The sequence below is a fragment of the Rhinichthys klamathensis genome, unplaced genomic scaffold (assembly GCF_029890125.1).
Source record: "Rhinichthys klamathensis goyatoka isolate OS25496 unplaced genomic scaffold, OSU_Roscu_1.1 h1tg000412l_1, whole genome shotgun sequence".
Lineage (NCBI taxonomy): Eukaryota > Metazoa > Chordata > Actinopteri > Cypriniformes > Leuciscidae > Rhinichthys > Rhinichthys klamathensis.
The window spans coordinates 1,308,850-1,430,745 of record NW_026606912.1 but is presented as its reverse complement, the minus strand read 5'-3'; the positions used below and the strand labels follow the sequence as shown (position 1 = coordinate 1,430,745).

Sequence of the window (121,896 nt, the reverse complement as noted above, 5' to 3'; positions counted from 1 at the left end):
ATGGTTTATGGCTCATGTTTTTCTGAAAGGAATAGGAAATAAATAATTTATATAAATAAATAAAATATAGGCTACATATATGCCACTACTAAACCTATTTTAGCCTAGGCCTAATTGTTAAGTCTACGAAGAATGGTGCCAGTTCTTCATCTCTTTGCGAGTATAGTGTCGTATAGTTGTTTTTTTTTCTTAAATTAAGTTTGATAATGCATTATCAGATTATCATTAAAGTAATTTAAGGCTTGTGAAAGTAATATTTATCATATTGTTAAGAGTTACTATAGGCATCATATTTAAAGCCTTAAACACTGTCCATCAATGAACACAGCATTTTACGTCAAGAGGGATGGAGGGTCCAGATTTATGGAGGCCACAACAGCGTCAAAATGGATATTGAACTCGTTTTGAAAGAGAAACGCTATCTCAATTCTCGCGGTGTTAGATACGAGGTTGCCGAGCAACCACAGATCATCAACAAACCCTGCGAAGACGCGCACATGACAGCGAAAGACTGTAAACAAATGCAGAAATTCTGTCGTAAACCAAACAACCATGTCATATAAAGGCTTCGTGAGCCACAGCAGAGTATCAAAAGAGGACCAGGAGTTTTACCACTTGAAGAACAAAGCCGCAGAGTATTACAGGTCCAACGGGGTGCCGCAGAAGATAGAGAGCGTCTTGAACGAGATGTTTTGGCAGAAGCCCGATGATATCTATGGTTATCTGGTGGGACAAATCAAAATACTTATGCTTTTGAGATATGACAATAAACGTTTCATCTTAGAATTATAATGATAATGTTACCCGTTTTAGAATTATGGATACAATTTTTGACATTACATCTAGTCCATTTAGGCCTACATGTTATTCTAGAATGAAGTCAGTATTTATGTAGGTCAGATCCCCATCATTACACACCAACATAATGATGCGAAATCAATAACTGCTCTTTCAGGCAAACTATTTTTCCAGACTCTCCTGTACTCCAGTGATTAGTAAAATCACCGGAAGGCAGGTGTTCAACGGAAGAGGATTGACAGCAGTTCAGACCGAAGTGCACTGCATCATCAGAAATGAAGAAAAGGTAGATTCTGAAATCATCCACATGTTTTTCCTGCATTTCAGAGCAGCTACCAATTTGTCACATGGGTGGGGTTTAGGTGTATTACAGTAAGCAGGCCTAAAATAATGAAATTAACATCAGGCAGATGTTGATTTTGTAGACAACAAGGTGGATATCAGATCTAAGTGTCTCTGTTTTGATGGTTATGGGGAACCAGAAACTGGTCGTCCACCATGTAACCTTTGCACCATGCTGTAACGTTACAGTTCACAGGAGAAATTTGTAGTGACACAGTGATGAATTTAGGTCACAGCGTGTCCACATACTCATGCACACAGACAAACACAGAACAATTAGAGTAGGAGAGCGTGTGCGGTTGTACAGTGACGCACGTGCCTCAGCAGCCAACCACTATGTGTGACCATCAGATCACTCTCTGTCTGTTATTCTCCGTCTGTTTTGATCTCTCTCTGAAGCTCTGTTTGTGTTTGCGAGGTAAGCATTATGCCTTCTGGCACGGTGGCCATATTGCAGTTGAGAGCGCTGCTGTTTTGGTTTGGCACATTCAGAGCTTATGACGGTAATACAGCGGGACAGGGAACACCCGACTGTAGGCATGGCCTGGGGGGAGGTGAGGAGAACAGCACATAGAAAAGTTGTGAGAAATGCTGTTTGAAAGAGAGGATTGCAAACACTGCCCAGGTTCAAATTAGTGTTTTGTCAAATTAGTATGGATAAATGAAGCATCCTCATCACATCAATCTAAGTATATTTGGCACTTTACCTATTGTAAGAAATGCATTGGTTTCAAAGTTAAATCCACACATTTTGGCATCAAAATCCAAAGATCTTGACATCAAGTAACAAACACAAGCACACATCAGATCAACAGTTCATGTGCAGATTATTATATTCAGATCTTGGTCTTTTCAGGCTTGAAATGGCTTGTTTTCCTGATCATGAACCTGTTTATTAATTCATTTTTTTTAGAAGAAATAGCAGAATATCTCTTAAAAGGCTGAAGCTGTGTGCACTAATAAGTGCTGTAATGAACTTTTTTTATTATATCTTTATGTTATTATTATTGTTGTTGTTTTTATTTCTATTATTTCTCTAGAAATTATTTTTTAATCAAGAGCACTTTTTCTAACCATATAAAAACACAGTCCACGACTCCATGTGCTTTCAGTGCAAGTAAAACTCTTTTGGTAACTAAGATAAAGCCAAAATAAAATATTAAATATATTTTAGACTAATTAAACAGGCCTAGAATTAAATTGAATAACCAAATTTTAAAAATACATAGTGGAATTCATTACAGGGGCACATTTTGAATTTTAATGAGCTTTTGTGTAAATCATAGATGGTGTGCAGTGCGGTGATGGGCGGCCCTTGTGATGGTCTGGCTGATGGTACGGCAGAGTCAGGAGAGGCGGTTTCTAATAGCGACCAGCAACATCTGTCCAACACAACAGCTCTGAAGTGGATCAGAGAGCATCTCAGTCCAATGCTGCAAGGTTTCAACCCCACGGACCAAAACAGTGTAGACAAAATACTCAGGTGATCACACATACAATAGAAAATACACAAGCAAGGAAGATCCACCCAAATTTTGACATGAAGGTTCCTATGATAACCAAGCTTTAATACACACATGCAAGATTGAGGTTTCGTATATGTTCTGCAGAGATTTCTTCATGGCACGTTACCTGGAGCACAAGGACAGTCTTAACAGAGAGAAGGAGGAGGAGTTGAGTGATGAAACAGTGTCTGAGGCTCTGCCCCAGGCCACTCCCACACTGGCTCCTGCCAAAGACAAGAAAGGTGGTGATAAAGGTAAAGCAGCTTAATGTCTTGCCATTTCTACAGGGTTTTTAGTTGTGTTGCAAACTTGAGGTCTCACAATAAATATTTCAGAATAGTAGAGAGATCAGAGACAGCTTAAGTGAGGGAGGCAAAGGAGGACAGCAACCCATGTTAGTGCAGCAAGTCATGCCTGTGGGATACAAAGACAGGAGGTTAAACAAGATTCCAGCCAATCTCACTGATCTGACAGCTGTTGTAAACGCAGTCTGAAGGATTCCACACTTCTCTTTCATAGAAACCCTTCTGGGAGCTGCTTTTAGTTACTTAAGCAGCTTGTACTGAGTTGAGTAGCAGTCTATGTGACGGTGACTCTATTTCACCTTTTACTATCTAACTATCTTAGAGAAATCCCAGATATATTTAAATAAGCCCAAAGAAACCTTTCCCACTGTAGAAAACCTTTTACGCCTACAGAAATGAATAGTACTTTTGAACATTTTGTTTGAAATGGTGGCCTTCAGTCATATCAGTGACCTAGAAAGAGCGGTTTTATTCTAAAAGGAGTGGGTCGTCTCTCGTGTTGACCGCTATGTCGACATCACACGATCAGTTGAATGCTTCTCACTTAATCTCAGTAAACCTGCTATTATTGGACATTTCTGCTAGAGGAATAAATGAATCACGTGTCACAAATATGCCTGATACGATGACATCAGTCACTGAAACCTTTGATGCTTCATCTCTCTTTTAAGATTTAGGTGATGTATGATAACAGTGCACTTTAAACTGCACATCCTTTAATCTGACCTCTCCGTCCCGTGCACTTTCTCTTGCTGTGGGTATGTCTTTGTTCCCAGGTAAAAAAGGAAACAGCACGGAGAGGCTCCTCCCTCCTGCAGAACCCCCAGAGCCGAGGCTGCCAGGGGCCACGGCAGTTGCTGTTGTTTCTTTGGTGGTGGCTAAAACTGCGGCCGGACTTTTAGGAGCACCCCTATACCGACATATCACATCATTAAGAGTCCTGCAGGTACAATAACGTTCAAACATTTGGGGTTGGTAAGATTTTATGATCATTTTTTATGCTTAAAAAGGCTGCAGTTATTTAATAAAAAAATACAGTAAAATTTTTATTATAAACAGTGCTGTGCTTGTTAATATTTTTGAGGAAATGTTGATCATTTTTTTAGGATTTTTGAATTTTCTTAAAATATTTTTTGTAACAATATAAATAATATTAGGCTACATATAATCTTTCCTGTCACTTTTGCTCAATTTAATGCATCCTCGGTGAATACAAATATGAAATTATTAATTATAAGAAAAAATTATTGCTTTAGTCAGAATGAAGTCAAACGTTTAAAGTGCGTGTAAATACAAACACACGTGATACGTGTTTTAATCGTCAAGTGGATATCTGTGTACTTGAGAAGAACTGCATTGTGGGAGAAGGCTTGTGTTCTGATGGAATTATTATACAGAAATGTACTGAATACTATACTAATGTAAATATCCTTTTCCTTCACATCCTGTGACTGCTTTAGGCTCAGAATGAGATGCACTTGCCTGTGCCAATGATTACAATACTGAGCTGTGGAAAGAACTCTGTGGGTAAACTCAACCTTCTGGAGGAGGTCATCCTTATGCCCAGCTTGTCGCAAAGTGTCAGAGAAGTATGCATATGCTCAAAGATCCCACCTTTACACATTAAAACAAACAAACACTCTGACGGCAATCCATGTTTTCACTGTTATATTGTAAGGGGCGCCATTACGCATCTTCTGAAAGAGTACAGAATCTCTGGATCAAAACACAAGCGAAGAAAGAACAAAAACAAGTGATACAAGCGATTTGATCATCTTTGTGAATCCGATCCGAATGTAGTCTTTGACAAAAATGCCATGTTCAAAATGTTGCTTTTTCTAATGATACGTAGTACGTACCCTTACCCAACTTTTCAAGTGTTGTTGTAAAAGAATGCATGAAGCTAGAATAAAAAGTGTTTTTTTGTTGTTGTTTAAAAGCAGAGGTTCTGTTATTTCTTTTGATATATTCCATGTTCAGATATTCATATAACAAAAAATATTCTGGGGGCCATGAAAGTTTTGTGAAAATGATAAAAATTGATTTAGCTGGGAACTTTTAAAATAGGTGGGGAAAGAGTTAAGGGAACATAAAACATTATGGAAACGTTACTTTTGAATGTACTGAAACAAGGAGTAACATTTAAATACATTTTTAGACAGACATCCAACTAAAAAAAGGCTCCATGAACAATGTATTATTAATGTGTCTTTGCTAACATTATTAAAGAGCAGATATCTTTCAACGAACATTCTTTTAACGTTACTGGAAGAACGTTTGTTCATAACTTTGAGAGAACCTTGCCAGAACGTTAGCCAACTTTCTGAGAACGTTCCCTCCCTGTTCGCTGGGCTTTCATGGCTCAGCTGTGTTAATACTGTGCTGAATGCTCTCACTACCTATATCCCTACTGTTTGTCTTTAGTGTATGTCTGTGTTGGCCTTGTAGGTCATTGGCATGGGCCTTGAGCTGCAGTGTGAAATGAGGAGAGTTTTGAATGGATCGGCATATAAAGCAGGGGTAAGGATGCTCTCATATGGTTTGACTCAATGACAAAAGGAACATAATGCTCTATGCTCCGGCTCACACAAAAGCATCAAGCAGAACACAAATTACGTGGGGATTTTTTTGATGCTTTGATGGGATAATTATCTGCACATCACCATCTGAATGAAATAAACAGGCCCAAATCATGTGCAGGGCTTATGAATGGCGATTGAACCACTTAACAGCATGTCACACAATAAATATATATTTATGTTTAGATGGGAGGCTATTACTGGTGAACTGTGAATAGCCTCTGTAAAACCCTTCATAACATTATGACATTCTGAAAGAAGTATCATGGTTTCCTCAAAAATATTAAGCAGCACAATTGATAATATTGATAATAACAAGAAATGTTTCTTGAGCATCAAATCAGAATATTAGAATGATTTCTGAAGGACCATGTGCCACTGAAAATTCAGCTTTGCCATCACAGGAATACATTATAATATATTATTATAATACACAGGAATAATATATTAAAATCCAAAACAGTTATTTTAAATTGTAATAATATTTCACAATGTTACTGTGTTTACCATGTGTTTTAATCAAATAAATGCAGCTTTGTTGTGCATAAATAAGAGACTTAAAATCATAAAAATCAAGCAACGAGCTTAAAAATCTTAAAATCTCACTGACCACAAACTTTTGAACTGTAGAGCACGTAAACAAATAATTCTGTTAATAGCATGAATCATTTTAAGACATTTTTGCAGGTTAAGATAATGACCCCAAACTAGTACAGTCTGAAACCTTTTCAGTTTTGCTATATGTTGCTAATATTTCATTATGAGACTTTTTATTTCTTTTCAACATCATATTCCTCTATCACTCACCTGTTCTCTTACTGCCTCAGCCTATAGGTGTATCCGATGAGGGAGCGTTACAGGTGGGGTTTGAACATCCCGAACAGGCCCTTGATCTGGTCACAGAGGCGTGTGCTAACCTGGCATTGCCTCTGGGTTCAGACCTGCGCTTGGCCATAAACTGTGCAGCACACGGCCTCATGGACTATGTGAGTGATTGGAAGACAGAATATGGAAATCATTAGGCTCATATTCACGTATTCAAGTACTAACATACAGTAACCAGTTTAAACGTTTCTCTTGCTGTCTTCTAGTCACGTGGGAAGTATGAGGTAATGTCAGGCTGTCACAAATCCCCAGATGAGTTGGTGGACATGTACGAGGGGCTGATTAATAAATATCCAGCTATCAAATCTCTCATTGATCCTTTCAGGAAAGAGGTGAGTTTAAAAAAACATGAATTTAACCCCTTTAAGCAATAAAAGTGACTTTACCAAGTGTCATCTGGTAGACCGGGGATTGGTTGAACTGACGGCGTGTCTCTGAGTTTAGGATGTAGATCAGTGGGAGAGACTGGCCTCAGTGATTGGGCAAACTTGCTGCCTGATTGCAGATGCTGCATTCAATCTTTGTCCTCGCTGGAGTGATGCCAAACCCCTCCCACCTGGGGTCACGGGGGTCATTAATAGGCATCACAATGATATGACCATCTCTGACCTTATACAAAGCATAGCAGAGCAAAAAGGTAAGCTCCAAACATAAGTACACTAAGTGCCAACTGTCAAAAAAGTAGTTTTGACAATAATTTGTAAAAGTACAATGTCCAAGTCTAAAAATATTGCCTGTAATAAGTACACGTCTTCCCTATGTGGATTGAGATGCAGAGACGATGCTGGCTGCAGGCTGTGGCGATACATCAATTGTTGACTTGGTGGGTTGGTCATACTTCTTGATTTATTTCTTGCTAGTGACATGCATGTAGTATTTTGACCATGTCTTTTAATAAATAATAATAATAATAGTGAAATCAGAATCATTTAGTTCCTGAATATGTGCCTATGAATATACAAGTCAAACAACTAATGAAGTCCATGAAATTACATTTTTATCATACATTTGAAACGAAATGTGTTAAACACAAACCAATAATTGTTCTAATTAAGTAGAAACATTTATTACAAACTATTATCTTAGCATATTTGCACAAAAAGGGCATGAAAACTAAAAAGATTTTTGCTGATTTGATTAGTGACCAATAACGCAGAGTCTTAAATATTTCTTCATTGTATTTGTTTTACATTATTCAAAGTCCTAAAAGTTTTCCAGTTTAATTAGATTTTGAGTCCCAGGTTTTTAGTTTGGACCTCACCATATGTATGTGTTTAAAGGCTGTAGGGTCAGGCGTGTCCTTTCTTAAACTGGGCGGGTTGAGAGGAGGGGAGCGAATGGACAAATACAATCGTCTGATGGCGATAGAAGAGGAACTGGAGCAGGAGGGGAACCTGGGTACGATTCTCTTTCACACATTCTCACACTCACATAATGGAAACCGCCATTAGTAGCATCTATATTCAGAAAACTAGTGTGTTTCAATGTATAGTACCTTTGTGTCTTGCAGGTGCTAGAGAAAAAAAACAGCCTCTGTCAGATCTTTCCGAAGCATTTAACTCTGGAAGCGGCTGTGACTCTGTGACCATCACTACTAAATGATGTCTTGATGTTACTTCATCTCCTGTATGCCTAACATTATCACAGTAGGGTTCGTCTGACCTGACTGACATCAACATTCATATAAATTATAATTCACGTCAAAATATATTTTTAGGCGCAAGATTGTAAACTGACCCACCTCATCTAGCAAAAACATATTCCTGTGTGATATTTTAGTGCTAATAGATGGTGTATACATTTTTGAAGAAAGAACATTATTAAATAAACTTTTTTTTTTAAATAAAGCCCACCCAATTTCTTTTAAATATATTTTAATATTTGTCACAGTTAACATTTCCACATAGACCATATAAAAATTTTGCCCACAAAACTAATTTAATTAAATGTGTTTGTCAATATTTTCCTTCCTGAGGTCTTTTCCATTCCTTGTACTTCAGATTTACCTGCAAGATAGAAAAATACTAATATTGTTACAAAATGAATCCAATATTAATTTGTTATATACTGGGACCTATTTAAAAAAAAAATCTAAACTATTTAATATTAAAAATATATTTGCCCTGTGAAATATTACACATTATATTTAAATACAGAAATTCTGCTTTTAATTACATCATTTAAATCTATAAATACGTTTATTAAATTTAAATTCTAAAATTCTACTTGGATTTAAAAAAAAAAACTCAGACAATGAACTCCCACATTTATTCTCAGGTTTTTTTGAGAAATCAAAGCTGTTCTTCAATTATGAAGAGGCATAAAACAACCCATCACTTCCTTCTCCACATCCTCTTCTCACTATATACAGACAACAGATACTGACACACACAGTGACTGAATGGGGCCAATTATCCAGCCTGTTCAAAAGGGCAGCAGTGTCCGCTTCATACAAGTGTTTGTGTGTGTTTATGTGTTTGTGTGAAAGAGTGTGAATGGACTGTTTTGTGTTAACAAGTGAGAGAAAACACAAACCCACAGCTGCGCTGCGAAACTACAGAAAACTCTCCAAGAATGGGATGCGTTCAGCTCCCAACCAACTCACAACATGTTCGTTATCTTGTTTACCTCTTAATTGATTTATATAAATCCTAAATTTACTAACATTGCACCTTTTAAGGAGAGAAACGCATCTCAGAGAAAGTGCACCAAAGTTACATGATGCAGAGCAGACAGCATTTTGACAGCAAGTGTACAATGGTTGACATCTGTGAAGAAGAAAAAAGCTATTTCCACACGGCAGGAGTGGAGGGGGTTGCTGGAGACTTACTCTGGCTCCCCACCAGGCAATCATTCTGTTTGCAAAATAAACAAAATGACTAACAAAACAGATGAAATTAAGTGTTTTCACATATATACACACACAAGCTGGGCTCCAATTTGAGATTGTGTTGTTTGACTAGGGTTTTGAAACAAGTATTACAGAACACGATAAAAAAAGCAAACGTACAGTAAGACGGACAGAAACGGCAGCAGAGCAGCAGCCCAGCGTGGCGTTTCATGATTAAAACAAGCTGATTGAGATTGACAGAATGTTTATAGTACATCGATTAAGAGAAACATGTAGGCCAGAAGAAGATGGAGAGACTACAATTGAATAAGATATTTACTCATTTACAACTGTATCTTCAACAAATGGCGAGCTGGAAACTTCTACAAATCAAAATACACTACTAGCGAGACAGAAGAGCTAGTGAAAGTGTGAGTTGATTATCGATTGTCTTGAGAGCTGCTGGGGAACGGTTGTTGAAATTGATGAAAAACTTTCTCACTATAAAAGGATCCAGATGCTTTCCAGAATATTTATCATCTGATCTCATCTCTTCCGCGTCTAGTTTGAAGGTTGTGTATATATATATATATATATATATATATTCACACACAGTAGTGGCATATAGAGTAGTATTATACAATTAGTATAGTAGTATTATCTACAGGATATTAAACAATGATTAAACAACATATGAGGAAAATATTTATATAGTTTTTTAAATATTTTAAATATGAAGGAAAAACAAAACAAAACAAACTTTGTTACCATTGTTATCAAATTACATGTTTTATATAGTATTTATTTTTAAATGTGACTACCTGCATATTAATAGTGTCGCTGGACCAAATTTCTACTTAAAATGTGCCCCAAATTTTTTATTTAATTTTTTTAATACACTAGAATTTGTAATTTCAGCCAATCATAAGATGCTATTTTAATTTGATTGAACATTAACATGAATTGTTAGATATGAAGGCAACACACCAACGAACATAATAAAGGTGTACCAATGGAAAAATACATCATAGCCTTTACAAAAGACTTTAAAACCTAAACATATCCCTGATATCGGCTCTATCCATGCTGTATAGACCTTATGCACCAGAGAAACGAGGGCGCCGCCATCTTTAGAATATTGTCTCTGAACTTCAGTTTTTGCGGTCGCTCTGTATATTTCTATGGCATCGCTGTCCAGGAGTAATTAGCTGGTGAAGTTGATTTACTTATTGTAGAGTTAACGAAAGTTATCATGAGCATTGTAATGTTTATGATAAGCATTGTAAAGCATATGTCTTAACAAATGGACCTTGGGATTTTTTTTTAACGAGCCGTTCATTCATAACTAGGCAAGATCGCTGTGAAAATACAGACCGGAAGTCAAAAGACAATGAGCTCAGCGCGGAAAAGGGGCGTGGCTACATAAGCTCTTATAGTCTACTGCAAAACTGTCAAAATATGATTGTTTTTCATGAACAACAGCAGTTTAACCAACATTTAACATTATTGTTTACCAAATTCACAAGTGAGATAAATCAAAAAAAAAAAAAAAAAAAAATCCCACAAAGCTCTTCTATTCACAATGTCAAAAAACGATTCTCAAACACAGCCTTGAATTGGGAGTGTACAGTGTGTGTTATTCTCTGTTGCAGACCAGGGTCAGGTGAGGAACAGAGTAAAAGGGGAGAAAGAGAGAGTGAGTGAGTAGGGAATAAAGTTTCATCTTGTGTCCGGGAAGATTTAACCCCATGAAGAGCTCTAAGCCGCACTGGAAATTGTGCCTAAGTGTGTGAAAGCGTCACTGAGCCTTAGCACAAACACACACATCTCCTGTTTCACTGCACAACAACATCATCACAGCAGCTGCAGCTCACCGGAGGAAATGAAATCCTGTTGTGTAACGAGGCATGCAAAACGTCACACTATTGTATAAATCTGATCTAGTGAGCGTTTAAGACGCTATAATAAAATGCTTCTCTGCGGAATGGATGGGGAAAGATAAAAAATTTCAAGGATCAAATTCACAGCAGAAAGGTGTTTATTGAAAATGCCAATGAATGAACCAAGCAAACACTTAATCACTGACCTCAAGTCAACAGCAGATGCTTCAAACCCATCCTGAATGATTTTCCAGCCTTGTAGACTATCAAAAAGACCTTTAGATCGCATCAAGGTCTTAAAGATCATATTCCCTTTAAATGGTTTTATTTATTTTGTAATGAAATGTAATGAATTATATTTGTTTGGATTATTTTTTACACATACACTAACATCAGTAAGATTTTTAAAAAAAAGAAATTAATACTTTTATTCAGGAAGGTTGCATTAAATTGATCAAAACAAGACAGTTAAGACATTTAAAATGTTTTTAAAAATTTTATTTCAACTAAATGCTGTTCTTTTGAACTTCTTATTTATCAAGGAATCATGAAAAAAAAAGTATCACGGTGTCCACAAAAATGTTAAGCAGCACAGCTTTTTTCAACTTTGATCAGCACCAAATCAGCATATTACAATGACTTCTGAAGGATCACAATATTACAGTTTTTACTGTATTTCTGCTCAAATAAATGCAGCCTTGGTGAGCATTAAAGACTTTTCAAAAACATTCAAATATGAAACGACCCCAAACTTTTGAACACTAATGTACATAATTCTTTAGACATCTTAAGTTTTGAAGGGCATTAAAACGGCATTATCAGATTTTTTTCCCTAGTTGCTTTCATGTAAAAAAAAAATTAGTGTTGTTAAATTGCACTTCAGCCCTACTTGACACTAGAAATGTGCAATCACTTAGAAATTATAATTTGACGGCATGAACATTTTGAACCTTACACTGAAAAGAAATATCATGAACCTTTCAGAAATGGCTCCTTCCATTGACGATTTAAAAGAAGAGTCTATGTTGTGCTTGGCTCCAGAAAAGGGGTTCATTTCTATCTAAACCAAAGTATTTTTCTATATAACAGCACCTTACGAAAGTCTGACCTCCTAAAATGAAGCATTTAGAGTCACAAAGATCAGCCGCCTCTCACAATGTCTCTTCTGGGCTGCCATAAATGAAACCTCCTCAGGCCCGTGGCTATACACATGCTTTCAGAAAGCTTCAGCCCCCCATTTAAACTAAACTGCTTTATATATTCTATTCAATAGCGCTTTATTGTCGTGTTGGCATATGAACAATTTGAAAAAGAATAACACATTTCATTACAGCTCAGTCAATAGATGTATAAATAGCATCAATTCACTGTCTGTTATTTTAAAAATTTGTCTCAGGAATAATAGTCGTGTGTGATTGATGACCCGAAATTGTTTCTCTTCTCTATTGTTGGCGAAAACACCCATTTCTGTGAGAGAAAGACCAATGCTGAATGAGAAAAAATATCCAGGTTCATGAAACAGTAAAAAGATATTTAAAGGGGGATAAGTTCACACCAGTGGCTTGTAATTACAGAGCGGGACATTGCAAGGTTATTACTAGTCTAGCCAAAGCCATTTGAAAACACACTAGGTTGGCACATGTTCAAGGCTAGTCACCAACGCCCCTCTAGAAATGCTTCTCACACAGACAAAGCATGTGTCAATAACTTTGTTCAGTGAGGACGGTCCAGCCAAAGTACAAGACTGTGGGACCGAGGGGATTTCGTTTCACTACTATTAAAAAGTTCATCACAGCCAAGAAAATAAATCAAACATTATACCACTAAAAGATTTGTGCATGTTCTCCAGCTAATACAACTTCACTAATATGTTTCTTGCTCAGGGTTCGCTCTTTCATAGCTCAGAAGGATAGATTTATCAGTAGTCTTTCATTTAAGTGTTAACTTTGTCTCTTCTGACAAGAACAAAAACAGACTCAAATTGTTGACATGCAGTAATAGTATAAGCTAAAAAATGCCTGTGGATGCAGTTTAGATATTTAGGTCTGTCAAGAATATAGTTATACTGGAATCACAGACTTTGTCTCAAACTGTGCTCAAATTTGCTAATTAACATTGTTGAGATTACTATAATAATATCTGAGATCTCTTGCGATTTTTTTTTCATTCAAGCAACCTCTTGTATAGGTGACATGTATAATATTGTTCAAAAGTTTGGGGTTGGTAAGATTTTTAAAATGCTTTTGTAATAAGTCTCTTATGCTTACCAAGGCTGCATTTATTTGATCAAAAATACACACACACATATACACACGTGTATATATATATATATACACACACATACACACATTTTATACATATATATAAAATATAATTTCGATTTGCAATTTAATATATTTTAAAATATAATTTATTCCTGTTATGTCAAAGCTGAATTTTCAGCATCATTACTCCAGTCTTCAGTAGCCGCGTTTCCATTACAGATTTGCGCAAAACTTTTGCGATTTTTTCTAAATATCGTTAAAAAACTATTGCGAAATGACGGCGTTTCCATTAACCGATGTTATGCGACTTTGGACGTTGAGCACATGTGAATAGACGTGCAGCCACCGCACTAGACATTATTATTATTAATGGAAGGAGACGTGGTGTGTTATCCAAGCATTAATGGTAAGGAAAGACCCTAATACTGTGAACGGCACATGAGGTGTTTCTGTGTGTTTCTCCCTCATTTCTGCTCCAAGGTCTTGATTGTGGCATTTCTTTGAGGTTTAGAATCTAGTATTCCTGCAATTCTTTTTTCTTTTATGAATTTAATAAAGAACTTTGTCTCGTATTCTGTCCAAACGGTCCGTGTACTTTTGCGTACATTTATTTTTCCTTTTTTAACCCGTAGCCTAATTAAAAAACGAAAAATGAACGGTTGTTGTATTTTTAAAGCGCAAAGTTGAACAACAAATTTTGAATTTGAACTGTAGCCTACTACACACCAAATGCTGCGCAAAAAAATAAATATAGACGAATTTTCAGATTTTTTTATTACTTTTTTGCCCCTTTATTAAACATTTAAAATATTCACAAATTAATATGAAAAAAATGTTGATTTTACTGGTTTTCTAAGGCCAAATTAGAACCTGATGATATTTTTCCCGCAGTGCTGAATAAGAAGAGCCATGTCTCTGGAACCATAGCCTACAGAGAGGTGATTTATAGGTGATTATAGGCTAATGATAATAAATGTGTCTGAAAAAATAACGAGGCATTTTAATTGTTTATTAATAAACTAGTGTTAGTGCCGACTGCAAACATATTTTCATCTCCACTGTAAAGCGGATGCGCCTTTAGAGAGAAATGCACCTTTCATATGCATTACATAATCAGAAGGTATTTGCTTTCGATTTGAATTTGACATTTCAAGCTTTAGCCTACATAGGCTATATTTTGTTTCAGTTAATTTCTGAGACATGTTCCAGTTCACGGAGATCATGAAAGCGCGCCTGATTGTTTTCTTTTGTTTTGCAAAAGAAGAACGTTTTCTTGTTATTGTGAGTTTACACAAATAAAAGTAGTTGCGGATTATGTATTATTATTTTCTGTATGACCATAAATTATAGAGTATTTTAAGTTGTTTCCACTGTTGACAGGAAAATGCAAGTGTTCGCGCCCGCGCCTCCGTCATGCAGTGCGCGCTCCACACTCCGCACGACCCTTGGATATGCGTCAAAATCTTGTGTTTATTTGTGATAATCTTAGCCCTGTATTATTATTGTCTAACCTGTATTATGAATGACATTTGACGAATTGCTTTGTTCCTTTTTTGGATAAAAGCGTCTTCTAAATATGTAGCCTAATGTAGCCTAATAAATGTAATAGGCTATAATGTATTATTTTTATACCTTTTACAGTTTTGGAAAATGAGTTTGTGTTATATATTTTTTTGTTGTATGAGAAGTCTTTTTTTGCTAGCCTACTGAGCTTTTTTTCATTTAGGCTAATTTATTTTTTCACAGACGCTCCATATTATCTAAATGTTCCGGGTCAAAATGAAATGCAGAAATAAAATTTCGCAAAGTTGTAGGCCTATGTCAATTAGGCCTATTTGATTTTCAATTAAATAAGCAATAGGATATATAAGGAAAATAAGTTTGTATGTGAATATTTTTTCACCAGTCTAAAAACTAATAAAGAAGAAAGCATGTTTTTCATACGAGTTAAAGGAAAAACGAATGGACGCAATAGCCTACACGGACCCTAAACACACGCGCCTTCTAAGTCAGGTGACTGTAATTGCGCAAAAACTGTTTCCATTGCAGTTTTGCGAAATATTCCTTTTTCGAATTGCCTGAAAAACCACCTCATGCGAGCTTAAAAACTTTTTTGCGATAAATGGGAGTTTTTGCGAAATTGACGTGTTTCCATTGAGCGTATTTTTAATTCGCAATTTCAATTTGCGCCATTTGTAGGGTAATGGAAACGCGGCTAGTGTCACATGAAATCATTCTAATATGCTTATTTGGTGCTCAAGAAACATTTATTATTTTTTATCCATGTTAAAAATGATTTTTTATCCATGTTTTATCCTGATACTTTAATAAAAGAACATTTATTTTTACAATGCAAAAGTCTTTACTGTCACTTCTGATCAATTATTGACCAAGTGTTCCTTTCTTTCAACAACACAAAGAACAAAAAAACAACTTACTGACCCCAAACATTTTAATGTTAGTGTTAATATGGTAAAATGTTAATATGCTGAATCATACAGTTTATAAAATATATTATTTTATGGATTTTGAAGATATGGGAATTGAACATAACAACTCTTTAAAGCAAACAAAAAAGAAAAATTAGCTGAACAATTGGGATTAAATAGTTTGACCCATCCAAAAAAAAATTTGCTTACTGCTGTCAAGTCACATTACGGCTGAACTTCTGCAAGTATTACATTTTAAAAATAATATGTAACTCAAGACAGTTGTAGTCACGTGTTTGGTTAGTTTGGATGAATTGCGCTGCTGCAGGAAGACATATTTTGTTGGTGATGTATTGTATGGCTCTGCATAAAAGAGCAGATACTCACAACTTATGAGCTCCTATGAGGGCTTGAGAAGGTCAGTGCATATTGTGGTTGGTGTGTGTAGTGGTGTGTCCTGTTCCCTTGTGTCCTGCCCTGGTTCTGGCTGGGTTTGCTCAATCTGGGTCAGATCCAAAACACTACTGGGATTCGCTGGAGGGGAAGGGTTGAAAAGTTAAATGGATGATCTGGCTCAAGGAACAGAGAAAATGTAGTGAAATGTGTGTGTGTATGTTTGACTGACAGTTATTCTTTGCAGTCTTCAATGCTTCCCTCCGTCTGTGCAGGGCTTTCTCTAGCTCAGACTTCGGAGATGGTGATGGAGGGCGTGTCCCATGCGAGGAGGAGGGGCCAGGGCGCTTGGCGGAGGTCTAAATAGAAAGATTCCATTACCATGCTAACAGCTAGCTTTTAATTCTATTGTTTGTTACACTATTTGTTTTTTTTATTAAAAATCTATACTTTCATATAAAAATCTATACATTTTTAAGTGAATATAATAATAATATAATATTCAATTATAATTAAAAAAATATATATAAAGCAATCCTTACCAGGATTCCCTGAAGTTCCTGTATGGCAGAATTTGATGGTTTCCGTTCTTTCTGCAGGGAAACCCATCAGAAAAATTAGCATGTAACAAAGTAGCATGTCATGAAATGAAAGACTATGTAAGTGGGTGTTATTGTTTTTAAAATGATAATTTTGTAATAAAAAAAAAACTCTTATATGGCCTACTCACCAAGGCTGCATTATTTGAGCAAAAATACAGTAAAAACAATATTGTGAAAAATATTATTACAATTTATTCCTGTGATGCAAAGCTGAATTTTCAGCATCATTACTCCAGTCTTTAGTGTCACATGATCCTTCAGAAATCCTTCTAATATGTTGAATTGCTGCTTAAGAAACATTTATAAAACAGTTTTTCTGCTTGATATTTTGGTGGAAATATTTTGTAACTAGTCTTCTTTACTGTCACTTTTGATCAATTTAATGCATCCTGCTAAATAATATATATATATATATATATATATATATATTTAAATCTAACTGACCCCAAACAATTAAAGGGATAGTTCACCCAAAAATGAAAATTCTGGCATCATTTACTCACCCTTAAGTTGTTCCAAACCTGTATACACTTCTTTGTTCTGCTGCACACAAAAGAAGATCTTTTGAAGAAAGTTTGTAACCAGGCCGCTTCAGGGCACCATTGACTTCCATAGTAGGGAAAGAAATACTATGGAATCAATGGTGCCCCAGAACTATTCAGTTATCCACATTCTTCTAAATATCTTCCTTTGTGTTCAACAGAACAAAGAGATTTATACAGGCTTGGAACAACATGAGGGTGAGTAAATGATGACAGAATTTTCATTTTTGGGTGAACTATCCCTTTAATTGGGAGTAACTTGATAAATTGATTGGCAATCATATAAGTAATTTAATTTAATTACAATTATTAACTGTATAGAACAGAAAGTTAAGAGCAGTTAAAGTGGAGAGTTTGTATGTCAAGTTGTTTTCAGGCTGTGAGTGTTTTGTATGAGTTTTTATGAAACGTGTACCGGTCCAAGTCTGGTTTTGTTGGTTGTCTGGGAAACACGTCGGAGTTGAACTCCATTTTTGATTCGCTGCATCATCTCATCCACAGCTTGCTGTTTGATGTCCTTCTCTGTCAGATTAAAACACAGATCAACACACACTCATTGCCTGAATGTTACTTCAGTTATAGAATATGCAGATGCACTTATGATAAACAGCATTTATGTAGATAAACGCACGTCTGCTGCTTTTCATCAGCAGTCAATTTAGACACTGAATAATATCAGACATACCGACAGAACAAAACAGAATTGCGAGGGTTTCTATTTGAGCTTGCATGCACAAATATTAAAAAACAAATCAAAAGAAAGTTGATCTATGATGTTTGTCTTTGTTTAGTGGCCTTGGAAACACTTTGAATCATTCTGTCATTAACTGGAACAAAAATGTGAATATTATCTGCTTACCAGTCTGATGTTTTTCTGACATGATAAAAATCTTTAAAAAGATTCTCTTCTCTTTTCCAAAGACACTAAATTGGCAGTGCATTTCAGAGCTCAGTATAGTCCAATTAAAACCTTCTATTCATATGAGATCATAAAAATTGACATTAACAAGACCAACTGAAATATTAATAATAAATAGGGCTGGGTATTTACACAAATTTCACAATTCAATTCGATTTCGATTCACAAGCTTGAAATTCGATTCGATTTCGATTCCGATAAGATTCAATATGGATTATTTTGGATATCAGGTACAATACATGGCAAATTTTCTCAGGGAAAACAAATCTCTTAACTAATGCTGTAAACTATGAGAGTTAGCCAGCCTACTAGGCTTCATTAGCCTACTATAATATTGAAGGTAAAAATTAACTGTATACAAACACTTAAATTACACTTATTTATTTTTATAATAATAAAGTTATATGAAATATAAACATTTAAATGGTGGCTGTCATAAAAACTTGCCAGATTTGCATTATTTGCAAACATGCATTAAATATTGAAGAACATTAAAATTTTTAATGAATATGTAATATGGTGCATATATTTAGCAAAATGCTCCTCTCTAGGGTTAATTTTTCTAGCTGACTAACGAGTTTATGATCACTGGATATGGTTTCTGAGGTAAATGGGACGTTACATGACAGTTTACAAGCTGTTTTATTGACGTCTTTCCACGGTTGAAACACTGATTGAGCGATTCCATGTGACATGATATGGATTTCGATAAGTTGTACTCTATCTTTTAACACACTTTCAGATGCTCATTCATTTATTTCGTGCTGTAACTGGTATTATTAAGGCGGAAAAGAAGCTGCTTCTCTTGAGCGAAGCTGCGCCAAAACGATATTTATGTTTTTGAATTTTGTAAGAAAATGGACGTAATTTGAAATCTGAGACTTTGTTTCATATCAATAGTAACAAAGCACAAAGATTATTGTGATTTATTGGATGGGATTCGCACTACAATGTTTCATTCATTCAACAACTGAAAACAGGATGACTAGCCTAATCAATTCTTGGCATTTAACAATCGATATCGGTTCGTAAAAATTAGAATCGATTAAAATCAAGAAATCAATATTTTTTACCCAGCCCTAATAATAAAGTTCACAACTGAAATTCTATAAACCTGAACATTGTGCCAATAATTGAAGAATTGTTAGGTTTTTGTTAGCATAAATGGGTAATGACTTATCCAAACTCTATACAAACGTATTTGCCCTTCAGCAAAAAGCTGCATGTCTTCTTTCTTCTTCCCTTCCATTTTTTTTTAGTACAAGGCTGAAAGAAATGGCTCAGGACAAACTTGAACTTGAGTATTTTATTATTTCCCACTGCTGTGATGAGGAACAGAACTTTACTTCATGCGAAATAGTATATATTAATTACATTCCGTCTGATTGAATACACTGCAGCATCTTAATCAACACTGATCAAAAAGATCAAGATAAACATATGAGATCTTTCACGCGGTTTGATGGCGAACACACTTTTACAATTACGGTGCTTTTAACTGATCAATATACACTCACCTAAAGGATTATTAGGAACACCATACTAATACTGTGTTTGACCCCCTTTCGCCTTCAGAACTGCCTTAATTCTACGTGGCATTGATTCAACAAGGTGCTGAAAGCATTCTTTAGAAATGTTGGCCCATATTGATAGGATAGCATCTTGCAGTTGATGGAGATTTGTGGGATGCACATCCAGGGCACGAAGCTCCCGTTCCACCACATCCCAAAGATGCTCTATTGGGTTGAGATCTGGTGACTGTGGGGGCCATTTTAGTACAGTGAACTCATTGTCATGTTCAAGAAACCAATTTGAAATGATTCGAGCTTTGTGACATGGTGCATTATCCTGCTGGAAGTAGCCATCAGAGGATGGGTACGTGGTGGCCATAAAGGGATGGACATGGTCAGAAACAATGCTCAGGTAGGCCGTGGCATTTAAACGATGCCCAATTGGCACTAAGGGGCCTAAAGTGTGCCAAGAAAACATCCCCCACACCATTACACCATTACACCACCACCACCAGCCTGCACAGTGGTAACAAGGCATGATGGATCCATGTTCTCATTCTGTCCAATTTTGGTGAGCTCTTGCAAATTGTAGCCTCTTTTTCCTATTTGTAGTGGAGATGAGTGGTACCCGGTGGGGTCTTCTGCTGTTGTAGCCCATCCGCCTCAAGGTTGTGCGTGTTGTGGCTTTACAAATGCTTTGCTGCATACCTCGGTTGTAACGAGTGGTTATTTCAGTCAAAGTTGCTCTTCTATCAGCTTGAATCAGTCGGCCCAGGGCTCCAGACTAACTTTTTTCACTAGGAGCACAGTGGCCCCCAACTAAAAATTTTAGGGGCACAACCAGAAAATTTAGGAGCACTTAAATGACACACCGTAAATCAACATACTAACCAAATATTCACATTTCTACTAATTAAATTTCCAGTGTATTACTAATAAATACTTTGATAATAGATGCAGATATTAATGCCTTTGCGCTCTGATTTAACGTTACAACCTCTTGTCTTCTAAAAGCAACCGGCAGTGGCATTGCTTTTTGATTTATTAACACATCACCGCATACTCTATGCTTGAGGCTAAGATTGTTTTTAACTAGCGTATTGTTTAAACTGTAAAGTGCCTGCACTGTCTACAAACTTTGTGTTCCCCGCAGTTATTTAAAACAGTATTTAATTCCATTTAGTTCTTCTTATAATTTGCGACACAATAACCAAATCAATTTTTTCCTTCCTCAAATCAATAAAGAAATAGAAAGATATACATTTCAATATAAAGCACCGTATGAATGGAATAACCTTCCAATTTCAATTCGCTCTTTAACTTCCTTTTCAATGTTTAGAAATCACCTAGCTCAACATCTTCAGAATACATGTAATTGTTTTTAATTGTTTTTTTTTCTGGTTTAAGGGCACAGGTCGGGGCAGATGCTGAAGTATTTAGCGTCGGTCACTACTGGACTCATTAATAGGGTTGATACCATTAACTGGATTAATTGAAACCTCTTCTAGACATGGTGCATTAATCGTTTTTACATCTTTTACATATTTGTATGAATATGTGCTTACTGATGTCTAGATGTGTGTTTTTGGTACCGGTACATACATAGTATATGTGTTAACTTTGTTTAGGGATGAGTGTGCTACCTTTGGAGAGTCTTGTATGAGTGAATGTCTTGTCTGTATGAGGTTTGTCTATATATTTCGCTATTTATCATTATTGTAATTTTTTTTTTTTGTGCATATTTTATCTGACTGCTGTTGTAAGGTCAATGTTAATTTCTGTATCTGAACCATCTAACGTCTGCAGTTCAGGTCTCGCCTGCGCTGGTGCGCTATCAACTCGCGGGTGATGATGGCGTAAATGACAGGTCATGTTCGAGCATTTGGCACTCACATTGAACTGTGTTTACAAAGAGTAATCGTTTTGTTCACGTTTTTTTGATTATCGCTGTTGTAATGTATTATTTGGGAAGCCAGCAAGTGAATTTAACTGGCACACTAGCCGCAGGTTGGAAGAACGAGTCAATAGTTTGCTTGTTCATTGCTCAGCAGGTTGTCTCCATCTCCTTCGTACACAGACGTTTAAACGCGCGCTCGATTATCTCAAGGACCCTCCCCCTCCACACATTAGCCACTTACAGTGGCCATTCCCTTTTCTTCTCACACTCATTGGCCTGCCACACATTCCGGATTCTTCAGAGCCATAGAGAGACATCATTGATAAGCCCCTTCCACGTTTAACGTGTAAAAAAAAAATTTACTGGTCGCACATGTGCGACTGGATGTAAAATTCAGTCGCACTCTCAAATTTTGGTCGCAGTCTGGAGCCCTGCGGCCCATTCTCCTCTGACCTCTAGCATCACCAAGGCATTTTCGCCCACAGGACTGCTGCATACTGGATGTTTTTCCCTTTTCACACCATTCTTTGTAAACCCTAGAAATGGTTGTGCGTGAAAATCCCAGTAACTGAGCAGATTGTGAAATACTCAGACCGGCCCGTCTGGCACCAACAACCATGCGACGCTCAAAATTGCTTAAATCACCTTTCTTTCCCATTCTGACATTCAGTTTAGAGTTCAGGAGATTGTCTTGACCAGGATCACACCCCTAAATGAATTGAAGCAACTGCCATGTGATTGGTTGATTAGATAATTGCATTAATGAGAAATTGAACAGGTGTTCCTAATAATCCTTTAGGTGAGTGTATGTAATCTTTGCATTTAGTAATTATTACGTGCATCCTTCAAACAGCAGAACTTTTAACCTGAGTATATTTATAGAATGGAAATGGAAATGTGTCAGAGCTTTGCTCTTTACCTGGGATTTTCTCAGAAGAGTCTTTCTCCACAAATGCAATTTCAGCGCTCACATTTTTTTTCTTACGAAGTATAGAGAGTAATGAGCTGAAATAGACAGAGACAAAAGAAAGAATTAGAAAAAATAGCTACTGGCTATTAAACAATGAAAAAAAGAGAAGAAAAAGAAAAAAGAAAAAACCCTTCAACATTTCCTTCAAACTTCCTGTTTCAACAAGAACAATGTCATAGAAACTGAGCCCAATGAGCAACCAGTTTTCATCCGATTTTTTAAACAGATTTTTTTGGATTTTGCCAAATGCTAACTCTCATAAGAACATGTTTACACTCATTTCAGTGGTTTGGGGCACAAACAGACACTCACCTGAGTGGGTTGCTTGAGGGGGCAGGGGGTGGAGGCGGAGGAGGTGGGGGCGGGGGAGGAGGAGGGGGTGCTGGGGCAGCTGCTGGTGGGTTGGAGACCTGCTGGAGCTTCTTTTTAAGCTCCTCCACTGCAAAACACACAGGGTTCTCAGAGATACAAACACCTGGTTGGTTTTGAGTGCTGTCTGAATTTATGCAAGTGTAGGATACACCACTGTTAATTTTTTTTTAAAAGAAATTAAATGAATACTTAAGCAAGGATTCATTAAATTGAATTTTTCATAATTTTTTTTTTATTTCAATTAAATGCTGTTCTTTTGAACTTACTATTAATCAAAGAATCCTGATTTTTTTTATCAAGGTTTCCACAAAAACTAAGCAGCACAGCTGTTTTTAACATTGATAATAATAATAAGTTTCTTGAGCACCAAATCAACCTATTAGAATGATTTCTGAAGGATCATGTGACACTGAAGACAGGATTTATGGCTGCTGAAATGACTGCACTAGGAATAAGTTACATTTTAAAATATATTAAAATAGAAATCAGCTATTTTAAGTGCTATTTTGTAATAATATTTCACAATATTAATGTTTTTATTGTATTTTTGATCAAATAAATGCAGCCCTGGTGAGCATAAGAGGCTGCTTTAAAAAAAAAACAACCTTCCAGCTCAATTCAAGAATTTTAACGGAGGTATCAAACAATCTCCAGAATTGAATTTAAACTTGAGGAATTCAATTGGAATGAAATTTAAACGGCAATTTTCTGTCATTCCAACTTCCTGTGGCCAATGCAATTTCAATTGCAGATGAAGAATTCAGAACAGCTTTTAGTTCTTAAACTCTGAATTTATCACAACACTGGTACCTGTGAATCTGAGGTCTTTGGCTTCAGTTTCAGCTTTAGTGTGTTTGTGCTGCCACTCTGTTCTCTCCTCCTCCAGCAATTCTGTCTGTCTCCGTAATGCTATCAGCTGCTTCTTTAATTCACTGCCGTGTATCTGTTCTTCAAGAGCTTTTACCTAGATTACGCCGAAATACACACATCACAACAATCAAAGACAAAAAAAAACATGGGTTGTTAAAATGGAATATGACCTTTGAACTGTAAAAAATAATTCACTTACAAAATGAAAAATCTGTCATCATGTGAAGATTATGTCATGAAAATTAAATGGTGACCAGTCTCTCTCCCAGACAAACGCTCTCAAAGTAAGTCAAGTTGACTCCAACCATTTCCCCTAATCCTTTAATCATACGTTAATGATTGTTTAAATGCAGAATGCTGATACATTTTTCTCCTTTTACACAAGCAAGTAATACACTGCATGTGTGAGTTTTTGAGTGGCACTGGGAGGGGCTGGTGTGGTTGATTTGATTGGTTTGTCTGTTATTATTTTAATGACATTTAGTCTGTACCCTCTAAGGACACTGTGACCTAAAGGACACTGTGGGGATTAGTTTGTGTGTGTGTGTGTGTGTGTATGTTACCTGCTGTTGATGCTCCAATCTCTGTGTCTCTAGAGTGTGTGTCAGTGTGTTGATCTCTGCCAGAGCTTTCTGCAGAGCTTCTGCTGGAGACACATTCTGGATCAACATCTGGCTTTGTCTTTTCAGCTTCTTCTGTTCTACTAGCATCTTCATACACCCACAGAGAGAGAGTGAGAGAGAGGGCACATAAAGAACACGTTCACACACACCACTTAATTAACATATTCCAGAAATGCATAAATATTCAGAGTTCCTAGAATGTCTACTACATTTCATTCATTCAATTAATTATGAGATCAAATCAAATTGAGCTTTCACCTCATGTGCAAACTTCTCTGCTTCAGAACGCAGGTCCCTCTCAAGCTTTAGATCGTCCTGTAAGGCCTCAAACTCATCTAGAGCATACTTAGAAACTACACAGGTAAGCATTCAGATGGTTAGAGTTTGGAGCCTTGATGTCCGTGGCAAACCATTCAAACACACAATCTTTGAAATGCTTATGGTGCCATGTAAATTCATACTCGACTTCTGATGTAGTAAGAACAGGGCACTCAGTAAATGGCACAGAATTTTAAAAGCATTCAGGGTGTAACCTTAGGTGACCCTTACCCGTAATTTTGCTGTCCTCTTTATAGGTAATTTATTTACACTACCATTCAAAAGTTTGGGGTCAGTAAGATTTTAGTCTTTTATGCTCACCAAGGCTGCATTTGTTTGATTAAAAATACAGTAAAAATAAATATTCTGAAATATTATTATAATTGAACATAACTGCTTTCTATTTTAATATATTTTAAAATGGCATGTATCCTTCTGATGACAAAGCTTTCAGCAGCCATTACTTCAGTCTTCTCTTCAGTGTCACAGTTGCACTTTTTTCAGGATTCTTTGATGAATAAAAAGTAAAAAAACAACAACAGAATTTATTTTAAAAAAAAATATTTTGTAACAACATAAATGTCTTTACTGTCACTTTGATCGATTTAATGCATCTTTGCTGAATAAAAGTATTTCTTTTAAAAAAATTAAATAAATTGACTCCAAACTTTTGAACGACAACATAAATTCAACATGGCTAAAGAAAGTAGTGAAGCACCAAGTGCTTTTCAATTTACCATTCTCTTCTATTATAGGCAACACATGTGCAATGTTCTCAAATTCATCACAAAAATTGGGAAAATTGGAAGTAATTGCATAAAATACTGGTAAGACTTTTGTCATTTTAATAATAAGACAAGAAACACAGTAAAGGCTTTGAATGAAGATGTAACAGAGTGTGAGTACAGAGGTTAGGATCAATGAATGTCTGGATTGGAAAGCAGTTAAAAGAGAGAGAGTGGTTCATGTAAGAGGATATAGTAGAGAACAGGAGCACAACTGACCTCTGTTGTATTTTCCCAAGAGCTTCTTTTGTTGGAATGTTTCAGCTATTAAAACAGTATTATCATGTTTCTCTTTCAGGAGCTTAGGAAGAAAGGGAGAGTGAGGGCTTCACTTATTTGGGTATTACTGGTTCATCTGAAACATTAAACAACACGACACAAAGACAACCCCCTCTTTTCTATTTAATGGTTATTATTCTGAGTGAAAGCTACAGTGAAACATGGCAAGGGTTAACACTAAAGACATTAAGGAGGAGGATCAAAACAGTTCCGTTTTGAGAGGTTTTTACATCCATTAAAAAAAGTGAATGATTTTAGAGTGTATATGCTAGGCCTTTTTTTAAATTATGTACAGAAGATCAACCTTAAAGATGAGTATTGGTTCATTAATGCAGTAAAACCCAAGATTAAATGCCTTTTTCACATACCTCCTGTCTTGTTTGGCAGAGCTGCTCTCTTGTTGTCTCCAGATCGATCACCATCTGCTTCTTCTCAGCCAGGATCACCTCCAATTTATCTCTCAGCTCTACCACGGATGAACAAGAAAAGTATTAATAAAAAACCTACAGTACAAAACAGCATAAACTGAACAGTCTTGTAACCAAAAATCATGAATTGAGAACTGCAGCGGAGGGGAAAACTATTAGTGAAAAATAACTTAATTTTCGGTCTGTTTCTAAACAAAAAATATTGAATGCTTGTGAGACTTGGAATAAAGCACATGTTGAATGAACTACTTTTACAATGTTTTGTGTTGTATTATGTATTACTTGTATTATGTGTGTGTGTTTTGTTTCCTTTTCGGTTCTTGAAAGCCTGCGGTCACTTTGATATACATACATACACATACATAATATCTAGATGAATAGATAGATAATTTTATTTTTGGATAAAATATTAATTAACATCATAGCCTCAGAAACTAGATACTTAAAGGTAAAGTTTCTAATTTGTGGACTAGTAGCAGCGCCAAACTGTAAATATAATGACTGCTTTCACACACTGTCACGTGAGGCTGTAGTAAGTAGTGCACGAAGACGAATGGCTTAAAAGCAAACAGTCTTTAATATCATACTCATTAAAACTCCGAAGAATCATGAAAACACAACAACCACACAACATAGACGATACAGGACAAGGAACTAAGGATAACTCAGGGCTTATAGACACAAGAGGTAATCAGAATAGAAACAGAACTGGTGTAAAGAACTAATTAACAACCAACGAGATTAATTAGTGAACTAAGACAAACGAAATGACAGAAACTGAGCATACATGTTACCCTCCATTATTTGACTTAAAATGATTTAATGAGGAGCCAATGTTGTTAGGCCCAGTTGAGCTGCTTATTCTTTAGCTGCAAGTGGTGTAGAAATTGTATTTCTTGAATATTATTATTTAATATTAATTTACATTATATTCACCTTTTATATGTAGATACAAAAAGCATAAAGTGAAAAAATTTAAGCAATACATTGTGGGACAGTGCATTGACAGACCTGTGATGACAATCTGACAGTGGGAGGAGCTGCAGACACCTAACTCCTCCTCCTGTGGTTCTTCTTCATCCTCATCGTCAAGATTGATGTCAGCGATGACATCGGCACCAAGACGGGATATATAGAGCATACTCTTCCTCTTCAAAGAACGGTTCTGTCTGTTCAACTGAAAGACAGATATACATTAGTATAGTGTTTTTGGCAGACGCATTTATCCAAAGTGACCTAGAGAGCTTGCAAGGTATACATCTGAACCCATGACCTTGGTGTTGCCAGTATCAAGCGGTACCAATTGAGCTACAATAACGAAATGTTAATTTGCTAAGTCTTGGTAAAGAGAACGAAAATACAGTGTCTTTTGACAGTGCAAAAAAAAAAAAAAAGCAAAACCAGCACAAGTTAATCTAGTGAGGGCAATGTCGTCACATTTATAGGAATAATCAGAGATCAAAATGACACCTGTAACACCACAAATGATATAAAACCCAAGCCGGTGATTTTCTGCGTTTGCCTCAGAGTGAAAAGATATGAGAAATCAAATCAGCAGCATGTAGACAGACCAGCCCACTGGAACCCCAGCGGGCGCTCATGCAATTCCCCTCAATCACACAGCCAAACACACACAGCACGAACACTCTGGAAAAGAGCAATAATCAAGGGCAAAATAATAGACATTTCATTACACGTATGCAGGGGCAGCAGCAGCAGACACTCCTGTTTTCATAAATAATTACAGCATTCTATCAGGCACGGACACGAACCCCCACCATCGCAACATGTACATAACTGCATCCGAGACATTTTTACCTTTTTGAACATCCAATTAAAGTAATTTAAGACTGGTCATTCACACTTCAATTAGGGAGTCCACTTAATGGAAACTCAGAGAGCCAATGGGGGTGGAGGTATGTAAATTAGTCCGGATGACATTCCGGTCAGAAAGAGAAAAAGAGTGGGAGGCAGGGATAAAATGCCCCTCTTTAACGAGCCTTTATTAATGACATCCAAGTGAGGACACACAGCACGTGAATCCATTTCCTGATGGCGTCCTTCCTGCTGAATGCATCTTTTAAAAACGCAATCAACAACACATAATACGGGGATAAACACGCAGAAACACATGCACGCTCGCTCTGTGATAATCATCCGGCATTGATGAGAGCGCAGCGGCAAAATTACACAGTGGCAGAAATCAGACGTGCGTCCCGAGGTGGCCAGGCCCCTCATCTCCTCTGATCACACATCAAAACAAAATGTCATGTGTTTGGATTGCACTTTGATTTGACTGCCACCACCCGCTAACCCTCATCCATTACTGCTTTTTAATTCAAAATGTTCCAGAGTTTAAGAAAATTGATTATGATTTTCTTCTTTTTTTAGGTAGATGAGGTGTCTGCCAGCCTCGGGTCTCTTGGCAGACAAAATTACAGCCATCATACACAATAAATCATACAGCTGAAATGTAGAGACTTTTTGAGACAATTCTGCTCACCATCCTCCAATCACACCAACCAAAATTTTTGGACTCATTTAAATGTAAATTTGGAACGAGCCAATGCTGTAATTTTCACAACGTATCCTTCGCATTTTCAGGAAGAGGTGAGATTTCTTTTCCACCATGCATACTGAGATGCAAATCAAGTTTTCCACACTTGTTTTATAGATATTCACAAGATTAGTTTACACAAATACAGCAATCAACAAGGCAATATCAAGATTTCATTTCCAGTTATTTATTATAATTATTTATTTACATATAAGTAAAAAGGTATAAGTGGGATAATATACAGTCAGCTGGTCATTGTGGTAAAATAAACCCAAGGAATGCACCAATATTACAATTCTGGACAATACTGATAAGGCGATTACTTCATGTTATGGCAGGTAATAGATAAATGTAGAGTATTGCAATTTTATAAAATTGTATGTAAGTAAATAAAAAACAAAACACTAAAAACTCAAATTAACCATTTTAAATGCTTTAACTGATACAATTTATGCATCACAACATTATAATCTCCAGTATGAAAATGATATTGAGTTTAAGATATGCTAATGATTACATAAAAAAAAAGCCTCATTCATTTAACCGCGTTATTAAATTATTAGTGTTTTTAAAGATTAACAAAGATTATAGCAAATGTAAAAACTGAAGAAATCAGTATCAATAATTGAATAACCAATATCGTCCACTACCACCAATAAATGAAAAATATATATATATATTAAAAAAAAATGTAGTCCAATACCAGTAAATAATAATAAAAAAATAATAAAAAAAAAATATATATATATCAGGCGATAAACGATATGGTACCAATATACTGTGCTTTTCTAAATGGGAATGTTTTGCGATGACCGGCTGACTTTATGTATTGTATACATTACCGTTCAAATGTTTGGAGTAAGATTTTTAATACTTTTATTCAACAAGTATGCATTAAATTTACATTTTTGAATGTTACAAAATACTACTATTTAAATAATTACTTTCTATTCATCAGAGAATCCTGAAAAAAAGTATCAAGGTTTCCACAAAAATTTCAAAGCAACACAACCGTTTCCAACATTGATAATAATTAGAAATGTTTCGATGAATGATTATAATGATTTCTGAAGGATCATGTGACACTGAAGACTGGAGTAATGGCTGCTGAAAATTCAGTTTTGCCATCACACGAATGCATTACATTTTAAAATATATTAAAATACTATTAAACAGTTATTTTTTATCAAATAAATGCAGCAGCATTAAAAAAAAAAACTCACTGTCCTCAAACGGTAGTATAAAACAAAACTCTTGGGAAAATCAACAAGTTTAATGCAATAAAACTAGAACTTAAGAGACCAATGCAATGCAAAGTGTTTCCTGGCTGCCTTTCAATAAAGACAGATGAGGCACTTGAGATAATTCAGCTATGTGCTGAAAGAGCAACTAGTGACAAAAACAACCGCATCCTCAATCAGACATGTGTCCTAACAGATAGAAGTTGAGCAAACCTGTGGAGGCCAAAACCTTGCTGTTAGTTCCACAGACGTGAGTGGCTCGGTGTGGGGGTGTTCACAGAGTAGCCAGGACAAAGGGCATCTGTACCGGTTTTCATGCACAGTGGCCGCCGGCGAACACAGAACAAGCTGGGCTGTGCATTTAAGGATGTCAGGAAACCATTGATTGGTTAAATCGAGCTTTTATCCAACACATAATGCTGAGGCACAAAACGGCCCAGCTGCAGGTCTATTTCCTCCGCACAAATGAAATGCTCCGCGGTCTTCCTCAACCGCAGCTTTCAGAAACTGTGATGTGACATCTGTGATGGCTTCACATACTTGAAGGGAAAAAAATGATACCTCAAGAGAATACTCTAGAACTACGCTAGAAAGTGATTTTCAAGAAATGGCAGGAACAATAATCTTTTCGACCATGCTAAATAACCGAGAACCACAGGGTTTTGTCATCTCAGTCTATTTTGTCATATACAAAAATGAAAGTCCGTTTTCATTTGCGTGGTAAAACGTCTTCTTTTCTTGGAAAAAGAAAGACGTCACACGACAGCTAGCCTGCTTCTAAAAACGCAGGACAACAGTGTCCTTTTTTAACCTAAAGACTATTTTCTCCTGGTCTTTATCTCTTTTATCTGTGTCTTTATTCCTTTCACTGCTACTGTTCTCTCATTTCTCTCTCTGTGTGTGGTGATCAGTGCTCATCACCGACAGACAGCAGAAGATAGTTGATTCATCCATCAGATAGACGGCAATGAGCCGGTAATCGTTCCCGCTAATTTGCCTCACACCTGGGCTTTTAGAGATCCATTTACCTGCTGAGCGTTCAGCGTAGATGCCACTTCACTTTTCAGACCAGACTGAGCCTGAGCGGCGGAACCGAAACCCGACTAAACAATGTGCTGAGCAGGGACTGATGGCAAATTGAATACTTCTGTAATGAGCGGGACCAGTGAGGTGGGCAGGCAGTCAACACCAAGATGCAGGTACACGGGAGGGAAATAGTCTCAAGATTGACTTCAGCATGAACTCAATGGAGTGACTGCCCACGTGGAGTACAATTGTGAGTACTTTGCTCAGGATGGAGGAGGAAATAAATGGACGGAATGTTGGATGGATGGAGGCATGATGGATCCCAGCCTATTTACCATGAAAGCACAAGCGAAAACATGAGTATATGATTCTAGAAGTAATGTTCCTAAGAAGAGCAGAGCAAAGAAACAGAAGAAAACCGATATTAGTATAGAATAGAATATACAATAACAAACCAAAACCAAAAGAAGAGAATAGAACCAAAAGAAAACAATCAAATCAAACACAGAAAAATGTAATCAAATAAATAAGAACAGACTCAAATTAATCAGAACAGAACAGAAGAAAATAAAATGAAAAAGAACAGAATGGAATCAAAAGATACAGAACAAAAGAGAATCACACGAAACAGAACACAAATTAATGAAATGCAATGGAATTAAACAAAAACATCAGAATCAAATAAATAAGAAAAGACCAAATTCAAATGAATCGGAACAGAACAGAGAGGAACAGAAGAAAATTAAATGAAACAGAACAGAACATAATCAACTGACACAGAACAGAATAAAAAATCAAATCAAAACAAAAAACAGAATCAAATAAATAAAAACAGAAGATAATCAAATGAAAAGAACGGAAGAGAATCAAAATAAACGGAACAGAATGGAATAAAAACAACAACAAAAGAGAATAACATGAAACAGAACACAAGAGAATTAAATGGAACAGAATCAAATAATAAAAAACTGAATCAAATAAATAAGAACAGAACATAATCAAATGAATTAATCAAATCAGAACAGAACGGAGGAGAATCAAATAAAACAGAACAGAACAGAGAAGAATCAAATGAAACAGAACAAAACAGAATGAAACAAAACAGCATATACTCAAATGACACAGAACTGAATCAAACGCACCAGAACACAACAGAATCAAATGAAAAATAACAAAAGAGAATCAAATGAAACAGAACAAAAAAAAAGAATCAAATGAATCAGAACAGAACAATGGAGAATCAAATGAAACCGAACAGACGGAATCAAAAGAAACTGAACAAAAGAGAATCACATGAAACAGAACACAAGAAAATTGTATTAAATCAATTGTCAAATCAAACAAAAAAGAACTAAATCAAATGAATCAGAACAGAATAGAATGAAATAAATCAGAACATAATCAACTCACACAGAACCAAACAGGACAGAATCAAATAAATCAGAAAGGAGGAGAATCAAATGCAATCGAATAAAACAGAACAGACAATCATAACTTTATTGTAAAACCTCACCTTTGAAGCCAAAGCTTCTACACTCTCTCTGCATGTCTTCTCGATCTCTAGATTCTCCTGAATGTTGTTCACCTCCTCTATCACCCTGTGTGACACTAAAGACAAGAAATATGTCAAATATTTTGATGGTTTCTTCAATGCAAACACACTACAGTTGTCACTACAGGCAAGCACATGGCTAATTTTCACACACTGTCATGCACACACTGAAGCAGAGTCAGAACATTACAACATCATGACATTCATAGTCAAGGTCACAACAATATACAATTACTCTGTCCAGAGCCTTGAAACTTAGAACAGCTCTTTATCAGCTATCATGTGATCCCACTATGTGTGTGTGTGTGTGTGTACAGTAACTGTTTTGAAGTTACGTGTAAAAAAAAAAAAAAAAAATGTTTTAATGTTTTTGAAAGAAGTCTCAGTTACACTTTATTTGTAATTAGATGTAAAATAAGTCTCTGATGTCCCTAGTTTTCTATGTGAAGTTTTAGCTTAAAATTTCCCACAGATACTTTTTTATAGCATGTTAAAATTGTCACTTTTTGAGGTTGAGCAAAAATGCGCCATGTTTGTATGAGCAAAAATGCGCAGTGTTTGTATGTGTCCCTTTAAATGCAAATTAGACGCTGCTCCCGGCACAGAGGGCGGAGCTTCAAGAGCTTGTGTGTAAGTCGCTCCGATTACCTCACACAGACACGCACTGAAAATTTCGAAAACTTTTAAGGCGGGCGATTTTTGCTGTTTTACGAGGTCGCAGATGATCGCATGGAAATCGGTGATGCTCGCATGATTGCGGCTCGCAGCGTGTGAGAGGAAATACGAGCCGAGCCGAGCACTTTACGAGCACCCCCCGACGTCCCGATAATTTTTAAACATGTTTAAAAAATTCGGGGAGTCGGCCCGATTTTCACCAGCGTATAGGCTGTCCCCTATTGGCAAATCATACACAACCACGTCACAGGCTAGATCGATGGGACTATAGCTCAGTGGCAGCAACCATACAGCGTGCGCATACACAGTCACACAGACACACACTTCTCTCTCTCTCTCTCTCTCTTTATGTTATTTATGTTGAAAGGAATGGCTACTGTTCTCTGCTTTTCAACAAATCATTTGCACATAAATTTCTGTCATTTTTCTATCTGAAGCTATAGTTGCTTGCAACATTAAAAGCTGTCTCTGTGTTTAGCGCGAAAGCTCACGTGATAACCACCAGCTCGGGATAAAATTTGTGCAGGACAGTCGTGCCGTGTACCAGCTGCTTTGACGCGATTATCAAGTTAACTGACTCTTACCGTGTGCAATATCTCACGACCTCACGAGTGTCCGAACTCGCACCGTGTACGCCCGCATTTAGCCTTTTATTTTCAAACACGTCAGACAAAGTGGAGAAACTCAAGAAGAAGTGACAACATGTAGTAGTGCTGCCACTAACGACTAATTTGCTAACGACTAATCTTTCGACAAATTTTTCAACGACTAATCTTTAGACTAATTTTTCAATTAGTCGACTAATCTAAACTACTAATTAATTTTTTATTTTATTTTTCATTTCGTTGTGTCCATTTTATTTTGAACTCAACTGAAGGGCCAAAATATAAAATGTCACCTGTTGAAAAACATTATGTATTAACAATCTAAGCATAAGTATCTGCATTTCCATTAGGCTATGCCATATTAGTCAGAGTCCTAATCTAATCCTCTATTAACAAACAAGTATGTATTTATTACTTAAATAAGCTCTTTGTTCTGCCTTAAATTAATACATTATTAGCTTACTGTACATTTTCATATGTACGTTTCTGAAATGCATAACTGAGAACATCACTCTGAATTGTAAAGTAGATGCATGCATTTTCTGTAAAGCTGCTTTGAAACAATATTGTGAAAAGCGCTATACAAATAAATTGGAATTGAATTGAAAGAGTCTGGACTAGCCTATATGATTAGCTCTGCCTAATAATAATAATGAATCGAGCTGAAAGGCGAAAATAGGCAGGCACGCAGCTATGCAGCTCGCGTTTACACTTGCGTGCATGGCGGGCCCGTGCGCGGTTCGCGTGAATGTGAAAACAACACGGACTCGGGTGCGCACTTGTTCAGGAAGTAAAGTGACCTGCGCATGCGTTTTAGCTGATTATGATGTATTTAGTTAAATAAAACACATGCAAGGGATGATAGTGTTGATGATTTACCTTGGATACGAGCGAGAGTGAGCCTGCAGTGTATTCGCGCATAGCGCGTGGAATCAGGGCAACAAATTTGGAAATCCACTGGCTCCTCAAAAGAGTCCGTTTGCAAGCAGCAGAAGGCCACCTTATGCGACACACGCACCTGTGTTGTTCACTCAGCTGCGCATAATAGCACAGAATAAAAAAACAAAAAAAAAACAATATTGACCCGGGTTCTGTTTTCTATCATGCGCTGTGCAAGATGCGTAAAATGCACGCAAACGCACCAGGGTTCGGGAGTGCCGGAAACAATCGCGCTCGCGCTCGGACTCAGACCGCAGCAAACGAGCCCAGTGTGAAAGCACCGTCACCTGCCTCTGCAATTTTTTCATATCAAAGCAGTGAAGGCGGGGGAGGGGGAAGGAAGAGGATAGCATATTAACCAGCAGGGCGCGCACAGCACACAGACTGGTGTGTGGAGGTGAATTACAGTGAGCCGTTTGAGACGGGAGACCAAAAATAAATAGGCGGTCAATAGTAAAACGACACGTCGACTAAAAAAATTGCCGACTAATTTGCATGGTCAATTAAGTGGCAACACTAACATGTAGAATGCAACAGGACATTTCTGAATGGTTAGTTGATGAATTTATGTAGCTGATGTGGAATTAACTATCTTCAAGTCATTCATTAGCATATTCTGTCATGATAATCTATAAATCCCGTTTCCGGGGGCGGGGTTTATGTAAATTTTAGGGTTAGTGATGTCACTAACCCGTGAAGAAGCTAATTGTAGTCCCTACCAGCCATTTGTTGTAGTCCTTGAAAAGTGATTTATGTAAAATAAAATATCTCCCTTTGCTTTGAACTTTAAGCGTCGTAACTTTGCAGAGTTGTTTATGCTCAAACAGCAACATTACACACTAACTAAAGTAAAAAAAGTGAAATCATAATCAACCACCCCTTTAAGTACTGATTAATATTAATTAACAACATGTACTTACTACAGGGTTAGGGTAGGATTAGGTTGAGGGTTAGTTGCATGTAATTATGCATAATATACTGTTACTATGGTAAGTACATGTAACATATGCAACAAGGACACTGTAAAATAAAGTGTTACCAAAGACTCTTATGCACACCAAGGCTGCATTTATTTAATACAAAATATTATTAGAATATATAAAATAACTGTTTTCTATTTGAATATATTTAAAAATGTAATTTATTCCAGTGATGATAAAGCTGTATTTTCAGCATCATTACTCCAGTCTTCAGTGTCACATGATCCTTCAGAAATCATTCTGATATGCTGATTGGCTGCTCAAGAAACATTTCTTATCAATATCAATATTGAAAACGGTTGTGCCTAAAAAAATGTGTGGAAATGGTGATACTTTTTTCAGGATTCTTTGATGAATATGAACAGAATTCATTTGCATTTATTAAATGTATTTATTACATTTATTAAAGCATTTATTAAATAGAAAACCTTTATAACATTATAAATGTCTTCACTGTCACTTTTTATCAATTTAATACATCCATGATGAACAAAAGTATTAATTTATCTTTTTTAAAATCTTACCACAAATGTTTTAAATGGTAGCATGCTTTCCACAAAAATGTTAAGCAGCAAAAACTGTTTTTAAGATTGTAATATTTCACAATATTATGGTTTTTACTGTATTTTTGATTAAATAAATGCAGCCTTGGTGAGCATAAGATACCAAAAACCAACCCCAAATATATCTTGATGCTGAAAAAAGTTCATGTCCATCTTATATAGCAACATCTTTTCAGTTTTCTGTTGAATCATCTCTTCACCTTGGCCTTCATACAGCTATTATCTGCTGTGTAGATCTATTCAAGTCAGCTAAGTCATGCCCTTCATACAGATCCTATAGGAATGGTGAGACTGAGATAAACGCAGGCCTGTCTAGCCGAGCTTATTGTTTGGATTAATAGAGTTATCTCTGGAGTCTCCTCTGTAAATGCAAGAACATTCAAAGGCCCTCTCCTTTCGAAAATATTTGTAAATGCTCAAGATTAGTCTCTCGCGCACAAAAAGAGTCCCAAAACAAGACGGATTGAAAGGAAACTTTCAAAATTCAAAAACGCAGTCAGTCTGACGAGCAGCCGCAATCTATCAGCTTCCAAAGAGGCGGAAGATGGGGAGATGGAAGAGGCAAACGCTCTTAACGCCCGGAGCTCTTACCTTATTTGTGTCCGTAATCACCAGAGACTGGCCACAGACCAGCTCACAGCCTCTTAACTAATTACACATTGTGGTTGAGAGGCGAAAACAGGAATTAGCACCATCACGGCCAGCGGCTGCCTCCCAATGACACCTAATTAAAACTTGATGAACGCCCGTGTCTGCGATATCCAAGTTCCCGCTGTAAGCCTTTCCCTGTCACTCATTAAACAGTACTTAGCTGCCAGTTGGTCTCCCTCCACCCCATCTTTCATCTCTCTCTCTTTTGGTAGTACTAGCACTAAGTGACAGGTTAATTGTAATAGCAGCTACACATAAACCAGGCTAAGTGTGAGGCAGTTGCGGAGCAGGAGGGGGAGACTTCACACGTCAGGCTTGGCAGCTTTAATTGTAAGTTTTAGCCTCCCCATCAACGTTACATCTTCAAATCTCTTTCTTCTCGCGCCGTTGCTCGTGCACGCGTCTTCTCAGAGACAGACAGTGATTACGTGCACGAGGACGCAGAGTATAATGCTATCGGGCCTGCGTGTTGGAGAAGTGAATTAGAGCCTCTGATGCTGTTTCTACAGCGCCGAGCTTGATGAGGGGGCAGATGCCTTTGTGGTCTTATCATTAGAACACAATGGTCATGTTGTCATCAACCTTGCCATCTCCAATTGAAAAGACATGATTGTGTGTTGGGGGCTTTTTCCTTGCTCGCTCGCTCGTTCGCTCACCACTTCCCCCCCACCTAGCCAGCCTCCCTCTCGGTCGCTTTGCGCTGAATAGAAGCAATTTTCCGAGAGCTATGAAATCACGTAATAGCTCCTAATATGCAGCTGCTCTGCTAGAAGCTGCAGCCACTATTTAAGTGGAAGTCATACACAATACACGTTTATGGCGGAGGAAACATGAGCAAAGGCCAAGATTATTCGCAAAAACACACGCTCTTCTCTATCAAATAATGACCTATTTCGTGCATTAAAATGAGAATGTAATGGATTTTTTTCCCTCCTCCCCAACACCGGCGGCCATTTGTTGTGCTTTTTAAAATTTCGCCTTTTAATTCACGTGTTTGAATTCCATGTTTCCCCAGGGAAGAAAAAGATGGTGACATTTGTATAGATGTGCGAGAGAGGTGAAGTGTGGCGATTTGGCGAGGGAGGGACCACAGAAAACCCCATTTGAGACTAAAACCTGTCGCTTTTCCCCTCATTCGGGTGTGTGTGATTGATATCAACTAGGGATGCTCCGATCAGGATTTTTGCAGCCGATACTGACTACCGTTTTCTTGCCATCATGATAGGCTGATACCGATCCCAATCTTACAAGCTTTATATAAGTGACATGTAAGCTCTCAAGAGGCATACTTAAAGGCACACTATGCAAGAATTGTACCTTAACATAGAAGTCATTTCGGTGGTAAACAAACTCATAGTAGGGCGAATCATCCTGGTAGTAAAGCTTTGGGGGGACGCCGCTGGGAAAACCAGCAATGCAAGTTTGAGAGGAGCGCCCCCAACAAATCTCGCGAGAATCACAACATGCTTTACGGCAACGACGTCACACACATCAACAACATATGAAGCACGAAGACACTTGCGCGCATTTTAGACGTGATCCTCAACGATGGAAAAAGCAAAGAAAACGCGGTCGGAAGAGACTAGGAAAAGGAAAAGAGAAATAAATAAATGCATCAATACCAATACGCAAGTTTTGTTTGAGTTCTTTAATGGTCTAGTGGTAGATCTTTTGCCAAGCGTGTCAGAGGTTACAGGTTCTAAGTTTTCAGGTTCATCAAAACTGAATATGTTCATCAGTGGTTACAGTGGTTTATTTTGTGATTTCACCGGAATGAATAGAGAGTCTCCGCAACGGCGATAGATTGAAGAGCGCGTCCGAGTGAAGACTGCACACCACAGAGAACACTGTATCCATGACACTGATAGCAGCGGACACGAGCGCTCAGCTTGAGTTCAAAAACACATTTTAGCGCTTGATCTCTTATTTAATGCAAAAAATGCACACTATGCAAGATTTGTACCTTAATATAACAGCTTCAAAGGGGTATCAGGCCATGAGTGCAGAGACCAGTCTATGGCAGAGACGCTCTGCGTGAGTGGTATTTACGACAGTAACGTTAAATACAAGTACTCCACAGCGACTCTAGGGGTCGCTGTTTGACCAAAACGGAATTCCTGCAAAGTGTGCCTTTAAAAGTAATAGTCTATAACTCTACAAAAAAGCATCATCAAGTACATGATCTAATTTGATAGGAAACCTTTAAATTTTTGAAGAAAAAAGATTTTGATCATGTTTGGAGGTTCTTATGTTATTACACTGCTGAGAAAACCCCAGAAAAAGTGATGCAATTTATTTTAAGATTGTTTTAATGAACATAAGAACTTGCATGTGTAAACACCACAAAACATAATTTTTTTTTTAATTACATAGAATAAGTCACAAGTAATAAGATCCTGGTTGATGAGTCATTATCGTCCAGCGGTGCGCTCCAATTCTATGGCGCATAGTAAATCAAGACCTGTCCATATGAGCGATCAAACCAATTCAAGCGTGGCCTCTAGACATTGTCCCTCCCTACGCACGACACCCGAGATCAAGTTTCCATTGGATGAACTTTCAAATGATGTTGGAAAAAATGGGCTGATAACAAAATCTTAAACATTTTCATTTCCAGTGAGAAATTACTATTGTAGTAATTAAATATGCGCTTAGTTATCACCCAAGCTCTCTCTATTTTTCCAAAGCAACGTATCGATTTATTGATATGATCTACATATCAATAAATCGATACGTTGCTTTGGAAGTCTGTCCGGAATCAGTTTCGTGTGGTACATTCATCGCAAACACTGCCTGCAAAGTCATTGGGCAGCGAGGCAACAAGTCAGCTGCGGACGCAGCATTGATCGCAGCGCATTCGAATTCCGGATGTCATATAGATTTGGCCAAGCAAAATGTCACGTCACTCAATGAGGATTTTCTCAAGATCTACTCATCATGTTATGTTGTGCGTTTTGTTTGAATCGAGACAACCTGCTCTAAATAAAGATGTGTGATTTACTATGGTTTACTAATGTTTCACGAAGTTACAAAGCAGAACGTGGCACAAAAGCCTCATCTGTATACTGTTTACATGTGCATCAACGACAACTTTGTACAGTTCTCTTACGAGAGGTTCTCTCGTATTGCGTAAGCTAGCTTACGCTGCGGGAAAGATTCATCTTTGCTGAGAGTTTGAAGCCAAAAAATTATTTCATAATTTGTATCCATTGACAACGCAGTTCCTCTGCGGCAGACCTAGAGCAGGCTAGCTAGCAGCTCATTGGTTCGCTCAGAGAGAACTGCTTAAGCCTATGGGAGAGCGGGGCTGAACCCGCTTCCAATGAGAGGCGCCCGCGCGCTCATTGCGTCATGGCCCGCCAGAATGGGCGTGGCTATGGTGTATATAACAGTCTCTCCCAGGCTTATATGTTGATTAATTTCATCTTCAGCAAGCTGCACGCTTCTGCTGTCCTGAGAAAAGCCGTCGCCGTCGAGAAGGCATCACTCTAGCGAGCTCCCGGACCCTGAAGAAGCCGGCAGTCTTCGCCACCTTCAGCCGCCCTGCAAGCTAGCGCCATCCGACGACTGTATCCTTCTCTTTTCTCTATATATCTAAAAGAGCCGAGCGTCTTTTTAAAGAGGTCTCGTTTTTCCTGCGGCTCTTGCCGCGCTCCTCTCGAGGACGGAGACCGCCATGTCATCTGCGCTCTCTGCCTGGGACTCGAGCACGCAGAACTCGCCCTCGCGGATGGGCGAGGGCGAGTTCTGCGAGTTATCACACTTATCATACAGGCTAGAGCACCTTCCACGAGAAGGCTCTATGCGTCTAAATGGTCTGTGTTCTCAAAATGGTGCACCGACAAACATCTGGACCCACGGTCATGCGAGGTGCCGTCTTTGCTTGTTTTCCTTCAAGAGATGCTGGACAAGGGCAGGTCCCCCTCCACTCTCAAGGTTTACGTGGCAGCCGTCGCGGCGTTCTCTGAACCCCGACGCGCTCAGTCCCTGGGCAAAGACGAGTTAGTCATCCGCTTCCTCAGGGGAGCTAAGAGGATGAACCCTCCGCGCCCCCCTTCGGTTCCTATCTGGGATCTTTCTATAGTTCTCGAAGCTATGAAAGCACCCCCGTTTGAACCGCTCGAGTCTGTGGACCTAAAATACCTCTCGCTCAAAACCGTTTTTCTGACGGCTCTGTCCTCAGTAAAACGCGTGGGGGATCTTCACGCGCACTCATCCAGCGCCGCGTGTCTTGAGTTTGGACCGAATGATTCTGTTGTCATTCTCAAACCTAGACATGGCTATGTCCCGAAGGCGATTGGTACCCCGTTCAGGGCTCAGATTATTTCCCTATCGGCTCTGCCTTCATCCGATAGTGAGCGCGACGCCAATCTCCTCTGCCCGGTGCGGGCTCTGAGATTGTACACTACGCGCGCTGCCGCGTTCAGACGCGCTGAGCAGCTTTTCGTGTCGTTTGGGGGGCGCACCAAAGGTCTGGCCGCCTCTAAACAGACACTGTCTAGATGGATAGTAGACGCTATCGCCTCTGCTTACGCATCTAAATGCCTGCCCTGCCCTCTGGGCATCAGGGCGCACTCCACTAGAGGCATGGCCTCATCGTGGGCATGGTCCTGTGGAATTTCCATTCATGACATTTGTGTGGCCGTGGGATGGGCCTCCCCGTCCACTTTTGTCAGATTTTACAACTTGGAAGTTCCCGCCTTGCAGGCAAAATTACTAGCTGTCTAACGACCAGCTCCCTAAGAAGCTGCATTACTGGGAGTCCCTCACACAACCGGTTCGCCCCTTGTGCTCTCCTTAAATGCTTATACACTTCATGTGCCCGCTCTGCCGGCCTCATACATGCTTATGTATACACTTCATGTGCCCGCTCTGCTGGCCTCATAATACATTCACTCCACGTTAAAAATCCCCCAGTATCACCCTGGGATTCATGAGTGGATTCATAGCGCGCACGGCGTTGACCAGGTGTTCCCGCAGCGTAAGCTAGCTTACGCAATACGAGAGAACCTCTCGTAAGAGAACGAATCGGTTACCTAACGTAACCTCGGTTCTCTCTAGAAGAGGGAACGAGTATTGCGTTCCCGGCCGTGCTTGCGCTACTAGCGTTTCGCTTCACGCTGAAATAAATCAACATATAAGCCTGGGAGAGACTGTTATATACACCATAGCCACGCCCATTCTGGCGGGCCATGACGCAATGAGCGCGCGGGCGCCTCTCATTGGAAGCGGGTTCAGCCCCGCTCTCCCATAGGCTTAAGCAGTTCTCTCTGAGCGAACCAATGAGCTGCTAGCTAGCCTGCTCTAGGTCTGCCGCAGAGGAACTGCGTTGTCATTGGATACAAATTATGAAATAATTTTTTGCCTTCAAACTCTCAGCAAAGATGAATCTTTCCCGCAGCGTAAGCTAGCTTACGCAATACTCGTTCCCTCTTCTAGAGAGAACCGAGGTTACGTTAGGTAACCGATTCGTTTTACGTCAACAAATAGCAATCAGTTCGTGAGATCTGCCAAATTTAGCAACTACTGATTGAGTCATAGAATGTGATTATCGATCGAAGCATCGATAATATAAACACTAAACTTCAGACTATAAGAGAGAAACGGTCGATATCTCCTCTCATATCTGCAAAAGGAATATCCCAGATATGAATTTGGCACCTCATGTATTCATAAAAACATCCTATTATTTAAAGTCCCCCTGTGGTGAAAATCTAGTTTTTAATGTTGTTTATATGTCTATGTACTGAAAGCCATTTTTTTTAGATATCAACCTAAAATTTGGAACACAACTTGTTCAGATTTTTGGCATTGATTTTCTTGCAGTTTTTGAGTACAACATGTTTTGAAAATATATATTTTATATCAAATATGAATAATTACATTTTTACATTGTATATTTTCATAAACTCAAACTTCTACAACTTTTTTTTTGTTTCACTTTCTTAATTTGTTTCACTTCTAAAAAAATCTGCCAAATGTCTTCTTTAAAACAAGACCAATCTTACGTCAATATTCCAAATCATTCTTGAATTACAACCATTTAAGTTTGGAATGTGCATTTTCATGTCTATGCAAAAAAGAGGGGGTGACATTTAAGGGGTTAAACAACAACTCCAATTGCTTAGATTTAGAGCAGTTTTAATAACATTAAAACATGTCTTGTTGGAAAACAGGGAAATGATGGTTACGGAATAACTAGGTGTGTCTATATGGAACAGTGTCATAGTTCTTGGAAGATTCTGGGATCAAAGTTCAAAAGAGCAAAGCGCACAGCCAGTATTTTTTTCACAGAAATCGGAGCAGTCTCTAGCCGCGTTTCCACTGCAGGAACTTTCCCCAGGAACTAGGGACTTTGGGGTGGTATTCTGTGTGTTTCCACCGCAGAAACCAGTGTCTAAATGAAGTTCTGGGTAAATATTTCCCCCTCCGAAAGTCACTGCTTGCGAGGTAGTACATTTTCAAAGTTCAGGAATTTCGGGGGTGGGACTTGGGCGCTGAACATGCTGATTGGTTGAGTTCATGGCGCATTTTGATTGGTTGACTCCACGCAGCATTTTATTTCAACCACCATTTTTTTTTCTATCTGTTGCGGTGCGTGCAGTAACAGTTGTTTGCTATTCGAATCAACAATGGAGTTTAAAAAATACGACCGATGGACCGACGACGAGGTTCAGGCTTTATTAAGCTTAAATTCAGAGGATGAAATCCAACGGGAAAGTAACGCGCAGTCCTACGTCATCCGGACTAATTTGCCTAATCTTCACGGTACTTTTAGACTGCGGTGGAAACGCAGACAGCAACGGGGCTTTTGTAAATGTTTTAATGTACTACACAGAAGGATGTCACTGGATGGACATTAATTGAATTTGAGAAGTTATAATGAGATAAATCTAAGATCTTTAAAACCAACCTTGTTCAAATTCTTTCAACTTCCGTAAGGCCTCATCTCTCTCCACTTGCATTTTTTTACACTGAAACAAAATTAAATAAAAATATAGAGTATATTACACTGATAGAACAGCTTTTTTTATTTAAAAGAACATCTGCATTTATTTTATTAAAAGCAAACCTTCCGAAATATCATTTTAAATGTATAGATCACCCAAAAATGAAAATTCTGTCATCATTTACTAAACTTAAAGGAATAGTTCACCCAAAAATGAAAATTCTGTTATCATTTACTCAACTTAAAGGAATAGTTCACCCAAAAATGAAAATTCTGTTATCATTTACTCAACCTTGTGTCGTTCCAAACCCGTAAGACTTTCGTTCATATTCGGAACACAAATGAAATTATTTGTAACAAAAATCTGAAAATTTTAATTTTTGGGTGAACTATCCCTTTGGGGTCTGTAATTTTATTAAATGTTTTTGAAAGAAGTCTCTTATACTCGCCACGGCTGCACTTATTTGATCAAAAATACAGTAAATACCATAAAAGATTATTACAATTTAAAATAATGGTTTTCTATTTTTATACATCCTTGAAATGTAATTTATTCCTGTGATGGCAAAGCTGAATGTTAAGCAGTCTTCAGTGTCACGAAATCAGTCTAATATGCTGATTTTATGCTCAAGAAACATTTCTTATTATTATCACAGCTGTGCTGTTTAATATTTTTGTGGATTTTTTCAGGATTATTTGATGAATTGAAGGTTCAAAAGTTTTTGACAGACACTGCTGAAAAATATTTAAAGATAAAACTACTTATAAAACTAAAAACTATTTAAAGATAATTTAAAGATTTTCAAAATTTATTTTTGGGTGAACTATCCCTTTAAGACCACACACAGATGTTGTAGAAGTGCAAAAAAACAAAAGAAATAGGTGAAAGAAAGGACAGCATGACAACAAACGTCTTACCTCCTTTTTGATTTTCTCGTGTTCTCTTTGGAGGCTTTCATACTGGAGAAGTACTGCAGAAATACAAGGGCGCCAGTTAAACATCTCACAAGTCACAACTTCCCAAGAACTACAAAGTCAGTTAATGCAATTTCAATACATGAGAGAGATCAAACTCAAGAGGAAACTTTTACTGCAATAGCTCACAACTCATGTCCAACATGAGGATTGCTCATGGAAACTAAAGCTAATTTACACAAAAGTATTTTTAATGTTGCAAAAATATACAGAGGAAATTCTCTCCATGGATGAGACATACATTTGCTGGTCAACACAATGACAGTTCCACTCATATCTGTCTACATGCCGCCTGTAGTACGAATCAGCATCATCTCTACTGAATATGCATTTAATTTTAGAGCAGAAGCCATGATCTATAAAGGGTTTACAAACCACACTGTGTCTGGGTTATTAATGTCACAGTGAGACAGACTATCATGGAAAAGACAGTCTCTTCAGTTTAATTTTGTAAAGTTTCAGAGCACAGAGCACATTAATCCTAATGTTTTCTGCCTCTATTTATGAGGTCTGCAGCAGGGTGCTTTGAGCAAAAGGATATAAAGCAAATCTTGCCTGAAGATGTCTTTCAGAGAGTTGTTTACTAACCTAATTCTAGAGGGAACTTGTACAGCAGTCAGGAAAATTTACTCATTTAATCCTAACAGTAACATTTGTGGGTTCAAAAAGAATTTATGTATTTTACACAGTTGAAATGAAAGTGCAGACTGTCTTAATTTCATGCAAACAGTTTTAAGTGGTCACATAAATGGTCACATGACTACAAGGGCGTAGATTTGGTTTGAACATTGGGGGGGTTGAAGTTTGGGTATGCCTCCTGATATTGTGATCATGGTATAAATAATGAGGGGGTTGTAATGCATAGATTTAAATATTGGGGGGGGGGGGGGGGTTATATCCCCCCCACCCCCCCCACAAATTACGCCCCTGCATGACTACAGATATCAGAGATGATGTCTGTGTCAAAGCTCCATAAAACATGCCATAATACAGACACAACTACTATATTAATATTCAAAGGGCCTATATAAATCAAATATGTCATAAATCATGATAAAAATATATGTAAATATGTCAGTGGTCACATTTGTGTCCACTGGGAAACCAAAGCCCTATTCTGAATAAGTACTATATAATATGGCAGATTTCTACATTACAACGTACAAGTACAAGTAAATATGCATTTATTCTCGGTTTATTCTTGGTTCTATCTTGTTTTATTGATAAACTGAGAAATTAGTTTTTCACTGGTTACAAATTGTAACCAAAGATAAAGCATACCATTTATAAGTTTTTTTATTTTTAATTATTTTATTTTTATTTTATTTAATGGAATTTATTTTAATTGGCTATCCAATAAGTAAAATACACGTGCTCACCTAGATAGGAAAAATGGAATTGCATGGGTAATAAAAAAAAAACTGCCACTGCACACATATCTTTACATGAAAAACAAAAGAAATGCCAGGATGTTCACCAAAAATGTGTGTGCATGTCGAAACAAGTCTCTCAAAGCAAGAGTTTACAGAATTAAAAGGCTTTACAGTGTTTTCCTCTGCATGCAGAGGGGATTAAACCTACACGGGCAGAGAATGTTATACAATTTTTGTTCCACTTCAGAATTTGTTGGTTGGTAATATATGTAAGATAAGATTGTTTTCCAAATTTCTACACGAACTATTATGGATTTTTCTTTCTGGGAATAAGTATACAATCAAGTTGATATCGAAATGACTGCTTTAACAAGAAACAAATCGACTTCATGTAGGCCTACTATTATAATACCAGTGTGTAGACTGTTAAAGACAGTTACAGCAAGCAACACAGTTCCTATGAGATACCTGCACTATTTATGCATTTGACACCATCCTTACCTTGGTTGGACCGTTCTGAAATCATTTTCACTTCTTTTTGCCGTCCCTTTGACGCCATTGAGAGTTCCTGTGGCTACTGATTCAAAAGTCCGATTAAACACAGCCCGAGCGACACAGGAAATGATACCTGGACACACCTACTGTCACTCGTGCGAACCGTTAAAGTAAACATTCAACATGTTAACGCTAGTTTTCACTCGAATGCTATAATTAGGCCTATTCCAGTAAAAAAAAAAAAAAAACATTAACATGGTATCAGCAAAATGGCATTAAAATAATGAATTAAAAATTACACTCTTTACGATTTTACTAGTGTTTCTTCAACTACGGCCAGTCAACTAAAGTTTCTAACTCTCACAAGTTAATTTACTATAGTTAAATAATCCACAGTGGTTATTATATAAATATGTATTTAAAAAAAAAAAACAATAATAATAAAAATCATAGAAAACTATTTCCAAATCTCAAATTAATTACGCAATGCGTTTAACAAGCATTATGTGGCTGAAATCCCCTGTGATTTTTGTTTAAAAAAAAAAAAATCTGTGGGGGAAATGGCGTATAAACAATCACATACAGTAGACAAAGAAGAAGTTAAAAAACAAAGTTAAAAATGTATGTGTACCTTGATTTTTCTTTGTCTCCTTCACCCATCAGGTCTCATATTTAATCTCAAGCATGCACTTCACTGACTCCTTCCCAAACAAGAACACTTAACATACAAAACTTTTATAAGGGGCTCTCTAATAAAGGTGAAAATGAGACCACCACACCTAAGTGACCAGTGATTTGCTTAAAAAAAAGAAGCAGCAGACAATAGCAGAACAAATTGTAATTTGACCTTAAACATGACATCTTTTACTTTTAGTAAAAATCAATCCCTGGGGCAAAGAATTGCCTGAAGTGAAAGAAACACGGAATAACTGAAAGTACTATTATTGATGTGAAAACTGTTATCTTGGTAGAAAGTCCCGCCACACACAAATTAACGTTCCTGTTATTATGACAAAAAAAATTAAGCAGCCAGCCAATCACGATATAACAATATAATTTAATTCATCTGAGAGGTTTGACAGGTTTAAACAGCAAACAAAACAGGTAAAACACATTTACACATACAGAGTAAGAGGGGAATGTTTAATCAGTCTTACATTGCAGAGCATATTTCAAAGCACAGATGCTGTAAACATCCTCCATCCTCCTCTAAAAGGGAAATAACAGCTGTCAGTAACAAGCACACACACTATATGATCATTCAACACCTATAATTACCTGTCTATCAGCATAACAGAAACTAAGTTTGGTGTGCAAGTATTCATTTAAATTATTATTTTTTTTTTTTTTGGATATTAGAATAAATAAAAGCAAATATTTCCAAGGGAATAAGGGCCTCATTACTTACATTGGAATGTTTGGAAACATCATTTTTACGCTTGTTATAGTGATGAATGGAGGATGTGAGCGATCACACAAATGTGCAAGTGAGCCCTGAATATTTCCCTTTGAGCGCAAATGTTTTTAATATTCTCTTTAGGCTGGAGACAGTGAAAAAACTTGAACAAAAAGAAAAGAAATGAACTACAGGACAGTATGCATCTCCAGCACAATTACACATCCTATCAACATGATACAGTACACACAAACATGTATAACACAACAATGGGGGACACTGGAATAATCTCTGGGGGTCATAACACATGAGACGACAACATGCATGTTTATGAAACAATTTTATGCATGATAAATGTGTATTATCCCAGAGTTATGCCCTGTAATCCTAAATATCACTTGTCAGGCTAAAGGTGGACACAAGGGATGAGATTTTTTGTGGGAGACAGGTCATGGTGACCTTTAGCCCAGGCCTCCAGAAGATGTAGTGGTCTTAGGAGGCTCAGTGGCGGGCAGCGGACTCTCTCGGGTAGAACTCGGCCAGTGTGCTCTGAGGAATTCTCTTCAGCATTTCTTTGGGGAAGATTCGGAGCAACTGCCAACCAATATCCAGCGTCTCGAATACAGTTCTGTTGTCATACGGACCTAGAGAAATGGACACATATCTCATAACCTCATCTAAGTCACATGACATAACATACAAGCTTCCATTATGCATCATATATATATATATATATATATATATATATATATATATATATATATATATATATATATATATATATATATATATATATATATATATATATATATATAGAAGAAAATGTATACTTTTATTCTCCTTTTGAATACTTTATTATTTCAGCAAAGAATCCTGAAAAAAAATGTTTCATGGTTTCCACAAAACTATAAAGCAGCAAAACTGTTTTCAACATAGATAATAATAAGAAATGTTTCTGTTTCTGCCGCAAATCAGCATATTAGAGTGATTTCAGAAGGATCACGTGACACTGAAGACTGGAGTAATGGCTGCTAAAGAATTCAGCTTTGCATCATAGGAACAGTTATTTTTTTTAAAAACTGCCCAAATGTTTGAGTGGTACTGTACATAGAATAGATATATAAAAATGTTAAAATATAGGAATTACAATCAGAAGCTTCAATGTTTAAGCTTTGAAGCAAAGAAAAAGAAAGAAGAAAAAAGCAAATGCAAAGGAATGTCTTAAAGAAATCGACTTTATAGCCTTGTATTTGGCTTTACAGTGTTTGAAAGAAATGTCCTATAAAAACCCTGACTGACACATCGCATCTTTAATGGTGAATTTCAGTTAAACAGAAAAAATATTTACTTGAAGGAAACACTGTATTGTTCTACAAAATCGATGGGGAAAAGAGTAAATGCATGTTTGGTTCTCTGTAAATAGAAGAAATAACTGAGACCCATCTGTGTCTGAAGAACATAGACAATGTCCTTTTCTACCAATGACACAGCGATTGTGTGACAGACACAAAGGAAGCCGAGAGATTTCATCCCAAAAATAGGGCTGCGATCAATATGAAAGATGTGCATACTTTTTTTTTAAATGGAGGATTTGATGGAGACAGAGGGCATAGCACCTTGTGCCACACTATACAGCAGCAGCATTGAGAAGAACATTCACTGAGGTAAAAGTGCTTTGCGGCAGAGCAAGAGCAGTGGCTGAAAGACTGTCTAGTGGTTTCCAATGTAGAATGTAGAATAGTGTACGCGCGCGAGTCTGCAGAACCTTGAATTAAAAAAAAAAGTATATAAAACTGCTCTAGTGTGGTGAACTCTGCTTTAAAAAAAACATAAGTTCCATTTATCAGAGAAAGACTGAAATAATTGGGTCTTCCCAAAGTTTCCTTTCTAGTGCAGACATGAAAAAAACCTGTTTAAAATGGGAGTTTAAATATTCCGGCTTATTTCAGACCTATCTAGAGTGAATGTGCCTATGCATTATTGAGAACCGCACACTAGGGGTTTGTACCTTGAGCAATGAAATTCTTTTCGAACTTCTGCAAGAACTCCAGGTACAGCAGGTCATCTGAGGTCAAAGCTTCCTCACCCACCACAGCCTTCATGGCCTGAACATCTTTACCAATGGCATAACATGCATACTATGGGATTGACATAGAAACAGAGCGAGAATTAGCCTAAAGAAAAAAAATATCACATTAAATGGAATTCTGTTGTAAGAACATTCTACTTCTTTACCAGCTGGTTAGAGACATCAGCGTGATCTTTGCGGGTCATGCCCTCTCCGATAGCGGATTTCATCAATCGAGAGAGAGATGGCAGTACATTGATGGGAGGATAGATCTTTAAGTGGGGAAAGAAAGAACACCAAATAGTACAGTTTTGAAGAATTATACGTTCATATTCATCTGGGAATCAAGTGTGCAAGAATGTGTGAATGTACATAGAATGTATAGTTTGGAGACTAAATAGTCCTTAGAAGTGACCTAAATCTTGCATAAGGAACATTAGGGGACATCCTTATTTGGAAACATTGAAAATAAATGAACTAACTAACTGACTGACTGACTGACTAACTAACTAACTAAAATATCTAAATCATATGCCGAATTAAATAATTGAAATACTAACTGAAATAACAAAAACAAAAAAAACAAAATTAAAGCTGCAATCCGTAACTTTTGGCGCTCTAATTAACGAGACTGCATGCGTCTTGTGGAAGAACATTGTAGCCGGAGGTATTTCTCTCCGTTTATGTCTATGACGAGTCACGCAGGTACTGTGCTACTCCGCAGTGGTACGACCCAAAATAGTCTGAATATAAACACTTATTATAGGTGTACAGCAGAGATTCAGGATAAGACAAAAAGAGGGTTTGGAAAATGGATTCATGATGTACTTGCTTATATAAATTGTCAATTTTGAACAAAAAAAGTTACAGACTGCAGCTTTAACTAAAGAACAATAAAAAGTTTCAAAGAAACTATTCCAGCTTCACAAAAGAAGATGTATTAAATATTAGTTCCAATAAATGAATGTGTATGAAACATTAATGGGTCCTTCTGTACTTTTACAGATTCTGAAATGGATTATGTACCCCTTTCATCTTATTTTCTAATCACAAAGCTTTTCAGCTGTTTGTTATGACTGGCACAACTTCTCACCTGTCTGTTATGCAGTTGTCTGTCTACATACACCTGTCCCTCTGTGATGTATCCAGTCAAATCAGGGATTGGATGGGTGATATCTGTGTGAAACGGGGAGAAAATGAGAAATTAGCGGATTTGAGCATTTATCTTTTTATTTTATTTTTATTATTCAGTCATTTGCTCATTCTAGTCATAAATTATGAGATTTATTAGTTGGTCATTTCATTTGCAGCATCTGAAGATATTAAGTGGTGTATTAATATTGTGATGCCCAAGATAAAAAAGGGCAAAGAAAGCAAAATGAGATGGAGGTTTCCTGGTGCTGCTATAATGGGGAACACCCATTCAAAAAAACACACACGGGTCCCTTCACAAGGATGTTTCTATAGTAACCAAAGCCATCAAGACTGCTAGTTACTGGGCGCAGTTGCTGTGTCCGGCCAGAATACAAAATAAAGACCTAAAATAACTAAATAATTAAATATTAGTGCTGTCAAATCGATTAATTGCATTAACATAAAAGTTTGTTTACATAACATGTTGTATATTATTACATTTTTTTATATACACTCACCGGCCACTTTATTAGGTACCCCATGCTAGTAACGGGTTGGACCCCCTTTTGCCTTCAGAACTGCCTCAATTCTTCGTGGCATAGATTCAACAAGGTGCTGGAAGCATTCCTCAGTTAGTTTGGTCCATATTGACATGATGGCATCACACAGTTGCCGCAGATTTGTCGGCTACACATCCATGATGCGAATCTCCCGTTCCACCACATCCCAAAGATGCTCTATTGGGTTGAGATCTGGTGACTGTGGAGGCCATTTTAGTACAGTGAACTCATTGTCATGTTCAAGAAACCAATTTGAAATGATTAGAGCTTTGTGACATGGTGGAAGTAGCCATCAGAGGATGGGTACATGGTGGCCATAAAGGGATGGACATGGTCAGAAACAATGCTCAGGTAGGCCGTGGCATTTAAACGATGCCCAATTGGCACTAAGGGGCCTAAAGTGTGCCAGGAAAACATCCCCTACACCATTACACCACCACCACCAGCCTGCACAGTGGTAACAAGGCATGATGGTTCCATGTTCTCATTCTGTTTACGCCAAATTCTGACTCTAACATCTGAATGTCTCAACAGAAATCGAGACTCATCAGACCAGGCAACATTTTTCCAGTCTTCAACTGTTCAATTTTGGTGAGCTCTTGCAAATTGTAGCCTCTTTTTCCTATTTGTAGTGGAGATGAGTGGTACCCGGTGGAGTCTTCTGCTGTTGTAGCCCATCCGCCTCAAGGTTGTGCGTGTTGTGGCTTCACAAATGCTTTGCTGCATACCTCGGTTGTAACGAGTGGTTATTTCAGTCACTGTTGCCCTTCTATCAGCTCGAACCAGTCTGGCCATTCTCGTCTGACCTCTGGCATCAACAAGGCATTTCCGCCCACAGAACTGCCGCTCACTGGATGTTTTTTCTTTTTCGGACCATTCTCTGTAAACCCTAGAGATGGTTGTGCGTGAAAATCCCAGTAGATTAGCAGTTTCTGAAATACTCAGACCAGCCCTTCTGGCACCAACAATCATGCCACGTTCAAAGTCACTCAAATCACCTTTCTTCCCCATACTGATGCTCGGTTTGAACTGCAGGAGATTGTCTTGACCATGTCTACATGCCTAAATGCACTGAGTTGCCGCCATGTGATTGGCTGCTTAGAAATTAAGTGTTAACGAGCAGTTGGACAGGTGTACCTAATAAAGTGGCCGGTGAGTGTATGTGTGTGTGTGCATGTCTGTGTATATCTACATACCCACGTATATTTATACACATATGCTGTATGTGCATATATGTGTATGTGTATATACAATATATACACACAGACATATTTACAATACATATAAATGTAATAATATACACACACACACACACATATATATTATGTAAAGACAAACTTTTATGTTAGATGTGATTAATCGATTTGAAAGCACTTTTAAATATATTTAAACAAATAACTAAAAAGAATACTGAACTAACTAAATAAATAAACTAAATAACTGGTAGCACTTTATTTTACAATCCTGTTCCCCATGTACATACGATGTACTTATTACAGTAATTACAATAACTGGATAATAACTAGGTACTAATCCTGAACATACACCTAAACCTAACCCCTGTAGTTACCATATATATATATATATATATATATATATATATATATATATATATAAAATATATATATATATATATATATATATATATTTATTAATTGTTTCCATCAGGCTGAATTCTAAGTTTGATTTCATAGAAACGTAATAGCACACGTCTAAACAAATTGCACAGTTTCATAGCTCAAATATAGGATGAGATTCACACTGAAGTTTATAGTATATTATAGTACATTAGTATATTAATTAATGTTATATAAAATAGGTCTATGGTCTAATTTAGGAAGCTAAATAAATGTGTATGTGCTTGTACCATCATTAGGCATGGTTAGAATGGGGATCTGGGTGATTGATCCATTTCTGCCCTCCACTCTTCCAGCACGCTCATAGATTGTAGCAAGATCAGTGTACATGTAACCTGGGAAACCACGACGACCCGGCACCTCTTCACGAGCAGCAGACACCTACAACCCGCAACACATCAGGATAAAATTGGTGTTTAACATCATGACAAGAGAGGTTCTGTGTGTGTTCTCCTGTGAAGTTCCACAGAAGCATCTTATAACAATGGAGTCACAAAAAACGAAAGAGTAGCATAGCATCTGTTCCACAACAAGCGATCAATGACAGCCTTTTCAAGTCAGTCAAATGAGGTTAATCTGTTTTCTACTTGGTACATCTACACACAGGCACTTTTATAAGCAGAAAATACACTCAGATCTTCTCCCAAGGTTAAAACGAGTGTAGACACCGTTCTGAGCCTCACCTTTACCAGGCTGAATGGGTGAGGGAGTTAAATGTTAATGCTCCCGTAGCTCTTTGGAAGTGGCTGCCAACCGCAGAAGCCAAAGCAAGCAGCTTTGATAGAACTGAATGTATCCCAAGGTTACAGAGGCACAAAGGTAGGAGAGAATGGTCCTTTCACATGCAATCATAACTATTTAGAATGAGCATTATGCATTTGACACGTTTAGACATCAAAACATGTTTGTGGTAGAAAAACGATAATCACTGGCATGAGGGGGGAAGAAAAGAGATGTTGCCAAAAAAAAGTATCTTCAGGAGGATGAGGAACAGAGTGGAATGAAGTATACACAAATGTTATTTTGTACTAATCTTCTGTTTATATAATGCCCCACTGGTATATTTGGAATGGCATACTACCTTACTACTACTAAATAATATGTATATTTTTTGTACTCATAATGTGACCTAATATATTTACCAAACTGTGCCGTATACATTCAGAGCACGCTGTATGGAATACAGTATTCCTAAAGCAACACACTCCATTTCCCTTACCCTTCCAGTGTGACAAATAAATCAAAAGCAACATCAACCTTGATTTTTTTTTTATTAAAAACATCCCCATTCTTCACTCGCGATTTAACCATTTTTTTCTTTCTTTTTTTCCCCTTGTAAAAACGTTCTCTCTCGCCAGTCAGATCCAATCATGAGTCAATAAAAATTTATGAAATATTGGTCAGATATTACTTCTGGTTCATTCATCACATACCAAGTGGAAGGTCAGCAAGTTGAGCACATTGCATTTCGAAATAGTGTCCTCTAGACATTGAAATGCAATGTGCTCAACTTGCTGTCCTTCCTCTAGTTTATGCTACACATTTTGCCAAATGTAGTACTGTAGGGTCCTTGACGGATTTTATGCATACAAAAAATGTGCATACTTTGCACAGTGTATACACAAAATTTACAGCAGAAACAATATTAGTTGAATGCCAATATGCTATTCGGAACAAAGACAATGTCTTGTTTTAAACAAAACCCGATGTAAAACCATGATTCTTACACTTTGGCAGATGGTGCTGAAATCCATTCATTACGATTGGACACAGTGGCTCTTCAACATAAGCCACACAGGAAACAAGATACTAACCGTAACGCTGGCCATTGCTCCAATACGGTTCCAAATGTCAAGAGGGGGTTACTGTCCTTTTGTTACACGAGATTGTGCTCTTTTATAGCCGTCATAGCGGTTTTCTGTTTGAGCTGTTTTCACTCCCAAACATTTGGAATTTGATATGATGGAAATGGCTCTGTACATGCACAAGTCAACAACTCGTATTGCTAATGTGAGTTGAGAGGCTCTAAGTAAGGTTGTTATATACATACATATAATGCGAAATAAATGCGTTTGCTGTGCATCAAGTCTAAGAAGTGCACAGTATAATGGCTGGGAAATCATAAAAGGATAAGAAAACCAAACAGAGAGACTTAGGATTATTTACATTACAAGGTCAATTATGCTTAAGCAGATATGAAATTTAAATGGCTAACAACATGATACATCATAAAACAGGGCACTGGAAAAATCCCCACAAAGCAGAGAATGTGTCGCAGATTTGTCTGCCCTTGCAACTAATAGAAAAACCTACTAGTCCCTTGAAAGCTTTCATATCAACAGGAACTGTTTATATGAGGTACATGTGCATTATGCCTCTGTAAAAGAGACCTTCCACCATGTTTGTTGAAAAGGCTGAAGGCATAAGATTTATTAAATAAATAAAGACATACATGGTTAGAAAACGCACTGAATGAGTTCTTATAGCTTGTCCGCTTACCAATATAAACCTATTGGAACACTGAAATTCCTTCAGTTTATTCATTTATGGTGACTATAGTCTATAGGGGCAGTTTTGCGTACTAGAGCAGCATTCATTGGGATGTCACATACTTATTTCTTTTGAAGGGGCGCTGGAGGAAGCCCTGAATCATTTGATGCCACAAGCGAGATTAAATGTGACCAGAAGGAAAAAGACAAGGATTTTAATTATCTTATTTCAACAACTTCAATGCTCAGAAGGACAACTTCTATGCTCAGTAAGGCTGCATTTATTTTGATCAAAAAAGCAGCAAGAACAGTAATATTGTGAAATATTATTACAATTTGAAATAACCGTTTTCTATTTTAATAGACACTATATGGACAAGTATTGGGACACACCTCAAAATTATTGAATTCGGATGTTTCAATCAAACCCATTGCCACCGGAGTATAAAATCAAACACCTAGCTATGGTCTGCCTTTACAAACATTTGTGGGGAAAAATTGGTCGTTTTAAAAAGCTCAGTGATTTCAAGTATGGTACTGTGATCGGATGCCACCTTCACAAAGTCAGTTCGTGAAATTTCATCCCTGTTAGATATTCCACAGTCAACTGTAAGTGGCATTATTGGAAATTGGAAGCATTTAGGAAAAGCAGCAACTCATCCACGAAGCGGAACGGAAGACCACTTAAAGTCACAGAGCGAGATTACCGAGTGCTAAGGTGCATGGTGCGTGAAAGTCACCAATGCTCTGCTGATTCCATAGATGAAAAGTTCTAAACTTCCACTGGCATTTATATCAGCACAAAAACTGTGCAGTGGGAGCTTCGTAGAATGGGTTTTTATGGCCGAGCAGCTGCATACCAGCCTCACATCAAGTACAATGCCAAGCGTCAGATGGAGTGGTGTAAAGCACACCGCTACTGCAGTGGAAACATGTTCTGTGGAGTGACAAATCACACTTCTCTGTTTGTCCAACAGTGCCTGACTTTAGAATTGCCAAAAATTCCCACAGGAACACAAATCTTGTGGAAAGCCTTCCCATATGAGTGGAAGCTGTTATAACTTCAAAGGGGGACATAACTCCATATTAATGTCTATGTATTTAGAATGCCCCTGTTGGTGTGATGGTCAAGTGTCCCAAAACTTGTGTCCATGTAGTGTATTTTAAAGTGTAATTAATTTGTGATGGCAAAGCTGAATTTTTTAGCAGCCATTATTCCAGTCATCGGTGTAGCTCAGACATAATTCTATGATCCTTCAGAAATCTTTCTAATATGCGGTTTTGGTGCTCAAGAAACATTTCCTAGTATTATCAATGTTGAAAAAAGTTGTGCTGCTTATTATTTTTGCAGACACTATGATAATTTTTTTTCAGGATTCTTTGATGAATAGAAAGTACACAGCATTTATTTGAAATAGATTTTTTTTTTTCTTGGTAAAGTAAAAGGCCCTTGCTTCTAGCATATCAATATGATATGGTCCTCACCTCTCTCAGAGCCTCTGCATAGGAGCTCATGTCTGTGAGGATGACCAACACATGCTTCTCACACTGATACGCCAGATACTCCGCTGTGGTCAAAGCCAGACGTGGGGTGATGATGCGTTCAATGCTATGTAGAAAACATTAAAATAGTCAATACGTTATACAAAATGCATTACATAAGAGGATGGAGGTCATTTAAATGAATTCTCACGTAGGATCATTGGCCAGGTTCAGGAACAAGCACACATTGTCCATAGAACCGTTCTCCTCAAAGTCTGACTTAAAGAAGCGTGCCGTCTCCATGTTGACCTGGAATTCAAACAAAAACAAAAAAAACATCTGAAACGCCAAACAAACCCAAAGTCACTGTTATTTCATTAGAGGCTGAAAAAACAGACAATGTCAGGTATTTCTTGTTCATTGTTAAAACAAAATCTCCACTATTTAGTTCAAAATGACCTCTTGAAGTACACTTCCTGCTAGGAAGGAAAATCCTTTTCCCTTTATATTTTGACCACCCTGCACATAAAATCAAGATATAGAGTTACAAGGTGTCAAAAGCGAATGCATTAGCTTTGAGTCCGCACCGGGAGCCCAGTGGCCACAGGACACAAGGCTGGGTCAGTGACATTTCAAGCATGGGTTAATGGAAGCCCTCCACACTTGAATACACAGGTGAACCTGACACCTGCTGCAGGTAATACCCGTCTGAGAGGACAGACCGCAGCCACTCAGGTGACAATAACAAAGGTTTGGAGAGGAAGCAGACAGCTGAGGGCAGAAGGTTAAGGTGGTGCTGAAGAGCAGGATTAAGTCACCTATGAGGACCAACATTCACCCACTCACACAAAAAGAACACAATTTTACATTCCGTCCACTGAGAGGATCATTTAACACAAGCATCCTGAAATTCATGCAAGAATTTGACTCATGTATTAGAGACCTAGATGTAAACCAGGATTTACTATTGTAAAGAAAATGACCACACAAGGAAGCTCGAGTAAAACAAGCATTTGATTACTGTAAGAAAAAAAACACACAAGAAAACACATAATTGGACACCGTGGCACAAATAAAGGCACAGACAACCACTCACCCCCATAGCAGCAAAGACGATGGCAAAGTTTTCTGAAGTGTAGTCCATCACATCTTTGGATTTCTGAACCAAACCAGCCTGACGACAGATCTGGGCAGCAATCTACCAGTCAAAAATCACAAAACCAAAATTAGTTAGCCTTGTACATTATCGGTTTTATCTTGGAACCTAATTTAAAAATAATTTTGGAATAACGTTAAAATACACAGAAATTGGGCATTTTCAGTTCATCAACAAGTACATGTCATAACACTACTGTACTAGTTGATTCACAAGCTATAATTATTTTAATTTATTATTAGTTAAAATAATCAACACTACTGTTCAAAAGTATGGGGTCGGCAAGATTTTTTAATATTTTTGAAAGAACTTCCTTATCTTCACCAAGGCTGCAATTATTTGATCAAAAAACAGTAATACTGTGAAATTTACTATTTTAATATATTTTCAAATGTAATTTATTCCTGTGATGGCTAAGCTGAATTTTCAGCAGCAAATACTCCAAAAACAAATGTTAAAAAAGTTGTGCCACTTAATATTTGTGTGGAAACCATGATACATTTTTTTCCCTCAGTATTCTTTGATGAATGGAAAGTTCAAAAGAACAGAATTTAATTAAAAAGGAAACTTTTGTTACACATGTAATGTACTGTACATGGGTGCAGATGCCTATTTGTGTGTGCATTTGCAACAAAGAGATTAAGACTATAAGCATGAGGAATTTCACGCTTATCACTTAATGTAATGGTCCTGGATGTCTAATCCGGCCTGACCCCAGACTGAACTCTGACCCTGAACACCTGTTTCTCTGAGTGGATAAAGCTGACTGTGACCCCATGACTCCTGTTTAATGAAACGAGAACCTTTTATATCACAGCACAGCACCTTCATTAGTGAGACACTGAAACTCACTTTACACTTGGGCTGGTGGAAGTTCACACCATTCAACCTTGGCTTTTGATCATATATTTTCACAACTGACAATCACTAGAGCTTTATTATCTCTTCACAGCGTATATACTGGAAAAATTATTGTCCTAAACTACTCTTTAACTTTTTATCTTGTTGCCATGACAGAGTTCAAAACTCTTCCTTCCTTGAAGCATGTATTTGATGGTTCACTCCCTCAGATGGCCTCGAACATTTCAGATGGGCTTTTCACACTTGTAATTGTTAACTCATAAAGCTACTGTATTCCTGTTCCTTAAAATCAACTCACTTAAACATTCTAGCACAGCAGTTTCACATTGTATACCATTAAATTCAGGGTTAGCACTGCAAGGGCAGGACTAACCCTGGTCTGGAGCCGGTTTTCATAACTTACTTTCTTTACCCAGGGTCAAAAGTTGTCTTAATACAGGGTTTAAAATGACATAAACCCAGGGTTAAGCATAGTGTGAAAAGCCCCAAAGTGTTGTGGTTTATTACTATTGCCTGTGTCTGTGTGTGTGTGTGTGTGTGTGTGTGTGTGTGTGTGTGTGTGTGTGTGTGTGTGTGAGCTTAAGGGTGTTAATGGGAACTTTCTTGTTGATGTTTTGGAGAGAAGCGCTCTCTCTCGAGTGTTAAAATCTCCGGGCTGAGTGAACCAGCCAGTGACATTCACACAAGAGAATAATTGTGCTTGCGGTAAGAAAATGTACACAAAGCCTCATTTGCCAAAAACGAATTATGTCGTGCAATAAAGTGGCACATCTAATAAAGATTTGAAATATCTGCGACTGGACCTAAAAAATATTTTAAATGAAAATAAGTTATGCCATTTAGATTTCATAATGGTCTGACAAGACAACATTTACTAAATAAATGTCCTGTTCATGTAGCAAAAGCATTAAAGGAATGGTTCACCAAAAAATGAAAATTCTGTCATTAATTACTCACCCTCGTGCAGACTTTCGTTCATCTTCAGAACGCAAATAAAGATCTTTTTGATGAAATCTGAGAGATTTATGTCCCTCCATTAACAGCTACGCAACTGACACTTTGACACGTCAAAAAGTTAATAAAGAGAATTTAAAGCCTGAATTCAATCTGTTCATCATATAAAGTGATCGTGTCTCTTCAGAAATTTTTGGACTAAACCGCTCAATTCATATGGATTAGTTTTACGATCCCTTTATGAACTTTTTGAAGTCTCAAAGTGTCAGTTGCATTGCTGTCTATGTAGGGACAGAAAGCTCTCAGATTTCATCTCTCAGATTTAATTTCAGGGTGAGTAATTAATGAAAGAAATTTTCATTTTTGGGAGAAATATCCCTTTAAAGAAACAAAAAAAACTAAATAAATAAATAACAAAATTTTGGGTGGCCCTGGGAAAAAGGTCCTCATGTCCTTTGCACAAAGCCCTTAAAACACTGCAAAATATACAGACAAATTAAAACACACATAATAGAAATAATAGACAATGCTTTGAGAATCATTCATTTTCTTCCTTAGAGTTCAGAGCATTTACTCGGCAAATGACACGTGTTTGAATGTTTTAGGACACACTTGACTAAAGTTGTTCGCTGTAATTTTATAATTCTAAACAATATCTCAAAACAGCACCTAAACTAAGGGTGAAATGATGGCACTGAGGTTTAGAAATTATTTGACCTTGAATTACTAACAAACTACTTCACAAAACTACTTCATCATACAAAATTAATTATAATTATGAAACTAAACCAGAGTCTAAAGGACTATTGAACTTGACAATGATACAAAATAGCAGAAAATAGTAATGATTGACCTTCTTAGAGTGCTGTAGGGATGACGTATTTTTGTACGCCAAAACCCAGAAACATGTTAGCATTTAAGCACTTATGGTTCCATCGTTCCGACGTCAATGGGATTTTGGTTAAAATAATGAAATAAGTTCTGTGGGCGGTGAACACAAGATCGAAATATTTTCACGTTTCATTCTATGATAAAACACACCAGTTACACCCCACTTGTGACATTGAATTCGAGCAACCATGGTGTAGTTCGTTCCTAGCCTAGGATTAGGTTTTTATATTTTTCTGCCGATTGTATTTAGGCTTCAAAATTCATAAAAGTTGTGTTCATTTGTGAAAATTATCTTGACGGACAAAACATGCAGCTATCATAAACTTTTGTTGAACACAGAGCTTATTTTTTGTGATAATTCAAAATCCTATGGAAAAATCATATTGTTTTTTTGTCGAGGGAACCAGTGTGATGTTAACTTCGTTGCTTGTAGGTTTGGCCAACAAATTTACTTCATCTCTGCAGCACTCTATACAAGGCAGCCTACTTATATTCTTAATAGCTCATGTCATGGGTTACAACGTCCATTTTCCAGCCTGACAGCAGATAAGTTTGGCAGCTGAGTCACTTACAGTCATAGTGGTATATGTAGTAGTGGGCATAACCTACTAAAAATAAATAATAAATAGTTATATTCCTATTTTCCTATCACTAATAAATAGTGATAAAAAGCTGGTGGCAAAGATATTGACTGTGACCTCTACCAATGTTCTTTGAAAGTTTGATGAACAAATTTAGAGTTCAAGAATCATTTGTAGTTCTCATCATTTAGTTCAGCCAGGACATTACACTTATCTTAGAACTTACCATGTGACCTCAAGCAGGTTCTGGACGTATTGATCATTACTAAGTGGTTGGTTTTGTTTGGGTACTCTAGAGCTCTCGAAATCATACCGGTTCTTCCCACATTCACACGAGAGGAGAATGTGATGAAACGAACCCTGACCCACCTCACTGTTTCCACAGAAACACCACAGGCTGAAATCAATTACGGATCCCTCTCAAATTAACGTTAATCACACAGCCTTGTCTCGCTCGCGGGTATAATACAGAAAATGGAACTGTGGCTGCCTCGGTGCTACACAATAAAGTGCTAAATTTGATCACAACACTTCAAATGAGGGAATTTAAATAAATCCCTCTAGGTTTCATTAAAATAATTAAAACACACTGGCAAGCAGCATGGTCTGTATTGTATCATCGGTTCCTGAATTGGGCTCTGGATAAAGACAGATTCCTGTGGAGCATTTCGAAGAAAGTTACAAATCTGGCTGGATGAATGCAATTACAAGGTGAATCTAAGTCCTGCTTAAACGCCAGAAATGTATGCTAGTTGTAAAACAATATGTGACCCTGGATCACAAAACCAGTCACAAGTAGCACAGGTACTGTATATTTGTGGCAATAGCCAACAATACATTGTATGGGTCAAAATGATCGATTTTTCTTTTATGCCAAAAATCATTAGGATATTAGGTAAAGATCATGTTCCATGAATATATATTGTAAATTTCCTACCTTAAATATATAAAACATTTATTTTTGTGAGTGAATGCAGTACAATCGCGAACATAAATGGACAACTTTAAAGGCGATTTTCTCAATGTTTCGATTTTTTTGCACCCTCAGATTCCAGATTTTCAAATCGTATTTAGCTTATTTATTCAGCTTTTAGATGAAGTATAAATCTCAATTTAAAACAAATGACCCAAGTGACTGGTTTTGTGGTCCAGGGTCACATATAATGGTCAGACAATAATCTCAAAAAAGGCCAAATATCATTAGGCTTAGCCATGCCCACTTGACCAATAAACAGAAGTAATAGTTATTTTAAAAAAGTAACACACAATTTATATTTTTTAGTATTGATTATATTATATTAGCCTATATTATATTATATTATATTATATTATATTAACAAACCACGCCTCAAAATATTATAAAATAAAGAAATATTAAAAAATATTTTAGTCAATAAGTCATCCAATAATTGTAATGGTGTCAGGGAATGATATTAAATTGTATAATTTAATAATTTTACACAATCTAGATATTGGCCAAAGAAAAGTCCATATTGGACGACAAAAGCCAACCTGCAGAGCAATCATTTCTATTGTGTAATGAGTTAAACACACCTCATTATGTGGTAGTCCAGCAGCACTAAAGATGGGGATCTTCTGCCCACGGGCAATACTGTTCATGCCATCAATAGCAGAGATGCCAGTCTGAATCATCTCCTCAGGGTAGATACGACACTGAGGGTTGATGGGCTGACCTAAGAGAAATCAAAGTGAGAACAGTGACCTCACATGTGCAGAAAACCTATCTGGTACTTAAGAGTCTACAAGGTACAACTTCTATTTCTAAAGGAGGAAAACGATTTTCTTTAGGCAAAACTATCCACATTGACCACTCATGGCAAATGATCAAGGCTTACATTTTAGAAAAAAAAAAATTCTCATTAAGGCATATCAGCATTCTACACACCATTTGGAGTGGTATGACCTTGAAACCTGATCAACCTTTTATTACGCCCCCTCTTATCCGTTTGGCTCATTCAAACATTGCTTTGAGTCCCCATTGTATACCTTTGATAGCTCAAAGGCTCACCTTTGCCATTTCAGCTTAGCAGAGATCAGGGTCATGAGGTCAGTAAATGGCTTAGAAAGCACACAAAAATTCCCTTTCAATCTCTCAAAATATTCAAATACTAACAAGGAGGAATTTTAGGCATTTATAAACATATTACTGGTCTTTCAACTAAGCTGCAGACAAACTGAGCACACACTGACAAAGAACATTTAACACGGCTCGTGGTAGCCTAATTGGTAAAGCTGTGCTGCTAAATTTTAAAATCAGTTTGATACCAAAAAGACCCAACATTTAGAGTAAATGAGATCACAGTATTGCTCAGTCATCTATGCGCCTCTCAAGAAGACACTTGTTCCTGCAAATGTTATATAAAGCCTAAAAAAAGAAGCCTCTTACCCATGATGTCCAAATAGTCCTCAGCCAGAACAGTAGGACCCCGGTCAATGGGTTTACCTGACCCGTTGAAAACACGTCCTGAAATAAAACGACAAGTTCTTCATGACATCTGTATTGGTCATGTAGAAGACACATAAAGACAATGATTACATAGGCTGCATGAGCATTAGTCACATGCTTACCAAGCATATCCTCAGACACAGGTGTGCGCAAGATGTCCCCAGTGAATTCACATGCGGTCTTCTTAGCATCGATACCTGAGGTTCCTTCAAACACCTGATGGGCACAAAATGTAAATATTTTTCAGTTATGATCGAAACTTAACTTGAGATACTGTAAGTACTGACTCTAACAGATACTCTAACAAAAATGTATAGAGAATAGTTCGATTTTAAAAGAAAAAGATGATTTCAGTGCACCTGGACGACAGCTTTGGTGCCAACGACCTCCAGAACCTGCCCACTCCTCTTGGTCCCATCAGGTAAGGTGAGGTGCACAATCTCTGCATAACGTGGGAACTAGAGGAGGACAACAAAGAAAGATGAAGAAGAGGATCAATATATACTACCATTCCAACCCGTTCAGTTTTTTTGGGGGAAATATAAAAATAAAATATTTTATTTAACAATGATTCATTAATCAAGTGACAGTAAAGACGTACATTGTTACAAAAAAATGGTTTTTAACAATGATAATAATCAGAAAATTTTCTTGAGCAGCAAATCATCATATTATACTGATTTCTGAAGGATTGTGTGACACTGAAGACTGGAGTAATGATGCAGAAAATTCACCTCTGCCATCACAGGAATAAATTACAAATAATAACTATATAATGTTTAACTATAAAATTATTCTTGTTTTCTTCACTACAGTTGGAAAAAATGTCCTTCTTTCCTTTTTCTTTTACATATGAAAGCTAGGACTATTTTTTTGTATTGTCTTGACTAAAAATTATGAGTTAAATGTTACGAATTAAAAGGCAAAATAGGAATATAACTATTATTATTTTTTCTCTGTACAGTCACTTTAAGAAGTTTAAAACAAAAGAAAGAATAAATCTTCTCATATTTTGAGATACTTTACATGTTAAAACATGGAAATAGGTCTTACTTTGACATTGTCCAAGATAACCAGTGGCCCATTTACACCAGACACAGTAGAGTAGGCTGAGGATGACAAAAACAACACAAAACATAAAAATATACACAATAAACCTTTTTACAGAATCTGTACTGCTTGGAAAGGATGCTATATATAACACCTCATAACTAATATTAAAATGTACACCTTCAATTTGCATTTTTATTTGACCATTTGAGACGCCCCGAATAGTAAACATGCAATTACTAAACGGATATATGGGAAACTTTTATTGATTCTAGGTTGCTGCATGTCTTCTTGACAAGCATGAGAGTGCACTACACACACACACACACACACACACACACACACACAAACACACTGTGACCAATAAAGTGCATGATATTTGCTACAAAAGCCCACAATCACATGGAAATGAGGACTCTTTCTCTTGACACCTGTGCATCTAATTGTACACAGTGACCTTTACTGGAGTATTCTAAATGGCTTTCATAAATTTCCATGTCCAAATGTCAGGGCTACAGGAACATAGTTAGCACATTCAAGGCAGCTTTTTCGGCAGATGTCACGATGGGGGACGACATCTTCACTCTGTTCTGTGAGGGACAATTACTTGCCTCAGACTATGGTAATTTATGATGGTTCCAGGTGCCCAAAAAGTCTCATACAGCCTATATAAACAATTACATTCATTTTAGGGAGACAGAAATAACTATCTTTGGGTCGAACAGGCCAAGCAGAGTGGGGCACAGAAGTGACTTTAAGATGACACTCTTTCCAACATGACCGAGGTTCATGTGACTCCTGAATCACTCTTGGACAGTCTGTCTTTAACAAACTATGACTCAGATATCAGGCATAGTACGCCCCAAATACAAAAACAAATACATCAGATGGAGGGAAGAATAATTGTTGGAGCTGTGGTGCACACACTCTTACTGAGTTGTGGTGCTCATATGAGTAAGGCAGGTTCTAGTCTGACCTGCAACATGTCACAATACATTCTTTTCGGCCCAATCTATTGGTGTAATCATGCAGAAGCAAGAAAATAAAAACTTGTCTTGACTTTTAATTTCATCAATATGAGCTTTTTTAATATTTTTTTTTATTTTAAAGAACGAATGTAATTATTTGTACAGAGACATAGTTTTTTTTTTTTTTTTTTTTTACAATCTCTCCCCAACCAGTCCAGATCAGTATGAGCAAGTAGAGGTGGGCGATAGGGCAAACATATCATAGCACAAATTTTTTCAGGAAAATCGCGATTCAATCCCGATTTTTTCATTTTGGTTTTACTACTTTGCAAGTGACTAAGCAGTACAGCCAAACTAATTTTCCTATTTTACAAATGTAGTTTTACAAGGTAACAAAAAAAGAATGACAGACAATTAAGGCCAAAGTAGGGGTGGGCGAAGATGAAAATCATTTCATTTTATCTTTGTTATTAAAAGAGAAATGTTGAGATCTGTTTAACTTTATGCAAATGAGGAGCGACTTTCGGGAGCGACAACCAATAGGAGCGGAGCGCGTATGATCCTTCTCCACATCATTGGATGTCATTCATAAAGGCAACCAGTAGTGGGAACTCCCACTAGCGACCTCATCGCCAGCCACTGGCGACATGCAGCGACAAAGTCGCTTGCAGTGTGAACGGGGCTTTAGTCTTTTGTTGTTTGTTTAACATTAATGACAAGCGGCAGTAGGTTTATTAGGCTGCTGTCACTTTGTCACTTCATTCGTGGATCAAATAGGTATACAAACGCACATTTGGATTTCTCCCAACTGTTTACGTTCACTTAAGACATAATCGATTGTGTTTATGTAAACCTTGCGTGTATTTGACAGTTTTAGCACAATAAGACACGAAAGATAACTTAGTTTAGTACTCACGTGCTGTTTGACAGGCTTTTAGTGTGTATGTGTGTACGCTGTGAAAAGCTTGACAGAACAGCCTGCAAATTAAATGAATAAAACCGGCAAGACTTTAAAACGCATGCAAATAATAAACTTTCATGATTGTGAATAACTGCAATGTCATGAGAGTGTAACCCTACCTATGCATTAACATGTGATGTGAATGTATGTCGCACTGTACAGTATATTGGGACGGAGGCTCCAGAACTGCAACTGATAGAATGTACATTGTAGACCAATAATACGAAATTTCTTCAAAAGCAGATCGTTCAAGATCAAAAATCGTGATATCGCACACCCCTATGAGCAAGTATTTTTGTTTTTGGTCCAGGGTCCAGGTGCATGCTCAGGGTGGGCCGTCATTAGGAGCAGAGGGTGTGGTCTCCTACTTTGGCCTTTTACTTTGCATGGGAAAACATTAGCCGCCCTGTCACAGGAGCCAATTTGGTGTGTGTCCTTTCACTTTGTTTCAGCGTGTGTGTATACGTGTGAAAGAGAGAGATAGTGCATGCTAGATGGAGAAGAGTCGGCTTTGTCTGCTCTGGGTCGTCCATCACGCCCCAGTGTGTCGGTTTTGTGTACGCCATCAGACTGTGGTCTGATATCAAAGGCAGTAGGAAATAAGAATGGACCATCTCTAACGCCCAGCACAGCAGCCCCACGGGGAGCAGACACTATGCCACTAATTAGGGCTTCAGAAAGCAGAATCATTTGTCAATGCACTATTGCCGTTTCCCACACACACACCTGCACATCGTGACTTTCCTTACTGGCTGAGGAGAAAAGGAAGAGTAAAAGAGAGAAATGTGGTTCCATACTTTTTGTTGTTGTTACCCTTTTCAGTTATTTTTCTTTAAGGCTTTATATTTGTGTTCTATCTTTGTTTTCATAAAAAAAAATTATACATAAACAAAGGAAGAACTGTAAAAACTGTTGCGTTTTCCTCTCTTTTCTGCCCTGTGGTATTTTTTTTTTAAAATCTTTTCAAAATTGATGTAATGCATATTTTTAAGTCAGGAACAATGCGTTTAAACAAGTTTCAATTGTTAAAACATTTCAGTGTTTAAATACATTTTTTTTTACTTTTTTTGTCAGGTGGTAAAACCAAATATTTATAAATATATTCCAAATTTTATTGTGAAATCTTAGCAAAGTAACCCTTAGAGTGTCTACAGTGCTTACACATACTTATTTTGCGGTTGTGTATTTTATGCATATTAATTTATAATTATTGCATTCTAGTGGCCAGGTATTTAGTATCTTTAGCATCCGATTTTACTTTTAAAGACAGAAAAATAATCATACAAGTATACCAGTAAATGCATTAAATACAATAACTGTTCACAATCTAGTTCAGACATTTGTTCACTTTTACCTATTATTTGTTGGTTTTAAATAAAAAATTTACATGGTTTCACCAGCTGATGAATATCAGTTGTGCCTTCTGACAACATTGAAATGAAAGGAAAAAATTCCAGCATTCAGCATATTCACTGTCATTATTAATTACATATATATATATATATATATATATATATATATATATAAATATAGATGGAATGAAGAATAAATCGCATTCATAACGTAGGAACTGGAATAGGCTACAGTGGAAGAGATTAGATGCACTGTAATTGAAGGTGATTGAATAACAACAAAGTCAGCCTTGTTTTATAATCAGCTTAAGTCAGTTTAGAACTTTAAATTAAAATATCAAAAATGCATTCATCAAATGTCAAAACATTAAATTCATAGCAACTTTAATGGAACACTATATAATACCTACTAAAAAAGATTCATGATCTCTCTTTTCTTTTTGCAAAATATGCTTTTGTAGCCAGATCATTTTAATGTGCTCCCTGTGTCCTTACTCCTTACCTTACTTTTTTTATGCGAGTACACCTAATATAAGGTGTGACACCCAGTATAAAAAAGTGTGACCGATTTTTCTTTACTTGATATGATAGTGGCATCTATTAAAAAATTATCATGAAGATAATTGTAATTATTAATAAGTGTAAAACATCTTTAATTTAAAACTAACATTTTAGAACAATAATAATAATAGACAATCTTAGCGCAAATGTATTATGTAGGCCTACTTAGCTAAAATAATGTTTTTTATTTCATTGCAGTTGCACCACCAGACTTCCTGGTTGCACCACCTGACTTTTGCAACTAGTTTTGGACTGGTCGCCCCCCAATAAAATGGTTACTTGCAACTTTAATTTACTTATATTGAAATGATATTATTTTAATTTTAATATGGTTGTCCAAAATCCTATTATACCAAAAACATTTGAATATGTCATTTAAATATATGTCTAATAAAACAAGAAATCTCACAAAAAAAGGTATTTGCTGCGCAGGTGAAAGACTTGAGCTCCCATTATTGTGATTCCCTGAGCGACACGTCTTCCCTAAATAAATGATTAGTCTCATAATTGCAGTTATTACGGTGAAAGAAAAACAGTAGTCAAATCAGCCTAACACTGAATATTTGCTCTCTCAAAACACACAAAAACAGATGCGTTTGGCAAATTCACGAACACACTAAAATGCAGGCTTCCTGCAAATTCCATCATTTTTCAAGACATTATGGCTTTTCCTTCCCTCCGTCCTTTTTGCCTCAGCCCAGACAAATTGCAGTATGTGCTTCACAGGGAGGTGCTTATAAAATGGATTTAATAGCTACACTTACCCTACAAATTGCCCATATGTTTCAAAGGAGATGCATATGTCTATTTACTGAGAGGTGATCATAATTACGAGGCTGGAAAATTGCGGCCTTATAATTGTACATCAACCCCTTAAAAGTCTCTCGAACGCAACGCAAACTGCTAATGGAAAATAGTGAGGAGATGAAATCTTTACTCAAACAAAGCTCATGATATGCTCTGATATTGTGCACAACATTAGACGAACGCTAAATTAAGACACGCAGGTGCTAATCTGCACTGCCAAAGCAGGACGCAGCTATTTTTTAGTCAAACAACGGAAGCAAAAATGTTAATTTGTTATATCTAAATACTAAAGAGGCACAAAACGGGCTGTATAAAACAAATACACAGAGTAGGAAAATCTGATCATAATTAAGCAAGACGAATTGCTTATAAAAAAATAAAAAAAATAGGGCGATGAAACAACCCTGCCGAACCATGAGCCAATCGCCTTCCAGCTCTATGATGAAGATGGCGGCCCACTTCAACTCCACACACAGAGGACTCAGTGCCGCATAAGAGGCCTTGTAAAATAAAGATTAAAAAATGGCTATACATTCACATGGTGTGAAGTAGCAACATTTCCCATTAGGCTTGAAAAACTTTCCCCACCCCTCCCAGGACACTTGAGTTTGAGTGCGCCGGTCCGAGGGCTAGGCATGCAACACCAGCGCGGGTCAACGTGAGGCCTGTGGAGCTGCCAGGCCCTATTGTGTGCCGAGATGTTAATTGGTTCTAATCCGGCGGTAGAAGCTGTTTTGGTAGCCTGACCCCGCGCCCTGAAGGACACCTTGGTGTGAAATACTAAAGGGCCCATTCAAGTGGTGCTGAAAGGAGGCATGGAGCATTCCAACACATTTCCATTTCTGCTGTGAAAGAGAAGCGCTGACGGGGAGGGAGGGGGTGCACGGTGGGACAGGCGTTTTTTGGGCCGGCCGGTAGCGTTGCGCTGAAACTGAATTAACGATACAAAAGCGCAGGCAAAGGTGCCAGGCTTCTCTCATTCACGCACATCCTCCTGCATTTCTTCTTTTTCTTTTTTTTGCAGAGCATCCACATGGTGGTTTCCCATAAGACGCTATAAAAGAGAGTGCTAATTGCCCCATGTTTGGGATCAGATGGACACAAATGCAACTGTCATTAAACAGACAAACAAGCCTCACACAATTCCGCCATGACACCCGCTAAACTTACCCCGTAAGGCCCACATATTAAGATTTGATAATGAATACGGAGACATTGGGTGTCTTTGATACCGTAACTGAAAAAGACTGATCCTGTCGGAGGGGAGAGTGGTAAAAGTTTTAAAAAGTAGACTGACAAGACAGGAACGATTTTATTTTTTCTAAAGAAATTCTAAGAAGAAAAAAAAAATCGAATTTGTGCATTTAGGAAATTTAAATTGTGGACACAAAATCCGAAATCAGCTACTGAAAGTGAATTTTGTTGCAGACCTGCAATGTTGGCAATGGCTTCATAGCTCATATTCATAATTTGGAGACTCTGAAATGACTAATAGTTTGATATGACACCTCTTCTTTCTGACTGAGAGAATAATGAACAGACTGTTTAAGCTGTATAAGTGAGCAAATGTTCAATGGGAGAATTAAACAAACCGCCCGCCAAAAAAACACTACAAATTACGCAGCTATTCTGCAAGTACGGACAATGTTCAATACGACCTGTCGCCGCCAACATAAAATGGCACAAAACGTACGTACTGTGCTTTTGATTAAACACACATTAGCACATTTCTGTGAAAATAAAAATGATTTTTATGACAATAATTGCGGCTGCAGTCCTGTAAAGACATATAATAGCTGTGGATTCTAAACTCAATGTTATGCCTATTCAGAAACATGCTGAACACTGAACAAATGTAAAAACTGTGAGAACAATAAAATGTTTTTTGAAGAAAAAGAAAGAGAAACGTTGGATGACCAATAGATAGACATATGAAAGACAGTGAATCAGAGCTCACAGGGGACCTTGATGGTATTCTCTAGGACTTCAATGCTAACAGAGGGAATCCAATTATGGCACTGACAGCACAATGTGCAACACACTCAAAAGGGCAGTTTTTTGGATTTAGACCACGTATCAAAATAAATTGAGCAAAATCAAAAAATGAAAGATGATCATTTCCAATGTCTAAAATAATATTAATGACAAACCAAAGATATTGTTTGGAGGGCCTTCATGATTTAACGCACAAACACATGATTATAGCCTTTTTGAATAACCCATAAGTGTTAAGTAATTAAATATGAACCTTCCCAGACAGAACATTTTATGTCATTGTGAACTGAAAAGTTACTAAAAGAAGAAAAAAAATGGAGAAAAAAACTAAAACTAAAAAAATTATAAAAAAGTATTAAATATTGAAATTGAAACGTTAAATTATAAAATAATAACAAATAAATTAATTATACTATAAAAATGCAAGATAAATTAAAGTTTGCCATGTTTTTCATTCAGTTCAGGCTCTGTTAATAAAAAAATAATGGTAACACTTTACAATAAGGTTCCATAAGTTAAGGTTAGTGCATTATCCATCAACTAATATTAACTAACAATCAGCAAAACATTCGTTACAGTGCTTATTAATCTTTGTTAACATTAATTATAATTGTTAGTTCTGGTTCATAATGTTAACAGATACACCTTTTGATTTTAAATCGCATATTAGAAAATGTTGAGATTAACATTAATGTAGTTAACTAATGCTAACAAATGAAACCTCATTGTAAAGTGCCACCAAAATAATAATGTAATGCCCTCTTTTAGCGCCATTTAAGAGATGCAAAGAATCCGTCTGAAGTTACAATGTTTGGAATAACGTGACAATGACATCAGGATTAAATGGGACGAGAGAAAAGGAATTAACTTGACATGCTATCAAAACTACCAAACAAAAAAGTCCCCTACAAAAATAAACAAAAGCAAGACCTGCAAGCAAAACACAGACAGTCGGATAAAGACAGGCACACACACAATTGTGGCTGTTCATCTGTCCGAACAAAGACGTCCTCCACAGTGATGACACCCCCATCAAACAGGAATGCTTTTAACCCCACAGGTAGAAGCAGAGGCTGTAACGGAGGACTCCCCACACGCATGCACTGATTGGGTCGTGTGTAATCAGACGACTGCGTGTGCGTGTGCGTGTATGAGGGGGGGTAACGGTGGGAAGAGCTGTAATCTGTGTGTGTTTCCTGGCGGGATGCAGACTGAAGGGGTGACAGCTAAACTGAGACAGCTGGTTAACCCCACTGCCTCTCGAGGAGAGGTTGCAAAGTGGTGCAGTTACAATAGATCGAAACAGCCGTAATGCTACTGCAACAGTTTGAGAGCGATTTGCAGGGATAGGCAGGTTTTCACCCATACGCTGCCTAGCAACAGATCTATAACAAAAGTCCATAGCGGGCCCCCTATGACAAGCCAAGTTTACACTTGTTTGTCATATATCATAATTAGAGTCGATGTGGATGGCGTCCTCAAGTTACTTTGATGTTGGAAACAAGACAAGATATTTTAAATCAAGAAACTTTCTAATATCTCAGAATCTCCATATTTTAAAACGTACATAAAACTGTAAACAAAAGTTCACGGGTTAATAGCGCATTTGACAGCTAGCCTATTTTATTTTATGAACATGTAATACACTGTGCAATAAAACGCATATTTATGTAAAATGCATGTTTAAAAATGCATAAGACAACGATAGACAATTAGAAGACTTTCTGCATCTCTATGAAACATTTTAGTTGTCATTTTTATGTAAATATTTAATATAAATCGTTATCCACAAAATGTAAACATCTTAATAATATCTGAAATAATATAAATTAAAATATAATTATAAATTAAAATAAATAATGATATATTTCATATATTTTAGTTAAAATAAAGAACGTAATTATTACACGATAGATAGATAGATAGATAGATAGATAGATAGATAGATAGATAGATAGATAGATAGATAGATAGATAGATAGATAGATAGATAGATAGATAGATAGATAGATAGATAGATAGATAGATAGATAGATAGATAGATAGATAGATAGATAGATAGATAGATAGATAGATACAAAATATATATTATACAAATACGATGAGGTACAACATTTTTCATAGAAACACACAAGAACAACAAAATAATAATAATATGCATTTAAGATAGAACCAAAGTTCTGTAAAGAAAAATAGTGCGTCATGTGACGTGCATAATGGAATAAAAAGGATTTTGTTTCCTATTCAATTTAAGTAGTCCATAATTTTATATACTTGGATACTATTTTTGAAAGTTGACTGTTCTATACTCGTCTTTCATTTACTTTTCTTTGATGGCAAGATGAAGTCGAACGCCCACCGCGGGCTTTCTTTTTCACTGTCACGACAATTGATTAATTACAGGCGGACAAAAGGATTAGCAACAGGAAACAGTGGATAAAATAAAGGAGGGCTGTGACATCTGAAAGATTTGTTTATAACCATGTCATTACGGGTAATTGTTTCTTCACAGAAATACCATTACCGTGCTGAATGTCTTTTCAGCACATTTAAACGTCTATTCAGCATTAAAACAAAGCGAACAGACAGTCTGGGTTAATTGCTTTTGTTGCAAATGACGTGATTAAGACAAAAAAGGCCTTTACTTCCACAGAAAAGATGAATGCACTGTACGTTTACTTTGTTTGTTTGTTTCTTCAGGCATCTTAGAAATTTGACTGGGCATAAGAATGCTAATAAAGTATTTAAACACACTAGCCGACGACGAAAGTGTCGGGAAACAGAAAAATACATAAAAAAAAAATAAAAAAGGAGCGTAATTGAATTGCAAATATTTGATATACTTTAAATCTGTATTCTCTACATACCAAACATTTGGTAACAAAATGGCAAAATACTTTCCGGCTGCTGCTCCCTTTCAATGGCCTCAATTTTAGTTTCTTTTTTTTAAAATTTGAGATTTAAAAGTTTTAAACTTGAAGGTCTTTTCTCTGTGTTTTTCAGCCTTTTCTAAGGACAAAGCAGGACCAATCAGACCTGCGCTGACGGCCACGGCCTCTTGACTGTGACGGCATATCAGGCGTTGCAAGGACTCATGGGTACAGATCTATGTGTTTGCCTTCCCATCAGTCTTCATTGCCTTCAATCACAGCCCACTATCAGCATGCACTCTGCCACTGATGAGGCACAAAATGGTGCTGCTATCTGGCATGCCTACATTAGAGAGGCTGTTTTTAACAGTATGCTGGGGGGCGGATCAGATCGGGGGTCTTTACGCATGCAGCTTCTTTGGCTTTCAGAAGGGAAGGCTTCAATTCTTCCATTAAGTCATTTATTTTCTTCCTGGTTTGCTAAGAGGCTTTCAGCCCGAGCTTTCCTTTGACACTCTTAGAAAAAAATAAAACACGCTACCTGTGCTCCTCTGTGAGACAGTGTGTTTTTCGAGGTCTAAATTAATGAGATTTACACTGAATAACATCAATAATACACATGAAGGGGGAAAAAATGAGAGAAAGATGCCAGACGACCGGTAATTTTTGCAAGGTTCTCCATTAAAGGGGTAAACAAAATTAACTACTCAACTGCTGAAACATCATACACAAGAGTCAAATTATGTTATTGAAGAGATGCCGGTAACACATTATGACTGTGCGGAGTCATCTGATGTTTCAGCAGGTTGAATGCAGGATATTTCGAGGTTTCGAGAAAAATTGAGAGAACAAAATGTAGGGTATTATTTATAAGAGAAAAAAAACAACGACAAATCTACACATACATATAAGAGATAGAAAAGGAAAAAACCTTCAGTGTTCAGATCTTCTCAGCCTGAATGTTTGGCTCATATGATGCCTACTTCCCCATAAGAGAAATATACACTTCCCCTGCAATTTTAAGCAGGACTAAATCACAAGAACACAAAAAAATTCTCAATGGCAGTTTGAGGCCATTTTTTTAAGCAATTTAGGAATTTATAAACAAAAATATCAAGCAGGACAACCATTTTCAACATTAATAATATTAAGAAATGTTTCTTGAGCACCAAATCAGCATATTAGAATGATTTCTGAAGGATCATCTGACACTGAAGACTGGAGTAATGATGCTGAAAATTCAGAGCTGTGCCATCACAGGAATAAATTACATTTTAACATGTATTCAAATAGAAATTAGTTATTTTAAATTTTAATAATATTCCATACTGTTTTGCTGTATTTCTGATCAAATAAATGCAGCATTGGTGAGCATGAGAGACTTCTTTCAAATTTTTTTTAAAAAATCATAGCAAGATCAAATTTTGTGAATGCTAGTGTAAGTGAACGACAAAGAAAGGGGTTGAAAATTCACAATTTTGCAACTGGAATATAAAAATATGTTCATCAGCAGTATACCTAAGCTCTACTTCCTCTATTTGACCATTTATTGCATCTCACTGGGTTTTCCATATCACTGCAAATGCCAGGTTCAAAACTGACCAAACTAGATTTAGTTAGACCAAAATTTAACCAAAATTAGATTTCAGATCAGCCGTATGTATCCAGTGAACTTCTAAACATTGACAAAATACACTTTTAGCATATATATTAAGATTTAAAATTTACAGTCTGAGAGGTCACACTAAAAATGTTGATGAGTGACTCATCCTGCACTACAGCACTTTGTCCAATCAAACACTCAAGAATGAGAATGCCCCTCCCCCTAATACCACCTACCACCAAACAGGAAAACAGGTGAACCCTTTAATATGTCACATTCACACTTAATAGGAAATATGTCAACACAGGAAAGAAACTGCGCTTTTCATAGGGTTTTAAACGATTTGTGAAGTGCTATTAGGTGGCGGCTGACAAGGCAAACAACTTGACAACAAAACCCTTGACAAGAAATGGAAATGACAAGAGTCAGACTGAGTCAGACTGCGTGTTAAAAATTCTATTTAAATAGACATGATGGAAAGGAATGAAAAGCACTCCTTAATAGAATAAAACAGCATCAGCGGATTCAAAGATGGATCTGTACCAGTATCACACATACCACTGTTAAATTAAGAGCCTGGCAAACAAACACTTTCTGATGTATAACTGTTAATTAACTTCCAAACAGAATCATTATGAAAAACACTATTCTGCGACCTGGCAGATGGAATATACTGACATTATTCCAGATGACCATAATGCAGAGAAGAAAACTCTCACTGCAGCATTTGAGTTAAAAGATTTTGTTACTATCCACTTCGGTAACAAGATTTTAAATAAAAAACATGTGCAACTTTTTCTGTTACAAAACAAGTCACATGATTTGTGTGGAGCAGAAGGTTCCTCATTGCACATTATTCACCAGCTCAGCTGGGTGTCACGTGATCATGTCACATGAGAGGGATCATCACTCCATCTGTCTCTCTTATTGCATTGCTACCTACTGCGTGAGAATCGAAAACAAATTCATAAAAACGTCCGTTCCGATCACTAAATACAGACCTACAGTGCATATTTATATAAATTCAGTCATACTATCAGTATTAAACTAATGAAGCTTAATAAGCCACTCATATATGGAGCCTTTAAACACTTACATCTAGCACAGTTAAATACTACCCCTAAGCAATCTATGACATAAAAGTACGGTTTATTGTAGTTTTGGATGAAGATTCCAGATCAGATAAACCGTTCTGCCAATAAATATCAAGATTTTGCCCTGCTTGGTTAGCTAGCATGTTTACGCTTAGACCTTTAAAGCCACCAAAGGTTATCCACTTTCTTATTAAAATGAGCTTAAATAACACGTTTAATTTGTTTATTTACACAATGGCCGTTCAAATGATTAAAAAAAAGCAAAAGTGATGAGCGATGACCTATGAGTATGAACAGCTCGAGCTAGTTTTAGCACGACAGCTGTGCTCAAATCTGACATTTGACAACACTAGCGGTAGATCAGCTCCGTCCTGGCGTTGTTTAACCTCTGATCAAACCCAATTCAGATTAAAGAGCAGTGCAGAGAACTAGACGAGAGAGAGAAACGCCAGATGTGTTGCCGCTGTTAGCTGTATGAATGGAATGAAATGTAAATGTCACTCACTCAGTCTGGGCTGGGAGATGTAGTTTCTGATTACGGCTTGCGCGTGCTGCCGAGCCGCTGCTTCAGGGCCGTTCAGATCCACGGGTCGATTAGCTACTAACGTAGACATTGTTGTTATTTTTCTTAATTAAATTAAACTGTCTATGTGTAAACAGATCTACGCGGAGAGCGGATGAACAGACGGAGTCATATGACAGCGTGATCAGGAAGTAGCACTCGTGCACGCTCACGTAAAAGACGTGTGCTTTACGAGCGCGTGCATGAGTCAGCAAGAGTCAGGGTGGTCAGGGCCGATGAATGGACAATTTCTACAAATTACACTTTGTTGTCCCATGATTTCTTTTCTTTTTTAACACAGCCTTTTGACACAATCTCCCGTTGTTATTTTTTGATGCTGTTGTGAGAACAATAATGATAGACTAGGCCATTATCTAACATAAACTTAACCTAACATGAAAAGTAGGCCTAGCTTAACATTGTAAGAGATGTAAGGGTTTTAGATTTTAAGGTAAAAATATAAAAATTAAAAACAATTATTTGATAAAAGATTCACCCCCTTGGCCCATTTCCTATTTTGTTGTTTCACAGCATTGAATCACATAATGGACATAATTTGACTTCCTGACACTGATGGAAAAAAGACTTTAATGCCAAAGTGAAAAGAAAAATAGATCTCTACATAATTATCTAAAATAATTACAAATAATTTTTTTCATAGGTATTCACCCCCTCAGTCATCGCTGGTGTAGTTATTTAGTTTAAGAAATCACAGAAATATTAAAACACAGATTCAAGGCTGTAATCGCTGACAAAAGTGCATTTAAATACTAAGTTAAAAGGGGATGAATATGTAGGACAATGAATCTGTAATATATTTTGACCAATGTGTAAAGGAGAAATCACTTTGTCATTAATGAAAATTGTTCTGTTAATCAGTGGCAGAAAAGGCTAATTAAATCCTGTGGGTCAATGTTGTAAAACATTAAAACTTATAGGTGGTGAATACTTTTTATAGCCACTAAGTGAATTGAGAATGAATGAATCACGAAGCACCTTATTTTACTGAGGTGAAGGCCTTTCGTATGAAATTGCTGCGCATTGTTAATTAAGGCTTGAACATTGAAAAGTATACGAGCAAAGATTCTTAGTTTTTTATATTAAATTGATTTGAAATGTAGTAGGCTATTCAGAACTTCATTGACATACCATCCATTTACATATGTTGTGTTTCTCAGGCTTATAATTGTATAGTCTTTACACAAACATCTATTTTGATTTATGCATTAATGAAAAATACATCTATACATTTTATAAGGAACACACACACACACACAAAATATGTGATATCTTGTTGTTGAGAAAACACAACTGGCAACTTCTTCATTGCTATAGTCAGCAAGGTTTCTTATTTACTCCCATAAATCTGACACAATAAATTGCAACAGCATTCCAGAAGTACAAAGTGCCATTATATCCTTTCATGGAGATAATCAAAACAAATGATGAGATCTGAGATTTTTAAGCAAAATGTGAATTATTGTTACAATTTTTTGTGATGAATTACATTACCCATAATCCTAAAAAAAGCTCCACCAATAGAACACTGTTACCATGGAAATGCAAATGGCAGCAAAAGAGCTCAGCTAGAACCGCCCACTCCTAAGAAGCACTGTGAATGACATAATCAACTTTAAATCTATTGTTTTTATACTAATCAGTGACTGCAAATCAGTATTTTTATATTTTACATATTTAACATATTTTAGCATTTTGATTCGATTACATCATAATTTGCAGTGCTCCATTCCCTTAATGTATAATTTTTTCGCTTTGAATCAAAATGTGTAATTTGATTCATCTCAGAGCTGGTTGATTAGGTTTATGGAGAAAACAAATAAAAAGTGAACGGTCATATTAGTTTGTGGAGAATGCACTAATACAGAATTACACCGATTATTCATAAAATATCTGCCTCTCATAGTGTGACTCACAGGTGCACGGCCTTGGTGGGAAGAAAGGGACACGTGTGCCATTATGAGGCTTTTGTCATACTTGTTCATCAAAAGCTGTATCAGTTTTTTAGAAGCACTTAAAACAATTTCTGGCTAGTAAAACCAATGGTCATCTAGTCATGATAATATGAAATCCAATTAGACTAAAAAAAAAAGGTAACCATAACAACTTTGTTTTAAAGACTATTTTATTTTAAACGCATGCTCACGCAACATCACGTTAAAACGATTCTATTTGGACGGATGTACAAAAATACAAAGCCTTATGAATCAAGTATTTTGAGACGTCCTTAAAGCTTTGTCCTTTTTCATCCAGCTCTTTTATTCTGAGCACATTGGATCTCATTGTCTGGTTACAATTCTTTCTATATTGAAACCTCACTCATGCCTGCATCAATCTAACTATAAAAGCATACCTGGAGCAGTTTATCAAGGTTACAAGTTTCTCAGAATGGGGGATTTTCTTTTAAGAATCTTATATGTATCTTTAAAAGGATAAGTCACAAAGAATGGACTTTCTCTCGAGTGTCACTTTCAGGGACAGATCCAGCTGCCAATGCTTCTATCACTCTATCACTGTCTTTCCATTAAGGCTTCACAGTTTTAAACTATACTTGAAAGTGCTTAAGACAGAATAACACCTAAAAGCAACTAAAGACCTTAATGAGCTCTATACAGGCTTTAATAGCGCTCTGCGTTTTTGCAGCTTTGCAATATAATGAGAGAGTTATGGTCAATACTTTTGTAATCCAGAAATCTGGTTAGAAAGTTTAGTAACACTTTATTTTACAGTGTCCATATGTTACATGCACTTACCATAGTAATAACAGTAAATTATGCATAATCAACTAACTCTCAACCAAATCCTAATTCTACCCTAAACCTACATGTTGTAAAAGTACATGTTGTTAATTACTATTACTCAGTACTTAAATATATAATTACACTGTAACAAAGACACCTTAAAATAAAGTGTAACCGAAAAAATTTCTAATCCCTAAAGCTCAAACTTTGAATAATATAAAAACATTGCGGATGCTCTGTAAGCAATCTAAGTAAAAATCTTCCAAAAATGAACATTTTGTTATTTTTTATTTTTTAGAGTTTGTGTTACGTTTGGATGTGTTTTGTATTATGTTTCAGTTCTGTGCCTCAGTTTTCTCTCATTTCTCTATGTTCAGTTAGTCTGTTTCTGAGTTCTCTTTGTTAAAACCGCTGCATTTAGATCCCTTTCTCATTATTGCAACCAATTTGTGACACATTTACTCACTGTAAACCCTAATGCTAAAACAATGAATTGGTTTGAGTAGGGTAAATTACAATAAAATTAATTAAACTTAAATTAAACAAATTAGATATTATCTTTAATAAATAAAGATTTTTTCTTTTAATTTAGAAAAATGAAAAGAAATTGGGGGGGGGGGGGGGGGGGGGGGGATTGTAGTTTGAGAACAGTTATGGTAAATTAATTATATTGCCTTACTCATTCAGCAATTGCTATGCTATGCTTTGGTTATCAAAGCGTTGTGTTACCAATTGACAAATTAGCATTTACTTAATTAGCTATAAAACTGATAAAAATATGAAAAAATATTTAGATTGACTTTACATGATAATTTTAAGTTAAAGATATGAAGCTTACTCAAATATTTCAAGTCAAGAGCAATTTAAATGTATGAGTACAAATTAAAAATCTGCTACTTCTGTTTACTTAAACTGTGTTTTGAAAACTTATTCGGGTTTGCCGAATGCATGTTGTTCCAAATCTGTTCATTCATGCAATGAACTGATTTAATAATTGATGATCTTTACAAAGGAACTGAATCAACACTGAACTGACTTCAGCTGAATAACAGCAGAAATGCATCATTTGTAAAGCTGCTTAATCTGCTTTAATCTGTATTATATAAAACGCTATATAAATAAAGGTGACTTGGCTTGACTTTCTTCTGTGGGACATAAAAGAAGATATTTAGAAGAATTCTAAGAAATGATCAGATTGTTTATAATCAACACAAAACAATTTTTTTTACCCATTTTACTAATGAAATGTGATGTATTTTTGAGCAAAAAAGGATGTTCAGAGGAAAGAAATGTGACTTTATTGTTAATTTTGTTAGTTTATTTTTTTTTATTTTGTGAATTGACTGAATTGTCAAGGGTAGTGGGAAAAAATAAGAGGACTTGATGATTTCATCCATTTGGAAATTTGTTTCAGGCGAAGCAAGTTTTGAATGTGGTGTGTGTGTGTGTGTGTGTGTGTGTGTGGTCCAGGTAAACCCTACGTTATGAGGACAAAATGCCCCCACAAAGATGGCAATATCCGATTTTTTTTTCTGGTCCCCATGAGGAAAACAGCTTATAAATCAGACTAAATTATGTTTTTTGAAAATGTAAAAATGCAAAAAAACAACTCTGTAATGGGTAGGTTTAGGGTTAGGGAATCGAACAGATTGTACAGTATAAAAATCATTATGTCTATGGAAAGTCCCCATAAAAAACACAAAGCGCTTGTGTGTGTGTTGATGAAACTTTTTTCTGTCATTCAAAATAAGACCAAAAATTTGCATTGAAAACTAAAAATAGGGTCCATTTTCATTTATTTTCCTTTTTTGTCCATGAGGGTCAATTCAAGGAAAGTTTTACTTTTGTGGAATCCATTTGGATCTTCATCTGCATGTGTAACTTTCCACTCAACTATTATTACCGTATCACTCCTCCTTACTGACAGCTACACTAGATGTTTGAACACACTCTTCAGACACTTATCTGATTTTCATTCTCCCACTGAATTCGTCTCTCTCTACATGCAGCAAGTACAATAGGTCCAAAACTCAAATCTAATGTTTGAGATTTGAAGATTTGAACCTCTGCCCTTACACACACACACACACACACAAACACACCCATACTGTATGGATATGAGTATACACACATACACACTCTCCAGTGTGAAACATGTTGGCAGGGAAAAGCACTAGAGTTTGGAGGTGGGTGGGTGTTGCGGTGGTGATGCTGCCGTTTGTGAAGTCTCTTGAGAGTCAATCCAAATGTTTCAGACAGAATGCAAAAAATAGCAAATTAATGCCCCTGAAGTGTACCCACCCACTGGAGCCGTGCCCTCGCTTAAAATACATCATCTGTTTCACAATCCGTCCACAAAAAAAAAAAAAAACATCAAGGCTTTGTGGTGCGGTTTGGTTCAGGTGGAGGGAGGTTGGATTGTTGATGTATTTATTATTGTTCGTTTGAAGCGACCTTGCTCCATGCAAACGCAAATTGAATCAAAACGCTGTGGGAAACAAATCCTCTGCTAGTAGACAATTGTGCTATTGTTAAAAAAACAAGTGATTTTTAATTGCATTAAATATTACACAACAATGCGAAAACATTCTGAAATGGGCTATTTTGGTGTATTGCCACTCACACGGGCCAACCAAACCGATTTGGCTCTCAAACGCCTCAATGAGATACTTGTTGCTTCTAATGTGGCGATTAATGGTGTTTATACCACCTGCATAATTGTTGTTTGAAACCTGTGAGATTTGATGACAACATCTGTATTTAATCTACCAGAGCAGGGGCCATCACTGGCATCGCTGATTATTATCGTTTCGAGACGTCTGCTGTGTCAGTTATGTACTAATAGGCTTAGTGATGTGCCACATAGTCAGCAGGTTTCTGTCATAAACCGCCACATGCATCTCTATGTCGGCAGTTAATCAGTAAATGATTAGATTGCTTAAAATTAACACAAAACTACATTCACAACCCATTTTATTTATAAAATGGGAAGCATTTCTGAGCGAGAAGGATGCTTCGATGATGGAACTTGATTTTATTGTTAAAGTTTTATTTCAATTTTAATATTTTGTGTTTAATTGATTGAATCGTGAAAAGTGGTGGGTTGGAAAAAAAAAGAGGACTCAATGATGTCAGCAAATTGGAAATTTGTTTCAGAGGCCGAGTGTGTTGATGAAGTACCGGTATTCAAAACAAGACCAGACATTTGCATTAAAAACTATAGGGTCAATTTAAATTTTTCATGAAATCCAATTCAAGCAAAGGTTTACTTTTGTAAAACCAGTTTCAAAGCTCAAAACCATTTATTATTATCTATAACTATTATTTGCCTCTGGTTATGCTTCAAAATGTGAATTACTCATCATCAGCTATCAGATAGGTATCTGAAAGTGTTTTCTTTTGCATTTTCTAAACTACTTTCCAGTCAGCATAAGGCATATTGAACTTTAAGGGCCCAGGCAAGTCTATGTGCCAAAGGTACCAGCGTGTAGCTGCTCAGCTTTTTAAAATCCCCTGATTGGTTTATTGGATCATTTAGTTGGAAAAGCCTGTCAGCATGTATGACACTTCAGGGAAAGGCCGGGAAAGCCATGACAGGATTTAACGCTCTCCAGGACCATCGGGGTCACGAGTCCACTCTACTCTTGTACAAGGTTCTTTCACAGCGTGCGTTTACGCTCTGATCACCATATGTATGCACAAATAAAAGAGGAAGTGAGGGATGCACAAAGAGCACAAAACACCCACAGGATGCTGCCTTTCCTCCCACCGTAGGCCGGTGTTTAAGGGCTAGTCATGTGACGCGGGGAACGTGTTGGTGGTCTCACACAATCCCCCCTTCCCTCTTTCACACTCTCCCCCATCGTCTCCACCCGTTCCCTCACCCCCAACCACAATGCAGCTCAACCTTCAGCCTAATTGGGCTGTGAGGGAGGAGAAATAGAGCGAGGGGGAGAGGAGGCCAAGACCGTTGTGTTTCTTTTAGGAAGATTCCCAAGACTCAGAAGGGCAAAGACTGCAAAACACTCCGAGTAGCAAAGTGACAAAGGCCTTTAGTTAGAAGCCTCCAATCAGTGCACACATATAAACACGCACACAAACATGTGATAGTTCAAACCTGAAAGCTAAAACTGGCATGTAATCAAAGAAATATCAAACTTATTTCTTTTCAAATTGTATAACCAGCAAAACAAAGTAATACAAAAATAATATAAATTAAACAAAATTCTAAGTTATTTTGAATAAATATTAACCATTTATTTATTTTTTTTTTAAATGAAAGATTTTCAGTGTGAACGGCATACTGTTGAACGCCAATTATATCTTACAGAAATCATCATCGAAAAAAATGTGTTGTGACACTTAAAATAATAAATCAAATGTTATAATTAACGAATCACTTTTAAAACTAATATCCTGGTTTTCAAATGCAGATTTATTGTGGGGGTTTTTTGCCCTTGAGGAACTCAGTGTTGCAAAACTTCATCTGCACTGAGAAGTTCTGCTTTCGTTTGGCTAGTCATTGCCATTCTACAACCTTCAGACTTTGCTCAAGCTTACATTCATAAAAACATTTTACAAATAAAAAATTCACTCTCCCTACCCTGTGTATGCTAACATCTTTTCAATAGTCTCTGTCTCTTTTATAAAATGCAACAACATCATAATGTTCATGCAATTACAAGGACAGATTTTTCTTTTTTCTTCTTTGAAAAACAGAGGTGTCTGGTCTACCTTCCATCCCACAACTCAATAAATGATTAAATTCACCTCATCTCACTTTTCTCATTTAAAATCACTGTCTCACTCATCATCCATATTTAAAGTCTTAATCAGATTAATAGTTCAAACCAACCTTTGAAATCGAACACTTTGATTATTTCCTTCCTGTAATATCCCAGTTGGACCAGTAGATTTCCCATAAACGTCCTCCTATTGTGTTTGCTACGATTGTTTCTTTGTCTGAAACCAAGTCAAGGAGTAACTCTGGGAGATGTTTCTGTCCAAATGAAATCAGGTAGAATATATTAAGAGCAATTCCAGGATGTTCAGACAAATTCATTCATGCAAGGCTGAACTCCTGTATGTCTCTCAAACATCCCCACAGCACACAATGTCAGCCAGCGCTGTGACAGAACTGGCAGTGTTAAGTGACCTTGGACGATTTGCACTGATGCTGAGAACGCCACATGAAGAAACCGTCACATCATTTAAAATTTACACAGCTAAGAAAGATGGAATGAAAGACTGAAGAGATTTGTTTTGTTTTGACTTTTTAGTTATATATAATATATATCCACACTCATACCACGGTTCACAAACTTCAAGATATTTAACAACAACACCCCCCGAGCTTTGATTGGCTGTTCAGTCAGAACAAACCCCCCCCCCCCCCCCCCCCCATACATTCATTCTTTCATTATTTACAGATATACTAATGATCTATTTATTACAGACGTGAATAATTTACAATAAAATAACAATTTTAGTTATTCAATCTTCTTGCTTTTATACTACAGTAATCGTATCCTGTTCGTCCATCAGAGATCTGCCTCGTTTCATGTCTGATAATGGAAAGGGCGTAGAATTCTTCTGGAAAACTTTGCCGCATTGGTACAGGGGTTGCTGCTCACGGCAAATCGACTCTAGTCCGATAATGCAAGGGTCTTGTCGATACTCAGGAGCTTAATCCCAGGCAATGACATTTCAAATTTTCTCGTAAGGTTTTCAATTAAACAAGCACCTACACATGGAAACCAGGACTACAACTTTAGTACCAGCACACACACACACACACACACAGAGGAGAAAAACTGCATATTTAAGACATACAAACTCACAAACTGGGACTGCCTTCAAAACTCGTTTTGGGGAGCACCCTCACAGAAACCATTTAGAGAACAACACAGGACTATTGGACTATTTAACGGTCTGACAGCGTTTTCCTTCGATTTAGTCAGAACATCTTTAACCAAACGAATACAAAATGGTATAGACATCTGATCTAATAGCTTGGTACAGCAAATTCATAACCTCTGTAAGCGAACTGTGTATATAAAGCCACAGTATGACTGTATTGTATGCTAACCTTTCGAAATGAATTCCGATATAATATATATATTTCATTATTTGAGACTTGGCAAAACCAACTATGTAAAAATCTCATTTAGATCGCTCTTCAAACTGAAAACATGAGCAATGTTGCTATGAGTTCAGTTTTTATCAGGGGGTCTATGTTCTGAACTGCTGATTTAATACCCAGCAGTTTTCAGATTAGTTTTTAATCTGAATACAACTGTCCAGCTCCAAAAAAGGTGTACGGGAAAAAAAGTGCCCCGAAAATATTGCCTCAGAAAGCATTTTTATCTCTCTTCCCCTCCATAATCTTTTGCTACATTCCTTCCTCAAGCTCTCGTTTGTGTCAAATTTGGAGAAACTTTGATTTAGTGCAAAAAGCTCTGAAAATCCTCGTTTTTGAAAAGTATGAGTCCACCTTTTTACAGTTCTGAGAGGAATCAAGTGTGCAGGTTGATGACATGAGGGAAAAAAACGCAAGATTGAAAATACAACAGCACTGATGGGACAAAAGGGGCGAAAGTTAATTAAAAAAAGAGAGATAATCAGAGCTCAAACTAATTTCAAAACAACAACAACAACAACAAAGACAAAAAGAAACCCCTAGTGATCATTCCAAAACTTTCTTGTCTAGCGCTTCTTTGCCATTGGTCCGCGAGTAGGGCTCAAAGGCGGAGGAGCTCAGGTAGCGGGCAGAAAGTTCCTGCAAGTTCCCTGCGAGGGATCCGGCCATGCCGAGAGGGGTGGAGGAGATGCGTGAGGCGACCGACCCAAGTAGAGAGGGCATAGGAAAGCTAAACAGCCCGTGGGCAGGCGGAGATCCCTGCAGCCCTGTGACTGTCCCCGAACTGGTCACCGCTGGTAGCGGCGGGCTCCCCCCGGCTGTGCCTGAGCTAGCCGCGCTGCTGCTACTGCTGCTGGAGGAGCCTCCATTAGCGGTGATGCCCAGAGACGGCCCACGCAGGGCTGAGCTTAGTGACGAGCTCCCGCAGTGGGGCAGCAACCCTGGCAGGCCAGGGGGAGTGAGGAGCCGGCCCTGCTCCAGGAGACGGAGGACGCTGCATGTGGCAGCTGTCTCAGAGACCACGGAACGCAGCTCTGAATCCTTCCCCTGATCCTTCTTCTGCTTAGTGCGCCGATTCTGGAACCAAACCTTCACCTGCCGAAGGATGGAAAGAGAGAAAACAGCTTAAAATAGAACACGACAAACAAAATAATGAGGGAAATTGTGTGATCTTGCATAATACCGCTATAATGCTACTTAGAATTGGTTACAAATGTAATAAATAAATAAATATAAAGTTAAAAAAGTAAAACAATTCTTTGATTTTTTACATACCATGATTTATAGAAGTCTATTTGTAGAAACTAAATAAGGTAAAATGTGATTAGATTATATATGTCTAAGGTAAATCTGATTCATTTTTGGAGCAGTAAAAAAGTAAAAACTCCTGTGCATGTAAAGCTTAAGTTAAAATGAATAGTGTAAGCGAAACATATTTTGAAATTAAAAAAGGTAAATGTAAGTGTTGATATGAACTTATTTAATGAACAAAAATGTGTGCTTTTCTTTTGAAAAACAGCACAACACAAGCTCCTTTTGCAAGGACGGATGGATCAATACTGTTTTGAACCACATAATTGTACTGTATCCATTTCATTTAGGTTTACAAAGAAAGAGGAATGGCAATTTCCAGATAATACATGTTTAGCTCAAGCTCCAATAGCAAAACAAAGTCATAATATATATTTATTTTCTATAGAGAAAAGGAGGTCCGCTTCATATTCACTGTACTTCAAGTGATCGATAGATTCAGAGAAATAAGAACAATGAAGAATGACTAACATCTCAGAATTGTGTCACGCAGTTTTAACTGTCACATTAAAGGCATCGCAATGGCGGTCATAGGCTACTATTTAAATGTTTAGTGCAAAATTATTAAAGAACAAATATGCAGCTCAGTTTAACAAAGCTGTTAGTTACATAAGTAGATACCTTAACAGTTCCATCAGTGTTGTAATGACACGCTAATTATTGAGTTATCAGATTAAACCCATTGTCTATACATTTCTAAACATGTACATTTGTCATTTGTATTTGTTTAATCTCGCAATGTTTTGTTGATAACATGAACGGGAAGGTCAAGGAAAACATTGAATTACCAGCAATTCTAAAAAAAAAACAATATTTTCTCTCTCATTCTTGACGCATTCTTGTTTGTGTCTTTGAGAAATAAAAAATGCATTGCTGGAACACTTTCACAAATGGATGACTTTCCTTGTTCGATCTTTCCACAGAACATTTGAACACAATGTTAATTTCATGATGCCGTCATTAAGGAAGTACTTCACCGTCCTCATCAGGCGGCCAAGAAGAGACACGGGAAGCTTTAATGTAATCAAGGCATGGATTTGAACTGCACTGCAGCACGGGGCATTAGAGAGGGCATTAGTGAAGCTAACGCTAATTGTGCTCCCTGTGTTAGCAGCACCGATCTGCCTCGGGGCTTCAAATGTCGTAATTTCGCCCCACAGGAGAGCAGAAAAATTTTAAAGTCGTTAGTGGGTGATGAATGTGATAGAATGTGACACAGTTCAAATGGCCAACAGAATTAGGAACATTGAGACAGCTTTGGCGGTTTGCAGGTGTTCAAGGAGTTTAATTAGGGGAGGCCCGATCAATAGTAACAACATATGATTGAATAATTGAGAAAATTTGTGAGCCATTTTGACATTTTTCCTTAATAAATGTAGTACTTGGTCATGCAAGCATGTGGTATAATGAACATGTTCACTGATGAATAAAAAAATAAAAAACGTGGCCTCCAAAATTAGCCTTACTACTGAAGTCAGAGTTTCCCCGCACTGCAGATTATCCAGGGAGACACGCAGAGAGAGAGAGAGAGAGAGAGAGAGAGAGAGAGGGGGAGAGAGAGAGAGAGAGAGAGAGAGAGAGAGAGAGAGAGAGAGAGAGAGAGAGAGAGAGAGAGAGAGAGAGAGAGAGAGAGAGAGAGAGAGAGAGAGGGGATAAAAAAGGCCAGAGAAGCAGGGAGAGAGAGAGAGAGTGCATGTACAGTTCAGTCATGTAATCTCAAGCTTGTGACCTCTTACTGACCCCTGCGCAAAGCATGTGCTGCAAATGCATCGCTGGGCTTATTTTTGAAAAGCGGCCCTGTATGCCACTAACAAACCATCAAACTATTGCAAAAGGGAATTATCCAGGAAAATGTCAGGAACATGCGATCGGACCATTGATGTTTTAGGTGCTCTGAAGGGATGCCACAGGATGATCAAAATGCAAATAAAATAAAGATCAAATCATATAGTAAGAACATTGTTACCAGATGTATTTTAAGATGGTACAGAGAATCAAAAATGCATTTTTACACATCAAATGCGTCAGACGTGTCACAAGGATAAATATTTTTGGGAGAGCTGAATGTGTGTGATACACACTTGTGATTATTTTTGAGTTTGTCTTGTTTTTCAGTGGTCTTTATAATTGATTGGTTTGTGTATTTGTAATTGTATTTGTGTGTATCGATATGTGTATTTGAGTGTGTACCTGAGTTTCAGACAGGTTAAGTTGTCGGGCAAGTTCGGTTCGTTCTCGTCCCACAACATACTGGCACCGCTGAAACTCCATCTCCAGTCTGTACAGCTGTTCTGCTGTGAACGAGGTCCTAGTACGCTTTGGTCGGTCTAGATCCAAACCCTTGGGGAGAATAATCTCTCGAATCGAACCTTTGGCATCTAAATGTCAAGGGGAAAATGTTTTCAGTAAATTACAGTATACCTGCTATAAGATAACACTTTACAATAAGGTCTCATTTGTTAACATTAGTTAATGTATTAAATAACATGAACTAACAGTGAGCAATATATATTCCTAACAACATTTATTAATCTTTGTTAATGTTAGTTAATAAAAATAGAGTCGTTCATTGTTTGTTCATGTTAGATCACAGTGCATTAACTAAGGTTAACAAAAACAACTTTTGATTTTAAAAATGTATCAAATGTTGAAATAAACATCTACGATCAATAAATGCTGTAGAAGTATTGTTCATTGTTAGTTCATGTTAACTAATGTAGTTAACTAATGTTAACAAATAAAACCTTATTGTAAAGTGTTACCAAATTATCAATGAAATATTTGTACATACAATTAGCAGAAATCATTATATAATAAAAACATGCTAAAAGTGTAACTTTTTTGAGAAATTAATATAGTAATGCAAAACAGATTAAACTGTACAAAACTTGGTGTTTTAATCAAGAAAACCTTTTTTCCCCAAAGACCGTCATGTTTTTGTAGGCATGTCGTGGCATATAAATGCCAAACAAATGCTGACTAGTACTTATTATTTTATTAATAAAAAAATGGTCTGTGCTTTTAAATACTAACAACTTATTATGTATGAAAATAGTGTTGTGTAAAATGAAAAGCTAATAAGTTGCATAAATCACAAATACACGAAAATCTATCAAATCAAACAGCATAACAATTTTCGATTTTTCTGTCTTTCACATTTTAGTTATAAATATTTCAAATTTTTATCTCAGGACAGATTAAATGATTACTAATAACTTTTCGTAATAAAATTAACAAAGTAAATGAAAGGAGGAAGAGAAATGTGTGATTTGAAAACTAAAAAAACTAAATATTTAAAAACATACACCAAACACGTTAGCTGTTTTTTTATATTTAAAATATTTTAAAAAAATTATTTTTCCCTTTGAATCCCCTTTGTTATTAATGTAGGAGAACCGTGCACCAGTATGCTTATCACTTTTTTTTATCAATAAATACATTCTTTTTAAAATAAGTTAAGCTTTGTGACAACTTCAAAATCATTAAAAACACACACACACACACACACACACACACACACACACACACACACACACACACACACACACTGGTCTACAAAATTATTCAAATCCAGATACTGAATTATTGTATTGGCTGCTGAATTGTGACTGAAGAAATGACACAATAATTTCATAAGGTTAATTTCCTCATATTTCAACAGGCCTCTGAGACTGACCTAGATTTAGCTTCACAACCTAAATAAATTAATGGAGCTGATTGCTCTCCAGAATTTTACAATCAGCTGACAGTAGCAGGAGGGGCTTCACAACTATGTTAGTAATTTGACACAAATCGACAAACAGTTTTTAGCCATTATATGAAAACATTATAATAGCTTTTCTGAAAACTTAATGTGAAACATTTTCAATTTACAAATAAATTGTTGTGCATGCTCCACAATCTCAATTACATTGTTTCTGAAAGAAAAAAAAGAAAAAAAATTCTGATATTCAGATCTCCATTCCGATACCTTAGTAATTTTTCCAATGAAGGACAAAAAGCATTGAAGCTCATAAATATAAAAAAGCAGAGATCATAAGACCATCTAAAAATTATAATCAACTTAATCAGTTGTGTAAATAAAAAGTTAAATTATCCCTTATGTACAAAAATAACAAAATTTATCCTTAAACCTCACAATCACAGAAAATGTACTTTAAACAAATAAAGCTTTGTCAATATATATAATATATAATACCAGATCTAAAGTATTTTCCAGCTTTGATAATTAATCTATTAATTTTAGTGTTTATGTCTATAATGGTAATACACAGTTGAAATGCTAAATAGCATTTGCAAATATTTGCAACTAAAAGGCAACGGAAAAATTGGATCATTAAGCTATGAGACACACTATAACAGCTGATAAAATAACAATCATAATTCTTTTTCTATAATACAGAACACATTTTTCCCTGTTCTCAATTCAGCATACATCAATTTACACTTGTGAACGCTCAAATCTATACACACTCACTCATGGAAGAAAACAAAACCAGCGACACAGAAGAACTAGCAATAAAAGCCAAATTAAAAGTTAAGTCGATTTCTTTTTTTTTTTTTTTCTCTGGAGTGCAGAATGTACTGAAAGCTCCAAAGGAGTGTTTTTAAACTTACCTCGAACAAGAATCCTTCGGCAGTAGTCAGGATCTCCTGAGCTCGTCCGGCTCTTTTCGCAGTTTTCCACTGGTCCGGATGGAGAGAAGGACTCCTGCTGGTCCTTCAGGAATGTTTTTGAAATGTTCCCCTGAGAATCCTTTCCCTCTTTCCCCTCTTTTAGTCCATTCTTCAGCAGCATTCCGGACTCCGAGTCTTGGCTGTAGCGGACATCCATAGTCGCTTATCCTCTGCAAAGATTTCTCCTTTTTCTCCTTGTTGGGAAGAAATAACTGCACGGGTTTGGACACAGACTGCTTATTCTGGGTAATATAGGTTTGGTCTTTCTGTAAAACAGCAGCTTGGAGTTGGAGTCAGATAGCTAATGTGCCACCAGCACTTGCCCAGTCCACTGATCTGCCCTATTATCTCTGTGCAGACTCACTTGCCCAATGATCATAGACTTCTCACCCAAATTCAACAGCAATTTAACAGCTCCTCTCCTTGTAACATTCACATCAGGCTGATCTCCGGGTAATCAGAGCTGTGGACGGACGCATGCTCGCCGCTTCAATTGATTACGGTAATTTTGCTGCCTCCACATTTGCGTAACCTCATGAATACTCTAAACTGTTTGGGAAATACACATTGTCCTGATAGAGGGGTCCACTCACTCCGACCCCCCTCTCCGCCCTCGTTCACACAGGATCAAGGGAGATGATTTGCCTCGAAATCGCCACCACGCACAATTACGGAGCCAAAGGACCACCAGAAAAGTTCCACTTCATTCCTCGATGCCCCGGCACTGGCCGTTCCTCTGCTCTCAGGCTGTAGTTCGGTCGGGCTAACTTTACGTGCAGGCTGTGAATTTCCCCCGGATAACGGCCCGATACCACACACTGCACCCTCGGAGCTAATACAAGCAAAGAGCGAAAAGAGAGAGAGGGAAAGATCGGTAGAGAGCAAAGAGAGAGAGAGAAAGAACGAGGGAGGCGGAGAGACCTGAAATACGAAAAAAATGGAATCCACTTCGCTCGGAATCTGTAGTGGTAATGAACACGGATTCACAAAAGAAAGGAGATGAACACAAGGGAACTCTGTCAAGCCGAGGACAGTGTGCAACAACCGCCCAGAGTTATCCAGCACCTCAAATACAAACCCCAACCGAATACTACGATCACTCAGCCCCCTTACCCTGAAAGAAACCTGCTGAAGCACCGCTAAAAAACTCAACCTGTCCGAGATACCAACGCTAAAATCCAAAGCGGCCCCCTCCTCCTCCCCTCTCCCACTCCTTCCACACCACTACACACCCACCCACTCAGTCTCGCCTATTTTCATTGTCAAAGCAACAATATCTGGGGGAACAGCAGTGGTCTGTAATCCAATAAGACCATTGATTAGGCTACAATGATTCAATTCAAGCCAATGGTTGTGAGCATGGAACAGGCTCGGACCCTTCTTGTCACCTTGCAGGGCCAGAGGCCCTCTTCATGCTGAACTCCCCCCCTCCCGAAGCCATTCAGTCCTTTATGGGAAACGGAGAGCAAAAGGAGTGAAAGATGGCAATTATCTAATTGGACTATTAACAAACAATTCTGTGAGTGTGTCTGGTAGGGAGCAGAAGAGGATGGGGAGGGGGGTGCTGGACTAACTTCATTTAGCGAGTGTGTGGGGCAGCCTGTTGGAGAGAGGGAAAGGTTGTTTAAAGAAAAGATGAGAGGGAGGGATTGTTTAAAGAAAAGGTAAGAGGAGGCTACGAAAAGGGGCCGCAGGGGCAGAGGGGCAATTCTACGCCGAGCTTGGGAAAAAGAGTTTGGTGGGACGCGTACCAGCTGTGGTCCGAGACGTTCCAGGTCAACAAAAGATGAAGATGTCCTGCACGGAGACTGTAGGACACGAAACTGTCTAGGTACAGAGGCATCTTCAAATATCTGTTGCTTTTTAAAACTGTCGGTACTGTGTAATACCTGTTGAAAAGAACAACAAATTTAAAGTTTGGGATGCAGGTTAATAAAATGACCTCATAAAATACTAATGTGTTATTTAAGGTACGAATATCAACCCGTAAGATATAAAGCCTTAAGTTATGGATATCAACCCTTAAGATACTAATATGTATCCTCAAGTCTTAAGGAACAAATATGTTCCCTTAAGTTAAGAATACCAACCCTTAACATATTATGATTTTTTCTGGTTCAAAATTAACAACATTTAAATAATGAAATAATAGATCATGCATCCTTCTTCCAAAATGTCTTTTTGCCTTACCATGATTCACTTTGGTAAGCCTATTATAAGGGTTTATATTTTAGACTGGGCAGGATGGTTTTCACAGGAAATTGCGTACAAACTGTACATCACTCACCCGTGCGTGTTTCATTATATCCGTAAATAGAGAAAAGTTGCTCCAGCTACTTTGACACATGTATGATGTGGGAGAGGCATAGGTTAGCTGTCACAACGAGTGAGAAAAGTTGACATGGAGAAATCTCAAACCTCCGGAGAATCTCCCGTTTTAAAAAGACCCCGAACAGATGAGAGTTTGCTGGCAAACAGAGAACGTGACAGAGCTCGTAATAAAACAAGAATCAACATTGGCTTGGCCTTTTGGAGATGGCGAGTACTGAGGGATTTGAATTGTAAAAGTGCTGTGGAGATAGCGTATTTATACTCAACAGATAAATTGTAGCTCTATATGTATATAAATATGTAGCTCTCTAATGGAGTTCATTGTAAAGCATTATATTGTTAAGGGTCATTTCATTTGGATTTTTGTAGCGCTGTGCTGAAATTTATTTTCAAGGAAGTATTGTGTCTATTAAGTGGCGTAGCTACTGTAAAGTCTTCAGCTAGTCAGCTTGAGATCCTTTCCATCTAAACTGGGTGGGTATACAGTATCTCCTTTAAGCCTAGAATGTTTTATGATGAGAAGGATCATTTCTCTCGCTCTCTTTTTAGTCATGAGAAAGAACCATATTCTCGCATGTCAAGTGAACAGGTTTGAGTTTCAGTTTTCCACAACTGTGTGTTGATGAATGTTTATATGTGAATAAAAGCCTGAATTCAATCTGTTCATCATATAAGGCGATCGTGTCTCTTCAGAAAATTTGGAATTAACCACTCAATTCACGTGGATTAGTTTTACGATCTCTTTATGAGCTTTTTGAATCCTCAAAGTGGTAGTTGCGTAGACTGTCAATGGAGAGACTGAAATCTCTCAGATTTCCTTAAAAAGATCTTCATTTGTGTTCTGAAGATGAACGACATAAGGGTGAGTAATTAATGACAGAATTTTCATTTTTGGGTGAACTAACCCTTTAAAGTACTAGCATGTATACGTTAGGGGTAGATAATGCACAAAGGTGTACCTTTGAGGGCACTGCCCCATTGACAAGCAATAGCATGTGCAACAAGGTATCTAACACTTTTTTTTTTTTGACAGTGCAGGCTTTTTAACTTGCTTAACCAAGAATCCCTTATATACAAGTTTCCAACATGGCTGAACAACATAACTTCTATGCTGGTCCAATAACTAGCTGCTGGGCAGACAATGACAAAGGCTTATAGCAAAGTAAAGTGTACTGCTGAGAAGGAGAATGGGATTGGACTCAAACCTAGTAAAGAGCCATCAGTTATTACATGTCCTGAGCATGTGCACAGTCCACCTAGCAACATGTCAGAAAATGTTTGACCCTGTAGTCATGCAAATTACTAAAAAACCTTTTGATAGTTATAAATTATAAGTATTTATTTAAAGTATGTGGTATAAGGGAAGCATTATCTGAAGTATACCCAAATGCCTCACTAGATGCAACAATTTAATGATTTGTGTTGGAATTAAAGTCCTGACCTTCAGGTTAGACATTTCTGTCATTAACAAAAGCAGTCATAACATTGTGAAATGCTAATATTTTCGATGTGACATTTTTGGGCTTTCATCATGTTTTTTTTATTTTACATTTCTGTGTGAAGGTTATTCAGATATTTCCTTAATGAAGTAGCTGTGAGGATCCTAGGACAATATGAGTGCCTTTTCCTCTTCCTCTGTTTGTCTCCATTGTGTCACTGCTGGTAAAGCCTCCCATCAGATGGTAAGTAAAGCCCAGAGTGTCAGAATGGCAAAACTCACCTACCTCATTTATTTAGAGACAACAAAACACTTCAGCGTCAAAAGAGAAGAGGGACAAAGGGGAGATGGGCGGATAAACATAGATAGAGACAAAAAGACAGATGGTGAGACATATCAATAGATAAATAAGAAACAAGGCATGCCATGACAATACCTGAAGATGGGAAAACACATTTTGAGCAGGTCCTTTGAGTCTAGGCAATGCAGCATTTGGGTTACACAGCTATCAGAACTTCAAGATTTTACAAACCTCCTGTGGATTATGGAGAAACAAAACAGGCTTGCATAAGAAGGATGGAAAAAAGCCAGAACTATGATCACTACTTTCATTTTAAATATAGAATACATGTTTCATAAAATGTCTCTGTGGGTGACGTTATGAATATCTAGAACTATTCAGACTCCTTTAATTCAACATTCATAAAATTTCAGAATTATATATATATATATATATATATAAACTCATTTTAAATGCTGCAAGTGAATTTAGGCATCATCATTTAATATATACAGTACACAAAGTATACTGTATATATATGGCATTTAACAGTGTTATTAAATCATCAGTGTTAAACATTTTTTACTTTAAGAGAGCATTAAAATAAGCATGCACAACTAAATATCAATATCAATAAAATGAAAAAAATCTCTAATATTGGCCGTTAAACTGATATGGTAGTGATATGCTTCTCTAATTACTAATTAGTTTGTAAAACTACATCACAAATCTATGACTATGTACTTGCCATTGTACTTGCTCTTGTTAAATGCATGTGCTAAAATAAAAATAAAGGCACAAAAGTATAGGTACTATTCATAATAAACTAAATGTATTCCCCTGTTTCAGCAATAAATAAACCTTAAAATATTACTGTAATAGGGTAAAACATACATCAATAACAGATTCCACCTGCCACTTCCAACTAACGCCAGTGTGTTCTTCTACGGCTGATACACCCATAGACAAAGTGTGTTTTGGCTGTAAAAGAGGCTGAGGGGGGAGAGACTTGAGCCCTATCTTGCTCTTAATAGCTCATTAGTAGAGCTAAGCAGGCTCTCTTCTGTATCGCTAGCACCTTTATTCTGCTAATGTTCCCCGTACCTCTTTCTGCCATCAACAACATGTCAAATGTGCATGGAGGCAAGTAGCGCCAAAACCTGGGAACGGTTTCAAAACATACCACGCTACTATCAGAGAGGGGTTGATCTGAAATGATATTTTGAAAAGCTCATCCTCTTGCACAAAGGTGGATTGTTGTTTGTGTTGGGGGGATGAAATAGGCAGCAGCATCTGTCTAGTCTAAGTAAGAAAGTTCAAGAGTTTCAACCCTCACATGACATGCAAACACGGCCTGCTCTTAAACTCAACACCAAGAGGCATAATGCAATGTCTAATAAATCCACGGCGTAATTATACGGCATTGCTGCATGATTTATGAGCACATAAAACAGTTTTTTGTTTTGTTTTTCTCACAAAAAGACATAATGCATTGAAAGCGAATTAAAATAAATGAAATGAATAGAGGTGTTTGTTTGTATCTGTGCATGCAGCATAATCAGAAGAGCAGGGATAATACATAATAAAATCAACATTCACTCACATTTAATTCACCAGTATTGATTGATTGATTATAAAATTGTAAATATTTATATAAATTATATTAAACAGCATACAATATCTGGCTCACCTCAACAGAATAGTATATGCTACAAAAATAACATATTTAATAAAATATGCTATAGTGGCTGACAATCAACTAAATAATTATTTGAAGTCTGGTATTCAGGCAGGTCAGATATTCTTACATGTAACGGCTCAAAATCATCAGAGGTTTTTTTTTATTCGCAAGGATTAGAAAAAGACCTGACTGTTTTTAAACAAGTGATTTTCAGATAATTGTTCTGGAGAGCATGTGGTCAATGTTTTCTTCTCTTTCTCTTCCATCATGTTACCTAGAGTAAAGCCTCTCGTTCAGATTTAACAAATCAATACCATCTCTCAGCCTCTGTTTTCCTGTTCAAAACAGTGCTAGGGACCATCTTCAAATCATAATAAACCACATAATACCAGCAGAAACCTGTCTGACCTGGAGTCCGTGTGTGTTTAAGTAGGATTGTTTACGTGCGTGCGCGCGCGCGTGTGTGTGTGTGTGTATGTTTAAGTACACAGGCTAAGGTTTCTCATCAGAGCACATTTTGTTAAAGTCTGATGTGGGGTTTCAGAGCCATTACAGGTGGAAAAGGAGGGGTGTTTATAGCCATCACTCTCATCTTTGAGACATAATCTCAGACAATCACTCCTATTTCAATTAAATGAGCTGGGCTGCGAAGAGATGCGGAATTTGTTCATGTTTTTGGTTTTCCTTTATGTTCAATGGAAGCTTTAACAAAGGCAAACGCGTCCTGTAAAATTAAAAAGTTATTAAAAGTTTATAAAGAATTCAAAAAGCACACCAAAGCTAAGCAGTCTTAGAAAAAATATGAAAGAAAAACAATTTAATCATTTAAAAGAAACTGTAAACATAATTACACACATTTAATTATTTTCTTTTCTCTCACACAAAGAAAATCAACCATGATGTTTGCACTGATAAATGCATCATCTTTTAACTAAAATAATAGATTTAAAAGACATATCCTGACAAATAGCAGAAATATTATGTTCCCAGTGGAACAATGTGCAGTTATAAAATGTCATGCAGAATTTAGGCTTTTTAGGATAAAGATTTCCCTTCCCCCTCCAGTGTCCCACTTTAGCTTGGTTTCAGGATTTCATCCACAAAGCTCTACTTATAGGAGCATGCTAAAGACTTCAATCTGTTACAACAGAGCTATGAGTCCGAGTGTAAATTAATGCGGCACGTTGTGGAATATAATGGACAGATAATTTGCAGGTGTGGGCGGCATTTGGGGAGGAGGGGATTTGTAGGCTATGAATGTCAGTGCAAAAAAATGTATTCAAACCGCTAACGTCAAATGCAAAGTCTGGTCAAAACACATTTACTTCACATACACTTATCTCAGGTGTTTTCTAATATTTATTTTAGCTATGCACGTGAGGAAAAACTGGGAACACATACCATGTGTAGCGTCCGGCCATTTTCCCCCAGAGATTGGTTAATTGAGCAACTGACTGGATAGGCCTGAAAAAGGTCTAGAATCAAATGTAGCCAGAAGAGGAAAACATATATGATAAAACTGGTTTACAAAGCCGTGTAAAACAGAAACAGACCATCATCACATTAGCCACTGTGTTTCCAAAGTGTGTGGGGCAAGCGACGCTTCCTCACAGTCTCCTATGGTTTAGCGACTGACGCCATCTTCTGGTGGTTTAACGACGTCACACATGCTAGTGACGACGACTGACCTGGCTTGACTTGAGGGAGGCTAGCTGACACTTTTTCCACGGGTGACTATTTCTTAGTTGTAAGTATTTTTCTTTTATTATCACTTAAAGAAAATATTTATTGTATTATCACATTCCTTAAAGTCTTGGCTACAAAAATATTTTGAACATTTCCATCTTTTCGCCCAGTAAAAAAGATACAGTTCACTTAAAACTGAGTGAACACAAAATTGGAGCCTGTCAGTCTATTAGCCGTTAGACTTTCACCTAAATTTAAAAAGGTTTACGAAACGCTCGCGCAAAAAAAGAGCCAACAAACCATTGTTTTAGTCAATACATATTGAGATTAATAAATAAAAATAAATTGTCGGTTTACACAGTAAGCCTATGTACAGGTATGGGTATAGACCTACTTGTGAGGGCCAATTAATATACTTTAATTATATATCATTAAAAACCACACCTTGTGAGGACAATTAATGTATCCTCACTAGTTTAGCCTAAATGTTTATAAATCGGGAAAATCGTATGACGTGGTTCTGTAAGGGTTAAGACAGAAATAACCATTAACCTCATAAAATGAATGGAAGTCAATGATGTCCTTATACAAACCAATGTTTTGTAACTGTGTGTGTAACTGTGGCCACTGCCTACAGACCAGTGGTCATGCAATGAGGCATTTGTAGAGAAAACTTTCTCAACATTTTGTTGGATGATTATGAATAGGTTAAAATCTGTGTTTTTATGGTAATAAATAGGCCTATATGTAAATTGACACCAAAATAACAGGATCATATATCTAATCTGACATTGTAGTAGAAAACATGTAGGCTATTATGTGTAGATGACAAATAATTGTTTTGTAATTTTAGACGCACTGATATTCCATGTAATCTCTGAAGGAGTCATGAAATGTAGAATAATTATAAAACAATCAGACAAAAAGTTTAATAGACAATAGTTTTATATGAAGGACAGTGGTAGGCTATCACACCACAGGACTTGACAATGAAATTTCATGTCAACTGCTCAAAAACAGACATTCCACAGTGTGAGAAGAGACTGTAATAGGCCTATTTGATAATCAGATTTGAATATGCTTATTGTCGACTTTTTATGTCAGATATCTTAATGTTGATATTATGTATTTGAGAAGGGCGAGTGGAAGAAATTTAGTCATGTCAAAATGCAGGTGGAGTAGACATACACTGTACTTTTAGACCCTGTTCTAAAGAAAGACAAGAATTAGACGTAACATTGTCTGGGAAGCAGACACACTCTGTCAGTTCAAATCTAGACTAAAAAACACATCTCTTTGACCTAGCATACACATAACACATTATAGACTTCTATAATTCAATGTTAGGCTGCATAGATTAGGTCAGCCGGAACCGGGAACACTTCCCATAAATCTTGATGTTACATCATAAGAAGGATGGCGTCTACGCTGATATTAGTCTCTCTGTTTATCCCGAGGTTTACCGCAGTCAGCCGGATCCAGGCCGTATCCGGATCTGATGAAGGACCTGCGCCTGGATACGACGACAACGCAGTCCTGAAGTGTCAACTAGTCTCTCCCCTGTGAAGGCCTCCTTCCCTTCCCTTTACCTCTGTACAGATAAATAGTTGTCGGAATAATTCCAGTTCACATGGCTAGCTACGCGGAAGCGATAAAAAATTTGGTATTATAAATTTTTCAAGGCTTGTACCTTGGAACCTATTTCATGGTTTGCGTTCTCGAGGCACCAGGCACTGTTTTGTGCAAATGAGCGGCCGAATCGCATTAAGGGTTTTCTGTTAGAACGGTGTCGTAACTGATGATTGTTGCGACGGAAGTGAATCAATCAAAACTAACTTTAGCTAGACAATAACCTTATTCTAGAGCTGCTGTAAAGCCAAAACAATCTCTGTTACTTTAATTTCCTATTATCACTGTAAAGCTGCTTTGAAACAGTCCATATTGTTAAAAGCGCTATATAAATGAAGGTGACTTGACTTGACATTGCTCAACTGGTGGAGTCAGCTGACTGAGACAGCACTCCTTTTGTACGTTACTAAATATGAAACATATTCAGGTGAGCTCACCACACCCTCTGACTTGGACACCTTGGGCAGATTTGGCACATGCAGACAACAATGACAATGCTGGCAACATTAATAGCAATGATAACATGTTGACGCTGTTACAGTATGTAATTTATATAATAGCCTTTTATGGGATAAGGAAAGTCTGGTCAAAGTTAATTAGGCATTTAAGTTTTTGTATTTGTTCAATTACTATCAAATGCTGAATGAACAAATATAATAGGCATAATTGTGTGTTGTAGCTTAGCTCTTCATTCTCATTTTCTTTTTTCATTTAAATCTATTTATGCTAAATAAACTCTTTCAGCGAAGTGGGATGTGCATTTTAATGACTCAGAAAAAGATTTTGCTGAATAGGTTGACAGCCATGACCTCTTACCTTGTGATACATGCTTGAAAGAGGAAAAGCACTGAAGCTATTTACGATTTATTGGCAGACTCGCTGACGAATTCTTCTAAAGCAACCTTGCATCCATTTACCTGGGTGAGTATCTACTTAAAATCCATAGAAAAATAAGTCAGCAAGTGAATATGCCAATCTAGATACTGAAGACTGAAATAATGCAACTTATAAGCAAATCATTTTAGAAATACAACAGAGGAGGGGACAAAACATTGCAATATGAACACTTAGGCCTACGTAAGTTTAAAAATAAGACTCACCTGGGTGAAACATCGACAAAGAGATGACAGCCAAACAGTGTAGAGGAATTTGATGTTGAATTCCCATTGAGGTAAATATATGCTCTCCTGTTACTTCATATATTTTTTATCAGTTCACACTGTCATGGCATGTCTTATCAATATTTTTGTTTTCATGAAAACCTGTGTTTGGTATGCAGTCGAAAAGGTTTTGTTAGTTTGAGGTAGCCCTAGTTCTTGGATAGATAAGCAGGAAAACTAGCTTTTCAAGCTGTGCTGTACTACATTTGGCTCTTACACTTTCATTTGTGTTTGCAAAGCAGCTGGATCCAGATCTCCGCACAAACCCTCAACAATGCTTAAGGTTAGCTAGTCTTTCCTCTCTGAATTTCTTTAAAAGACTTGACTTGTAATTGAGATTTTTGTAATGAGATACTGTTTGCAACAAACAGTTGACTTTACTTACCTGAATTGAGGGAGTTGTAATGCTTGACTTCTTTTTAACCGTCTATGTGAGTAAACAGAGTAGATCTTGGGATCATAGATTGTGTTATTCAAACACTTTTGTAATCAAATGGCATTATTTCTCAACTACTTAATTTTCTGTTTCTTTCAACAGAGAGAAGTCAAGCCATACTGGAATCTGTCTGTCAAAGTTTTACATGCGAAGATCCATCGGTCCTATGACTACTGTGAGACAATCCGTCCTATTAACAGCAGCAACACCAAATATATTCATTTACACGTTTAGGAGAAGTGTAAAGCTTACAGCAAACATGTCTAAACCTGTTTGCAGTTTTGATGAAAAAAAATGTGTGTTTTTGTGTGGACCAGCTCTGCTGGTTACATGTGCCTGTTTTTATAGAGCATTCTCTTTTGATGTAATATATAGGGTACAATCATTTTTCCAATCTCAAATTCTATGTTAGTATACAGTATAATCCTTTGTCCACCTAACAGATTTTTAAAGGCATTTCTGGGACTTTAGCCCTACAATCTAACAACTAACACAACAAAAATCTCTCTTCATTATTAAGGGCTGTGTACTGTATAAATGGATCAAGATTTATTTCTCACTGCCGACTTTTCCAACCCCACCTCCATTTTTCTTTAGTGTCTGCATCTGACTGCTATGTCATCCTGAACTTACCCACAGCATCGGTCCTTACAAATCGCACCAAGACTATCCCAAATAGCGACAATCCTGAATGGAACGAAACGTTTAAATTCAGGGTCCACAGCAACGTCAAGGTAAACCACTAAAATATTTGTCTGATCTAAGATTGTTTTCTTATACTGTCTCCTCTTTCTAGCTTTCACTATTTATGAACGTATGAACTAAAAATGAGTCGTATGAACCAAAAAATGTTACAGTACACTTTCAGTTCTTTTTTTCTGTTCTCCTACACAGAACATTCTGGAGATCTTGATCTATGATGAAGACCTATTTATGAGAGATGACCAGTGTGCCACTATTTTTTTTGACATCAACAACCTTACACCCGGGAAAAAGGAGACCAAATGCTTTATTGTAAATGATACGGTCAGTGCTATTTTGAGATCTTCAATCTAAACTGACATTACAGCATAATAAAATGGACACTTGACAGAGCACTTGATATTTGATTGTGAATTTGTGACTATTATACTTTTCTTTCTCAGACCAAGGATGAACTGTGGGTAGAGTTTGAGGTCACTGAGAGGTGAGGGAGATTGCCTTTCTCATTAACATTTGCAAAAATAGGTGCTAGTGAGAAGAACCTGTTTTACTGATGCATGTGCATGTCCATACACATAAATATTAACTGAATATGTCTGTATTGTGTGTGTATATGTATTGCAGCTCTGAGACACCAAGGCCATGTGTATCTAATGGAGTATTGGTGGTACGAACCTTTACTACAGCTTTCTTATCTGTATCATGGGTTACAGTCAGAATATTTAAAAGTAGACACTATTCTTTGTAAATCTGAAAGGGAATGGAGGATTTTTGTTTTGCAAGGTGTACAAGAATCACTTATATGAGTTCTGAACTATAAGAGGGGCTAAAGGCTATGGTTACTCTTACCACAATTTTTTTTTTTAATCTAATAAAATACTAGATAAAATTAATCAGATGAGCTTCATGCTTTCTCATGAAATCAGACAGGTCCTTTTTGTGAGCTGAATGTGGAGATAGACAAGCTTCTCAATAAGTCTGAAGGTAAATATAGACATTTTCATCCAAAATTTGCATAGATAACAGATGGCTACTGAAAACACACCGGAATTCGATATTCAGAAATAGATGTAATAGGAAATAAAGTGTAAAATTACATAATATTATTTTTATGTTTATTTTTACACGGCTTATTTTTTCATAATTAATGTAAAGAATAAACACAAGAAAGTGTGATATAATCACAGATTTAGGGGATTTTTGCCTATTCTCTTTGTGTTCCAGCAACGCAGAACATGGTGTTAAAACTTAAAGGAGCCTACAAAGAGGATTTTGTGATCTCAAATTCTGAGGAAAGCTCCGGCTTCCTGAAAACATTACGTTACTACATCAACCGAGACCTGGAAACTGAACTTAATCTGACTTCTGAGACTATTGTCAGCACAGAAAATGTAGGTCATTGATGTGCAAGAGGCATTCCTGACTCACATTGTTAATTGAAAATTACTGGAAAAACTACACATTCATTCTTGATATTTGGTGCCATAAGAAACAGTATGTATATGCATGCCTCATATGTGGGGTTGTAGATTTATAAAGCACCTAAAACAGAAAGTGTGCATCAAAAAGATATTTAATGTTTGTTTAAACATATTTTCTCCAGGCTGGGACAGTAGTAGTTGATGCTGTTGTTCCAAACCATGTAGACACTGAATTGACTTCTTTCCCTTTAAAACCACCACCAGCCAAACACCAGCTTACTGTCTCTTTGCCTCTAGGAGTGGTGAGTACTGTAAAAAATAAACTTTGCATGTAGGTTATTGGTTAATTAATTATATCTGAATGTGGCTTTCCAAAAATGATTTATTGATAACATAGTAACTTGAGTATTATAAATTGCTTTCCATCTTTTCTCATAATATAATATAATATAATATAATATAATATAATATAATAATTAAACAATGCTGTATTTGTATTCATATTCTGTGCATTTATCTAAGTGGACCTTTCTTTATTTTTTTTCAAAGAATAAAGTTGATCTGCAACTGAAAACAGATGATCGGTAACCGTGAATTCATTCACACCTATCCTCAGTAATAGTTTAATAGAAAATTGTTATTTGGAAGTATAAAACAAAATATTGTAAGCTTTAATACTATTTATCAGCTTTCATTTCAAATCCATCCTAATCTTAGAGTAAGGATATTTTTGTGTTTTGTTCTGAAGCTCTGATGAAGAGCTGGATGTGCGTCTGGATTTTGATATCCCAGAGGAGGAAAAGAATTTTCTGGTGAAGAGAAGAAAAGTCGTGTCAAAAGCTCTACAGAAAGCTCTGAATCTCAGCTCTGCACCTGAGCCCAGCAAGGTACTATAGATGCAAGCACAAACAATCCAGACACTCAGCAAAGAGCTGAAGAGATTGGGATGTTTTACTACTACTATACTGTAGTATATACACAAAAATAGAATTTTGATTTCAGATCTGTGTTTGATGTAACTTCTCAGGTCCCTTTGATGGCTGTGGTGTGTTCTGGGGGCGGGAGCAGAGCATTAACATGCACGTACGGTAGCCTTCAAGGTCTCCGGAAGATCCAACTTCTTGATGCAGTCAGCCACATCACAGGGGTTTCAGGTGCCACTTGGTGAGATCGAGGAGCCTCAATGTACTTTTAAACATGACTTTGTACAGTATCTAGACTGATAAAAAACACAGCAAGCCATTTTTCCTGGAAGTCAGCCAGTCAGATCAAGAGTACCGGTTTTGTGGGTAGGATGCATCAGACAGACTGGAAACATAGTTTTAAGTTATATAATTACCCTAATTTCAGAACAAAATGAGTTGATGGGTCACCTCCGTGATCTGAATGACTGTGTAACACTGCCACAGTGTCATATGGCAAAAAATATTTTGTGTAATCTCTGTATTTCAGGGCTTTAACCTCTCTTTATGAAGACCCTAACTGGTCACAGGGGGGCCTTGATAAGTCTATGGAGTCTGTAAAGAAGGAAATCTCTAAAAAGGTGCTCAGTATGTTTTCCCTGGAGCAGCTACGGGAATACAAAGAGAAGGTCGAAGAGCGAGTGAAAGAAGGACACCTCGTGTCTCTCATCGATATGTGGGGTCTGGCTTTAGAGTATCTTTTCCAAGGAAAGGTAAAAAGAAGCAGGTGTTTGCTGTCAGTTTTGGCTCAGTATTAACATTTGGTACACTATATATAATATACTTTCCTTTTATAGAAACGAATGGGTACACTATCTGAAATGCAGAGGACAGTGTCCTACGGCCAGAACCCTCTACCAATCTTCACAGCTGTCAACCTGAAGAATGGCAAGACAGAAAGTATAGTAGATGCAGGTATGTAAAAGATAATGGCCACTCAATTTCTATTCTCAGATTAAGACATAAGGAAATAAACATCCCACGGGCAACAATTTTGTAATACAGCTGTGTTAATTTTGTCAAACAAATCCCTTTTCTGAACATCTTGCCTGCTATACTGGTCACACTAGTTAGTCGTGTGTCAAATCTACATGTGTAGGAAACGCAGAAGCGAAAACCAGGAGACTCTGGCGTATCTTCAGTAGAAATCTTTATTGTGAATGTGCTGTGTGTCTCTTCAGTCATAAAAGTCCAACTAAGGAAGCTATACATTGTAGTTTCATACACATTTTAGGGGGCAGTACTCGCAGGTGTAGTTCACCCAAAAATGAAAATTCTGTCATCATTTACTCACTCTCATGTCATTCCAAACCTGTATGAGTTTCTATCTTCTGTTGAACTAGAAAGAAGATATTTTGAAGAATGTTCAAAATATCACCAGACAGGTGATGGCACCCATTCTACCGCACTAAGGCAAAAGGTCGTAACTTCGATTTTTGGCGAAAATTAGTTATTGTAATTTTTGGACAATAATCATATGTTTTATCATATAGATAAACAGCAAATTTCAATTCGATTGTTTTTTGGGGGGAATAAGATTATGTTTTTGGCGTAACTTCAAAAAGCCAAGGGGAAACTGTGGGCTTTATGCCTTCGTTTCTCGCTGCTCCTGAACACTCGAATGAAGTTACGGGTGCGCAGCGGCTACCCTGAAGTTACGGCACTCTGCCTTGTTCTGACCACCATCAAAGTATTGCCGCGCTGGAGTTACGGGGTTTTGATGTTGCAATTAATTCACCTCTGAAGCTCTGTGGCTATAATGAACAGGCTGCGAAGTCAAGATTGCAATGCTAGAATATGTTGTGTGTGTGTGTGCGTGTGTGTGAGTGAGAGAGAGAGGCGCGGGCGCGATCGAACAGTGGAAACATAAAAACATACTCCGTCATTTTGTTCATACAGGACATCCTTCAAACTGCAAAGAGTTTACTTATATTTGTGTACACTCGCAATAAAACACAACATTGTGCATTGGTTTTCATTTCTGTTTATTTTTAAGTTACACATTCTACATTGATTAAAAAAGAAAATCAAATGTGTTTTTAATGGTAGCATTATTTTATACAGAAATAAATTATTTATAATTCAGATGAGAATAAAGTTAGTGTTAATTAAAATTTTAAGGAAAACAAATATATTGATCTGAAATATAGCAAATTAATTTTAAATTCATCCAGGTACAATTACCAAACATCAATTTGACCAACACACAGTTTGACCAACAGTAATCATAACATTGTACTATAAAATAGAAGTTACGGTCTTTTGCCTTGGTATGACCGATTGTCATTTTGTGGGCAATGCTAAGGCAGAAAACAGTAATTTCCTAAAAGGGGTCATTTCTAAAAAAAAATTGTAGATAGGTTAATACAGGTATACACTACAAAATGTGAAAATTGCAATATTATACCTATAACTCAATTGTCAGGAGTCAGGACATTAAGATAACTTTAAAGTCATTTTTCTCAGTTTCACACTCTGGCGAGTTAAGGTCTTTTGCCTTAGTAGGGCAGGATTGACTTCCATATTAGAAAAACAAAACTATGGAAATCAATGGCTACCGTCAACTGTGACTGTATCTGATTCTGATCCCTTCACTTAATAAAATGCATTCATTCGGAACAGCCTTCAACGTCGTCAAACATAGATAACACTTTAGTCACGCATATTATATAATATAATTTACCATATGTTTGTGTAATATACTTGCGTATACAGTATAATACAATACATCCATGTGTATTTATTTAAATGTTATTTTAAATTTAAATAATATTAATTGTTATATTATATGTGTCGTTTATACTATATAATTATAATGGTGAGAGGTTCATTGTAACTGTTGCATCTCACGCACTTTATACCCTTGGACAGTCGAGTACAATCCACACCTGCTTTTCACCACCTTTATTTTATTCAAACTTCTTTATGTGCTGGAGTGATGATCCGCAATGACTGTTGGGTAAATTTCCCTCTCAGCTTCCTGTGAAGTGATCTATCGATGGCTATACAAGCCTATTCAGCCACAGCTTCCAAAGATATAAACGCATGCAAATGATTTTCTTATCCAAAGACTTACAGAACAATTTTTATAATAGGTTCACTGTTTGGTTAAGAAAGGAGATAATAAACAACTAGCTTGTAGTTTGATAGTGTTGCGACTAAAGTGCTTATAGCAGATGTTTCCCATGTTTATTTCTGTTCTCTATTTAGAATGGTGTGAGTTCACCCCATATGAGGTTGGGATTCCCAAATACGGTGCCTTTATACCTGCACAGAACTTCGGGAGTGAATATTATCTTGGTCACGTGGTCAAGAAACTTCCTGAAACAAGGTTACCCTTTCTTGTGGGTGAGTGCATGTGTGTTTTTGCACATAATGAAGACATGGAATAGAACTGAATGCCATAAGTAAGGGAAAGTGGCATGTGTTATGGCCACTAGGGGGATACTGGCCCTGATCCTGTGCTGTAAGCAAACAATGTAAACTGGATCCAGTCACCATTACTAAGTCCAAACTCTTTGTGTGTTTATGAAGGAATGTGGAGCAGCATTTTCTCTATAAATCTTACTGAGATCTGGCGTCTTGCCACAGGAGTCGCCCCCTCCTGGACCCCTTGGTTTGGAGGAGCAGTGAGTAACACAGGTGAGAGTTTGCGATGCATTTTAAACCCAATGCACATAATTTATGCAAATTAGACTAGCTTTCAAAAGTTTGGGGTCATTAAGATATTTTTACTACTTTTTTTCTGCAAGGATGCATTAAAGTGATCAAAAGTGACAGTAAATACATTATTGATTCCTTTTTTACCGATTCCTCTTTTTTGTCCATCAAAGAATCCTAAAAATCCACAAAAATATTACGTTTTTTAAAGTGAAGTTCACAACGTAATTTTGGGAGGAGTGAACCCATCTAATCTTTCAATTAACTGCCGGAGCATATAAGAAGTCTGCTCACCTTGCTCTGGCATCAGCTGTTTTGGCATCCCTCCACCTCCCCAACTCCACCAACATAATTTAGGCATCTGGCTACCATACTCATCATCAAAGCATTAGTAGTCCCACTGGGGGGTATAACTTGAGTTGAAGCTGCTTCCTCAATTTTTCTTGAGCACCAAATCAGCATATTAGAATGATTTCTGAAGGATGTGACACTGGAGTAATCATGCTGAAAATTCAGGAATAAATTCACAGGAATGTTTTACAGTACATTTTAAAATATATTATTATTTAAAATACAATGTTGTATATTGTAACAATATTTCACAATGTTATTATTTTTTACTGTATTTTTGATCAAATAAATGCAGACTTGGTGAACATAAGAGAGAAAAAATCTTTTAGACCCCAAATTTTTGAACATTTGTGGTAGTAAAAAGTATTTTATGATTATACATTGACATGACATAATTGTCATCTTGTCCTCTTCTGTAAAGAGACTGATAGTCAACCAACAGCACTTGGCACATACCTGATCAGTCCCGTGACTGACATTGCTAAAATTCTGTGTGGCTTTATGACCAGCCGCCCCATTGTCAGCCAGATGTACAACTTCCTGAGAGGCTTCAACCTGCACAGGAACTACAATAAGAACACGGGCTTCATCTCATGGAAAGGTCTAGAGCTCTACTTATTCCATTGACCACTTCAAGTGCGATTCCGTGTTTTTCACCCCCCTTTTGTAGTTAATCAGTTTTGATGGGATTTCAATTGTTTTTTTATTACTTTTATTCTACTGTATCTTATCTTATTTCATGTTTATGTAATTGATGTCTGTTATTGCATGAAATATAATCAGGGCCTTTTACTTATGAACAGCTGATAGTGTTTGCAGTCTTCCATAATATTCTTACTGTCTACAGACACACACCCAGATGCCTTTCCCAACACTCTGACACCAACTGATCCTGTGCTGAGTTTAGTAGATGCTGGATTTGCCTTAAATTCAGGATTCCCTCCTGTGGTTCGCTCTCACAGACATGCGGACGTTATTCTGTCTCTAAACTACTCCTGGGAACTGGATCAGTTTAAGGTGAGGGAGACCAGGAAGATTATGTCAGATTTGGTTGAAATGCATATGAAACTTTGAAAAATTAAACAAATATATTTATGCATTGTTTGTGTCCAGTAGGTCATAAAGCAAACTCAGGAGTACTGCACTGATCGCAAGATTCCATTTCCGAAGATTGATTTCAAGAAAGTGGAGTCAGAGCCGCTGAAGGAAGTCTATGTGTTTGAGGATAAAGAGAATCCAGAGGCTCCCATAGTGCTTCACTTTCCCATGGTCAATGTCTCATTCAAACAGTTCAAAGCTCCTGGTAAGCACTAGCAACTAATAGGCCAACCCCAATGCCATATTCTTAATAGAAATTACAGTGCATGTAAGGCAGAACTGTATTTATGTTCCTCAAATATTCTGATTAGATATTCTGGTTATACATTATATAAACTTTTTAAACCAAACATGTAATCAATACACTTCAAAAGCTTGGGGGTCGGTAAGATTTTTTTTTTTTTTTAAATCTATTTTTTTTTAATGCTCGACAAGGCTGCATTTATTTGACCATTAAATAGAGTAATAAAGTAAAAACAGTAATGTAGAGAACATTTTTTATTTTTATTACAAATGTGTAATATATTTTAAAATGTAATTAATTCCTATGATGCAAAGCTGAATTTTCAGCATCATTACTCCAGTCTTCAGTGTCACATGATCCTTCAGAAATCATTCTAATTGTTATGTGGATGAAAGGAGATGAACCCAAAACAGACAGAGTGCAACGAACAGGAGGTTTATTGGAGCAAAACAGGAAAACAAAACCCACGAGGGGGCAAAACACGACTAGGACAAGGAATGATGGCAGACTAGACTAGACAATGACAATACTTCAAATAAACGTTCACAAAGACAAGACTCTACACTAAGTACTCACGGGGAAGAAATGGCAAGGTATAGCAACATAGACAGATTCGACAACATTCAGCATACATTAGGCAATGAACCGACACAAGACAGCAAACACAAGGGGATTAAATACCAAGAAACTAACGAGGGGAACAGGTGACGCTAACAAGGCAATCATGACTAAACACGGATAACAAGGGGGCGGGGTTACAAGACGAGACAACACAAGCACATGACCAAACAATTGGCCATGCGCTTGTACACAAAACATTGGTTCTGTCATGATCATGCCACAAGACTAGGAATAATCAATAACATGATGGCAGAATCATGACACTAATATTCTGATTTGTTGCTCAAGAAACATTTCTTCTTATTATCAAATGTTGAAAACAGTTGTGCTGCTTAGTATTTTTATGATTACCATAATACATTTTTTCCTAGGAATTGAAAGTTTTTTATATATATTTCTTTAAAACAATATAACAGACTCACTGAATGGCAGTGAAATTTAAGAGAAATTAAAGCTTCAAGTTTAAAAATCTTCAATTTACTTATATTGCTAATGCATTCAATTTGTAACTGATGATGACAACACTATAATATTTGCATACCTAATTGTTCTTTCTTACACTATTTGCATACTGAGTTGTGATTGGTCTTGTCTTCTTTGCATGTATTAACCCATTTATGCTTTTACAATGCACTGACTGTCATTAATGGCAAAGCATCTCTAAAAGCCAAAGCTTAGCTAAAACTTTAACAATATTCTTTTGCTACCTCGTATTTTCTTCAGGAAATGCAAATCTAGGTTTTAGTTGATATTCTACGTATCCGGTTGGATTGCAGTTTATTGTGATTAAACATTGCCATCTTTCAGTAGCCTACGTCAGCTCAAATGTTCAAATAATCAATGATAATGTAAAATGATCTGTGTGGTGTAGGAGTGAAGAGAGAAGGCGAGAAGGAGCGGAAGGAGGGAGCCGTTGATGTTGAGTATAACAGTACCTCCTCTCCATATCTCACTCAAAACCTGACTTACACACCGGAGGACTTCCAGAAGCTTATCAACCTCACTTCCTACAACATCCAAAACAACAAAGATGTCATTTTGAATGCGCTAAACAAAGCACTTAACCAAAACAAAGAAAGACAGGTGAAGGAGGCGGCAGTAGGAAAGACCAGTTCAGGCTCTAGACCAAAACCAGAATCACATAAAAGAAAGAATAAGGCACGGTGATCTGCAACAGTGTACAGTACATTTCAGAACAGAAAGTCTCTCTTCTGTATCCCTAATTAAAGCCTTTATTTATTTTTTTATGTTTGTGCAGTAGTCTTATCTTTTGTCAACCATTATTAAATAAAAAATAGTTTGCAATGATATACTTACAAAATCAATGATATACTTACATATTACTGTATGTGCATCCCTCTGTCCCAGCACATGCCAGCCAACCCAGCAATCTGTAGTGTACAAAATGATTCATTTTTGATCGGCTAATCACAGAACTGACAGAACACTCAGGATTTTAACAATACTGGGTAGTGTGAAGACATATTAAGGTGTTCCAGACACAAAATATGTGGCAAGTTCTTTTGCCCAATATGACTCATTTACTGGATAGACTGAAGTTTATGCCTTTTTTGTTGTTGTTGCTGTGAGTCCCTATTGTTTCACTATAGAGTGTCGTTGGGGTGTGCCATAGTTATACACTGCATGTCTATGACTACACTAAAGAGTTTCAGTACAACACTGTAGGATGGATTAGAAGCGGGCTTTGCAGTTGCAAGCAGGGCTGGGCAGAGAGCTGTGGGAAGGGAGCGAGGCCGGTGGCACGACCCAAACCGGTCTCAAGTCTCACAGAGGAGCTCTGGAAGGACAAAAGGAGGAGTGGCGACAGTGCAAGACAAGAGAGGACCAGGCCTGGGCGATTTATGTTGTGTTTTATTATGTTTATATATGCTTTCGTTTTGTTGTTTATTTTATGATTAAAATTGTATGTTGAAATATGGTTTGATAATGTCATAAAGACCATTGAGGATCTGAGAGTGAAGTTTTCTCATCCTTTAAAAACCTTTCTATGAGATTTGACCTAATTCCCACTTATTTTGTTTATTTCAAGTCAGGCACTTTGTTCAAATACCATTCCCTCACTTTCCGAATCGTCCCCCTGAATCTCCATTGGATGAGTTCTTAAAGCTTGAACCACATTCAAAATGTATTTCTGTCATTTATAATCTGATTCACAATATTAATCTAGGCTCTGCAAGTAGGGCCAGGGGTGCATGGTATGGGGATTTGGGATTTGAGTTCTCTGATGAACACTGGGAGCATATTCTTTATCTCACACACACATCATCTATATGTGCAAGACATAGCCTGATACAGTGTAAGATTCTACATAGGGTTTACACTAATGCTAAACTTGTGCTAAAATATACCCGTCACGATGCATGTAATAGGTGCAAGCAATCACCAGATCTCATTCATAAGTTGTGGTGTTGCCCTAAATTATTTGATTACTGGACTAAAATATTTCAAAGTTTAAGGGACGCCTTTGCCATAGATATTGATAATATAGCCCACTTCTGGCCATTTTTGTGATGACCGTTTATGTTAACCTTTCAGTACCGGCGAGACGTCTCAAGCGGAAACATGCCTCACCCCCTTCTTTTGATACATTTGCACTTGAAAAAATCAGACTTTCACTCACTGGTTCTTTAAGGACCTTTGACAAACGGTGGCGCCCCTTTTTAGATTATTTGCTGGCTAACTCTCAAGACACTTAAGCTGAGCATCCACCCACCCACCCTTCCCTTTTCTTTTTTTCCCTTTTTAATTTCTTTTTTTTAATTTCTTTTTTTGTAAAGTGTTTTGTTTGTTAAGATATCAATATTGTGTTGTTGTTTTTCTTTTCTTTTCCTTATTGGAAGTTGTAGGTTGCTGATTTTAGGGAGGTTCTTACTGGGGCATTAACAGTGTGGAATGAAAATTTCATAAAATCAGTGTTGTTATCTGTTGATTTGATGTTCCGTGCAGAAAAAAAAACCCAATAAAGAAATTTGAAATAAATGTTTACGTTGAATGTTCGCAGTTCCCGCATCCTTCTTCCCTGAGCCTGAGAATATTGTCAATTCTTGTCTGCACCTGTCTCTATGGTTTCCAAGAAGTTAAGTTTTGTCAGCTTTTTTCATCAAATCCTGGTCTGTCTTGAGTTTGCTGGTCACATGATTTGCTTCAAATTTTTCGTGATCAATTAGTCAGCCTGACCTAAATCCAACATGGCTGCCAGTGGTGCAGAACATTCAGATTTTGAAATAAGTATATATTAAACTTACTTTTCTTCTGAAAAAAAAAAGAAGAATACTGCTAACATTAATTGTGAACATTATCTTAAGGTGCTGACGGAGAAAATTTAGTAATATGTTGTTCATGTTGTTATTTAGCACGTTTTGAAATGTATGTGACTCCCGAGTCACGTTGCCTGTTTAGGGTATAAAAAAGGGATTAAACTAGTTCTATTTAAAATGCACTATTCAAACTTAAAGGGTTAGTTCACCCAAAAATTATGTCATTAACGACTCACCCTCATGTCGTACCATCTTCGGAACACAGTTTAAGATATTTTAGATTTAGTCCGAGAGTTTTCTGTCCCTCTATTGAAAATGTATGTACGGTATACTGTCCTTGTCCAGAAAGGAAATAAAGACATCATCAAAGTAGTCCATGTGACATCAGTGGGTTAGTTAGAATGTTTTGAAGCATCGAAAATACATTTTGGTCCAAAAATAACAAAAACTACGACTTTATTAAACATTGTATTGTCTTCCGGTTCTGTCCGCAGTGACGCTGGCGATGTAAGAGTAAGATGCTGCTGACGTGTTCTATGGTTACCAGTACAATGCAATACAAAACAATACAATGTTTAATAAAGTCATAGTTTTTGTTATTTTTGGACCAATTATGTATTTTCGATGCTTCAAAACATTCTAACTAACCCACTCAATGGAGGGACAGAAAACTCTCGGACTAAATCTAAAATATCTTAAACTGTTCCGAAGATGAACGGAGGTCTTACGAGCTTGGAACGACATGAGGGTGAGTCATTAATCACATCATTTTCATTTTTGGGTGAACTAACCCTTTAAATGATTGTAATTCAAGAATGCTTTGGAATATAGACCTAAGTTTGGTCTTGTTTTAAAGAAAACAGTCAGCAGATTATTGCTGAAGTGCAAGCATGAAAGTATGAAAAAGTTATGGAAGTTTAAACTTACAGTAAATCTATATATACTGTACTTCATATTATTTTTATTTTATATAAAATATGTATTTTACGAAATATTTTTTACTATAAAATCAAAGCCATATATCTAACCAAGTTGTGTTCCAAATTTGAAGTTGATATCACAAAAATTGAAGTTCCCATGAGATTTTGTTTAGGCATAATACCAAAAATAGCCACCGGGTGACTTACATTCCATTGAATTTAATTGTATGCATTCTGCCATAACAAATTAATAAATTTCTGTCATATCACTTCTGTCACAAAATATGGAACCTTGAGACTCAGACCTTTCTGACAATATGTGTTTTGTCAAGATTAGAAAAGGTTTTGATCATAAATTATGAAACATGACGATGCCCAAAAGGGTAACGCATGTTCTATGGTAACGCAACGTCCAATTTCAAAACGGGTTTCACAGGCTGAATCTTGAGTTCGTAAGCTTTCGAATGATATATCATTTGTCAACATTAGATCAGGTGAAGTATGGGATATTTAATTGTTTTAAACATGCAGTGGCAGTAACAGTTAACAGATTAATGACTTGTCATTAATCATAAAATCACAACTCATCATAAAATCCAAAATATATCACATTTTTAAAAAATTATTTTGGAAATGTTTTATTTAAGTCCAGATGATATAAAAAATGACATGGAATTATTTTTTGCTTAGCATTTTCCACTCTTGCCTGTTTAAGTCGATCGGCAGGAGCAGGGTGGGGCACCCCTGTTCTAAGGTAATAAAAACATAATGGTTCATTTAGTAAGGTCTTTATACACCACTGAACACATAGTTATGGATCTTATATTGCATTTCTGTCAATAGTGTGTTTAGAAATACTGTCATGAAAGTGTACTTTCTTTAAGCAAAGTTTAATTAGACATTATTACAATTTTTAAAAAGTGCACTTAAGTGCGTTTAGAAATGTGGTCATGAAAGTGTACTTTAAGTTAAGCTTAATTAGACATTATTACAAAGTGCATTTGTAAAAAGTGTACTTAAGTGTGTTAAGAAATATTGTCATTAAAGTGTATTTCCTTTAAGTACACTTAAAGGGTTAGTTCACCCAAAAATGAAAATTCTGTCAGTAATTACTCACCCTCATGTTGTTCCAACCCCGTAAGACCTTCGTTCATCTTCGGAACACGAATTAAGATATTTTTGATGAAATCTGAGAGCTGGATCACTCCTCCATAGGCTTCTTCAGGGATTGAACTTGCCGGCCTCGAAAAATTATTAAAGACATTGTTAAAATAGTCCAAGTGACTACAGTGGCTCAACTGACTAGAGGCCCAAAGAGAAGGACATGAGTAGTTGAAATAAAGTCGTTATTAGGGCCCAAGCCCAAAGGGCGAAGGCCCTATTGTTTTCCTTAGGATTATTAGGGCCCAAGCCTTGAAAAGGCGAAGGCCCTATTGTTTTCCTTAGGATTATTATTAGGGCCCAAGCCTTGAAAAGGCGAAGGCCCTATTGTTTTCCTTAGGATTATTAGGGCCCAAGCCTTGAAAAGGCGAAGGCCCTATTGTTTTCCTTAGGATTATTATTAGGGCCCAAGCCCAAAGGGCGAAGGCCCTATTGTTTTCCTTAGGATTATTTATTATTAGGGCCCAAGCCCAAAGGGCGAAGGCCCTATTGTTTTCCTTAGGATTATTAGGGCCCAAGCCCAAAGGGCGAAGGCCCTATTGTTTTCCTTAGGATTATTTATTATTCTTCTTATTATTTTTCTGCTACCTTTTGGACACTTTTGGAGGCCTTAACATGCTCAAAAACTCCTGAAACTTTGCACACATGTCAGAACCCGCGACCATCAGGGCCGGGCTGAAGATGGTACCCGGGCGTGGCAGGGGGGCTCGACAGCGCCCCCTGGAACGGGGTCCGAAAACATGGTCCATAAATCAAACACGCTTGCATGTAATAATATGAAACTCGGTACACATGTAGATCTCCTCGTTTCATATATACTTCACACTCTTACTTTTTACCCCAGCCCAACAGGAAGTCGGCTATTTAGGGTTGTTGGTAAAACACACGCAATGGAATGTGAAATACTCCTCCTAGAGAATTCAAACAAACGGCACGAAACTCGGTCAGCATGAAGTCAAGACATTGAGGATGAAAGTTTGCGAGGGGATTTTTGATATCTCGAACGGTTTGGCCGTGGCGAGGAAACAAAATTATGGCGAGAAACGTGAAACAGGAAGTGTGTCATAACTACTGCATACATTAACTGATCTTGATGAAACTTCAACAGTGTGTTCGTTGTAAGAGGCCGATCACATGGATGTGACTATTGTGAGTCAAAATTATAGCGCCACCAACTGGCAGCAGGAAGTGTGTCACTTCCTAAATGCTTTGAAATCACCCTCTTATTTTTACCCGATTTGCTTCAAACTTTATGTGTATAATGTAAACACACGCCAGATGTAGACCTGTGAAAGGATTATTGATATCTTAGATACTGTTGCCGTGGCAACACATCAAACTTTAATATTCTTGTTTGATGCTTTTGAGACTCTTAACATACTTGAAATTGCATGAAACCCGACAGACACATCACATTTATTAGACAGTAGACATGTGCAGAGTTTCAGAAACGGGCGTGGTGAGGGGCTCAGTAGCGCCACCTTTTGTCAAAAGTGGGGGGATTGATTTTATCTACAGTAATAAAAATCGGTATGTGTATTGTTCTCCTCCAGCCAGACAACTTTCTAATTTACACTCAATAGCTCCAACCAACAGGAAGTCAGATATTTTGGTTTGAAAATTGTCATTTTATGTCTCTCTCTCTCTGAGCCTACGTCTATGTGTGTGTGTGTGTCTGTGAGTGTGGGGAGGGGGAGGGGGGCTAGATTAACCATTTGACTGCTGTGTGGTTTGGCCTGCATTAAAAAAGAAAAAAAAATGTCTTACGCCTTGTATTTTTTAAATAAGTTGTATTAATAAGTAAAGGCATATAACCAGTTGAATTGTAGTGCATTGAAAATAGTTTTATATAATTAGTTTATTAATTAAATTAACTTGGTCAGAAAATTTGGTCCATAAATCAAACACACTTGCATGTAATATTATGAAACTCTGTACACATATAGATCTCATCGGGCCAAACAACTTTAAGCCAGCCCAACAGGAAGTGGGCTATTTTGGTCTTAATGTGGATGTTTTGCAAAACCAGGCTCTACATTTTTACCCACTCCTCTTAAGTGGTTTATTTTATTCCCACCAAACTTTTTCAACATGATGAAAATACATTAAAGAAGCATAAATGTGAATATCTATTGAATATCTCTAATTGTTTTGCTATGGCGAGGGATTAAAGTCATGTAAAAAAAAATAAACACTAAAAGCCTCATATCTTCTAAAAATTTAATTATACACCATTTATTTCTAGATAAAATTATACAAATATCAGAACTAAACCCATTTTATTCTTGTTTTCAATTTAAGAATAATGTACAAGTTTAAAAACAGCCAGGATGCACTATTCAGTTAAAAAATAAATATATCAAATAATACATAGGGCTATACTGCCCTCTTGTGTTCAAAATCAGGTAGGCCTGTTGTATTTAAATATAGGTAGCTGCTATGTGACTCCGAGAATTTTTTCTCACCGGTTATTTGACGTGTAACACCGGGGGCTTTTATATCGCTAACTTAAAAGTGAAAGTAAAGTAAGGACATTTATAGTGGTGGCGCTCACAGTGCGCTCGAATGAATTTCTATGGAAGTAGAAATGAAAAAACGTTCGCTCTGTTTTGCTCGCTCGTCGCCATGGACGCGCACCGTAATGAATGCCACTGCAGCCGCATACTTTTTAGTGTCACTTTAAAATTAGTGCAATATCGGGGGCCAATTGCTTGAATTGTGAGTTCAATAGTCTATTATTTTTCACGGAAAACACAACAACAAAAGAGTACAATGATAGATTCGCTTAAATAGGCGCTTTTACATAAAATAGCCTATTCCGTCATCATCTTTTCAGTCAGCTCTTCACTCTCGTGATTAATGAAATTTGACTCCTGTTGCTGATATTTGCTGCAACTTTCGTTCTGCTCACAATTTAGTAAGCAAACACGCTTCAAATGTGTTTTTATTTTATTTTTGTGTGTATATATGTATGTATATATATATATATAGCTTATGTTTCAAATATGAGTTAATTAACAATCGTTTGAAAGAATGATACTTTTAAACATATCACTAAGCCGTCATTAGGTGTCGCCAGGCGACCGTCTTAATGAGCGAGTCATTGATTCATTTGTTCGAACGATTCGTTCGAACGGCTGAGTCATTCATGAATGAGACAGATTATGGATTGGTCATTGAATCTTTGAGTCAACCGATTCGTTCAAAATGCTGAATCATTCAGTAATGAGAAAACACGTTGCTGTGAGATGCTCGATTGTTCTGCTGTGATCTTTGTTTAACTAGTTTCACTGCTGAAACAGAAAAAAGTCAATATTGCATATAAAATGTAAGTGATTTGACTTGTGTGTGTGTCTGTGTGTGTGTGTGTGTGTGTGTGTGTGTGTGTGTGTGTGTGTGTGTGTGTGTGTGTGTGTGTGTGTGTGTGTGTGTGTGTGTATGATTGTGTCTGTTACTTTTTGGATATATATCTTTTTATATAAAAAAAAATAGGCATACAACCCATATATTTTAAATGTATTGTTTGCTTTAAATTACATTAAGAT

General features: G+C 37.0%; 5 protein-coding genes across 7 annotated transcripts; 2 read left to right on the top strand and 3 right to left on the bottom strand.

Annotated features, from left to right (window-relative positions):
• The first annotated feature begins 393 nt into the window (after nt 1-393).
• Nucleotides 394-8,257, top strand: eno4 (enolase 4). Of its 3 annotated transcripts, none has more exons than XM_056235129.1 (13): nt 394-726; nt 956-1,084; nt 2,427-2,623; nt 2,751-2,899; nt 3,727-3,896; nt 4,411-4,539; nt 5,399-5,470; nt 6,357-6,515; nt 6,621-6,746; nt 6,859-7,051; nt 7,191-7,237; nt 7,695-7,812; nt 7,925-8,257. In XM_056235129.1, the coding sequence occupies exons 1-13, from the start codon at nt 553-555 to the stop codon at nt 8,014-8,016; spliced, it is 1,755 nt and encodes a 584-aa protein (XP_056091104.1). In that variant the 5' UTR covers nt 394-552; the 3' UTR covers nt 8,017-8,257. The 3 variants fall into 3 exon arrangements, with proteins under 3 accessions (XP_056091104.1, XP_056091103.1, XP_056091105.1); XM_056235128.1 differs by having other exon boundaries at nt 7,185-7,237; XM_056235130.1 differs by having other exon boundaries at nt 395-726; nt 2,751-2,887; nt 7,185-7,237.
• Nucleotides 8,258-8,385: 128 nt separating this feature from the next.
• shtn1 (shootin 1) lies at nt 8,386-47,036 on the bottom strand. Its single transcript, XM_056235024.1, has 17 exons — nt 46,914-47,036; nt 44,983-45,035; nt 44,029-44,089; nt 32,664-32,758; nt 27,338-27,503; nt 26,267-26,364; nt 25,839-25,920; nt 24,775-24,869; nt 24,457-24,603; nt 23,834-23,987; nt 22,964-23,090; nt 22,601-22,686; nt 17,770-17,876; nt 16,753-16,803; nt 16,443-16,569; nt 16,205-16,351; nt 8,386-8,420 (listed from the first exon to the last, which is right to left on the bottom strand). Exons 1-16 carry the CDS (start codon nt 46,969-46,971, stop codon nt 16,218-16,220), a joined length of 1,641 nt encoding a protein of 546 aa, XP_056090999.1. The 5' UTR covers nt 46,972-47,036; the 3' UTR covers nt 8,386-8,420; nt 16,205-16,217.
• Nucleotides 47,037-48,309: 1,273 nt separating this feature from the next.
• Nucleotides 48,310-78,572, bottom strand: atp6v1ba (ATPase, H+ transporting, lysosomal, V1 subunit B, member a). Its single transcript, XM_056235008.1, has 14 exons — nt 78,350-78,572; nt 65,637-65,692; nt 64,943-65,041; nt 64,706-64,799; nt 64,524-64,601; nt 63,671-63,810; nt 58,770-58,871; nt 57,885-57,982; nt 57,677-57,800; nt 53,933-54,083; nt 51,465-51,547; nt 50,539-50,643; nt 50,312-50,441; nt 48,310-48,947 (listed from the first exon to the last, which is right to left on the bottom strand). Exons 1-14 carry the CDS (start codon nt 78,456-78,458, stop codon nt 48,805-48,807), a joined length of 1,512 nt encoding a protein of 503 aa, XP_056090983.1. The 5' UTR covers nt 78,459-78,572; the 3' UTR covers nt 48,310-48,804.
• An 8,642-nt stretch (nt 78,573-87,214) lies between these two features.
• On the bottom strand, nt 87,215-95,179 carry vax1 (ventral anterior homeobox 1). Its single transcript, XM_056235038.1, has 3 exons — nt 93,233-95,179; nt 90,806-90,993; nt 87,215-88,399 (listed from the first exon to the last, which is right to left on the bottom strand). Exons 1-3 carry the CDS (start codon nt 93,447-93,449, stop codon nt 87,851-87,853), a joined length of 954 nt encoding a protein of 317 aa, XP_056091013.1. The 5' UTR covers nt 93,450-95,179; the 3' UTR covers nt 87,215-87,850.
• An 8,497-nt stretch (nt 95,180-103,676) lies between these two features.
• On the top strand, nt 103,677-114,211 carry pla2g4f.1 (phospholipase A2, group IVF, tandem duplicate 1). Its single transcript, XM_056235044.1, has 20 exons — nt 103,677-103,780; nt 104,036-104,108; nt 104,531-104,667; nt 104,828-104,959; nt 105,079-105,119; nt 105,260-105,302; nt 105,562-105,619; nt 105,860-106,026; nt 106,239-106,358; nt 106,606-106,640; nt 106,805-106,943; nt 107,084-107,220; nt 107,509-107,731; nt 107,816-107,933; nt 110,229-110,366; nt 110,553-110,660; nt 111,451-111,630; nt 111,877-112,046; nt 112,146-112,332; nt 113,864-114,211. The coding sequence occupies exons 1-20, from the start codon at nt 103,772-103,774 to the stop codon at nt 114,157-114,159; spliced, it is 2,511 nt and encodes an 836-aa protein (XP_056091019.1). The 5' UTR covers nt 103,677-103,771; the 3' UTR covers nt 114,160-114,211.
• Nucleotides 114,212-121,896: the final 7,685 nt, after the last annotated feature.

Excerpts from the sequence above, each read along its gene's own strand:
- vax1 (XM_056235038.1), bottom strand. The coding sequence starts at position 93,449 with ATGGATGTCCGCTACAGCCAAGACTCGGAGTCCGGAATGCTGCTGAAG. Across the intron at positions 90,994-93,232 it reads CCGAAGGATTCTTGTTCGAG|ATGCCAAAGGTTCGATTCGA; the intron begins GTAAGTTTAAAA and ends CTTGACATTTAG. Across the intron at positions 88,400-90,805 it reads TTAACCTGTCTGAAACTCAG|GTGAAGGTTTGGTTCCAGAA; the intron begins GTACACACTCAA and ends ATCCTTCGGCAG.
- eno4 (XM_056235128.1), top strand. The coding sequence starts at position 553 with ATGTCATATAAAGGCTTCGTGAGCCACAGCAGAGTATCAAAAGAGGAC. Across the intron at positions 2,624-2,750 it reads AGTGTAGACAAAATACTCAG|AGATTTCTTCATGGCACGTT; the intron begins GTGATCACACAT and ends TATGTTCTGCAG. Across the intron at positions 6,747-6,858 it reads TTGATCCTTTCAGGAAAGAG|GATGTAGATCAGTGGGAGAG; the intron begins GTGAGTTTAAAA and ends CTCTGAGTTTAG.
- pla2g4f.1 (XM_056235044.1), top strand. Across the intron at positions 105,303-105,561 it reads TATCTAATGGAGTATTGGTG|ACAGGTCCTTTTTGTGAGCT; the intron begins GTACGAACCTTT and ends TCATGAAATCAG. Across the intron at positions 112,047-112,145 it reads GGGAACTGGATCAGTTTAAG|GTCATAAAGCAAACTCAGGA; the intron begins GTGAGGGAGACC and ends TGTGTCCAGTAG.
- shtn1 (XM_056235024.1), bottom strand. The coding sequence starts at position 46,971 with ATGGCGTCAAAGGGACGGCAAAAAGAAGTGAAAATGATTTCAGAACGG. Across the intron at positions 25,921-26,266 it reads TCTGCCAAACAAGACAGGAG|CTCCTGAAAGAGAAACATGA; the intron begins GTATGTGAAAAA and ends TTTCTTCCTAAG. Across the intron at positions 24,604-24,774 it reads CAGAGAAGTTTGCACATGAG|ATGCTAGTAGAACAGAAGAA; the intron begins GTGAAAGCTCAA and ends GGGTGTATGAAG.
- atp6v1ba (XM_056235008.1), bottom strand. The coding sequence starts at position 78,458 with ATGTCTACGTTAGTAGCTAATCGACCCGTGGATCTGAACGGCCCTGAA. Across the intron at positions 65,693-78,349 it reads CATCTCCCAGCCCAGACTGA|CCTACTCTACTGTGTCTGGT; the intron begins GTGAGTGACATT and ends TGTCATCCTCAG. Across the intron at positions 64,602-64,705 it reads TGTGTCTGAGGATATGCTTG|GACGTGTTTTCAACGGGTCA; the intron begins GTAAGCATGTGA and ends GTTTTATTTCAG.